Source organism: Artibeus jamaicensis, unplaced genomic scaffold (assembly GCF_021234435.1).
Source record: "Artibeus jamaicensis isolate MK-2021 breed Jamaican fruit bat unplaced genomic scaffold, CSHL_Jam_final contig_457, whole genome shotgun sequence".
In the NCBI taxonomy this organism is placed as follows: domain Eukaryota; kingdom Metazoa; phylum Chordata; class Mammalia; order Chiroptera; family Phyllostomidae; genus Artibeus; species Artibeus jamaicensis.
The window spans coordinates 1,240,359-1,384,537 of NW_026521840.1; the positions used below are offsets into that span (position 1 = coordinate 1,240,359).

General features: G+C 39.9%; 1 protein-coding gene, 1 long non-coding RNA gene and 2 pseudogenes across 2 annotated transcripts; 1 reads left to right on the forward strand and 3 right to left on the reverse strand.

Annotated features, from left to right (window-relative positions):
* Positions 1-36,360: 36,360 nt before the first annotated feature.
* Positions 36,361-37,326, reverse strand: LOC119056296 (mitotic checkpoint protein BUB3-like; annotated as a pseudogene).
* Positions 37,327-48,548: 11,222 nt separating this feature from the next.
* On the forward strand, positions 48,549-52,516 carry LOC119056299 (uncharacterized). Its single transcript, XR_005083860.2, has 4 exons — positions 48,549-48,668; positions 49,764-49,850; positions 50,553-50,631; positions 51,566-52,516. It is a non-coding gene; the product is annotated as an uncharacterized LOC119056299 (long non-coding RNA).
* Positions 52,517-54,636: 2,120 nt separating this feature from the next.
* VSIG4 (V-set and immunoglobulin domain containing 4) lies at positions 54,637-81,375 on the reverse strand. Its single transcript, XM_037154689.2, has 7 exons — positions 81,213-81,375; positions 76,388-76,744; positions 60,098-60,160; positions 59,494-59,571; positions 56,730-56,834; positions 55,693-55,714; positions 54,637-55,361 (listed from the first exon to the last, which is right to left on the reverse strand). The coding sequence occupies exons 1-7, from the start codon at positions 81,280-81,282 to the stop codon at positions 55,124-55,126; spliced, it is 933 nt and encodes a 310-aa protein (XP_037010584.2). The 5' UTR covers positions 81,283-81,375; the 3' UTR covers positions 54,637-55,123.
* Positions 81,376-85,469: 4,094 nt separating this feature from the next.
* Positions 85,470-86,537, reverse strand: LOC119056297 (transcription factor E2F6-like; annotated as a pseudogene).
* Between the last annotated feature and the right edge of the window lie 57,642 nt (positions 86,538-144,179).

The window sequence follows — 144,179 nt, forward strand, 5'->3', positions numbered from 1 at the left end:
CACTCAGCAAATATCCCTGGTCTACCAAATCTAGCTGCCACCTATTGGGTTCTCACACACCTTTTTGTTGGGGCAAGGTCTCAGGGAGTCATCTGGGTGAGGTTAGCAGAGTTTATCAATCCCAAAGAGAGATTTGGCCATCTGAAAGGAGGGCTGTGCTCTGGTCAGTTGTGTGAGAGAAAAATGGCCCCCATCCTAGAGCCACACAACTAAGTCTGTTTTAAATTCTGCTGGGAGGAGACATAGCTCAGTAGGGTTTGGTTGTTGAGAGTCAGGAGGATGGACTACTGAATTTCCCATAATAGAGAGGTGCCAATCAAGCTTCAGGAATGGTGGGGGTGTGGCCCCTTCCCTAGAGCCACACAACTCAGTCTGTCTCAGATTTTACCTCTGCAAGGAAGATCCCCTAGGAGTAGGACAGGTGGGGCTGTCAGATCCCAGAGGGCAGGCCTAGAAGATCTCTTTGAGGGGAAACCCCCAGTCAGTTTCATGGGAAAAGGGAATATGGCCCCCTTCCCAAACCCACGCAACTCAATCACTGACACCCCCTGAGTCTGCCCAGACTTCTACACCCTGGTTAAGACATCTGACTCCTCAGCAGGGTTCAAGCTCTGCAGGGTGGGGCAAGAGGGAGCCCAGAGTGTGGGGCTATAGGTTTCTACTAGGCTGATGCTATAAGGAGGGTAGTGCTCCACCCAAGAAAGATGGCATCTGGGGTGTGGGAGAGGGACTCAGCACAGGGATCCTGGTGGCTGTCCCTTCAGCTCTCTCCCCAGAACCACAAAACCCAGATTCTCTTTATGCAATTCTATTACGCTCTGCCCTCCCTCCACTGGAGCCCAGGGTGCGTGGTTGTGAATGAAATTTTGTTCATTGGCCCTTTTAGAAGGTACCTATATCTCCAGTAGGCTGCTGTCTCTCCTTGGTGGATAGAATCATTGCTGACTTTCATTGACAAATGTTATATGGGTTCTCTTCCCAGCTCTGGTGCTCTGGGCTGGAGAGCCTGGTTTGTGGTTGACAACCCTGGAGCTGATATATCCCTTGAAATCTCAGCCATCACTGGTGGGAGCAGGGCCAGCACTTTTCACATCTCTACCATTCCTTCCAGTCTCAATGAGTGTAACTTCCACCTGCTCCACCACTGTCTTGGTTCTGGGACTGAGAGTTCTTATTGGCATGGGAGAGGAGATCATCATAACAACAACTAGTTGAAATTAATTGAGTCTGGGACTGAAAATTATGACCCTTTGTAATCTTTTTAAAATCATAGTAACAATTTCATACAACCAATTACATATTGAGAAGGAGGTCTTACTTCATGGCCATATTTGCCTCCCTCCCTAAACTGCTGCATTCACAAGGAGGTTTTGCTGAAAAGAGAAATAACAACAAAATAGCCAGAAGGCTGAAGTCATGTGCTGGCAGAATTGTGCGGTGCAGTTGATGGTTGGAGTGAGTGGTTGGAGTGAGTGCCATGTAATAGAAATGCCCTTTATGATCCACATATATGTATAATCTCCCCTCTACTTCAGCAGAGAAATGTATATTCATGTGCATGCTCCAAGTCAAAAGAGAAGATATGGATGACAGAAAGCAGGGACTCTGCCACTTCATTAGAGAGAAAAACTGATAGTATTCAACATCCTTATCCTGCTACTGATGTATACCAATGTGTCATCGGACAGAAACCGATGCTATCTCTAACCTAAAACACAAGGAAGACCTGAAAGGGTCCCTAAATGATGGACTCCAAGTCTGTCATTGTACATATAGGGAAACTGGAGCTCAGAAAGGGAAAGGAACTTGTCTAAGGACACAAATAATTGGTGATAGTGACAGACAAGTAGAATACAATTCCCAGCTGCAATATATAGCTAGACAAGTATTTCCCAAATTGAACAAGCACCACTGATATGTGGTATGCTGATAATTTTAGGTGGTGCATGGATGACTGTTTTTAATTTTAAGAGAGAGAGAGAGAGAGTGTGTGTGTGTGTGTGTGTAAAAAATAGTAACTGATTAAAACAATGACCTCATGAGATTGTTATTGCTTAGCATCTGGCAGAAATCATGAAGGTAGTATACAAATGGCTGAAGTTTGTGAAATGCTGTTGTGGTATGAAAGGTCTTGCAGTCAGCAAGACCTGCATTTGACTCTTGACTTAGATGATTCCTAGTATCTTAGAGCCTTGGTCAAGTCACCTTCCCTCTCTAAGCTTCTGATTCCTTAACTATAAAATAATAATAGTGCTAGCTACCTCCCTACTGAGGATTGAGAATAATCATATATGAGTATCAACTAAAGATAAAATTATGTGTGCTCTATAAACCAGAGTTTCTACTCCTAGAGATATATTCAACAGAAGCAGATGCTTATAGCTTCATTGGCAATGTTTTCAATAGTCAGTAATAAACTAAGGCTCTTGGTCCAGCAAACTGAAAGTAACCTAATGCTGCCAATAGCATGTGAGCTTGGAAGTAAATATTTTTCCAGTCAAGCCCAATTGAGACTGCCAGTCCTGGTCAACATTTTGACTTCAGCTTTATGAATCCTTGATGCAGAGGACCCAGAGAAGGAATGTATAGACTCCTGACACACATAAATTATGAGATGATAAATGTGTTTTATTTTAATCTGCTGACTTTATGGTAATGCTGTTACAGAGCAACAGATGCTTAATAAAATGGAACAATATGGAAATATCTTAAAAACTTGCTTAGTTAAGGAAACCAGACACAAAATTGTATATATTGTATGATTACATTTATATAAACTTTAGGTATTATATATTTATATGTTATATGAAAAAGAGGCAAAACTAATCTATGGTAATTTGACTTAGAATAACGGTTGCCTCTAGGAAGGTACTGCCTGAAAGGTTTATGTACCAAGGGAGCCTCTGGGGATGTTGGAAATGCCCTATATCTTGACCTGGGTATTGACTACCCAGGTGTGTGTGTGTGTGTGTATATATATATATATATATATATATATATATATATATATATATTTTTTTTTTGCCAAAGCTCAGCAAATGTGTACTTGAAATTAATGCACTTTACTATATATGCATTTTATTTAAGTACAAAATTAAATAGAATAAAATGAAACAAAATACCTTCTTTTAGGGGTTAGAATCCAAGTAAAAGTGTGAGAATGTACTTAGAGTGGTTAGTAAAATGTGGGCTTTTTATATGTGCCCTGATCACTCCTCATGTAGGACTTATTCTACTACTTCAAGTGGTTTTCTACTTCTTTCTCAAATTCTCGAGGGGTAATAGGATGAATGGGATAACCTATGGGGCAGTGGGCTGGAGAGACCTCACTAGTTTGGCCTAGAGTTCTAGGCCATTGGAGGCATTCCAACCATCCCACCTTCCTTTCCAGCTCTGAGGACTATTTTCTTTCTCATTCTAGATTGTGAGTGGCTGAAGGGTGTCCTGAACCTGGCAAGAAGGAGGATCTAAATCTGGAAAACCTAAAGTTACTGGAGTCAACTTCATCAAACTTCCCAGGCCATCCACTGCAGCTCATCCCACACATAGTCACATATAGAGGCAGAAGGCTTTCACTCATATGACTATTAGATTGAATTCTGAGAACAAGGGAAATCCAAAGACTCATACCATCTGATGAGATGCTGATAAAAATTGAATGCCATCTTCCACACATACTACTATTCATATACAAAGATTACACTGTATGTGAGTATACCTCTGTCTTTCATAATGGTGTTCCCTAATCTACTCCCACTGCTGTTAAGTCAGACTGTTATTATCTCTCACTTAGCTTATTGTTTGTAGAACCACATTTTCCTAATTGAAAACTATTTACAGAGTCTGACATGGAAAATAATACTTGGACTGAAAAAACAAAAAACAGTGTATGAAATCAGGATTGTTCTGAACTTATCTATGTAATGACCTGAACTTTTGGCCTGCTGTGTAGCAGACTCCAGCCAGCAGAGTCTGCCACATCTGGTACCCAAACAGAGATGCAAAGGCTATCAGCCAAGGCTATCAGTGGTTGTGGTCAACACACTAACGTGGGTGGAACTCGAGCAACAGCCCAGGTAAGGGCCAACGACCCAGAGTGCTTTTTGGAGGGTGTAGGGTGTGTTGTATTTTAGGGAAAAAGGGTATCTTTCCAAGGTTGCCCTTTCTTGCAACCACACTCTCTTTAGTAAGCAGGAGCCTTGCTCTCTCTCTCTCTGGCAATCACTGCACCATGTGGGCACAGGTTGAGCATTTAAAAGCCATACGGGTACTGGCTGCAACAAAGGCACCTGTGACAGGATGTGTTGGAGGTGGGCCAGGGAAGAACACTAGGTTTCCTGCCAACTGCAAGCAAAAGTCCACACAATGAGTGGCACACTGTAAAAAACAGTCACAAGCCCATCCCACAACACAATCCCAAATCAGGTTTTAGGCTTGGGAGAGAGAGCAATGAATTTTCCTTTCAATTAACTTTTTCTTTTTTTTTTTACAAGCACCTCTGTGCATTCTTTCTTTAAAAGCTGCTTTTCGTAGCCCTTTTGATTCTGCCTTTTCCCTCTGCCTGCCTGTGAACAGAAAAACAGATAGGAAATGAGTGTTTCAGTTTCAACCGGACTCCAAAGATTGTTTTGAGAACTCAGAGTTAGTTAACAGAATTGTCTAACCCTTGCTGAGGCACTGAAGATAAGAGGCATTTCTCCCTCCAACTCGAAATCTGAAATGTTCCTACGTGAGTAGGGGCCTTGCAGAGGTATCTGGGGTCAATCCCCAAGATGTGCAGGGGCCTCATAAGGAATTCCAATCACAGTAATTTAACTCTTGGTCCCATCAGGGAGTGCTATATAAAGGTTGGTCACCTGGTTCTTTGAGCCTCCCCTCGTAGTCTTAGACACATGGTAAAAACCTGAAACCCAAGGTACCCTGGATACCAGGCAGCCCTCCCTGATGGTTTTCACCAACAGTACTTTTTGACCCACCACACTATATTCCCCAATAGTTAATTAGATAGGGTTTACTATGGGGCTGTGGAATCTGAAAGGGCAGAAATCAAAAGGAAAATGGAAAACAATAAAAGCCCGTCTAGGCAAGGGTCAAGGTGCTCCCCTTTTGAGGAAATAGTAGAGGCATCCATAGGCACTCTCCCCTTGAGAGAGTAGCCATCCCATTCTCTTTTTTTCCTCAAGATTGTTGTCACCTGTGCATTTATTCTTTTCATCAGCCACAACAGGTGAACTCTGCTGGCTGGAGTCTGTCACACTGCTGGTGTAAATAGAATGATCTGTCTGTCTATAAGAGCCTGGTAAAAGACCCCAAAATTTCATCGACTTGATGTCACATTCAGTTTATTCCCTCTGTCTCCCTAAGCCTATGCACTATGACATGTATGACTTGGAAAGCCTTTTCTATGGTGCCAAGGGGATATCATAGATTTAATTCCTGAATTTCACCTGAGGATCATAGGATATAGTTTAATTTTTAAAATTATCCTGGAGCATCTGGTTGGTGCGGTTCAGTGGATTGAGCATTGGCCTGAGAAGCAAGGGGTCACTTGTTCAATTCCCAGTCAGGGCACATGCCTGGGTTGCAGGCCAGGTCCCCCTCCCCAGTAGGGGGTGTATGAGAGGCAATCACACATTGATATTTCTCCCCCTCTCTTTCTCCCTCCCTCCCCCTCTCTAAAAATAAGTAAATAAAATCTTTAAAAAAATTACCTTAGAAACTGTCCTTCAGATCACCACACATGTGTTTGTGTGCATGTATATACATGTGCATAATGAGAGAAGTCCAGAAAATCACCAAGTTAATCATTTGTACCAGATGAACATGGAAATGTGTATGAGGACGTAGAAAATGGGAAAGACATGCTAGAATAAGGTATTTCTAGACCCACAAATATCTCCCTACCCAGAAGGTTTAGGGCAAAAACAAGAATATTGAACAGCACTTTCAAGGGCACTCAGCCTGGAATCAGTACCCACATTTTAGTACCTTCTCTGCAACACAATAGTAACAGCCTGGCTATATCTTGTTACAATTCTGACCCTCAGATTCATGCCTATAAAATGGGACAGGACAACTGACTTTCAAGGTTCCTTATAAGTTGAACTTTGTGTGATTTCAGAGCTACCATATCAACCAAATAAGAAGGGCCTGCTTATAAATCTTGCTCACATTACTTTTGGAGACCATAGAGAGGTTTTATCACCTTGGCTGGAATAACTCAGCCTCTGGTGCTTGTGTTGAACTATGATGAGAATTTGGTTTGGATTTCCTAAAGATGTATCTTTAGACTTCTGGCCAAGATGGAGGCATAGGTGGAAACACTGTACCTCCTCACACAACCAAATTTAAGGACAACAAAGATTTAGAAACAAAAACATGACCAGAACAGACAGAAAATTCAACAGTACCGAAGTCTGACAACAATGAACCATTTATCCAGACCAGTAAGAGGGGTGGAGTTGGTAGCTGGTAGAGAGGGGTCCCGCAGGAAAAGGTGGTGGTTGGCAGACCGGGGCATGTAGGTGGTGCGGGGCTAGCAGACTCAGGCACAGGAAGGAAATGAACAAACCCAGTGAGGTGCACAAGGTGGTTGCCTGACCATGGACACACATTCGCAAGCAGATAAACCAGGTAAAAAAATGAACAGTCAGACAAACCATGCAACCCAGGGCCCCAGCGATGGGAAATAAAGCCTAAAAGCACCAATCGGAAAAACTTGCAGGGGTGAGGTGCCAGGAGAGGCTCCCAGCCTCACAGGAAATTTCGTTGGAGAGACCCACAAGCTTCTAGAACATACACAAGCCCACCCACCCAGGAACCAGCACCAGAAGGGCCCAATTTGCTTGTGGGAAGTGGCAGAGAGGACCAAAATCCAAGAGAGAGCAGAACAAGTGCCATTGTTCCCTCTCTGACCCTGCCCCCACATAAAGTGTCACAACCCAGTGAGGTGGGTTGACCCGCCCTGGTGAACACGCAAGGCTCTGCCCCTCATATGTAACAGGTACTACCTGACCAAAATAGCTCAAGCAGAAGAACAGCTCAAAGCCCCAGAGCCAATTCTTTTAAGCGACAAAGAGATAGATAACCTATCAGATGCACACACAGTTCAAGACACTGGTGATCAGAATGCTCACAGAACTGGTTGATTTTAGTAACAAATTAGTTGAAAAAATGAAGGCTACACTAAGTGAAATGAAGGAAAATGCATAGAGAACCAATAGTGATGGAAAGAAAATTGGTACTCAAATCAATAAAGTGGACCAGAAGGAAGAAAAAAATTACCAAACAGAAAAGAACGAAGAAACAAGAATTCAGAAAACTGAGGAGAGGCTTATGAACCTCCAGGACATCTTTAAATGTTCCAACATCTGAATTATAAGGGTACCAGAAGAGGAAGAGGAAGAGCAACAAGTGGGAAACTTATATGAACAAATAATAAAAAAGAACTTCCCCAATCTGGCAAAGAAATAGACTTCCAGGAAGTCCAGGAAGCTCAGAGAATCCCAAAGAAGTTGGACCCAAGCGGAAACACACCAAGGCACATCATAATTACATTACCCAAGATTAAAATGTGTGGGAGCAACTTCCTTGAGAGTCCCCCCGAGTGACACAGACACTAGTCAATATGGCCAAGACATGCTGTGATCTGCTTAGGGGGGATAAGTGAGCTGTGGCCAGTTTCTCAGGGGAGACAAAGGCCAGCAGTGTCCAGTTTCTCTGAGGAGAAGAAGGCCTTGAGCCTTCTGCTCCATAGCCTTTTATTGGGTTGTAATACACAGGAATACAGGGCGGTAAGGATCAAACAGTAGATAAAATTTCAAAGAAGTCTGAGGGCTTACTATGAGTCAATGTCTGTCAGGAAGAGCTGCAGAAACTTTGGGAGACATACTCATTTCCTCTTGGACACTTATCATATGAATGAAAGCACTCAGCAGAACAGATTTCATAGGTTTATCAGCAAGTCTTTGTGATGCCAGATTTTTTCCCCAGGACAAGCTCTAGCAAGGCAAGGAGCTGCACCTCTCCCTAACAGGTATTCAGGCTTAAGAGGATTAGAGCCAGGAAGGACTTCTCCAGGAGAACATGGGGACTCGGGCTCTGTCAAAGCCAGGGGCCGAGAGTCCATTGCTCTTTCTTGCAGCCCCCCGAGTCCTTCCATGAAGGCCTCCCAAGTGATCGAGTCTGGCTTAGGTTGCCCCCCGCTGTGAGGGGTCTTACCCATCATTGACTTCTGACCAAGCTTTGGGGGCAGGGAGAGGAACTAAAGCAGCATTTGCTACCAGAGACAGGCTTTGTCTCCTGTGGCTCACATTCCAAAGGTCATCCCTCACCCTTAGCCACAAGGGATCAAGATACAATTCCTAAAACCAGGAAGAGCAGTCTACAACAAAAATGAAGGAGAGAATCCTAGAAGCAGCAGGAGATAAGGGGACAGTCACCTACAAAGGAGTTCCCATCAAACTGTCAGCTGATTTCTCAAAAGAGACCTTACAGGCAAGAAGGGGCTGGAAAAAAATATTCCAAGTCATGAAAGGCAAGGACCTACATCCAAGATTGCTCTATCCAGCAAAGCTTTCATTTAGAAGGGCAGATAAAGTGAGTCTCAGATAATGTCAAGTTAAAGGAGTTCATCATCGCCAAGCCCTTATTATATGAAATGTGAAAGGGACTTATCTAAGAAAAAGAAGATAAAAAACATGTACAGTAAAATAACAGCAAACTCACAGTTATTAGCAACCACACCTAAAACAAAAACAAACTAAGCAAACAATTAGAATAGGAACCGAACCACAGAAATGCAGATCACATGGAGGGTTATCAATAGGGGAGTGGGAGGGGGAGAGAGGGGGAAAAGGTACAGAGAATAAGTAGCATAGATAGTAGATAGAAAATAGACAGGGGGAGGTTAAGAACAGTATGGGAGATGTAGAAGCTAAAGAACTTATAAGTTTGACACATGGACATGAACTAAAGGGGGGAAAGTGGGGGGACGGAGTGTGCAGGTTAGAGGGGAAGGAAGGGGGAAATAGGACAACTGTAATGGCATAATCAATAAAATATATTTTAAAAAATGTATCTTTAGTTCCTGGGCTTTGTATACCACCTGGTGCCCCATATCTTGTCCTTTCAAACAGTTCTATTTCTACTCCAACCCATTATCTGAACATCGAAGCCTGGTGGGTCCTGGTACCTAGTTACTCTCCCTCTGCCCAGCTCAGCCTCACTGTTCTCTGATCATATAACTTGTGAAAAACAGCCTTTCAACTTCCAGGAAAAAAACACTGTCTGGAAATTATTATATATGTTTTCTTTTTCCCTTTGGCAGTAGTAGGGAAGGAGAAGAGCCAAGCAGAGGGAGGGAGCAAAATTTGCTCTGGGTAGTTGCAAATTGTTTAGATGTCTTAGAGCAGCTCATTGGTTATTATGCTTGTTGCTAAGGCAAATGTTCCAGGCTATGAGAAGACTTTTACAAAAGTATACGTGTTTGAGATTAAGACTAAATGACAAATGATGTCAATTGGGGGCCTGCTTATTCTCTAAAATGAAGGATAATCACTTGCTAGCTGATGTAAGCCATGATGCCTTGATTACAGGGAATTTGCTCAATTACACTCAACAAGTATCTAATGAGTTCTGGCCCCAGATCTTGCATGAGATCTGTGATCTTGAGCCAGTCACTTTTCCTCCATGGGTCTCAGTCTCCCCATGTATATACAATGAGATCTGGATCATCCTTAGTGGTATTTCTGAAAACAACATGTTGTATGTATATGTCAAATTTTTACTCAGGTGCAATGAGGACTGTTGAATGTTTTGATATATTAGACATAGAGCAGTTAAAAGAACACTGAACTTCGAGTTCCCAGTTTTAACTTTTACACTAATAAGCTGGATGACTATGACCAAATCACTTCATTTCCTAGTTTCCTTTTCCTATTTGTAGAGCAAGGGCTAGATACTCCATATGGTCTCTTCCAACACTGGAACACTACAAATGCAAAAACTTCCAGTAATAAATAACTTACTGCTGGTGCTATGAGACATAATTGGATAAAGCATAATTATTGCTCCCAAACAATTTCACATGTAGAAGCAAAAACTAATGTTTACTGTAAATTATCCTTTTCACCTCATCTGGAATCCTGGGTGTAATGCACAAATCCTCAGCCCTCTCTCTCCAATTCAAAAATTCTTTCAAATGACCCATTTTTATATTGGACTGAATGATTCACCAAATATGTGTTGGCATAGTAAATATTTGAAGAACATTAATCCAAAGAAACACTTTCTGTCTTTATATCTTAGTTCGTTTGTCTGGCATTCCAGGCTTGTTCTAACCTAGCTTTCTCAGTCCTTTTGTGTAACCCTGCACCTCTATCATCACACAACATATACACAACTAATATGGTATGATATTCCTGTCATTCTCCATATGGACACTTAGTTCCTGAAGGAGCATGACAAATCCTTGGTGATTTCTGAGCTTTTTACATGGTATCTGGCACATAATAAATGCTCAACTAATAAATTTTTTATTGTCTTTCAGGTACAGTTGTCTCTGTTTCCCTGCCACCACTTTCCCCCACCCCTTTCCCCCACCCCACCCACCTCCACCTCCCACTCTCGATCCTACCACCTTTGGCTTTGTCCATGTGTCCTTTATACATGTTCCTTGATGGACCTTCCCCTTATTTTCCCCCATTATTCCTCTCCCTTCCCTCTGTTTACTCTCAGTTTGTTGTTTATTTCAATGTCTCTGGTTATATTTCGCTTGCTTGTTTTGTTGATTAGGTTCAACCAATACATTTTAAGCAAAAGAATAAATGAATAAGATAATGAATAATGCAAATCTAATATAAGTGGAAAGCTTATATAAATCACAGAGAAGTCTCTAGCTTCTGGTAACTTTTGGCTTGTGGAATTAGGGAGGCTTCTATGGGAAAAGTGATGTAATTGTGCCATTAAAGATTACTGAATTTCATCTTGTGGAAGATTCCAATGGAGGAAGCCAAGTCAAACCAACAGAGCTATGGAGGGAGGCAGTATATAGTTCAGCACGGCCATTTCATGGAGGTTGATGCAAGGATGAGGAGCGAGACAAGCAAAGGTTCTTTGGGAGCAGATTATAGTAAACTTTGAGTACCAGCTAAAGGCTTTTTAACTTTCTTCTGTAGACAGTGAAGTGACTGGTGGTTTCTGAGCAGGTAAGTACTGTAAACCAAAGTGTGCTTTATGAAAGAATTATGGGAGTGGTGCTCAGGAGGGACTGAGTGTTTGGGCCGTGATGTGGGACAGCTTCAGAGACAGGAAGACAAATTCTGGACCTTGCTGGGAGATGGTAGAAAGGTGACATTCAAGAATGTTTGTGAAAACTCAGATTCATTGTAATTTAGCAATAGAAACCAACACTCTCATAAAGAGTGGCCTTATTTCTAACAAATAAATAATGAATCATTCTTTCCAGCTGTGAACAATAGGCAGTTGGGATGCATATATATATAGTGTCAATCACCTAGGATATGATGTACAAACTTAACAGGAAACTAAGTTCTGACTGAGCTTCCAGCAGTACAGTCTCCTATGTGACTTGGCCCATGCAGCTGTGGCTGTTTCTTGTTACAGGAGAAATTTTTTTCTGCTGTAACACTGTCCTCTTGTGGTCATTGTTCTTCCTACAACCAGGGGTACACAACTATAAACTTAAACTGATCCCTTTCCTCACAAATGGTAGTTTTCTTTTATGTGTCTCTGTTTTTTTTTTTTCCCACTTCTACCTCTTCTTTTCTCTCCCTTCCTTATTTCATGGTGGAGTAAGTGAATGAAGCAGAAAGGACTAGAGATAATTAGCTCCATATTACAGATAAGAAACTGAGGCTTAAAAAGGTAATTTGGTCTATATCACTCAGTTACAAAGTGGCTGTATTGGAATTCAAACCTTATCACTTGACTTGGAATTCTGGGTTCTTTCTAGGCAGCTTTCCTTCCTCCCTCCTCTTTTATACCTTCTCTCTTTCCCCTTCTTTCTTTTCACAAATGCCATGTGACTACTCTGTGCTATAGATAGTGTTATGACCTGGAGATGAATAGATACTGACTTAGAGGGTGCTCCCAGTCTCTCTCTCTCAGTACAGACAAATATATGGTAATTATAATCCAATGTTACTAGAGCATTGATAGTCATATTGAAGTTGCTGGGTCACCAAGGATATAAGTTAATTTACTTGTCAGAGAAGGAGGAAAAGGAGAAACAATTTCAGGCCAAGGTACCAGCAAGTATTAAGACACATATTTGGGGAAAGGATATGGCATTTTCAGAGAAAGGATAAGGGGTGGAGGAGGGAGTAAGACCTGAATCAAGATCATAACATCCTTTGTGTGCAAGGCAGAGTACATTGGACTTTAACTCTATTTACACATTATCTAGGCTATCAGTGCCTCTCTGCCACCCCCCATACTAACTAAGTTGTTTAGGTTATTTGTCAGACAGGCCAAAAATAACAAAACAAATTATTTTTAATCTTGCCCAGATACACAATGTAAACCCAAGCTGAACGAGGACCAAACTCTGGTTTGCTGCCTTCTGGATCTTTTGATGTTGATTAAAATGGAGGGGAGGGGGCTGATGTGGATAAAGTAACTAAAAAATGAGACAGATTCCAGACATCTGGACCAGCCTCAGGTAAATCAATATGCAGACTATGTCCTGTTTGCTTTGGCTTTTACTTTAGCTCCTGGCCTAGAGATTGGGTGGGAAGAAAATGATTGTTCACCAAAACATATTTATCCACTGACCTCCAGAATATTTTCAGAGATGGTTGCAGTTCCATTGAAAACATGCAGGCCACAAGACATTAGCCTCAAACCACACAAGAATTCTCATATTTATTCCAAATAGTACTCTTTCTGTTCCCATGCTTTATCTGGGTGAATGTATTGGTAATTATCAACCTCACAATTCCACTTCCTCACATGTATGGGGCTTCCCATGAACAAAGTCCTCTCACAACCATTGGGATCATCAACAACCTTTGGAGGGAAGTTAAGAGGTGAACTCAGTTCCTTGTTTTTGCAGAAGAGGAAACAAAGGTTCAGAGATGGACCTCCCCCCATCCCAGCTAAGGGAAGGATGCAGAGCAGAATTCCAAGTTCAATACTGTTGCCACCCATCCAGTTCCTGTGAGGAAATGTAATCAAAGGAACATGAAAGCCTCAAGCTTTTTGAAGACTCAACAACATTTTCATTAAAAATTAATGAAATTAATGAAATTATAATTAATTTTCATTTCTTTAAAAAAAGATTTTATTGATTTTTTTTTTTTCAGGGAGGAGAAGGAACAGAGAAAGACGGGGAAACATCAGTGTGTGGTTGCCTCTTGTGTGCCCTCTACTGGGGACCTGGCCTGCAACCCAGGTATGTGCCCTGACTAGGAATCGAACTGGTGACCCTTTGGTTCACAGGCCAGCATTCAATCCACTGAGCCACATCAGCTAGGGCTAATTTTCATTTCTGGTACATTTTCTTCAGACTCAGAGTCCTAAAATGCAGAGGAGCTCCACTGAACTCAGACAAGTGTGACACATTTACATTCTGAGCTAAAATGTCAACAAAGGTTATTCTTACTGAGCAAAACAGGGCTTCATGGGAAGAGAGGCCTCTCACAAGTACAAGGCTAGTTGAGTAGCATTTATGCCTAGGGCTCCAGGAACTGGAAATGTACCAAAGAATTGATTTATTTTTCCCTGTCAGATAAAACAACCCTTGCAAGCCTGTGCTGTTCAGTGACAGTAAGGCATTCTTCTGTCTTTAGCTGCTTCTCTTTGATAACTGACTTTCTTTGTATCTCCCAACCTCACGAACAGGGCTTCAAAGATCTGATACTATTCTTCTCTAAATGCTCTTTCTCCATGCCTTGTGTTTCTATCATTCTCTGTGTATCTTTCTGTCTCTGAGAGATCTCATCTCCTTTGTGCTGAAACTCCCACATGTCCTTATGTGTTACCAAGTCGTGTATACACATGTGTGTGTGTGTGTGTGTATATATATATATATATATATTCCCTTTACATTCTCACAAAACACCATTAGTGTTATTATCCTTTTTAACAAGTAACAAAACTGAGGACCAGAGGAGTTGTTTGTCCAAAGTCAAACTAGTAGGCATTTAGACAGGCATGAGGAGAACAAGGATAATAGGCCAGGTGCTGAAGGTCACCCAGGGTGGAAAGTCCTGGGTGCCAAGAAATGGACAATATAAGGTGGGATCTTGCCCCCAGAGTGACTTTTTCTCCATAGCATATCACTGGTCATGCAATTTAGACCCCCTGGCCTTTCATATTGCTGGCCATGTAGTTTGGACCCTCCCTGACCTCTCCTCTCCCAGTATGTTGCTAGTCATGTGGTAGACCCCCTTAGAAGAGAAGCAAAAAGTCCAGAGAATAGCCACCTATGACTTCTATACAAGCCCTTCCACAACCACTAAGTATTAAGCCCTTAAGACAATGAGGTTCTGAAACACATTACTCTTAGCAATAAAGCCTTGGGTCTACCGACCACAGAGACAGGGTTTTGGTCAAACTAGAGATAACATTTAGGCCTCAGTTGTGTTTCAACTCCAGGCCCAGAAAAGCATCAAAACCAGACAAGTGATGCCGTGGCTGACATTAGGACCTGATGCATTGGCTTCTATCCTGACGTCAACCAATCAGTGGAGACCATGACTCTGAAGGCCACACCTGGAAAAGCTGATGAATATTCTATAGAGATCCTTCCTTGAGACCACACCTAAGATCCCTGCATTTAGAGAGGACCCAGGGCTCTCTCTCTCTCTCTTTCACTAGCCCCTGCCTTTCCCCACACACTTCTTTTCCCAGCACATGCTGTTTCTGAAGCACACTGAAGCCTTTCCCCCTCTCCTTCCCCCAGACATCTATATATACTTTCTTTCTTTCTCCTAATCTTCAAGGGCCCTTCTTTTACCTCTGTAACTTATTTCTTTAGCCCATGCAGCCCAGCTGGCTCACTTCCGTGGCTCACTTCTTCTACCCCTGGGTAGACTTTCTAAAAAACTTTTATATTTGAGTCTTGGCTCAAATATAAAAATATAAGAATTCTTTTTTAGTCAGAACTCAAGTACCAAGGTTGCTGAACTGAGTTCCAATAGCAGGTAACATTCTGGTGCAGTTTCTCAGGAAACAAAGCTGTTTGAAAAGTGCAAGATTTGAACCCAAGTAGTCCAATTCTAGAGCCTGCACCCTAAAAACCCATCTGTTTTTTTTTGCTTTTAATTTCAGCAGTTGTTGCACTCAGTTATCCCATGTACTAGGTTTATTCGAACATATATGTCTTGCTTTATGCTGCTCTCTCCCTACCATTCTCTTTCCATTTTTTTGTATCTATACCTATATTTAGAGGTTTAATTGAAAGTTCTATGTTTTCCATAAAAAGTGACTTAAACACTCCAAGATTTCTAACAGTTTGAATGCAGTTAGCGTAGAATATTAGAAGCTAATGTTTTTCCTAAAGATTTATTTATTTATTTATTTATTTATTTATTTATTTATTTATTTATTACTAGAATGGAAGGGAAGGAGAAAGAGAGGGAGAAAAGCATCAATGTGTGATGGCTTCTCACATGCTCCCTCCTGGGGACCTGCCCTGCAACCCAGTTATGTACCCTCACTGGGAATTGAACTGGTGACCCTTTGCTTCACAGGCCAGCACTCAATCCACTGAGCCACACTAGCCAGGGACAATGTCTTTCCATTGGTCTCTTAGTTTTCTAAGGGATAGATATAATTTCAACTCCATTTAAACATTTTCAAGAGCAAACACATTTCTTTGGTAGCTCTCACATAGCTTTATCATACCTAGGTACACATTTGTTGTGAACCCATTTTCCAAACCTAAATAAATACTGGTTGACAACAGGTCAAGTTATTTGAATCTGGAATGAATAATCTCAGTCTACAGGGTAGACTTTAGCTTGTGCAATAAATAATTGAGCTAATGTTCAATTAAATAATCAATTACCTTATTAGTCAGTCACCCCATGCTTATCAGCTTGTTACCAGCAGATTCAACGTGTATTGTAGTAAGCAGCTCAGAATGAGCTAATCCTTGTGATTTTAATGTAAAAGCAGTTACATCTCAGGCAACTTCCCATGGATGAGGGTCACAAGACGATCAATCTTTGATGAGAGCTTTTCAAAGCAGGACAGAATTGAATTCTCTCAATGTGGAAGTGGAAGCATTTTGAGCCCATAGATTTCTAAGGAGCTATAGATTAACTGGTTCCTTATTATAAATTAGAACAAAAGTAGAATGAGAGCTACTACCCTTTGCAACAACATGGATAGAACTGGAAAGCATTATGCTGAGTGAAATAGGCCAGGAGTTGAAAGACAAATACCATATGATCTCACCTTTAACAGGAAGCTAAACAACAAAACGAACAAGCAAGCAGAATAAAAACAAAGACACTGAAATAGAAAACAAGGGGACAGTGACCAGAGGGGAGAGGGAAGGGAATTTAAGGGGAAAGAGGGGGAGGGATTTGGAGGAACAAATAGGAAGGACACAGGGACGAGAACTACGGGGGGTGGAAATGGGAGGGAGGTGGGGAGCACGGGGTGGGGGGGGTCTGGGAAAAAATTAAAAAATAAAAAAAATAAAATGTTAAAAAAAAGTAGAATGAGGGCCTTAGGGAAATCCATTTAATGTGACACTAGCAAAAGCTTTAAATTTTTAAAGGAGTGTTTTACTGCCAGTGTTTTACTAGCTAGCTATAAAGATTTGTATTTATATTTATATACTTATTTAAGAATATATACATAGATGAATAAGGATCCTCAAATATGTTTATATCCTTTGAGTCAATATTTCCAATTCCAGGAATCTACTGTAAGGAAATAATCAGAGATTCTAATAAAGATGTATGTAAAAGGATATTCATTGCTGCAGATATTATTTTTGCCAGTTTAGCAGTCTGGATACTGGAAATAAAAGGTTGAGTTGTAAAAAATAAACATGTTTCTGTGCATACATGCTTATGGATTACTAAGATTTATAGCTATATAGATGGGTATGTATAGACAGATTGATATAGATATAATAAATATATAGATGTCTATAGGTATAGATATCAATAATGGGCCACATTAAATGTTCCAAGGAGTGCCTAACTACATATGATATAACTGTAAGAGATACTGTGCAGCCATTAAAATCATGATTTCAAAAAATATTTAGCAACATGGGCCCTGGCTGGTGTAGCTCAGTGGATTGAGCACGGGCCTGTGAACCACACGATCGCAGTTCGATTCCCAGTCAGGGCACATGCCTGGGTTGCAGGCCAGTTCCCAGCAGGGGACTCACAAGAGGCAACCATACATTGATATTTCTCTCCTTCTCTCCTTCCCTTCCCCTCTAAAGATAAATAAATTCTTTAAAAAATTTAGCAACATGGGAAAATGTCAACTTTATGATGTTAAATGAATAAAGGAAGGCACAACACATGGAATAAAGAATATGATCCCAATTAAGAAAAATGAGTAGAACACACACAGAAGCACACAACACATGTACACATACTCAGAAAAAGGACTGGAAAAATGCACCCATATATTTACCATGGTAGCCTCTTGGTTGTACAATTATGAATTTTTTCTTATTCACATATATTTTATTCTACATGCTGTTAAATTTTCTAGCCCAGGCATGTTTCACATCTATAATAGCAAGGAAAACAAGTATTTTAGAAAAAGGAAGGCTTATACAATGAGATTCTACTTCACACTGGTCAGAATGACCATCATAAACAAAGCAACAACAATTACTGATGAGGTTGTGGAGAAAAGGGAATCCTAGTGCACTGTTGCTGGGAATGCAGACTGGGACAGCCACTGTGGGAAACAGTATGGAATTTCCTCAGAAAACTAAAAATGGAATTGCCTTTTGACCCAGCAATCCCATTGCTGGGATTATTTCCTAAGAATCCTAAAACACCACTCTATGAGAACCTATGCACCCCAATGTTCATAGCAGCACAATTTACAATAGCCAAGTGCTAGAAGCAACCTAAGTGCCCATAAGTAAATGAATGGACCAAAAAACTGTGGTACATTTACATGATGGAATACTACACAGCAGAAAGAAAGAAGGAGCTCCTACCCTTTGTGACAGCATGGATGGAACTAGTGGGCATTATTATGCTAAGTGAAATAAGCCAGGTGGTGAGGGACAAATACCTTATGATTTCACCTTTAACTGGAACATAATCAGTTTTGGATGTTATGCATAATGTTCATTTTCAATACAAATGGTATCAATGTCACTTCAATAAATTCAATAAAAAGAAAAATGGTATCATACTGTACACATTAGTCTGCAATTTGCTGTTCCCTCTCAAAAACATGACTTGGATATGTAGACATTCTCATTCTGTTTAAGTGATCCATGGTAATCTGTAGTACTGATGCATCATTTGTTTATTCAACTATGTCACTATTGATGTACGTTTAAGTTGTTTTTAAATTGCACTATTACAAACAGCAGTAAAAAATATGCTTCACAGCACTCTTTGTAGGAATGTTATTTTAGGATAGATACCAGCAGAGAAATCAGTGGGTCACTGGATGCCTAACACTCAGCCTCAATAATTATCAACAAATGGCCAACCTTATTTTATCTATACTCTATCCCTCAATACAAATTGGATTATTTTAAAGCAAATCATATAATTTGGATACATATTTTAAAATTTAGTATATGTTGAAAGTTTTGTCTCCAAAACAGCTGGACCAACATATATCCCCACCAGCAGTGTTTGAGATAACCTATTTTTAAACCCTTTGCCAAACTTTAAATTGTTAAATTTACAATTTTGTTAATCAGAAATAGTATTTTTTATTGTTTTAATTTGCATTTCCCTGATTAGTGAAATTGGGCATTTTTTCATATGTTTAACAGCCATTGGTTTTTCCCATTCTGTGAAATGCTTGTTCAAATTCTTTGACAATTTTTCTATTTTAGTTTGTCTTTTTTGAATCACATTAGATCTTTATAAAGAAAATGCCACTAAATAAATATGTACAACATTAGCTAGTGTTAGTGGTTTGAGTGTTAAAAGACAAGTGGACTTCTCTTAGCATCCATTCATTTTTTTATTCACCTGTTTGTTGAACACTTGCAATCTTCCAAAATCCAGAGTATATAATGTTGAACAAAAGAGAGATAATACCTGCCCTCATAAAAATCATTACCATCTAACTGGGGGAGACAGACAATTAAATGACCACATATATAAATATATAGTAACAGGTAATTATGTGTTATAAGATAAAAGTACCTTAACCAAAAGGCTTGAGGTAGTCAGGCTGATGAACCATGGGGCTGAAACAAAAAAAAAAGGTGAGTAGGCCCTGGCCTGGTACCTCGGTTGGTTACAGCACAGTACCAATACACTAAGGCTTTGGGTTCAATCCCCAGTAAGGGCACATACAAAGAATCAACCAATGAGCTCTGGCTGGTGTGGCTCCATGGATTGAGTGCCATCTTGTTAACCAGAGGATTGCTGGTTTGATTACTGATCTAGGGCACATGCCTGGGCTGTGGGCTGGGTCCCTGGTGGAGGATGCTCAAAAAGAAACCACACATTGATGTTTCTCTCCCTCACTTTCTCCCTCCCTTCCTCTCTCTAAGAATAAAATAAATAAAATCTTAAAAAAAGAATCAACCAATGAATACATAAACAAGTAGAACAAAAAATAGATGTTTCTCTCTTTCTCTCACTCCCCATTTCCCTCTCTTTCTAAAATCAATAAATGAAAAAGTAAAAAAAGAAAAGAAAAAGAGTGAGTAGCAGTTGCTCTCATTCAAAGGACCAGAACCAATAAGAATGGATCTCTCATATCCTGAAGACACTCAGATCCTGAGGCTATCTCTAATTAGCTTTAGGGTCAAAATTTGCTCGAAAGTTATTCCTTTATGAAATAAAGTTGGCTATAAAAGCACTGGCTGAATGGGTGATGTAGCACTTCAACATTAATCTTTCGCAAACAATGAGGCAGAGACTATCCCCTCTATCCCATGGACAAGTTCACTGCCAAAATCCTCCTAGGAAAGCCAGAAAAAACATCTGATGGATAGGCCAAGTGTCTTTGAAGAAACTAGGAAAACTGTAACTTGGGGAATTTCAGTAGGATTGTGCACTCCTTTATAGCATTATCAACACCAGTGAGAGCAACATATTAGCAATGTCAAAACTCACAGCAATAGCAAGAATATCAAAATCTATAATGATAAGAGCAACAACATCAATAAGACTGAGCATAATATCAACCACATCAACAGGAAATATAAGGAAAGGGATGACAAGAGTACCTCAGGCTTTTTTGTACCTACTCTGGTTTTCTTTTTAAATTCTTTTTTTTTATGCTCATCTGAGGACATTTATTTTCATTGCTTTTTAGAGAGAGGAAGGGAGTAAGAGATACATCTATGGGAGAGGCAAATGTTCATTGGTTGCTTCCTATATGCACCTAGGCAGAGGATCATTTGTGCCCCGACTGGGAATTGAACCCACAACCCCTTGGTTAAGGAACAATGTTCCCATCAACTGAATCACATCACCCAGGGCTGTACCTATTCTTTTAAAGAAGGTAATAAGACCATGCTCAAAGATGCTTGCAACCCTGTCATACTGTACAGTGAGAATCCATCTTCAGCCTCAAAACATGAAATGGATGAAAAAGTGCCCCAGAGTGTGATCTATCAAACTTCAGTGATCCACTGAGAAGACACCATCCACTATGAGGAAAAGCATAATACTGAGCAAGAAATGCTTCAAACAGTTATATGAAGATGAGTCCAAAGAATTTTGGGAAGTAATCTATTTAATCTGTTCTATATCCCCTGTTATACACATTTCCATTCTTTCCATGTTTGACTATGAGATACTCACCTAGGCTTGGGATATAAAGTCTTCCAAAGGCAGAAGATAGTTTGGGCTGTGGTAGGTGGCAGTGGCTTATAGTTGTTATTTATGATGTTTTGTGATAAAATAAAATGACCTTCACTTGAATTGATTTTAAGACCCTAAAGGTTGAGAGGTAGAACATAAAACCAAAAATTCTTCAGAACTCATGGCTCTTTGAATGATATAAATTTCTTGATATGGCTTGAGGCTAGGCTGTGGGCAGGGCTGGGCTGTGGAGAGCTTGGAGGCTAAGGCTGCTCCAGGGGGAGCTTTGAACCCATAGTCATCTCTAGGGAAATATGGAGTTTGAAGCTGCTGCAGTTTATCAACATTTCTCTCAGAGTGTAGTACCCATGAGGGAAAACATTCTGTAGTGTGACCATTGCTATGTAGAGCAAGACTGTCAACAACCTGGATCTAGACACTGCATGTTTGTCAGTGCAGCCAAAGATGGCATTGGTTTTTGGTTGCCACATCTCACAACTAGCATACTGAGCTCACTGTCCACCTAAATACTTAACCTATACTACACATGCTGCTTCCAAATCACATGTTTTCTACCCTGGATGTGTGTGTGTGTGTGTGTGTGTGTGTGTGTGTGTGTGTGTTAAGCAAGTTTGGGGAGAAGAGTGGGCAGAATTCAGAACTAGGTAAGAACTAATCCAAAGAAGGACTCACCAATTAATCAAATGCTACTATGAAGAGAAACTCCTAGCAGAAGTAGGCCTCAGAGAGGGGTCACCATGGGTTCACAGTCTGACTTTAGCTTGGAGAGATTAGGAACCTCATTCAGTGTTGGTCAAGCACAGTGGAATGAGGACTTTGGGTCAAGACAAAGGCATTGGTAGATATGCTTCACCTCCTCACACAATCACAAAAAGAATAGAAATAAGCCTCAAAAAAAAAACCCACCCAGAATTGTCAGAAAATTAGACTGTATGGAAGTCTGACAACCAAGGATATAAAGAAGACACATTCATCCAGATGGATGACTTTTCAAAAATAGGCCACCCTACTAAGGCAGGGAGTCAAAGCAGTTCTATCTAATACATGGAAACAAAAACAGGAAGACTGCCAAACTGAAGAGACAAAGAACTATGGCAAGCAAAATATAACCAGAGACATTGAAATAAAGACCAAACTGACAATAACCAGAGAGAAGGGGGATGGGGGATAATGGAGGAAAGAAAAGGAAGGGTCATCAAGGAACATGTATAAAGGACACATGGACAAAGCCAAAGGGGGGGAAGGATGGAGGGTGGGAGGTAGGGGTGGATGGGACAGAAAAAAGTGGTGGTGGGAAAATAGAGACAATTGTACTTGAACAACAATTAAAAAAATATGGCCCAAATGAAAAAACAGAACAAGACCCCAGAAAAAAAGCTAAACAAAATGGAGATAGCCAACCTATCAGCTGCAGAGTTCAAAACACTGGTTATCAGGATGCTCAAAGAACTCATTGGGTATGGCAACAACATAAAGGAAGAAATGGGGATTTTCAGCCAAGAGGGAGACACACTGTGCCTCCTCGCACAATCAAAAGAAGGACAACAACAATTTAAAAGCAAAAAACAACCAGTGCTGACAGAAAATTGAACTGTATAGAAGTACGACAACCAAGCAGTTAAAGAAGAAACATTCATCCACACTGGTAGGAGGGGCAGAGTCGGGCAGCTAGGGCAGAGAGGACTTGCAGCAAGGCAGTGGCTCTTGGACCCCGGGTGTGCAAGGCAGAAGCGGGTTCATTCAGTGAGGTGGAGGGTTGTGGAGGGGCGCAGTGCACAGGGCAGCTGGCAGACTGGGTGGTCCCACATTCATGTGCAGATAAACCAGGCAAAACTGGGAAGCAAGACAGACCTCGCAACCCAGGGTCCCAGTGTGGGGAAATAAAACCTCAAAACATCCATTGGAAACATCTGTGGGGGTTGAGGTGCTAGGAGAAACTCCCAGCCTCAGAGGAGAGTTCATTGGAGAGACCCACAGGGTCCTAGAACATACACAAACTCACCCACCCATACACAAACTCACCCACCCAGAAATGAGCACCAGAGGGGCCAATTTGCTTGGGGGAAGTAGGGAAAGTTACTGAAATCTAGCAGAAAGTTGAACAAGCACCATTGTTCTCTCTCAGACCCCTGCCCCACAAACAGCGTCACAACCTGGGTTGTGACTGGGTTGCCCCGTCCTGGTGAACACCTAAGGCCCCACCCCTCATTACATAACAAGCATGTTAAGACCAAAAAATAGCCCAAACAAAAGAACAGATCAAAGCTCCAGGAAAAAAAAAAACTAAGCAATGAAGAAATAGACAACCTATCAGATGCACAGTTCAAAACACTGGTAATCAGGATGCTCACAGAATTGGTTGAATTTGGTTGCAAATTAGATGAAAAACTGAAAGCTATGCTAAGTGAAATAAAGGAAAATGTATAAAGAACCAATAGTGATGGGACCAAATCTGGTCTCAGGAAACGGGGACTAAAATCAATGGAGTGGACCAGAAGGAAGAAAGAAACATCCAATCAGAAAAGAATAAAGAAACAAGAGTTCAAAAACACGAGAGGCTTAGGAAACTCCAGGACATCTTTAAACGTTCCAACATCCGAATTCTAGGGGTACCAGGAGAAGAGGAAGAGCAACAAATGGAAAACTTATTTGAACAAATAATAAAGGAGAACTTCCCCAATCTGGCAAAGGCAATAGACTTCCAGGAAGCCCAGAAAGCTCAGAGAGTCCCAAAGAAGGTGGACCCAAGAAGGAACACACACCAAGGCACATCATAATTACATTCGTCGAGAAAAATGAAAGAGAGAATCCTAAAATCAGCAAGAGATAAGGAGACAGTCACCTACAAAGGAGTTCCCATCAGACTGTCAGCGGATTTCTCAAAAGAGACCTTACGGGCAAGAAGGGGTTGGAAAAAAATATTCCAAGTCATGAAAGGCAAGGACTTACATCCAAGATTGCTCTATCCAGCAAAGCTTTCATTCAGAATAGAAGGGCAGATAAAGTGAGTCTCAGATAATGTCAAGTTAAAGGAGTTCATCATCGCCAAGCCCTTATTATATGAAATGTGAAAGGGACTTATCTAAGAAAAAGAAGATAAAAAACATGTACAGTAAAATAACAGCAAACTCACAATTATTAGCAACCACACCTAAAACAAAAACAAACTAAGCAAACAATTAGAATAGGAACCGAACCACAGAAATGCAGATCACATGGAGGGTTATCAATAGGGGAGTGGGAGGGGAGAGAGAGGGAAAAGGTACAGAGAATAAGTAGCATAGATGGTAGATAGAAAATAGACAGGGGGAGGTTAAGAACAGTATGGGAAATGTAGAAGCTAAAGAACTTATAAGTTTGACACATGGACATGAACTAAAGGGGGAAAATGTGGGTAGGAGATGGTATGGAGGGTGGAGGGGAGTAAAAAGGGGAAATGGTGCAACTGTAATAGTATAATCAATAAAATATATTTTTAAAAAGAATAAATAAAGGCAGAAATGAAGGTTACACTAAGTGAAATAAAGAAAAATGTACAGGACAGCAACAGTAAAAGGAAGGAAACTGGAGCTCGAATCAATGATTTGGACCAGAAGGAAGAAATAAACATTCAACCAGAACAGAATGAAGAAACAAGAATTCAAAAAGATGAGGAGAGGCTTAGGAACCTCTTGGAAAACTCTAAAGGTTCCAACATTAGAATCATAGGGGTGCCAGAAGGTAAAGAGGAAGAACAAGAAATGGAAAACTTATTTAAAAAAATAATGGAGGAGAACTCCCCCAATCTGGCAAAAGAAGTATACTTCCAGGAAGTCCAGGGAGGCCTGAGACTCCCAAAGAAGTTGGAGCCAAGGAGGAACACACCAAGGCACATCATAATTACATTGCCCAAAATTAAAGATAAGGAGAGAATCTTAAAAGCAGCAAGATAAAAGGAAACATTCACCTACAAAGGATTTCCTATAACACTATAAGATGATTCCTTCAAAGACACCTTGCAGGCAAGAAGGAGCTGGAAAGTATTCAAAGTGATGAAATGCAAGGATGTACAACCTAGATTACTTTATCAGGTAAGGCTGTCATTTAGAATGCAAGGGCAGATAAAGTGTTCCCTAGACAAGCTAAAATAGTTCATCATCACCAAGCCCTTATTATATGAAATGTTAAAGGGACTTATCTAAGAAAAAGAAGATCAAAACCATAAACATTAAAAAGGTAACAAATTCACAACCACAAACAACCGAATCTAAAAATAAACTAAGCAAACAAGTAGAACAGGAACAGAATCACAGAAATGGAGATCACATGGAGGGTTATCAGTGGCGAGGGGGAGTGGGGAGAAGGGGGGGGAATCGTGCAGGAAATAAGCATCAATGGTAGGTACAAAATAGATAGGGGGGTGGTTAAGAACAGTATAGGAAAGGGAGAAGCCAAAAAACTCATATGCACAACCCATAAACATGAAATAAGAGGAAGATTGCTGGAATGAAGGTGGGTATTGGGTGGAGGGGGGCAAAGGGAAAAATATGGCAATGTAATAACATAATCAATAAAAATACTGTAAAAAACCACAGGGGGAACTGGTTTCCAGTCTCTATAAACAAAGCTGAATTACTCCAACCTGCTACTTATCCAAGTTGCTCTGAATTAGGATGAGTCCAAACAGGAAAGCAGACTGGGGTGCAAAAGAGGAGTTTGAAAAACAGAGGATTAAGGCAAAAGGGCTTGGAAGTCCTTCTGGGACACACCCCTGGATCTAGGTAGCTGGATGAATTGGTCTCTAGATTTTAGGAGATTTCTGTTTCTGGGGCACAGTCTGAGCCATAGAGTCAAAGGTCTCTTTCATTGGAGATTGTCAGTGCCACATCAATACATTCTTTTGCTTTGGTCTCTTCTTTAGCCTTCATGGAGAAGTGCCCAGAACCTTCTCTCTGTTATGAGAATGTAACAGTAGCTTCAGACAAGTTACAACATATATCAAATTCTGTTTTTGCTATGTCTTCGTAGGGATGAGACTTGGGACATGACCTGGTCCCTTGATGGAGACTTGGGACACATGTGATTCCTGTCACATCAGTAATAATGTGTCCAAACTCTTTTTTCAGGCTCAACTTTTTCTACAAAAGGTCTGAGCTCATATGTTTCTTGTTGATTCTGTTTAGGTAAGTTTCCAAACAGAATCAAGTTTGGTCTAACTTGGCCTCTTTATAAGAAGTAGAGGAGCTGCGGTTGGATAAAGGGTGTATCCCTTGTGGAGTTTGGCACACCTTCATAATAACTATCCAAGGTTCAGCTCTTCCATTATGTATAATAATAAGCTTTTATACATGATTACATTTACTCATTATAGGAGAGTAGTGAGATGTACATTGTCACCTGCTTATTGATGCAAAAGTCAGGGTTTAGAGAGACTAAAGGATTTTTTAAATAGTCACAATTAGTTACCAGCAGAGTTAAACACTGAAGGTCTCTTGACTTAAAATCTAGGTATTTTCTGCCTTTTCATTGGCTTTACCTAGAAGTTGGTGGGGCTTCCCACCTGCTGACAGGGCTATGCTGTCTTGGGCAACTTCTGGGGACACTTGTAGGGCACCAGTTTGTTTTGGTCTGGCAAATGTGACTCAGCTCTGTATGAAAAACTTACAGAAGTGAAGTGGTGGGCAGGAGCCAGACTTTCAAACTAAGTTTCTCATGAGAATCAAGCCTGGAAAATATATATATAGATTGTTGTGGCTTGTTCTTGATAAAACTCCATCACCCTGGTCTAAAACAACAAATGTGTATTACCTATCTTCAAGGTAATATCCAAAGCCTGTATGAGTTCTCCCAAGGACAGAGCTAATCAGTTCATCGCAATTCCCCTCTGCATGTTATTTTCATTTTCTTGATTGTACCTAAAATGTAGACAATAATATTCTATGTAATAAATAATAAATCTTTCTCTGATGTAAGACCCCAGGGAAAACAATAAAAGCCTGTCTAGACAAGGGTTGAGGCGCTCCCCTCTTGACAGAGTGGCTGAGACATCCATAGACACTCTCTCCTTGAGAGAGTAGTCGTGTCTGTTCTCTTTTTCTCTACAGGATTGTTGTCACTTGTGCATTCATTCTCACCATAGCCACAACAGGAGGACTCAGCTGGCCAGGGTCTGCCACATCTGGTGCCCAGGAACAGAGATGCAAAAGCTATCAGCCACAGACACCAGAGAAGGGAAAAATATGCCAATAAAAAATTACTTTGCACCTTGTCCAGACAAAGTAGAAGACAAAGCTGGCCTCATTGTTTAAGCTCTGCTGCCTGTAAAGTGACCTGGTCATAGTGGTTAAAGAGGAATAGAGAAGCCTTACCAGACTACTAAGAAGTCCTCTTTATTTCAGGGACTCATGGTATCTTGACAGAGGAATCAGTGGACCTGGACTAAAAAATGGTCTCTGTCTATATTAGTTTTTAGGGTTGCCATAACCAAATACCACAGACTATGTGGCTTAAGAAATAAATTTATTTTCTTACAGTTCTGGAGACTAGAACTTCAAGATTAAGGTGTCTGCATTTTAATCTCATGAGGCCTTTTTCTGAGCATATAGATGGCCACCTTCCCACTGTGTCCACATAGCCTTTTCTCTGCATGTATACATTCCTGGTGTCTGTTTATACACACAAACTTCCTCTTCTTATAAGGACAACAGTCATATTAGATTGGGGTTCATCCTGATGGTCACATTTTAACATAACACCTCTTTAAACACTCTATCTCCAAATACAGTCACATTCTAAGGTACTGTGGTCTTCAACATACGAATTTTTGGGTGAGACACAATTCAGCTTATAACACTACCCTCTATGCCTCGTGGCTTGGGCTGAAACTAGTCCACTTTTTAGGTTTAAGTAACTACAGAACAGCTGCATAAAATAACACACAAAGAATATATTGTTGAGATGAAAGATATGGGGTGGCAGGGGTCAAAATATTAATTCCCCTCCAGTATCTGCACCTTTTCCCCCAAATTCGTTATTCCACACCAAGCAAGCCTAGAACTTCACATTGCTTGGCAACCTTGCTAGCAAAATCTTGGCTTTTCTGCTGAATTGTCTCTTTTCTCCTTTTTGGCCAATATTTAATAATTTGAAGAAAAGTTTGGGTTCCTTTCTAGTACACATATTTAAAACAAGACTGGTCTATTTCCCTTTGATTCAGAAATGTACAATTGTATCTCTAGGTGGTGGTAATCAAAAGTATGGTAGATATAGATTTTACATTTTTCAGCATAGCTTCAGTTACAAAAATTTGGTCCTGTTGCTCCCATAACTACATACACATTTATCAGATTGGTTGTTCAAATCTGGGTTTACTTTGAAAATATGCTTTGTATACAAATACTTTGGGGAGGTGCTAAATGAAGTTTGCTATTCCCTTTAATAACTTTTCATTGTTTTGGAGAGAAAGGCTAAACTCATACTGATATTCAAGGGTCTCAGTGAGGTTGACCTGCAGATCTATCAAATTTCAACTCCTGCCACCCCTCAACATAAATGTTGTACTGAAACCATACATAATTTTACTCACCAAAACTTACCTGTGTGCTTGATATATAAAAATAATTACCCATCCTTTTTAAAGGATATTCTTCTAGAGTGCATATGATGCTCTTCTTCCCACCTATACCTGTAAAGTGCCCACTATCATCACATTTATCCTTGAAGTCTCAGTTCACATCTTCTTTGTGAGACTTTTCCTACCCTCCCCAGAAAGTTGATCATTCCTGTTTTGCCACTGTAGCTTATAGGACATATCATAGTGATGAACATATTGGGCTAATTGGAACACTCTGTTTATCTGGCTCTGTTCCTCACTACACAGGGACCTGGCTTACAGTAAGTAGTTATGTGTTTGTTAAATGAATGAAATGGTAGGAAAAGGACATTGCTAAGGATGAGTGCTTTCACCTTTCACACCCTCCAACATGATCAACATGATTTTTGTCCTTAAGATGATGAAATAAGAATGAGGTAGAAGTACGTATAGTTCAGCCTGTTTCTAGCCTATTTAGCAGTTATGGGATCTGACCTGACTTAAGCCGACTCTCCAATACTGGGCCCTAAGAAAATCAACCTAAGTTGTCAAGTTTACCTAACCTTTCAAAAGTATAAGTAGTTGAATGGATAGCAGGATAGTCTGACAGACATGTTCCCAAACAGACCTATTAGACCTTGTGTCATGTTGAGGGGTCCAGGGAACCTGTTTTTTCCCACTCCCATCACCATCTTAGGGTCCCTGAAACTGGGAGACCAAAACATGGCCACTGTGGTGGTGAAATGCTAGCCTGGAAATTGCCACACATAGGCTTTGCAGAGGTAGTATTGGGGGTGGTGGGGAAGAATGGTGCAGAGGGACTGATGCAAAAGCTAACTGTCATTCTTGAGCAACTGAGGAGGTAAGGGCTAAAAGTCCAGATTGTTGCCACTGGGACTTCCCTTTCACAATGACTCTGCAGTCCAGAGGCTAAGGAGGCGGTTATAGAGGCCATCTCAGGCCAAGCCTGGGCAGGGGTGGTAGCAGATAAGCCACTCACTGTTGAATTCCCTCCCTATCCTACTTTTCTCCTTCACATCTATTACTATATCAGACCTCACAACAGTACTGTAATGTAAGCAGGGCAAAGATTATAACTTGTTTTATACTTGATGGTGTCGAGGTCAAAAGAAGTGGGCCATAAGACAATCTTTTCCCATACTCAATTGTTCAACTTCCCTCACTTAATGGTCTTTCTATGCACAGAGGCTGAGCTCTGCTCTTACTGGAGCTTCAGGTTTATTCAACATAACAGCTCTTTAATCTTTCCATGCCTTCAACTTCTCCATTTCAACCTGATCATAATATTGACCCCAGTAATATTGACTCCTCTTATCCTGATTTGTGCTGTATTGGGTCACTAGTCATTTATCTACTAAATGTTATTTAATATCTTCTAGCATGTGCCAGGTACTATGCTAAGCACTAGCTAATACATCAATTAATAAAACACAGTTACTGTTTATTACACAGAGTTCCCAAACACAAAATGCAGTGTCCAAAACCAGGAAGGTGACTATCAACAAACATGTAAATTGACCAAAAATAAATTATTCCAAATAATGGCAAGTACCATAAAGGAAATCAGCAGGGTGCTGAGTATGTGAGGGGAAAAGGATTAAAAGAATTATTTTAGTTAGGATTCCAACCACAGAGAGCTCATTCCATGAAAAGGATATTTTAAGCTAAAGAATGGGAAGGAGTCAGCCAAAGAAAGTCCAAAGACCCAGAGATTAGAAAGAGCCAGATGTGTATATAGTCTAGCTGACTAGGGTTAATAGCCATCTAGAGGCAATGTAGTATGCAAAAATGACATTGGATGCAATCTTAGGAATCTCCTTGCTTTGAGACCTGTTCCTGTTAAGAGTTCTTTAAATGGAGCAGAAAAGAACTGGCATTTACTGAATGTATACTATATGCCAGGACTAAGTTGGTCCCTTTCCAGTGTTTTATTTTATTTAATTTTTAATTTTTTTCAGCTTCAGCATTTTTATCTGTATAACAAGCTGAATGGGGTTGTAGATGCAACTAGTTTATCTCTTCAAGCTATAAGAGCCCCATTTTTCAGTTAGAAAGCTGAAGCTCTGGAAGATAAAGTGATTTTCCTCAAACTGTCTGACAGATAAGTACATCCCTGTTCAGTCTGAGGCCTAATTGACTTGGGTAGGAATGAAACAGCCTCATCTAAACTAAAAACTAAGTGGACTCACCAGACTCTTGGCACTGCCTATGAAGGGGTGCATGGGATAGTACATCTTGGGTACAGATGTAGGAAGTCATCTTGTGAGCCTTTGATGGTATGGCTAAGTCTTTGGATGCCTGCAGAACTTTTCTTAACAGCACACATTTCCAGAAAGAACAGGAACTGCAGCACAGTGTTCTGGGTGGATAAGAGTTATCCTGGAAGGGGCAGAGGCCTTCAAATAGGGTTAGATATAAAGCCTCAAGTCTATCTGCTTTTCTTGGAGGGAACCTGGAGTTTCATATGCATTTCCATTTGCCTCCAATAACCTTCTTTTCTCCTCCTCTTCTCCCTCTCCTTCCCTCCCTCCTTCTCTGCTTCCTCCTCTTTTTCTCTGCAGCTCCAAGTGCTCACAGTTATTACATCTAGTTATAAGCCCAGGCTTAGGCTTATCCCAACACTTGTCCTAATATTTACCACAGAGAATAGGAGAATATAAAGGAGAGGAGGAGAGCGAAAAAGACAAAGAAAGAAAAGAAGGTAAGAGAAGAACGAGTAGAAGAAGAAGGGAAGGTGAGCAGAGGAGAGTAGGAGAAAGAAGGAAAAGATAACTTCCTCTCTTTGACTAGTAGGCTCACTAGATGGCATTTTGCAATGCCATCCTGCCTAACCACAGAGCAACTTCTCTTGGGCCTAAGTATTTTTCTATGAAATAGTATTTGATCTTGATAAGCACCCAGTACTGTAGTCACCAAGTTCCTCAAATCAATAATGTCAAAAGAAATAAAGTATGTCTGACAATCCACAGAATCTTCCAGAACCCCTCAAGCCCACTCTTATTTCTATCAGGGGAGAGAGCAGAGGTCTTTGTACATAGTAATAGCAGCAAAATGACACCTTCCTGCTCCATTCCCTCCACCCAAAGCAAAAGATTCCTTTGAGTTTTCACCCAGTAAAATCAGCGTGTAACAGATTAGCCATCTGCAAAAGTCCTTAAGGGGACAAGAATTCACACTAATCAAAGTAGGAAAGAACAAAGCTTCACAGATATCAGAAATCTAATTAAGGTGGAGTCTCATGAGGTCTGACTGAATGTTAAAGAAGTTACAGAAGCCTCATCAGCAGGATTAATTTATCTGCAAAATGATACAAAAGGGTGAGTGGGGGTTCTGCAGGAACACTGGGAAAAAAAAAAAGAGCATTAAGAACTGAATGTGGTCATTGTGTCCATGGTAGTGTTCAGGGAACAGAAAAGAAATAGATGACCCTGAACCTCTTTTTTAAACCCCATCTTAGTTTAAAGAAGTTTAGGGAAGGAAAGAATTAATTAAGCTCATCTAATCTCTTTTGTCCTGTCTGTGTTCCCATCAAGCAACTTTCTGACTAATTTGGCTTCCAGAACAAATTTTTTCAAGTGAGGCTATAATTGTTGATCAGCCAACATGACCATCCCCAGCTGTTTGAGGGTTATATTTTCTCTGGAACAAAAAAAACCAAACAAAATAAAACAAAATTCTGTATTACATCTGCTTCCTGTGAGTTTGACTTGCACAAGTCAGTTCATGGAATACAATTAGATAAACTTCAGGTCTCTTCTCAAAAATGGAATGTGTGCCATGGGGAGAGATCTCTGCTTAACGAGTAAACCCATATCCTTATAATGCATTTCTGTCTAACTTTGTAAAATTAGAGAACCAATCTCATAATTTTGCAGGTAGGAATACTGAAGCTCAGAGAGAGGGAGAAAATTGCCCAAATGGGAAAATAGCCTTGTCTGACCATGGCTTTTATTCTACAACATTCTATGTCTGCATTCTGAAATCTGTTTGTTAGCTCTTAATTTAGTATAAGGAGTTCTGTAAACTCTCAGAAACATAGTTATTAAATCAATTGAATCTAGATACTTTTGCAGTAACTGCACAAGGGACTTAGGTTTATTCACAACTTTGCCTTTTGATTTAGGATGACAGATTTCCTTCCTCCAGCACCCCACCCTTTTCTCCTTCTACCTGATTTTCATTGCCTTCTCTTCCTTACGTAAAGTAACAGAACGATAACCCTGATTGAAACTGTTTGTTTCTTTTCGAACTTTGTCCCTGTATGGCCATGGAAAGAAAGTAGAGGTTTAGAAGACAACCCAGTTGCTGTTCCATTCTATCTTCACTTCTAGCTAGACAATCCCAACAATAAATACTAAACTTTAAGAAGAAATATATTATTGACTAAAAATTAAATATCCTGTTTATTTAAAAGTATTTTATTGTAAACATTAGGAACAAGATTATATTTTCCCTGAATATAGGCGTTCTGGGAGCTGACCTTATTATTCTTCAGTTATTTAGCTAACACTTTCTAAACAGTAACTAACTCTGTGTCAAAAAGTGGGCATACAGAAATTAATTTAGACAGACATCCTTGTCTTTGAAACAATCTAAGCTATAACAAGGAAAAGACAGGGACATAAAATATCACGTTATAAGGTAGTAAGTGTTTTGATTAGTATTAATAAACATATATAACAATGGTCAAAGGTGACTGATCTTTCTGTCTTGGATTCCCTCCATGGAAATATGGATTTCCTCCAGGATGGTGAGCAGATTCATTTGAGGTCATGAGGACTTAGGCATTCAAGGGTATATGTTCAATATTCGGTAGAGTCTTCTGACCTGGAGGTGGGAGAATAAAGAGACTGAGCAAGCATGTAGACACATTCATATACATGCAAGAAAAATACAGAAGTCTGAGAAACAATAACATATAATAGAAAGCAGAAAAAGAAAGAGGAGATTATAGGGAGTACCAAGGAGAGTAATCATGAAGATGGGTGAATCAGAGGACTGTAGATAAACAAATTTGACAGTTTTCACTGAACACTACTCTGGGTCAGGTGCTGTATTAGACACTAAGGGAACAAATAAGCTGTCATGAGGTCTGATTACCTGGCAGGAAGTTGATCTTTACATCTCATGTGAAGCATGCCTGTATAGTTTCTAATGATAGAATTCAGTCTGAATAGAGAGTATATCCTCTAAACCAGTTGATGACAAGGCTTTAAGAAAGAAGGAATGGCTGACAGAGTCACCTGTAACAGACATTGAGGGAAATGAGAGCTAGTGGAGGGACTTTTGGTTTTGTTGATTAGGAGTTTATGGTTAATTTGGTGACACCAGATAGCAGGGCCAATGCATAAATTGAGATAGAGAACAAATAAAAAGCTAAGTTATAGTGAATTAGGAGGTTAAATAGTAAGGTAACCTTTAGAAACTAGTTTTTCAAGGAGGTTGTATTGAGTGGGCACTGGAAAGATATTTTTGTTTGTGACTTGACTGCATTTAGGCTGGCAGATAAACAAATGAGGGGAAAAAAAGATGACATCTCAGAAGAGGCCATTGGGTTGTTGGGCTTTGTGAGAGCACAGTCAGTGGTGTAGTGGAGACAGGTGAGGTGGGAATAGTTCTAATTTTAGTTTCGAAACCCCTTTTCTTGGCTTAGGGGTCAAAGCGGGAGGTTCAAAAGATGTACCAGAGGTTGAAGGCTACTGATTGCAATTCAGGGAAGAATGTTTGGAGAAGTAGGATAAGGGGAGAGGAAGTTGACTTAAACCACAACAAGCATGGTTCAGATAAGATGAGAGGATCGACTTCCTGCCAGAGGAGAAAAACTCATGGCAAGAGAAGCGAGAGAATCTCTATATTTGCAATTCCCCCAAAATTACAAACAATAATACCTCTGCTTTGTAGTAAAAATTGGTATGGTGTAGTATGTAGGCAGTAGAAAGTAGTAAAATGACTCTCCCAAATGGCATGTGGTATAGAAGAAAGTAGAAAAGATGGTTTGTACTTCAGTGCAATTGCTTACTGAGTGACCTGAAGTAAGTTCTTTTTTTTTTGATAGAAATTTTTTTAATTTATTTTTTTAAAATTGATTATGCTGTTACAGTTGTTCTATTCCCCCCTTCATTCCCCTCCACCCTGCCCCCCCCCATCCCCACCATTACCCCCCTTTAGTTTATGTCCATGTGTCTCAAGTCCTTTAGGTTCTATATTTCCCATGCTATTCTTGCCCCCTCATCTATTTTCTATCTACTGTCTATGCTACTTATTTTCTGTACCTTCTCCCCCCATCTCCTCCTCCCACTCCCCTGTTGCTAACCCTCCTTGAGATCTTCATTTCTATGTTTCCACTCCTGATCTAGCTGTTCTTTTAGTTTGCTTTCGTTTTAGGTGTGGTTGTTAATAACTGTGAGCTTGTTGTCCTTTCACTGTTCATGTTTCTTTAACTTCTTTTTCTTAGATAAGTCCCTTTAACATTTCATATAATAAGGGCTTGGTGATGATGAACTCCTTGAATTTGATCTTATCTGAGAAGCACCTTATCTGTCCTTCCATTCTAAATGAAAGTTTTGCTGGATAGAGCAATCTTGGTTGTAGGTCTTTAGATTTCATGACTTGGAATATTTCTTTCCAGCCCCTTCTTGCCTGTAAGGTCTCTTTTGAGAAATCTGCTGACAGTCTGATGGGGACTCCTTTGAGCCTTCTGAACTCCATGGTTTTCATCTTTTGAAAGCAGAAAACACCTTCCAACTCCAAGAATAGTTGTGAAGATTACATGAGATGATGTGACTAAAGCATCCAGCAGAGTGCCTGGGACATAGTAGCCATTAGTCAATTATTGGCTCCCTACTTCTGTGTTTTTAGGCCTATCAGCACAGTGTGGAGGAGTCTTCAGATGCCCCCTTTCTCTCCTCTGTTTATTCTTAATAGGTAATAATAAGAAGGACAAACCTGCAGATTCTGGGAATTCATGCCACAGGGTCCAAAAGCTGACCATCTCCTGGATAGAGTCAAACTGGCTAGAGAGGCCTGCAATGTGCTCCTCCTTCCACCTCCATTGTCAACCATTGAGATAAACCAGGGAATTTCCTGAATGTCTGATAACATCATTGGGTCAGAGAAGTGGGCCTCATATGTAGTTATAGACACTCTCACGCTCTGAAATGTATTTGAACAACTATACCCGAATCTCACCTCTGTCACTTACTAAGTATATGATTTTGAGGGGCATTGTTACTTCTTTGAGTGTCAATGTCCTCATTTGTGAAATAGAAATAATTCATATTCTGCAGTGTTGTTGAGAAGAATAAGTGATATAATTGATGTGAGAGTATGTGGTACATAACAAGCACTCAATAAAACTTTCCCCCCTCCATTTGTACTTCTCATTTTGCCCAGAACAGAGAATAGAGGTACAGTACCCCTTCTTGTGCCAATATATAGCTTGTAGTTGTTTATTTTATTTTTTTCCGAATCTATGATTTATTAAACAGAATAGACATCACAGATTCAGATTATTTTACAAAGAGAGCTCAAGCTGCTCAGAAAAAGTGACTGGGCTTGCTGGGAGAAAAACAATTCTTTGACTACTGCACAAGGACACCAAGACTCCTCATCCTACACAAAGTCAACATGAAAAGGTGCAGACAAGTTTTGTCAAACAGAAAACAGAGAAATCCACATACTAAGTAATGTATGTACAATGACTACAATGCATCCCTTAGGGGTTAAGAATGTATTTGTAGGAGGGAAAACAAATCTTTCCATAGAGAAAGCACTTTCACAAGATGATTAGGTGGACTTGGATTTTGTTTCTGCATCTGTCACTTGGCAAATGAAGATACCATGTTCAGGATGTTCTGTGTCATCCATTTCATGCATACATGATGATGCTATTGCAAGTGTAGTTTCCTCACGACTGAAGGCAAGTGATGCGATGCTGGTGGGGTACTGGTGGAACTTGCACAGTCACTTTTTGCTAAATGGATCCCGGCTATTTACAAATCCATTAGAACCACCTATGGCAAATGTATTGTAGATATTGTGAAAGGAAATGGCATTGACTGGGTAAATACGCTCAATGTCATTTCCTTTTAGTCTGTGACACTTGAAGGCATACATCTTCTGTACCTCAGGGTTTGGGTCCAAGTACTCAACTGCCCCTCAGCCTTCAATAGAGCTCAATACATAACTCTGCTTGTTTGGAAACATTTGGATGCAGTGAGTCTGGACTTCCAGTGCTGCTACATGTAGCCTATGTTCCGCAGGTCCTACACCAACACTCTGCAGCCTGCAGTGCCCACAATCAGCCTGTCTCCAGACACTGAAAGTGTATACACCTTTTCAGGCTGAGAGAAGGTCCCAGCATTACAAGGAGTTCTGGGGTCTCACAATTTTACTGTCTGATCTCAACTCCCAGTAACCATCGCATTTACTTCTGGACAGTATTTAACACATCTGATAGGGGCATTCATGGGCTCCAAGAAGATTTTCTTGATCAGTGTTCAAATCACGAATTTTCAATTGATGATCTAATCCCCCACGCCAGGCATGTGTTGGATCACAGAAGGCACAGTCCAGGAGAGCGTTGGTGTGCTGGTACTTGAGCTGCATGGAGTTGGCTGGAATATTGTAGGGGTGTACTGATGTGTCCCAGGAGGAGAATAGGAGGAATTGGGAGGTGTTGGGGCTGAACTTCACTGAAGAGATACCATCCTTGGGTGGCTGGTTCAGCTTGAACTCCTTAGAACCAGTCATCTTGAGTTCCCTTCAGAATCAACTTGGCCACTGCTAGCTGCCAACTCACTTCACTCCCCAATAAATAGCTTTAAAAAAACATTTTACCTTGTATTATCTGGCCTTGACTGGAGCTCTCAAGTATACTACTTTCCTGAAATCTCATAAGTTACCTATTTATTAGCTTAATTTTGAGATGTAGAAATGGATAGTGAGAAAAAAATAGCAATTTACCCAAGGCAAACTGGGTAAATTTGCCACACCTAGCAAGTGGCAAACTGGAATTCAAATCTAGGTGTTTGAACTGCAGACTCAATGTTCTTGTCACTATAACACAGGCCTCACACGACAACCTGAAATACCTGTCATTAGTCCAGAGCCACTGTGAGAGTCTTTGATTTTTTTTTCAATTATTCTAGTTGTAACACTGTTCATCAGTAAGAGACACTTGGCCATCTACATCATAGCATCTGTTTTGGAGTTAGAAAAGTTTAGGTTAACAAACAACAAGTGTTGGAGAGGTTGTGGAGAAGAGGAGACCCTAATCCATTGTTGGTGGGATTGCAGACTGGTACAACCATTATGGAAAACAGTATGGAATTTTCTAAAAAAACTTAAAATGGACCTGCATTTTAATCCAGCAATTCCACTGCTGGGATTATATTGGAAGAAACCTAAAACACCAATCCAAAAGAGCCTATACACCCCAATGTTCATAGCAGCACAATTTACAATAGCCAAGAGCTGGAAGCAACCTAGGTGCCCATCAGTAAATGAATGGATCAAAAATTATGGTACATATACACAATGGAATTCTATGAAGCAGAAAGAAAGAAGGAGCTCCTACCCTTTGCAAGAGCATGGATGGAACTGGAAAGCATTATGCTGAGTGAAATAAGCCAGGCATTGAAAAACAAATACCATATGATCTCACCTTTAACAGGAACCTAAACAACAAAACAAACAAGCAAGCAAAATAAAAACAATGACACTGAAATAGAGAACAGGGGGACAGCGACCAGAGGGGAGAGGGGAGGGAATTTCAGGGGAAAAAAGGGAAGGATTTACAGGAACTAGTATAAAGGACTCATGGACAACAACTAAGGGGGGTGGAAATGGGAGGGAGGTGAGGAGCATGGGGGGGTGGGCTGGGATGGGAGTAAAAAACAGAAAACTGTACTTGAACAATAATTAAATAAATTTAAAAAAAAAGAAAAGTTTAGGTTAGACATTGGAAATTCTGAACTGCCTATTACCACACAAATTGTGATGGTTGACACTCTTTAGATAAGACTTTGAAAACTGACGCATCTAAATATAGGGCAAGAATATTAAAGAGGAGTGTCCTGGTGACTAATCTGGAGAGAAGTATATAAGAATTAATTGCCTCTATAATCAATGCTACACCAAATTCTAGCCTCCTTGTTCTAGATGTATAGCTGTTGTATAAGCTGAAGGGTTTAGCTTATATTTTACTCTGTCCCCACAAAATGCATCATCCTTGCCCTTGTTTTAGTCAAAGAAAATACTAGGGAGATTGAGAGCAGAGCCAATGCAGTAGTGTGTGCCAGATCAATGATTCCAGAGACACCTACCCCAGTCTGAATTAAAAAATATGTATTTCAAAGAAATGTAGTTTTGTTTCTTTCAAATATATGCAATGAGCTATTATAAATTGGTTCCTTCTTCATTCCTTTCCCGTACTAGGGGAATAGATGGACCATTGTAGAAAATAGATTAAGAAAGATTGATTAGGTTCATTTCAGTTATTTTTGTCACAGATGAAAGCATTTGTAGGACTCTGACCGGGAATAAGATATAGGGAGTGAGGAGTGGAACCATTTTTCTTTTCTTAATCTTTAAACAACTCTTTGGAACTCCTATGTTATTTATATTGTTTACTTGAAGCTAAGCAGAGGTCTTCTTTAGCTCAGCCTGTCTAATGATAATAAATTGGAAATTAATTAAGGTTTTTCTGTGTAAAACAGCCCTTGTAGACTGAGGTGATAACTGAGTTGAATTTGATATTTCTTAGCCAGAGCCATATTGTATATTTTTGTAGATTGCTTCAGAAGCTCTACCCTTCATAAATTGTCACATGACATTTGACTCCTGCCTCTGTCATTTACTCACTGTTTAACTTTAGGCAAGTGACATGACCTACTTGAACCTCAGCTCTTCATTTGTCAAATGATGCTAATTATAGTGTCTCCTTCATAAGAATGTCATGAGGATATTACATAAACTAATACACGGAAAGGGCTTGAGACAGTGCCTGGCACTTAGTAAGTTCACAATATGTGTTTAATTATCATTACAGTACAAAATGAATCTCTTGGTAGGTCCAAGTTTTTTCCCTGGTTTTTCTCAGAACACATTTGATGTGTTTGAATATCTATAGATGTTCAAAGGTATTCTTAGGCTTATATTTATCCTGTTGAATCAGTGGTCCCTCCATTCATATAAGTTCACCATGTCCTTTCCTACCTCCGCACTTTCACTCGTATTCACCTCTCTGCCTGGAATGCCCTTCTCTGATCTTACTTCAGGGGTCTTTTAAAATGTTACCACGTCTGTGAAGTTTGTAGTTGAAACAGTTCAAATTAACTTTTCTTTCCATGGCATAGACTCCAAAATTCTTTGGCTTGGAGATGGAAGGGCACTATATCATCTGTATCTTTTCTGGCTCTTTATGTGTCCTCACTGAATAAGTTTCAAACCCTCAAGCTAGCATACAAGGCCTTCCTCAGGCTGCCTTAATTGCCTCTTCTACCTTGCTTTGTGCTATTCTTTTCTTTGTATACTTTATTGTAGGACACATTAGCCTCCTTATGTTCCTGGACTACACCACATTCTTTCTCATCTTGGAGCTTGTACCTTTGCTGTTTCTTCTTCCTGGAATGGCTTTTCACCAATTATTTACTTGGTTCGCTTCTTCTAATTTTTCACCTCACCTCAAATGTCACTTCCTCTGAAAAGTTTTTTTTGACCATATTCAAGCCTGGTGGATTGGGTTCCCTTGTTATGTGTTCTCCCAGGTCCCTGTGCTTCCACATTTCTTCTCATATTCACCTGGAATTATTTAATTTCTATTTTCCACCATACTCCAAATGTCAAGAAAACAGACATTTTAGGTATCTTGTTCATCTCTGTACCCTGAGTGGCTCCTACAATGTCTATACCTAGAAAACACTTAACATGTATTTGTTGACCAAGTAAAGCTAGTTCCAGACTCACTATAGTGATGGAAATATGGAGGCACATAGAGAGAAAGGGATTTACTTAAGGTCACACAAAGACTCGGTGGCAGAGAAAATATTGTAGCCCAGTTGTGCTGACTTGTGATACAGTGCTCTTTTCTATACATGCAGTTCCACTCCAGTATTTGTTTCTTGTACATGCTTGTGGATTAGTCTGACTCCTGGACTTGGTTGTGCATTCCTTGAGGACAGGGATCACCTCTTATACCTGTGTTGTCTAGTGTGGTAGCTACTAGCTACATGTGACAATTGAAAATTAAAAACATAGCTAGTACAAATTGTGATGTACAGTAAGTATAAAATAAACATCACATTATACCTGGAATATATTATTATTTTTTACATTGCTATCAGTTTAAGATAATATTTTAGATGTATTGGGTAAAATAAAATATATTATCAAAATTACTTTCACCTATTTATTTCTGAAAATTTTAATCTGGCTATTAGAAAATTTGTGGCTCACATTATCTTTCTATTAGATGTACTTTACTGCTCTGTCATATATTTCTTTTTCCCATTTAGTGCCAAGCATAAAGCTTGTAGCCAGTTATAACTCAACACAGTTTTTTAAAATTTTTTAAATTTAATTATTTTTCAAGTACAGTATTCTGTCTTTTACTCCCATCCCAGCCCAGCCCCCACCATGCTCCCCACCTCCCTCCCATTTCCACTCCCCTTAGTTCTCGTCCCTGTGTCCTTCCTATTTGTTCCTCCAAATCCCTCCCCTTCTTTCCCCTTAAATTCCCTTCCCTCTCCCCTCTGGTCACTGTCCCTTTGTTCTCTATTTCAGTGTCTTTGTTTTTATTCTGCTTGCTTGTTCGTTTTGTTGTTTAGCTTCCTGTTAAAGGTGAGATCATATGGTATTTGTTTTTCAATGCCTGGCTTATTTCACTCAGCATAATGCTTTCCAGTTCCAACCAAGCTGTTGCAAAGGGTAGGAGCTCCTTCTCTCTTTCTGCTTCATAGAATTCCATTGTGTATATGTACCATAATTTTTTGATCCATTCATTTACTGATGGGCACCTAGGTTGCTTCCAGCTCTTGGCTATTGTAAATTGCGCTTCTATGAACATTGTGGTGCATAGGTTCTTTGATATTGATGTTTTAGGATTCTTAGGATATAATACTAGCAGTGGAATTGCTGGGTCAAAAGGCAGGTTGATTTTTATTTTTCTGAGAAAATTCCATACTGTTTTCCATAATGGTTGTACCAGTCTGCAATCCCACCAACAGCGCACTAGGGACCCCTTTTCCCCACAACCTATCCAACATTTGTTGTTTGCTGCTTTGTTTATGATAGCCATTTTGGCTGGCGTAAAGCGGTATCTCATTGTGGTTTTAATTTGCATCTCTCTGATAGCAAGCAATATTGAGCATCTTTTCATGTGTCTCTGGATCCTCTGTATGTCCTCCTTGGAGAAGCGTCTGTTCAAGTCCTTTTCCCATTTTTTTCCGGATTCTTCTTCAAAAAATATATTTTATTGATTATGCCATTACAGTTGCTCTATTCCCCCCTTCATTCCCCTCCACCCTGCGCACCCCTTCCCCACCATTCCCCCCTTTAGTTTATGACCACGTGTCTCAAGTTCTTTAGATTCTATATGTCCCCTACTATTCTTGCCCTCCCCCCTATCTATTTTCTACCTACCATCTATGCTACTTATTTTCTGTACCTTCTCCCCCCTCTCCTTCTCCCACTCTCCTATTGCTAACCCTCCATGCGATCTTCATTTCTTTCGTTCTGCTCCTGATCTAGCAGTCCTCTCAATTTGCTTTTGTTTTAGTTTTTTTTAAATTTTTTTATTAATTATGCTGTTACAGTTGTGCTATTCCCCCCTTCATTCCCCTCCACCCTACCCCCCATCCCCACCATTACCCCCTTTAGTTTATGACCATGTGTCTCAAGTCCTTTAGATTCTATATTTCCCATGCTATTCTTGCCCCCCATCTATTTTCTATCTACTGTCTATGCTACTTATTTTCTGTACCTTCTCCCCCCTTCTCCTCCTCCCACTCCCCTGTTGCTAACCCTCCTTGAGATCTTCATTTCTATGTTTCCACTCCTGATCTAGCTGTCCTTTTAGTTTGCTTTTGTTTTAGGTGTGGTTGTTAATAACTGTGAGTTTGCTGTCCTTTCACTGTTCAAGTTTCTTTAACTTCTTTTTCTTAGATAAGTCCCTTTAACATTTCATATAATAAGGGCTTGGTGATGATGAACTCCTTGAATTTGATCTTATCTGAGAAGCACCTTATCTGTCCTTCCATTCTAAATGAAAGTTTTGCTGGATAGAGCAATCTTGGTTGTAGGTCTTTGGTTTTCATGACTTGGAATACCTCTTTCCAGCCCCTTCTTGCCTGTAAGGTCTCTTTTGAGAAATCTGCTGACAGTCTGATGGGGACTCTTTTGCAGGTGACTGTCCCCTTAGCTCTTGCAGCTTCTAGGATTCTCTCCTTCATTTTAATTTTGGCTAATGTAATTATGATGTGCCTTGGTGTGTTCCTTCTTGGGTCCAACTTCTTTGGGACTCTCTGAGCTTCCTGGATTTCCTGGAAGTCTCTTTTTTTTTTTCCAGATTGGGGAAGTTCTTCTTTATTATTTGTTCAAAAAATTTTCTCCTCGTGGCTGTTCCTGTTCCCCTGCTGGTACCCCTTTAATTAGGATGTTGGAATATTTAAAGATGTCCTGGAGGTTCCTGAGCCTCTCCTCCTTTTTTTGAATTCTTGTTTCTTCATCCTTTTCTCTTAGGTCATTTTTTTTTCCTTCTGTTCCACACCTTTGATTTGAGCCCCAGTTTCCTTTCCATTACTATTGGTTTCCTGTGCATTTCCCTTCATTTCAATTAGTTTAGCCTTCATATGTCCCTCTAATTTTTGACTAAAATCAACCAGTTCTGTTAGCATCCTGATCACCAGTGTTTTGAACTGTGCATCTGAAAGTTTGGTATTTCTTCGTTGCTTAGATTTATTGGCTCTGGGGCTCTGAGTTGTTCTTGAGCCTTGTTTTGATCTGTTTGTGCCTGTTACAGATGAGGAGCGGAGCCTTAGGTTTTCACCAGGGTGGGGCCACCCAGGTCGCTGGTGTGACGCTTATGTGGGGGCGGGTAAGAGAAGGACAAAGGCAGTCCCTTCTGTCGCTTCCCGCCACTGGGGCCTGCGTCGTCTGTCTCTCTGCTGGCTCCTTCACCAGTGTATCTGCACACGAATGTGTGACTGCAGTCAGCCCTCAGTCCACCGCCTTGTGCCCTCAGTGGGTCCGCCCACGGCTGCTGGTGCATGTGGGTCGCGCACGCCTGAGTAGGTCCGGTGGATCTTTCCTGCCCAATCCTGCTTTGCTGCTGGCTCTGCCCCTCTTACTGGTTTGGCGAAAGGGTTTGTTGTTGTCAGACTTCATATAGTTCAATTTTCTGTGGTTTGGCTGCATTTTTGTCGCTAAAACTTTGTTGTTTTTAAACTTGGTTGTGCGAGAAGGTACAGTGCGTCCAGCTACACCTCCATCTTGGTGGAAGTCCCTTTGCCCATTTTTTAATCGGGTTAGTTGTCTTCTTAGAGTAGAGTCATGTAAGTTCTTTGTATATTTTGGAGATTAAACCCTTGTCTGAGGTATCATTGGCATTTATGTTTTCCCATACAGTTGGTTGTCTTTTTATTTTAATACTGTTTTCTTTAGCCATGCAAAAGCTTTTTATTTTGATGAGATACCATTCATTTATTCTTTCCTTTATGTCCCTTGCTCTAGGGGACATATCAGTAAAAAAGTTGCTGCATGAAATAACTCAACATACTGTTGAATGAAGTTGAACTGTAGTTTATAGGTTAATTGTTGCCAAATACCTTGTCAATATCACTGGGTTTGTGAGAAACCTCTCAGTGAACTCTCTGTCCCCAGGCCCAGATGTACATGAAGTTCTTCAACCCTGGCCTTGGGGTGCCCTATACATTGCATCAGCCTTTGGGTTTCCTTTCAGAGGAAGCCCCATTGCAATCATATACACAGCAATAACCAGGATTGAGGTGGAGTGTGTGGACACCATTCTCTTGCATGGGAAGTGGTATCAGAGTTGCAATTATCCTTGGGGCCTTTTCTTTGCAGGCTTCCGATAGGAGGTGGGGGTAGGTGAGCAGGGAGATGAACTCAGAGTTGAAGGGGGGCTTTCTTAGTTCCTTCGTGGAGGTGAGGTAAGCTATAGAAAATGGGGTTCTTGGGCTAAGGAGTTTGCCTGTGTTTACTTATGCACCAACACATTCATTTGTTCAACTCAGAATCTGGGGCAACTATTTTTCTCCTGGCCCTGTGAGAAAAGGAAAGAATCATACACAGTCCCTACTTTGGAAAGTTCTTGGCCTCCAGTGAGAGACAGATACATAAGTCTGCAGAATGGACAGTTTTTAAGGACTAGAAGTAGACAGAGCAGGGAGTAACTAATTTTGCTGAGAGGAGTAGTCAGAGAAGGTTTCCAATCACAATGAACATTGCTATTCTCTCTCTCTTTTTTTTAAGCTCTAGCTAAAATCCTTTTTAAAGGATTTTAAAGAACGTTCTTTAAATGCCCTACTTTTTAAAGAACATTTCTAAACATCACCACCTCTTCACCCTCTGCCCTGGAGAGTTATGCGTTTCTTACTAATATTTCTTACAGCACTTTGTACCTTTGTCAAATAACTTGTTTCATTCTATAGAAAGATATAGTTCCTCAGGTTCATGCCTGTGTTCCTCTCCCCTCTAGCCCAAGAATCCTTCTATGATGTGATAGCTGAGGCTCAGACAGGCTGTGCATGATTTTCAAGGGAATTTAATTAATGAGTTGGAGAGGTGGGTCTAAAAGCCAGGTGTTATAACCTGGGTTCTGAGAAATGGGAAATCTGACTAAAAAAGTTAGTGTTTTTTTCCATTTCAGCACTGAGTTAATAAATGAATGTGTCTACAGTGTGGGATCTAAGCGCCGCTTTCCTGAGCCCCTACCCAATTCTTTTCTTCCTCATCCCCTTTTATAAGCATAGCCAACTCAGAGAGCATCCAAAATGGGAAGACTGTGTACTTTGGGTGGACAACAGACCTAAAGGAAAAGTGCCCTTTTTGCTATTGCTGCAAACTTGGCCCTTCCTAGCATTGTTTGTGAATTAAAGAAGAACTCTAAGTGCCTTTTGTACTAATTTATGCCTTCTACATAGTAGAATGATTTACAGGTCCTCCTGGCTCCTAACGTTCTCTTTTATAGACCCATTGTGAAGCCCAAAGTAGCCACTGTTAACTATTACTTTAGGTGAAGACAATGTCTCCAGAAAGCCCCTGTTAAAAAAAAAAACAAACCAGTAGAGTACTTTAACTTATAGGTGGGAAAATAACAAAGTATGTAGGTGAATTTAATCACTACACTGTGAACAGAAACAATGGGATCCCTCCTTAAGAAATTGCCCACAGTACAATACTGCTTCCACCCTAGACTTTAGTAAGAAAGGAAAAAAAAAAAAAGGAACTGAATCTCTCTAGAAGCCAGATGTAGAGAAACTGGTCACGAGAACTAAGCCACTACATTATTCTGGTAGGGAAGTTTTCTGTAGAGTAGTATGAGTGCAAGTGAATACCTACCCTAACTTGTCCCTAAAGCCTCTAGGCCCTCACAGGAAAGCCTACTATGAGGAGGCAGGGATGGGGGGTTTATAAAGGAACCAGGAAATGTTTGAGTTGGAGAAGCCATGGAGATCATCTAGTCCAACTTCAGTTAGTTAAATGGAAAACCAAGGCTAAGGGAGGCAACACAGTTGGCAAATCTGGGACTAAGGCACATAACTCCTGGTTTCTGGGATACAGTTTTTTTCTTTTGAATTTGAATTTGTAAGACTGAATGAGACGTGTCCCAAAAGTATCCAGGAAGTACAATGAAAAACACATTTATTGAAGAAGATACAAGATACTAGAAACGTTGTACATACACTATGATGCCTCAGTCCCCTTCAAAGTAGGCACCTTGGGGTGTCACACAGTTGTCCCAGCATTATGATATTCTTGAGGAAACCTGGTTCATTGGTAGAGGTTTGAATCAAGTTATTACCAACTGCAGCATGATGTTCCTTCTACTCTGGTAGCAGAAGCCATGGATCGAATTTTGCCACAATGTGTTTTAAGCCAAGATCTTGTGTCAAAATCTCAGACACAGTAGATTTTGGAAGCCCCAGATCAGCTTCTAGTTCTTGCACTGTCAGTTGCTGATGTTCATTGATTGCAGCCTGTACATGTTCAACATTCTCAGATGTTCTGCTTGTTACAGGCTTTCCAGAATGTGAATTGTTTTCAACAGATTCTCTACCATCTTTGAAGCATTCATGCTGTACTTTTATTTGCACTGCACTCATTGCATCATCCCTGAAAGCCTTCTGAATTATCCAAATAATTTCCATGGAGGAATATTTAAGCTTCACACAAAATTTGATGCAGATTCATTGCTCTACTTACTCAATCACTTTGAATATGATGACCATACAGTACATATGCGCACTCCATGGTGTGTATGGCCTTCATTGACCAGTACAGTGTTGTCATTGTTCACACGTGCACATTCCAGTCCACTCTCCTTGGCTGCCAGGTTACATAAATGTTGTGCAAATCATTCTCGTTATATTAACAGTGCCCGAACTTTTTCTAGACAGACCTCATATGTAGGTTGGGTAGAGTATTCACAGGTGCTTGAGTACTTCCTGAGGTTCTAAAACTGCTATACAGACTAAAGACTGGGACTTGGGCACTGCAGTCATTGAAGGTGATCCCAAGCATACTCTTAAAGCATTGCAGTAATTGCCTCTTCCATCTGTCACATCATCAGGATTCACGATGTAGAGCACTGCATAATGGGAATCAAGCATTTTCCTGACCATGAATGGGGACTACCCAAAGATTGCAAACACAAGATGCTGTAAAGCCACCCATTTTCTTCTCATACCTTTCACATCTCATATGAAATCTGAAAGTCACAATTAAGGTTCTGGTACCATCTCTTCCTTCCCAGTGTCACCTTCTTTTCTTCCTTCTCTTTGTACTCAACATGGGAGAGTAGAAAAAGCCTAACATTTGGAGCCAGAAAAAAATGCTTGCAGATGCCCCTTTCTACATTATTTCCTAGTTTTTTGTTCCTAGGCAAGCACCTTTACTTCTATGTGCCTCAGCTTCCTCACCTGTGAATAAGGGTAATAAAAATACCATACACATAATGGTTGATTAAATGAGATAGTACATGTAAATCACATACTAAGTTCTTTAATATATATGAATTTCCTTCTTTACTTACATTTATAAGACTCTTGGATACCAGAATGTGGTCAGAGCAGTGCAAGCAGGGCCAGTTTCATAGGCATGTGAGCTGTAAAGTTCCATAGGGACCAGTGCTTACAAAGACCCCACACTTGGCCTAATGTTCTGCTGTTACCATCTTGAAATTCTTACTTTGTTTTAAAATAAGCATTTTCATTTTGGACTGGGCATTGCAAATTATGTAGCTGTTCCAAGGGGGATAAAAAGGGTATTTCTGTTGCTAGTAAGCATTCTGACAAAGTGAGAGAACCCATGATTTGGTGTTGATAGAAATAGATTTGAATTCTGGCTATGCCATTAATTTTCTGTTTGTTATCAGACATTTTCTTTCATCCCTCAGAAGCTCAATTTCTCAATTTGACAATAGGGATTTTCATTTGATAATGCCCCAGCTACGATATTCTAGGGTTCCCTCAATAGCTCTGGAGAACCTCCTTGGCCCATAGGTAGAGCCAGGGTAGCCAGGGGCTTTTTTGCTTCGACTCTCTGCAGCTAGGAGAGCCAGTGTCTTTTGGAGGTTGTTGGGAGTGGGCGGGCACATGGCAGTGAAGACTGTTGCTGCACTAGTGGACCCTTTCACAACAGCACTGTTTTGTCATTTTGCCCCCAGATTTCCGTTGGCTAACCTCAGCCTTATCTTCCTCATTTCTGTTTCCTCTTGAAGACACCAAGGGCCCTTCAAAACACACGACGATCCTGCTCACCACATAAAGCCCAGTTCCCTCTGGCCTCTATAGGTTGGCTATCACCAAGGAACCTGTGCCTCCTCTGAGACAAAGGCACCACTTCAGTAACAGGTATAGTATGCATTTGCCTTCTTTTCTTGGACTCCCAACCTGGGCTAGTGTCTATGGCTACTAAACATGGCTTGGTCCTGTCCATCTCATTCTTTTTGAACCCTCGTCAGGGATCTTGGGTTAAGGATTGAGGAGAAGAAGGTTCTCATTGGTTTTCTATCCTGGAACCTCTAAGTGATAGTGAAGGATGATATTTTTCCCCCAAACATGCTGTTTAGGAAATACCCACATGGAAATGAAATGTTCTCTGGAAGTAGGATTGATGATATTTGAGTAGCAGTCCTGGTTTGCCATTTACCCACTGTATATATTTGAGCAAGTCTTTTTTCTATTCTATAACTCAATATTTTGGCCTCTTTTGCAAAGAAGAGGAGGGGAAGAATGAGATGGATTTTGTCTAGAGACTCTTAGTTTTTACATCCCTAATTTTGATGATTGTCAACCCTCTGTTGACAAATGAGAATGATGCTGAGTAAATATCTCTGGGTGGGGCTGAACAAGCTGCTGCACCATGCCTGAAAAAATAATCCAGACTGCCCCTAGTATGAGAAGGCCCAGATGAGTTAGTTACAGGGCAGATCCTGCTGCTTGGTGTAGTCCCTTCTGGAGTGGAGCAGGAGATAAATGATAATGTTTTATGTAGCATGATGGGCCAAGAGATAAGTTTTGGGAATTTCTCAATATGTCTTCATGTAAGTATCCACCTCTTCTTCCTCTGGGTCTGGCCAGCTTTTCTCAAGTAAACTTTTCTTATGTACACTCTATTGGAGAAACATGGACTAGAACATCAAGAGTAGAAATGAAAATTGGTTTCAGACCAGCTACCAACTCCTTCCATTCATAGTGGGGTGATATGTTTTATAAGGCTCTTCAGTTTTCAGTGTACTAAGAAGGAATATTTACTTCCCTCACATTGGTTTTCCTTTTTGACATAGTCATAAAAGATGTTCAGCAGGCTTGGACTCCTCCAGTTTGTCCATGTCTTCTCCCTGGGATTGGTAACCTATGAGGGTAATGATAGAAGAAAGGCACCAATTGCCTCTCCCCTGCCACCCTGAATTCAAACTCTATTAATCAACTTCCTTAATTGGCCAGCTCCAGGGAATGAGCCAAGATACAAGTGGATTACTTTTTGGGAAGCTCTGGAAAGATCACAGAACAGTTTTCTAACAACTCTGCCAGGTAAGTCTTCTTGTACCCAGTTCTGGAGAAGAAAACTGAAGCCTGAAGAAAGACTTTCCCAATGCCATGATTGGCTAGTTGGTGCCCAAAGCACTATTAGAATGCAACATTGTCTGATTCTTCCCACTCTACCATATCCATTGACAATAATTGCTGCTTTGGCTAAAAGAAAAAAAGCCAGGCTTCTGAGTGGCTTGGGATAAATTGAGTAGGTAGCATGAAAAATGGAGGGATGGAAAATACATTTTAGATCCTTAGGTTTGAAATCAGTCTAAGATCTCAAATTAGAGGGGCATGTCACCCCCTTACCAACATACATTCAACTAAAAGAGTTAATAAAACATACTTTTTTTCTGAAAGAGAAGGATTCTGACTTGTTTTAGCTGGGAGAGGACCTTATGGCCTCATGGGGCAGTTCTCTATTCTTGATAACTTGGAATGTGTACTACTTTTCATGTCAGTATTTAATATTGCCAACTACTTTCTTACAGATCAACTGCCACTGCTAGGAAGGGGGTAAATTTGACTCAGACAACCTGGAATATTTGACAATAGAATCTGAGTGTTGTCAAAGGAATTCTCCCAGAATTTCCAAGCCTATCCATGCTTCTGGCAGCTTTCTTATTTCTCCTATGGCTGTGGGTTGAAGTATTCCAATGTCTCACTGCTGAGACAACTGCCTTTCTTTTTCCTTTCTTGTAGATGTATCTACTTTTTCCCAGAGGGACAAGTACAGGAAGGAGGTAAAATGACTGATGACTAAAGCTGGAAGGCAAAATGGGTTGGTATATGGCAAGACTCCAAATACAACTTGTGAACAACTTGTGAACAACTTGTATGACCATTAGAAACTTTCTTCCCTAACATGAGCCTCCATTTCCTCATTTATAACATGAGTAGATGAAACTAGATGCTAGTTCTTTTATAGCTGCCTTTCTTGAGTCTTGATGGTACAAGGGGATCATGTTAGGCAAGGCTGAGGCTCTCAGAAATTTGTGTTTCATCTGTCCTGACCTTGTTAAATCAATTGTCACTGACCCTTGATTCCTTTCTGTCAGCACAACCACCATTTTTTGAGTACTTGTTGTGTATAAAACAATGAACTAAGGACTTTAAAGTACATTATCTCATGTCATTCTCACTATAACTTATTAGGTACATACTGTACTTATACACATTTTTAGGAAGTGGAAAACAAGTTTAAAGAAATGAAATTATTATCCAAGGTTTCCCAGATAATTAATGGCAGAGCCAGGATTCAAGTCCATGTTTGGCTTCAATGCTGAAATTCATATCCCCAACACTGTCTGGGAGGGCTGGGTAGATGGGACATGACACTGACTCTGGGACCTGGTTCCTTCCTGAGGTGAGTGATGCAGGATGATAACCAAATTGTTCTCTCTATGCTACATAGAAGATCTCACTAAAGCTCAAGACCCCCCAAATGCTGTTGCTATAAGACTTAGGCTTGAGGAATCCCCAGCTGAGCACTAGGGCCTCACCTGAACTCTCAATGGAGTATTCCCTACATACCCTCAGATCTTTCTTTTTCTTCTTGTTTGCTGTCAACAGACAGTTTATTCTATAGATTCCTCTTTTGATTAGAAGCTTTATGTTTACTTTACTCACTTCCTTAATATGGTGCTTCAGCTAGTCCCAACAGCCTGTGAAGTTTCCCGGAGATTCAGGGTGTGACACTTTTTCTTTCTCTCTAGGGCCACATCTCCTACGAAGATCTCGTCTCCCCACTGAAGACCCTGGCCCAGCCTTCTGCAGTGCCACGCTCCGTGTATTTGACAAGCTGAGTTGGACACTCCGTGTGGCAGAGTGTCAGTTTGTCAAATACCCCAAGTGCGGCATGTGCCTAGCAACTTCAGGCCAGGGCACTTCAGATACAACAAATAGACTATCAGCTAAATAAGGAACATATGGAAAGCACCAACTAAGCTCTCACAAGTTATTTTTGGGAACTTTGAGGGAATGTAAGCATTTTATCTGAGGTTACTAATGGAAAAATCAGATGGCTCTGGAAGCAACAGTCCTGGGTGGGTTTTGCTCACACTGTGGGAGTCTGAGGTGGGTACAGTAGTCTTTAAAAGGTATCCAGGGCTCAGAAATGTAAGTGTTACTTGATTCATTGTTTTTTTTTTTTCCTTCACATTCACCTTCCAGCATCTCTCAGCAGGGATACCAGAAGTCTCACCACTGCCATGGCAAGACTTAGAAACCCACTTTCCTGACAGTCAGCCTTGGCTCTAAATACACTTTGACATCACCCATCTCTCTTTTTCCTCTTGCTTTTTCTCCTTCTGAGAATACGCTCTACATTTCTTTCTAGCTATCCAGTTCCTCTCCATATTTCCTGGCCCAGCCAGAGTCCAGTCTCTCCAGTGACTTTTGAAAGTCAAATTACACTTTTTAATTCTCAAATTGCTTTTTGCCTGGTTCCTTTTATGTACCCCTTTATCTCCTACTGCCCAATGACACCATGTTAATTGTTAGTGAACTTTTCCAGAGGATATTTTTGAATTCCCCACTAGGTTGTGTGCTTCTAGAGGACAAGACTGTGTTTCCTTGATTGCTGTCTCTCTATTCCATCCCAACCCCAACCACTAGCACAATGTTCTAGTTGCAGAAAATACTCAATAAATATTTGTTTTGATTAACTTTCCACTACTTCATTACCTTTTGGCCTTTGGGACACATGCCACCCAGGAATTTTGTGAGGAAAAAAATTGAAGTGGGGTCAACATAATGCTATAGGGCATGAAAGTTATAGCCAACGTGAAGGGTTTTTCTCCCTCAGAGATTGGGTCAAGGGCTGCAGAAGGAAGGCACAAAAAATAGGCTTCCAGGGCAAATACATTTTGGAATTACTTGGTAACAAAAAGTTTACAGATGCTTTATTGCAAATTTTTTCAGAAACTTTCCTATTCTAATGCTGCATTAGAAAATTTCAAGAGGGAGCTATAGAATGAAGCATTTCTCAGACCTTTATGATTGTAAATTTTTTCCTGTGGACCATCTCCTGAGTCTACTATTCCATGGAACAAAATTTGGGAAGCTGCCCTAGGGGAACTTCACACCTTCCCTGTCTTCTGGAGATCTCCTTTTTTAACTCCTGTGCTTTCCCCCTGACCAGCAATCTATCTAAGACAGGTGTTATATTATCATCTTATTTTTGTTTATCTAAGACTTCTTTCCTGGCTTGTCTACTATGAAAAAAATGATGAGTTTGGGAACACGAATGATCTCCAGAAGTCATCCTTCTGCAATAAATATATTCTTGTAAGATTTCATAGACCTTATATTTGGTCTCTGTTCTACCCACTATTGACTTGGTGTGTTTGACTTTAGACAAATAACTTTTTCTCTTTTGGCTTCATTTCCTCATTTGGCAGTATGGGAGAATTAGAATCAATAATCTCCATGCTCTCCAAGAGAAGAGATTCTGAGATATACATGGGGGTCTATAGCTTCTATGGAGGGGGTAGTCCCTGGATTTGGGGATACTTTTACTAAGGGACATGCAACTAGGATTCTCTTTCCAACCTCAGCAGTCAACATAAATAATGGCTATTTTCAAAGGCTGTGGAGTCTGGACACAGAGCTGTTTCATGAAGAAAGCTGAGGTTTCGAGCCCTGGCTGGTGTAGCTCAGTGGGCTGAGCACGGGCCTGTGAACCAGAGTATCGCAGTTCGATTCCCAGTTAGGGCACATGCCTGGGTTGCAGGTCGGTTCCCAGCAGGGGACGCATGAGAGGCAACCAAACATTGATATTTCTCTCCCTCTCTCCTTCCCTTCCCCTCTAAAGATAAATAAATAAAATCTTAAAAAAAAAGAAAGATGATGTTTCTACTGGGTGGGGATCCTATTTCAGGTAATTGTAAGCATAATGGGGAAGAAGTTGCTCCTTTCACAAGGTATGTGAAGCTGGCATTTGGAGATAAGGAAAATGTTGAGGTTTTGATCATGGGCTTGACAATTTAGGGGTGGTGAAGTGAAGGACTCCTCCTTGCTCACTTTTGGTAATATTTTGACTTCTGTAATCATCCCAAAGGAGAGAAGTTCCTGGTGAAGCCTGAGCTGATCTTGGGGTTGTGCTGGAAACAAAAGTAGCAACATGTCAGCTTCTATGATGAATGGAGAAGTTGATTTCACATGAATTACATCAGGGAGAGGAAGCAGTGTTAAACATTCCCAGAACAGGTCCTCAAAGAAGAGAATGATTTAAAAGTATATGCATGTGCATGCACGTGCACACAGACATACACACTCACATTTCTATTTCCCATGCCTGCTTGAGGAGAGAGACTTATTTACTCTGAACTCCATTCAACAATAAAAGAAGGGACCAGGAGATAGGGGTGATCTATGAAGAATACAACTATTTCATGTTTTTTAGGGTTCCAGGAAATGGAAATCCTTGAGGGTGGTGCATGTGCACTTTGGAAAGAGGTGGAGGGGGGGCCCTTTATCTCGGCAACCACAGTCTCCTGAGGTAGATTATGGGCTCCTTTTTTTCCAGTTTGCAATTGACCTGGTAAGAGTCACCCAGGTGGACCCCACAGGATGATTGAGAAGGGAATAATGGAAGGCGGTTGAGTACTATTTTTCCAAAGATTCGTTGTGTTCTAGCTTGGCCCACTGCTGAAGTGAGGTAAGGATGGCATGGGTGGGAAGAAGAAAAACCAAAACCAAATACTCCCAGGGCTCTGATCATCTCAACTAGTCTTACTTTAATCATTCTTGGTAGGTGCTTGAGATAAGACCAATACAAGCAAGGTTGTGATTATAATTAGATATTTATTGAGCATCAGAAGAATATCAGAGCAGTAGATGCACAGCGAAGAGCAGAACAGAACCCTGGCCTATTACATGACAATTTCAATGTAAACAATCTAGCTTTGTAAAGAAGGAAGTGATTCTGGATAACTGGTCCCCTGATCTGGCAGAGCTAAGTCTTCCTCTAGTATTTTGGTGAGAAGATGAGAAAGGTGAGTGGTGTCTTAGTGCTATGAGGATTTCCCTTTGGTGCTTGGAGAGAAGCAGCAGAAGCCCCACACAGAGATACTAGAATGCTTGGTACCTAACCCAGAAGCAGGCTTGCTTGTGTGCCTATGGCAACTTCTTAGGCAAAGCCAGTCACTCTTAGGGATCCCAATGTTGGCAGGTAAGACATGTTGGGCTATCCAGGAAGAGAAGGGAGGCCATACAAAAAGCAGGGGTTAAAAGGCAATTATGTCAGCAAACCCTGGCCTAGTGGGGCAGTTTTAGCAGACACTCTTGCCCTCAGTGGTCAGAAGCTCATGATCTGGGGAAACTGTGTTCAGCAGGCAGGCATAGTCACCATTTATCTGGGCAATGATCTGGTACTCCTGGTCCAGGTAGGGTTCATCAGAGTAGTCATTTCCCAGAGTCCAGGAAGCTGGATCTTCACTGTAGCAGCCACTTTCAAAGATGGGCACTCTCATGCTTTCACCAGAGTCACTGGCCTCTCTGGAACTCACCCTGTGGCCCAAGAGTTCACCATGCATAAGTAGAGACTTGAGGCTGGGACTCTGGTTTCTTGCCCTTGTGCCCCAATCATTGTCAACTGACCCACAGGCTGTCACCCATACATTGTAGGAACAGAGGGCTAGTGGGCCTGAATTATCCTGTGAATTTTGTGGGCCACTACAGAACTTCAGGGAGTGCTTCAGAGAGGGAAGAAATCTGTGCCCTGACCCTGAAGGCCTTTGGGCATAGGATTGTGTTTGTGTCAAACCCCCTTTCCTCCATGCCAATGACCTATGGAATTGAGGGCTCGGAAAAATAAATAAAAGAGGAGAGACTGTCTTACCTGAAGACTTCATAGACACGATCTAGAAAAGAAGGAGAAATCAGGTCAGAAATCTCCATGGGGAGTGGATAAGGGCTAATGGACTTTGGGTACCAGTCAAAAGGTAAGGGAAGAGGAGACATAGAGGGGGATATCAATAAGTTCAGCTTTCCAGCAACTGGAAAGGTGAGTTGAAACAGAGACATAGATTTCTCAGGAAAAGGAAGAGAAAGCACACCTGGTAACTGTCCTCTTTGACATACTGTGACTCAGGACACTGGGCTGGAGCAGTTGCTTAGTATGATGGGGAGAGGGACATTGGACCTGAGTCCACTTCCCACCCAGGAATCTTTCCTAAGATACCCAGGGAGTCCCTGAGAGAAACTTGGCAGCCAGACCAGAGCCCAGACAGAAGGGGCTGATTAGTGTGAGGTCAGGAACCATGGCCTACAGCATTCCCAAATACACTCATCCCAACCCTGCACCCAGGAAAGGTCCAGAAATAGATCTTGAAGTGGGTCACCATTGCCGCCTAGGAGAAATATCTATATTCAATGCAAGTTTGAAATATCTATATTACAAAGGCTAGTTTGGTACAAAGATGAATGCTTTTTTATACTGTTCTCTATGAACTTGAATCTTTCAACTGGAAATGTATGCATTACACCACAACAAATTATTGTATTGAAAGTCTATAGGTCTTATTGCTATGTGTCATTACTGATAAACTCCATGCTTCTACATTAAATCCCCTAAATAAATTGTAAGCAACTTGAAGCCAAAGATTCTGACTTCTCCTTCTCTTTCATCCTCATTAGACAACTCATTATAGAGATGGCTGTACTATGTTGCATACCAAAGATTTGTAAATTAATTTTTATAAGTCATATTGTTATTGTTGGCTTTCATGTCTGTCTTTACTTACCCTTATCTTCACTCCCAAACTAGGCTTGGGACTCTGAAATGCCTAACAAAGTGCTTGCTACAGAGTTTATACTCAACTATGCTGGTGAAATAAATGAATGACTAAGAGCCATCCAGTTGTACTCATAACTCACCCTGTTGGGACTTCTTCCTGTAGAACATGATATAAGCCATGCTGAAGCCCACCATACAGCACAGGGAGATGATAAGTATTATGACAAAGATAGGCAGGCCCTTTCCTAGAAGGCAAAACAACACTAAGTGGTATTTGGTTAATTTTTTTCCCAGAAACTGAGATCCAAATAATCAGCCCAGACTAACCCACACATTTTTCCTTCCATTTTCTATCTTCTCCTAAATTTTTAAGCTAACCAGAGAGACAAACAAAATCCCACACCTATGACAAAGACTTGAGAGAAGCTAGAGACTTCGTGTATAAACAAGTTCTTCTAAACCTACTGGTTGATGGCTCATAGGCCTCATAGTCCTCCGTGCTTTTCATGGGACTAAGACAAGAGATTTTCACTTTCTCTTAGAGAGGAGAAAGTAGTACCCTGACTTATCAGCTTCACAAAAATGCTGAGAGTTTTGTTAATTACTTCTAACCATAAAATTATTTCCTTTACACTCTCTGGCCAAGTGCTCAGGTTTATTTTTCCTCACAACATATTTCCATGGAGTCTCCTGGGTTACCTATTCCAATCATGTCTACAAACTGAAGGAAATAACTAGACTGGGCTTCTAGTCCTGGATCTGTTATTTACTAGTGGTGTTGCTATGGTAAGCAGAATATTGGTCCTCAAAAGATGTTCCTATCCAAATCCCGAGAATCACTCTGTTAGTTTATGTTGTAAAGAGAAGTTAATGTTGTAGATTGATTTAAGGTTGCTAATTAGCTGACACTGAGATGGGGATATGATCTTGAATTATCTGGGTGGACTCAATATAATCACAAGGGTTTTGTAAAAGCAAAAGAGGGAAACAGAAGAAGAGATAGAAGTCAGGGGGATTTAAGGAATTGAAATTTGCTACTTTTAAAAATGGTGTGAGGGGGCCAAAAGCCAAGAAATGTGGGTTGTTTTTAGAAGCTGAATAGGGCAAAGAAACTGATTTTGTCACAAAGTCTCCAGAAAGAGCACGGCCTTGATGACACCTTGATTTTAGCTAAGCGTGTCACACTTCTGATCTCTATAATTGTAGGATAATACATTTGTGTTATTTTAAGTCACTAAGTTTGGAGTAATCTTTGTAGCAGGCGTAGAAAAATAAGTACAGTGACTTTAGTCAAATTCTTGACTAGGCCCTAATTTTCCCATAATTTCAAGAAAAATATTGGATAATGTCTAATGTACTGTAGCTACAATATTCTGAATCTAGGGGGAAGGGTCAAAGGATAAAGAGGGATAGGTAAAAGAATCCTGATGTTCTTAGAATTTGAAGTTGCCACTGCAACTGGCTTTGTTTTTACCAGACCCCAAAATATTCTTTCTTAGAATTTGGTATTTGTGGTCCTCAGATCCTGGTTGGAGTCGAGAGAACTCAAGCTACAAACTAACACAGATGAAAGGAATATTATTCCTAGGAGGGAGTTAAGTAGTGAAAAACTTCATATAGAATGTAAAGCACAGACCTAACTTTTGAGAATCTTTATTCTGCATAGGATTAATTTCTCATTTTCCCAAACAAGCTCTCCAAGAGGTATCTTCTAACCTCCCTTCTACCACTTGATATTGCCCTGGGAGAGGCATGCAGTTATGGAAACCTTCAAGCCAAAGGTGGCAATACAAAGATGGCATACCAATTAGGTATGGGCTATGATCAGAGACATCTAAGAAGCTCTGCATCCTGGATTGCAGAAGTACAGGAGTATTAAGAAGTCCACCATGAATTAATTATAGGTAGCTAGAGGATGAGATCACGAGTGATAGTCATTGAACTAACACAAACCAATCAAAATAGATGCCTATTATAGACTAAGAGTCTTACAGGACCCCTGCAATACTAGGCATCAATATTTTTATTGAAGGATAAAAACACCATGGGGTGGACTGGTGAGTTCTGAGAAATAGGTGAGGGCAACTCAGGTGAGAATGAGGAGTTCACAAGTTAAGAGAAGTATCAAATTAACAACTAGTATAAATTATTTTATTATTTGAAAATCAGTCCTGGCTAGTGTAGCTCAGTGGATTGAGTGCAGGCTTGTGAACCAAAGGGTTGCCAATTTGATTCCCAGTCAGGGCATGTGCCTGGGTTGTGGGCCAGGTCCCCAGTACAAGGCATGTGAAAGGCAACCACACATTGATGTTTCTCTCCCTTTCTCCTTCCCTTCTCTCTCTAAAAATAAATAAATAAAAATCTAAAAAAAAAACACAGTGAAGACAGAGTAGTGCATACCAGCAGCTATCAGCTCCACTTAAAACATAGAAGAACTTCTTTTTGTGATTTGGATCACTGAGACCATGACTTAGGGATCTTTGAAATTTTGGAGGAATCAGAAGTTGGTTGCAAGTTGCGTAGTGAACTCTAATGAAGAACCCTAGTAATGAAGCCCTTCCATTATCCTTCTGGCCTCTTTAGGAGAGCTGAGTGAGATTGTGGGCCCATTTTTCTTTTTGCTTAAAATGTTTGTAAAGTATGACAATAAGAACCAACTAAGAACACATCTACCACTTCCCTTAACCCCACTCTGACTTTGCTCATCCTTGGATCTATATCTCTTCCTCACCAGCCTACCTACCCTTCTCATCTCCAGAGTCTTTCACCATTGTCTAAACTGTAAACCATAGCAAGTAGTGGTTGTAGGGCTCAATTCCCTTAGGACAAGGTGTATCATGGAAAGTGTCAGTTGCAAAATTTAAAGCCAAAAAGAATGAATAGAAGTTGTGACATTGCCCTTACCTGGTTCAGCACTGGTATCCCCAAGGTAGCTGTGCACTTCAGTGGTCCAGGCCCAGGATGAGTTCACTGTGGATGTTCCTATGAAAACAGGCTATTAGGATCTGAGAACCCTCTTATATCAGGAGCTGGAATGTGGAGAGCAACTGCAAAGTTTGGGATACTTCTCTGGACATCTGTACTGAGCTTCCCAGAATTTCTTGCCATGTCATTGATTACTTGTACTAGGAGGTGAGGTGCCTTTATTACTGTTGGAAGTGGGAAGAAGGTCCAAATAGGGGAGGTAACATATTCAAAGTCCCACAGCAAGTGAGACTATGGGCAGAAGTCTTCAGTTTTCTCTTTTTCCATGGGATTATTCTATCTCCTTACTTTTGCTTCAGAAGTTCTCACAAAGAAGAATATATATATTCATGGTTCCACTTGTTCATAGCCCTTAAATCCTTGCTATCTCTTTTATTTTTACTACATTATTGCTATGTTACTTCTGAGGAATCCAGTGACCTCTTTTTCACTATCTAATGGCATTGGGCACTCTCTCTTGGCTTTCATGACACCATTTCAGACTTCAGACCCCTCAGTTCAAAACAACCCTAGTAAAACTTACTTTCCAAGGGGGATTGCATGGTTGTAGGTGCCTCACTCTTGTTTTTTTGTGACTTTGAGGAGTCTGTAAAGGAAAAGTAGCTCAGTCAAGGTTCCCAACACCCTTGAGAGAACAGAAATGACCTAGAAAAATTGGAAAGTAAGTAAAGGTGAGTAAGGTCCACAGTTGGACCTATCTCAACAATTCTCTCATGATGGTAAAAATTTGTGTGTTATTTCTTTATACTTAAAATCATTCTAAGGCAGCATTATTAATCCAGGGTTCATAGACACAAAAGAAATGTGTAGGTAGAGTGCAGAGGGTCTTTCAAATTGGATGGGAAAAACAGACTTTGTTTTTAGTAATGTTAACTAATTTTTGGCTGTTTATTCTCTTGAGATAATCACAAAGTATTACAAAGAAATCGGCTGTGAGTAATGTCAGTGGAAATGGTAGATTAATAACCTCTAAATATTTACCTGTTTACAAATGCACAAAATAACTGACAAAATTTTTATAATCAACTTCTTTTTCAGAATTTCGGAAATTAGCCAAATGTTTGCATCATCCCAGAAATACCCCATTCTTGTTAGGAATGTGCCCATTTCATGGCATTTTAATTTATCTTAGCCCCATTACCTCTCAACAGTCCAGTAGTAGCCTTGAAATAAAACCCAATTCCAGGTGCTAGAGTAAGCAGAAAAGATTTAATTCCCCCCAAATTGTCATTATTTGACTTGTGTAACAGTTTCTTAAAAGACCTGATTCAAATTGGTCAGTGCTAAAACTCTCCCCAGGGAGAAGAATTTGTCACACAGCTGCTTGAAGAAATGAATATCAGTTGACAGAAACAAGAGCATAACAATTTTTTTTTAAACTGAGAAATGAGATATTCATAGGGACTTTGAAAAACACACATATATAGAGCTGTGTACATACTCAGGAAATACATGAGGTCATAAATTTTTACCTTTGCCTAGCCCAAAGGCTTTGAAAAGCAGAAAATGAAGGCTATGAGATAGTTATAAACTTCCTAGGTAGGTGTTTAAGACATAATTTTAAAAAGGCAATAAAGCCCTTCAGTAAAGAGGGAAATTTCTTGGTTCTAGGTATTTAAGAAAATCTTTATTCAGTTATTAGCATGCCACTAGCGTAACCCAGTAGAGATGTAGTGCCCATTTATGACAAAGAATATAGAAGACTATACAGAATAAGTTCAGAATAGTCATGAAATGAACAAGCAGCAACTACTATAACAAGTAGAGCCACAAAACAAGTGCTGGTAAGAGAGAAAAAAATCAGATTTGCAGAGTTGCCATATTATATTTTAAAAATCCAGTTTTCAAAGAAAATATGAGACATGAAAAGAAACTAGAAAGTTTTGCTTATAAACAGGCATAAAATAAGTAGAAATGGTCCTCGAGGAAACACAGATATTGGAAGTACTAGAAAATATTTTAAAACAACTATTTTAAATATGTTTAAAAACTACAGAGAATCATATCTAAAAAACTATGAGAATGAGCACAATTCAAACCAATTAGAGAAAATCAATAAGGAGATAGAAATTATAAAATAGGAACCACCTAGAAATATTGGAGTTGAAAAGCACAATAATTAAAAGGAAAAAATTACTAATGGGGAGAAAAAATATACTAGAGCAAATTTTAACATGCAGGAAAAAAATCAGTAAATTTGAAGATATGACAATTGAAAGGAGCCACTTCAAGGAACAGAAAGAAAAAATGAATGACAAAAAATGAGCAGCTCCTCAGAGATCTATAGGACATCATCAAGTATACCAAAATACAGGCAATGGGAGTTCTTGGGAAAAAAAGATATTTAAAAAGGCGGGCATAATATTTTATTTTTAATCATCACCTCAGGATATGTTTATTGATTTTAGAGATAGCAGAAGAAGGCAAGGGGAAGAGAGAGAAAGAAACATTGATGTTAGAGAGAAACATTGATCAGTTTCTTCTCATACACACACAAACTGGGTATGTACCCGGACCAAGAATCAAACCTGCAATTTTTTTGGTGTATGGGATGATGCTCCAACCAACTTAGCAACCTGGCCAGGGTAGACATAATATTTTAGAAAATAATGTCAAAGAATTCAAATTGTATGAAAAACATTTAATATGCTGATAGAGAAGCTCAATGAACTCTAGGTTGGAAAATCACCCAAATCTAGACACATAATGAAAGTAAAAACCTAAGAAACAATATTGAAAGCAGCAAGAGAGAGAAGCAAGTCATTATACAAAGTAATTCTTGGTAAGATTAATTGCTGATGTCTCACTGAAAATAATGGAGGCCATAAGACACTGAGATGACATATTTAAAGTACTCACCCTCCCATGTATACATCAACAATTTTATATTTAGCAAAACTGCCCTTCAAAAAGTGAAGAAGAAATTAAGGGACATGAAGATAAACAATAGCTGGGAAAGTTTATCACTACTAGATCTGCCTTACAAGAAATTTTAATGAAAGTTCTTCAGGCTGAAATGAAAAGACACAAGATTGTTACTTGAGTCAATGTGAAGAAATAAAGCATCAGTAAATAAAACTGCCTAAGTATAGATTGTAAATGTATTTTTGTTTGTAATACTTTTTTTCTATCTGTTTTAAAAGACAACTACATAAAGTAATAATTATAAATCTGTGTTGATGTGATTATCATGTATAAAATATAATCTGTTACAATAACAGCATAAAAGAGGAAGAATATAGTTGTATAAAAACAAAATTTTTGTATGCTATTGAAATTAAGTGGGCATAATCCAAATTGTATTATAGTATACTAAGAATCAATGACAGTCTCTTTGGTAATGACCAAGTAAATAACTAAATTTATATGGTAGAAAAATGCAGATCCAAGATGATGGCAGATTAGGTGGAAGCAACACTAATCTCTACCCAGTGCCAAACTGGAATTACAATCAAATTATAGAAAAAATAATCCTGAATAACCAACTGAAGACAAGCTGAAGAAAAGCCTTATAACCAAGAACATACAGAAGAATCCACATAGAGACTGGTGGGTACTAAAGAGGTGCAAGAAGGTTGGCAAGACTTTTGAGAAAAGCAGATGAAGTTCTAGAGGGATATCTGAGCTATGAAAGGGGTTCACCCTGAGAAGTATGGTGTCTGACCCCCAAGCCAGGCTCCCTAGCCTAGAGCACAAGAACCAGGAAATATGCCCACATAACATTTGGCTGTGAAAAGCAGCAGAGTTTCTTTCCAACAGGAAAAGATGGCTAGAGAGACAGCCAATCCCCTAAAGGGCCAAAACACAAAATTTTATTCACAGCCACTCATCCTGGGCTCCAGCAGAGGCCACTGGGTATGTTCTGAGCCTCTTTTTTCAAAGAGATTAGAGCTGTTTGAAGAGATTCTGGGATTGGAGGTTCTAGGGAGAGAGCTGAAAGTTCAGCTGCCAGGATCCCTGTTCTGAGTCATTCCCCCATCCTGAAGAAGTTATCTTTCTTGGGCACTCTACTTCTCTTCAAATGGCATTAGCCTGGGGGGAAACAATAGTCCTACCTGCTGGAATCCCTCTTCTCCATCCTGTGGAGTTTAAGCCCTGCTGAGCAGTACAGCCAGAGGCTCTTTCAGTGACTAAGCCTAACAGGCAACCCGTAGGTGAAGGCAGATAGATCTCTGGATGGTTTGAGAATTTTGCTGACCCACTCTCAGGCCTGGTGGTGATAAAAGCCATCTTTGGTGTGTAGCTTGGTCTTTTATGCACTCGCCCAGGCCCAGCAAAGGGAGCCATAAGCTGTGGATCACTGATAGCTCCAGATTCATAACAAATTCATAATAGATTGCCCAGGGTCAGTCACAGGCAGCATCTAACATTGGTCTCCACAGAGTCCTTCCAAAGAGGCTCAAAACATACCTAGTGGCCTGCTTCAAACAAGAGCAGAGGAGGATACAATAAGCTTCAAAAGCAGCATATCCACAGGAAGATCTTGGCAGGCACCAAAAACCACTGAGTTGAATTCTGCTTTGTGTGATGAGCACCTGCACAACAGCTTGCACACTGTGTTGGGGGTTGAACCTCAAAGTCAGCCAGCCTGAGAGTCAATCCCACACATGAATGGACCAATAACAATTAGGATTCAGTTATAGCAGGAGGGCCCACATAACATTCACAAGGGACATACTTAGAGCACCCACCTTAGATGGTCAGGGAGACTGTGCCAGTAGGTCCCATGGGACTGAGCGCCCTACCAAGACTATATAAGACCACCCTACCAAGACTGAGAGTCACAGCAGATCTACCTAACACATAAAAACAAACACAAAGAGCCAGCCAAAATAGAGAGACAATGAAATAAATATGCTTCAAATGAAAGAACAAAAGAATTCTCCAGAAGAAGAGCTTAATGAAATAAAGGCAAGCAATTTATCAGATATAGGATACAAAGTAATAATTATAAGGATGATCAACAGCATGAAAAAAGACATAGAAACCATACCTATGGACCTGTCAGAAATGAAGAATACAATTCCTAAAATAAATAATCCTGGAAGGAATAATCAGTAAGTTAGATGAAGCAGAGGATTGAAAAAGCAATTTGGAAGACAAGGTAGAAAAAAAACACCCAATCAGAGCAGCAAAAGAAAAAAAGAATAAAAAAAAAAGATAGTTTAAGACTTCCGCCAAGATGGAGGCATAGGTGGATAAGCTGTGCCTTCTCACACAACCAAGTTTAGAGACAACTAAATATTAGCAACAGAAAACATAGCCAGAACACAGAAAATTGAACTTTTCGGAAGTCTGTTAACAACAAATTCTTCAGCCTGACTGGTATGAGGGGTGAAGCCAGCAGCTGGTGGAGTGGGGTTGCACAGGAAAACTCGGTCAGATGGACTCAGGCGCGCCGAATCCAGGCACAGGGTTGGACCTAGTGAGTGACCAAGCGAGCGACCAAGCAAGCGACCGCGGGGGAAACAGAGAGAGAGCAGGGCTGCGGGTTGACTGTGGTCACACGTTGGTGCACGGATAGACAAGAGAGGGAGTGGGCAATTGGACCTGGACCCAGCGGGTCCCCACGGCTAGTGGCAGGGAGGGCGCCGCCATTTCCCTGCTCTGACCCCACCTCCACATACAGCGTCATAACCCAGCCACTCTGAGTGGCCCAGCCCAGGTGAACCACCTAAGCCTCTGCTCCTCACCCAGCAGCACAAAACAGCAGAGGGTGCCGCCATTTCCCCGCTCTGACCACGCCCCCCACATACAGCGTCACAACCCAGCGACCTGGTAGTCCAAGGCTCTGCTCCTCACACTTAAAGGTTGCAAACAGACCAAAAATGGCTCAAGAAGATCTCAAAGCCCCAGAGCCTATAAATCTAAGCAATGAAGAAATAGCAAAACTCTCAGACACACAGTTTAAAACACTGGTCATCAGGATCCTCACAGAACTGGTTGATTATAGCCACAAATTAGACAAACATATGAAGGCGAAACTAATTGAAATGAATGGAATGGCACAGGAAACCAATAGCAATGAAAAGGAAACTGGGACTCAAATCAATGGAGTGGACCAGAAGAAAGCAAATAATGGCCAAACAGAAAAGAGTGAAGAAGCAAGAATTCAAAGAAATGAGGAGAGTCTTAGGAACCTCCAGGACATCTTTAAACGCTCCAACATCCGAATTATAGGGGTACCAGAAGGGGGAAAGGAACAGCCACTAGTGGAAAACTTATTTGAACAAATAATAAAGGAGAATTTCCCCAATCTGGCAAAGGAAATAGACTTCCAGGAAATCCAGGAAGCTCAGAGAGTCCCAAAGAAGTTGGACCCAAGAAGAAACACACCAAGGCACATCATCATTATATTAGCCAAAATTAAAATGAAGGAGAGAATCCTAGAAGCAGCAAGAGCTAAGGGGACAGTCACCTACAAAGGAGTCCCCATCAGACTGTCAGCAGATTTCTCAAAAGAGACCTTACAGGCAAGAAGGGGCTGGAAAGAGGTATTCCAAGTCATGAAATCCAAAGACCTGCAACCAAGATTGCTCTATCCAGCAAAACTTTCATTTAGAATGGAAGGACAGATAAAGTACTTCTCCGATAAGATCAAATTCAAGGAGTTCATCATCACCAAGCCCTTATTCTATGAAATGTTAAAGGGACTTATCTAAGAAAAAGAAGTTAAAGAAACTTGAACAGTGAAAGGACAGCAAACTCACAGTTATTAACAACCACACCTAAAACAAAAGCAAACTAAAAGGACAGCTAGATCAGGAGTGGAAACATAGAAATGAAGATCTCAAGGAGGGTTAGCAACAGGGGGAGTGGGAGGAGGAGAAGGGAGGAGAAGGTACAGAAAATAAGTAGCATAGACAGTAGATAGAAAATAGATGGGGGGCAAGAATAGCATGGGAAATATAGAATCTAAAGAACTTGAGACACATGGACATAAACTAAAGGGGGGGTAATGGTGGGGACGGGGGTGTAGGGTGGAGGGGAATGAAGGGGGGGAATAGAACAACTGTAACAGCATAATCAATTAAAAAAATTAAAAAAAAAAGATAGTTTAGCCCTGGATGGCATAGCTCAGTGGATTGAGCTTGGGCCTGCGAACTACACGATCGTGGTTCGATTCCCAGTCAGGGCACATGCCTGGGTTGAAGGCCAATTCCTGGCAGGGGACTCATGAGAGGCAACCACACATTGATGTTTCTCTCCTTCTCTCCTTCCCTTCCCCTATAAAAGATAAATAAATAATAAAAATCTTTTTAAAAAAAGATAGTTTAAGGGACCTTTGGCATAAATGAAATGTAACAACATCTGTATCATTGGGATACCAGAAGAACAGAGAGATCAAGAGATAGAGAAGTTATTTGAAGAAATAATGACTGAAAACTTTTCTGACCTGGTAAAGAAACAAGACATACTAAGCCCAGAAAGTGCAGAGAGTCCCAAACAAGAAAGACCCAAAAAAGCCCACACCAAGATACATCATAATTATTTCTTAAAAACTTTATTCGTTTATTTTTAAAGAGAGGGGAAAGGAGGGAGAAAGAGAGGAACAGAAAGATCAATGTGTGGTTGACTCTTACATGCCCCCCCACTGGGGACCTGGCAAGCAACCCTGGCATGTGCCCTGACTTGGAATCAAACTGGCAACCCTTTTGTTCATAGGCTGGCACTCAACCCACTGAGTCACACCAGCCGGGGCCAAGATACATTATAATTAAAATGGCAAAGCTCAAAGACAAAGAATAACAATAGCTGTAAAAGAAAAGCCATTAGTTACCTACAAAGGAGCTCCCATAAGATTGTCTTCTGATTTCTCAACAGAAACATTTTAGGCCAGAAGGGATTGACATGAAATATTCAAAGTGATGAAAAGCATATTTTGTCCATTTATTGACAAACATTCATTAAGTGCCTCCTCTATGCCACATACTTTCCTGCACTATGGAGAACTAGTAATGAATTTTACACTTGGCAACATAAAATAGGTAATATATGCTGAATAAGTTGATGGTTTGGTGATAATAGATGGACATGAGAAGTTTATTTAAAAGTCTGTTGAAGTCTGTTCAGGAAAAAAGATTATGAGTCCTGATAAAGTGCTATAGGGAAATAGGAAGAAAGGAAGGAGTACTCAGTCTTTGAAAAAAGTTATAATCAAAGTATGAATAAAGAAAGAACCAGCAAGGGGTTCTAAGAAGAATCAGTCAGATAGATCTTAGGAGAACCAAAATAGAGTTGTGGTGTTGATACACCATTAGGGTTTGAAAGAGCTTGAAGAGGAAGGAATTTAGCAGAGTCTACTGCTGCAGAGATGTTGTATAGGATGGGTGTGAACAGACAGGTCTTGAGCTTTGATAATTTGGAGGTCAGTAATGACTCCAATTTATAAAGTTATATTGTGGTAAATTGGGAAGGACTTCCAGCAGAAACTATCTGTTTCATTTCATGAGGTTGATAGTGGCCACAGAGATAGAGCAACAGAGAGAAAGCTTTTTTTTAAAGATTTTATTTATCTTTAGAGAGGAAGGGAAGGAGAGAAGGAGAGAAATATCAATGTATGGTTGCCCCTTGTGAGTCCCCTGCTGGGAACTGGCCTGCAACCCAGGCATATGCCCTGACTGGGAATTGAACCATGATCATGTGATTTGCAGGCCCGCACTCAGTCCACTGAGCTACACCAGCCAGGGCGAGAGAAAGCTTTTTTAATTTACATGTATAGAGGGATCCAAGATGGTGGCAGAAGAGGTGGAAGTTATACTTACTTCCTCCTAGAACCATATCAAAATTAGAACTAACTTCTAGAACAATCAAGTTGAATAACCATCTGAATACTAGTCGAACAAGTTTTATAACTAAGAATATGCAAACTAAGCTATATAAAGACCAGTAAAAGGGGAAGAGATGCAAAAAGGGGCTGGCCGCACTTTCATCTGAGGTATTGAGAATCCAGAGGGATATCTTAGCTGCAGAGGTCTTCCCGGAGGAGTGAGGGTTCCCAAACCCATGCCAGGCTCCCCAGTCTAGGGAACCAGTGCTGGAAAGAAGAGCCCACATGATATCTAGCTGTGAAAATCAGAGGGGATTCTGTCTTCCCAGGTGAGAGGAAGGCTGCTGGAAACCCAGGTGTCCTCTTAAAGGGCCAGCACACAAAAAAAATCTCACTCATGAGCACTCACCCTGGGCTTTAGAAGAGGGTCATCAACTCAGAGGGGACTGAAGTCATACAGGGAGAGATTGGGTTGTGTGGAGAGGGCTGGAAAGATAGCCACCAATGTTCCTGTGCTAATTCCCTGATCCACACCACCCAAAATGCCATCTTTCCTAGTTATAGCACACCCCTGCATACAGCACTAGCATGGGAATATGCCCTACCACAACCCTGCTGACTCCCTGAAGTTCCATACTCTAAAGCATGCTCCTGACAGAAGGACCTGTTGGTATCCCACAGCCTGGATCTTGGTTGCAGTCATTGTTAAAAAACTCTTGAAGGATTTCAGGCAAACTCAGGGAGTGCCAGAGACGTACAAGGAGAGACAGAGTTACGTGGCTATAGAGTGAAGGCCATTTTTCCCCATATGCCAAATCCACACCACCTTTTCTGTATTGGGTCAGCTGCCACCTCCCAAATGGCATTAGCCTGGGAGAATACATTAGTCTCACCCTGCTGACCCTCTGAGGTCCTGACTTGACAAGCTTGAACCTGGCTGGAGGATTTACTCGTGGCAACCAGACTGGGCCCATATGCTGTCTTTCCAGAAAAACTCTCAACAGGCCCCATTGTTCCTATGCAGAGCTCTCCTTCCACAGGGCCAAATATTAATATGTTTTATCCTGATGAATACTACTGGCCCACCCTGATGACACCCTGAAACACTGTTCTACTACAGAGTTCTGTAGGACTCAAGGAATGGCAGCTGGGCTTGGTGTACACTGCAACTTTTGCTGAGTGGCTTCTAACCCAGCACTGGTGCCAAGTTTGAATCTATATTAACTTGGTGAACACCACTTGCCCTTACCTGGTGACTCACTGAGAATCTGCTTTATGTAACTCATGTATTTCTTGAGGCTCTTTCTGAAGCTGAGTTCAAGGAGCAGCCAGCAAATGGCAGCAGATCTTGGGGTGCCTTGGGCTTTTTTCTGAACTTCCCCAAGCTTGTTACTGATGGCAGCAGGACCTGGTATGCAGATTGACCTAACTCACATCCATCTGGGCCCAGCAAAGAAGCTACCAACCACAGATCACATGTAGCTCCTAACAGGATGCCCAGGTATGGTCACAGGCAGTGTCTAACATTGACCTGCATGTGAGACTCTCCCAAGCAGCCTCAGAACTAACACACCCAATGGCTGGCTTCAAACCACAGCAGAACACTACCCGATTAGCTCCACAAACAACAGAACCAAAGGGAGGCCTCAGCAGGCAACATTCCTTGCTGAGGCAGATTACACTTCATCTCATAGCAGCTTATACACTGTGGTCAGTGTCAGTCTTCATGAGGGTCAGCCTATACCCACAAATGAGGCAAAAATATCAAGACTCAATTACAACAGCAGGGCTCACGTAACCCACCCAAGAGACACTACTGGAGCATCTGGCCCAAGTGATCAGAAAGTGTACTACTTAGCCTGATAGGATACTACATAAGGCCACCCTACCAAGACTGAGAGACATAATAGATCTACCAAATACATAGAAACAAATACAGAGTGGAAGACAAGATAAGGAAACAAAGAGACATGTCCAAAACAAAAGAACAGGAGAAATCTCAAAAAGGAACAAAATGAAATATAGGCAAGCAATCTATCAGATAGAGTTCAAAACAATGGTTACAAGAAAGGAACTCACTGGGAACTTCGACAGTGTAAAAACAAAATATAAACCATAAGAAAAGAGCCAGTCAGAAATGAAGAATACAATATTCAAAATAAGGAATACAAAGGAGCTCCTACCCTTTGTGACAGCATGTATGGAACTAGAGAGCATTATGCTAAGTGAAATAAACCAAGCAGTGAGGGACAAATACCATATGATCTCACATTTAACTGGAACATAATCAACAAAAGAAAAACTCAAACAAAAAGTAACCAGAGACATTGAAATTAAGAACAATCTAACAATAGCCAGAGGGGAGGGGAAAGGGGACAGAGGGGAGAAGGGTTTTCAGAAACTACTATAAAGGATACATGGACAAAACCAAGGGGCAGGTTAGAAGCAAGGAAAGGAGGTGTGTTTGGCTGGGCTGGGGGGGGAGTGGTGGGGAGAAAATGCAGACAAATGTAATTGAACAACAATTAAATAAGTAAACAAATAAACAAGTGAATAAATGAATGAATGAATGAATGAATACAATGAAGAATACACTAAAAAGCATCAATATCAGATTAGATAAGTCAGATCAAATCAGCAATTTGGAAGACAAGATAACAGAAAATACTCAATCAGAACATCAAAATAAAAAATACTTCAAAAATGAAGACATGTTTTCCCATATAGTTGGTTGTCTTTTGATTTTAATGCTGTTTTCTTTAGCTGTGTAGCTTTTTATTTTGATGAAGTCCCATTCATTTATTGTTTCTTTTATGTCCCTTGCTGTAGGGGACACATCAGTAAAAATATTGCTTTATGGAATATCTGAGATTTTCCTACCTATGTTCTCTTCCAGGACTTGGATAGTATTGCGACTTATATTTAAGTCCTTTGGGACATTCTGAGCTCCTGTACTTCCTGGAAGTCTATTTCCTTGACCAGATTGGGGAAGTTTTTCTTCATTATTTGTTGAAAATCATTTTCCATTTCTTGCTCTTGCTCTTCTCCTTCTAGCACCCCTATGATTCTGGAGTTTTGATCTGTTTTTACATTTGGGCAATATTTCTCTGTCTTGGTGTGCCTGTTACATAGTAAGGGGCAGAGCCTTAAATATTTGCCCTGGCAGGGCAACCCACTTTGCTGCGTTGTGGTGCTGTATGTGGGGGGGGGGGTCAGAGAGGGATAAGTGCCACTTGATCGGCTCTTGCTTGGCTCTTGCCCCAATGTTATTCACTTCCCCTGCTACCCACAATCAAATTGGGCCCTTCTGGTGCTGATTCCTGGGTAGGTGGATGAGCTTTTGTATGTTCTAGGACCCTGTGGTTCTCTTCAATGGACTTTCCTGTGAGAGTGAGATTTTCTCCCACCTCTGCAATTTCTGCAGGTTTTTACAGCCAGATTTTGAGGCTTTATTTTTCTACAATGTAACCTAGGATTGCAGGATTGTGCTGTCTGTCTCACTCCCAGTTGTTCCTCCTGTGGTTTATCTTCACACAAATGTGGGACCACCTGGTCTGCCATCCACTGCCTTGCCTGCCTAGTCCTTCAGCACCACCTTGCTGCACATCATCTCTGCCTTGGCTGCCTGTCTTTGTCCCTCCTACCAGTCTGGATGGATGTTTTTTCTTTAACTCCTTGATTGTTGGACTTCAATACAGTTTGACTTTCTGGTAGTTGTGGTTATTTTTGTTTTGAAATTCGTTGTTGTCCTTCTTCTGGTTGTCTGAGGAAGCAAAGCGTATCTACCTATGCCTCCATCTTGGCTGGAAGTTCCAAAACACTATTTTGAAAAGTATATATGCATTCCTAAATTCATTGTAGTGTTGCTTACAATAGCCAAGTTATGGAACCAACCTTGTTGCCCAATAATAGATGAGTGTGTAAAAAAGTGGTTGTACATATATGTGACGGAATATTACTCAGCCACAAAAAGAATGAAATATTATCATTTGTGACACATGGATAGACCTAGGGGCTATTATGCAGTGAAATAAGTCAGTCAGAGAAAGACAAATACCATATAATTTCACTTATATGTGGAATCTAAAGAAGTAAACACACAAACAAACAAAATAGAAACAAACTTATAGAAACAGAGAACAGACTGATAAGTGGAGATTAGATTGGTGAAGAAGGTGAAGGGATTAAGATGTACTCATTGGGAGATACAAAATAGTCATGGGATGTAAAGTATAGCATAGGAAATAAAATCAATAATAGTATAACACCTATGTATGGTGCTAGGTGTGTACTTAAAATGTTGGGGGAATCACTTTGTAAAGGATGTGGTTATTTAATCTCTGTGATGTTTACCTGAAACTAATACTACATAATATTAATTATAAAAAATCATATATGTGTTATATGTATGTTAGGCTTACATACATACATATATACATATTTATATAGATAGTATATACATACATATATGCATACATACTAGGTTTAGGTAGAGAATCATGGGTGTAACTGGAAGTTGGAGTAGTTGAGATTAAGAGCTCAGATAGAAGTTTTGCCATGGAGAAAAGCAAAACACATCTTATTATAGTTTAAGCCAAGAGGGAATGCATAGGTAAATAAATATAAAGGCAGAAAGGGTGGTTAATAGAATCAACATCTTGAGGGGGTTCTTGATGTTCTTAGCTAAGGAGAAGATGAATAGCTGTTATTAGGAATAGGAAAAAGAGCAAATTGATTGGCATAATAGCATGGGGACCAGAAGTGGATGTCACAGAGCATAAAACTAACATACGGGCAATGCATGTCTGTACTTTTTTTGGTGAGTAGAGCTCAACAGTCTAATATCATGAGCAAAGACATGTCTTTAGAGCCATCCCAGAATGGAGAAACAGCACAGTGGGTGAGGCAGAGGGATGAGGGGATGAGAACTATGTGGGGCAGAGATAAAACAGAGGACCAGAATGATGGGAGAAGGTTTAAGAGGAGAAGGACACAGATAAAGAAATTCAAGAGAGAGGCCCTTGACTGGTGTAGCTCAGTGGATTGAGCACAGGCCTGCAAACCAGAGTTTGTGGTTCAATTCCCAGTCAGGGCACATGCCTGGGTTGCACACCAGTTCCCAGCAGGGGACACATGAGAGGCAACCATACACTGATATTTCTCTCCTTCTCTCCTCCCCTTACCCTCTAAAGATAAATAAATAAAATCTTAAAAAAAAGAAATTCAAGAGAGAGAAGCTTGGCTCAGAGAGCAGAAAATGTGGAAAGTTGAGAATAATTTCTCTGAGCCTCAGTTTCCTTGTTTGTTAGTAGGAGCAGTCATGAGCATTGCTTTGTTGCCTGAAAGCATGAACTGTGATAAGAAATAGGTTGATTGATTGTGAGCAAGGTCCTGACCAGATGTGCTAGGAACTAACTTACAGAAATGTGAAAATGTTCAACTTGTTTCTCTATGCAGTACATGTTGTTGGACTTTCTGGACATCCCCTGCCCTTTCTGCTTGACCAGATTGTAAATTTTCAGAGAACTGGGCCAGTATTCACATAATTCGCTCAAAGTGAGACTGCCCTTGTGTCCCCCAAAACTAACAGACCAAAACCTACAGTGTGCACATTGTCACTGCAACTCAATTTGGGAAACAAATCCCTTCAGTCAAACACTGGAGTATCAGGTTAAATCAGTTTCCTAACAGTTTAGAGAGAGAGAGAGTTTTCTCACTTTCCTTATATAGAGCTATCCTCAGAGGATAGCAATTTTCAGGTGATTCTAAGGATAATTCCCTAAAAGCAGTTAGTTCCCAAAATATTTTGAGCAATGGAAGACTTGCTGGAATATATGTTTTCCCTTCCAAGGAGGTCTGTTGGAAGGCAGCAAGACTCATTTGAATGTGTAACTTCTAGGCTGTTCATTTAAACCCCTGTCTGAAGTCTTCATGAACATAGTTTGTAGTGCTTTCAGGACAATGCTGTAAGAAATAGCCAGACATTGATTAACCAGGGTCAGTCTTCATTGACACCTAAATTAGAACTCACATTTGGCTTTAGAAAGAAGTGAGGGAAATTTAAAGAAATCATGTAGTGATCTGAAGTGAAACAAAACATAACAAAATAACAAAACCATAAAGCAAAATAAAACATAACAAAATAACAATAAAAAACTCACCAAACCAAACAAAGAATAAAAAAGATTCCAAAGGGTATCTAGGAGCTGGTATAGATTCAACCATGAGAAACAATCAGACACAGTGGAAAGAACATAAAATCTGAGTGCAAATCCTGACTTCAACTTCTTAGCTGTGAGCTCTTTGCTAAGTAGATTCCCCTTTCTGACTCTCAGTATCTTCTTCTTTAAAATGAGTATATGCCCTGGCTAGGTAGCTCAGTTGGTTAGAGTGTTGTCCCCATACAGCCAGGTTGCAGGTTCACTCCCTGATCTGGGCACATACAAGAATCAACCAAGAAATGCATAAATAAGTGGAACAACAAAAATCAATGTCTCTTTCTTTCTCTATAAAAAATCTACAAATAAAAAAATAAAAAGAGCCATCCCCCAAAATAAAATAAAATGAGGGTAATGATAGGTATCTTATGAGACAGTTGTGGGATTCAATAAGAAAACATGTGTTGAGTTATTGTGCATTGTATCTGGCAAATACTATGTACCTAGTAAGCATCACTTTTACCTTTACTGTCTTTTATCTATTTAACCTACAGCATGGCAGGCATTATCTTCAGTTTTATTGTACCCAGTCCAGAATTTTCCTTTCTTTGTGATTGTACAATGAATACTTCCTGCCCCTCCCCCCACACACTTATTAATCTCTCTTCTTTGGAATAAAGACACTCTACTGAAGTATATCTGGAATAGGGTGGTCCATTGAGATGTTCACCAAGAGAGAGTGTTGCTCACCTTTGACGACAAACTTCACAATATTGCTGCGCTGCTCAGAGCCTACCCGGCCCTTGGCAGTACAGAAATAGTAGCCTGAGTCAGCCACCACTGCAGCGGTGAAGAGTAAGGTACCCAAGTTTGTTACTATAATAGGTTCTGAGTGGTTAGTCTCTTCCTTGTACCAAACATAACTGATGGGAGGAGAACCCCGAGCCTGGCATTGAAGGCTAATCCTCGTTCCCTGGAGCACTGTGAAGCCATAGCCACCGTCAGTCGTCACTGTGGGCTTGGAAACAGAGACTGTAAATGGAAGACAAGAAAGGAGGCTCTGGAAAGTTGTAAGAATATGGGAACATAAGGCTGAATCATCCTTTCTGGATATAGGGGTATGTTTATATCTATAAAGGGAACTAAAATGGGCTCCTGACGTGGGAGGAAGGCAGCAAATAGGACGATATAAATAAAAATAGCTTCCTTTAGAAGATTAGGTACCATTTATACTATCTGGTTTTTTTTTGGGGGGGAATTATCTGGAGCTAAAAATCAACTGACTCTTAAAAAAAGTTTTTTAAGCTCAAGTAGAGTTTTGGGATTATCTACAGTTTTTGGATAATAGGGGCAGATATTTGTAAAATTGTCAAGCCAACAAAACTTACCTTGGCTAAGTTTTATCCCTTTCCCTAGAGCTTCTCTGACAGCACCAATTCATTCTCCAATATCCCAATAAAATATACTCATTTTTATCAGTTTCAAGACCCAGAGCCCAAGAAGGGCAACAAGGCTATGGATGCTAGAATTTCTAGGACACTTGAAGTAGTAGGGTTGAAAGCCAGGAACACTTCCCAATACTTTAAAAATTATGCCATGAAATGGACCTGGAAAACAGTATAGTGATTGCTGTGGGTGGGGTGCATAAGGGGACTAAATGTCAATAGAATAAATACAATAAAAGACAAAATAAAAAATAGAGTATGCCATGAAATGGATGACTTTGAGGATAGTCTGCCTCTCCATTTCCTATTAGTTCATATAACTAATGAGAGACTATGTACACATTAACAAATGTCTCAGAGTTTCTCAGAGTTTTCTAAGATTATAGTCCTCTGTTAGGTCTTTGCCTATCAGTGATTTCCTACCTCCAGCAGTGACTCACGTTTTTGGACACGGAGCTCAATGATCTCATCTCTCACCACTTGGTTGCCATCAGGGGTCTGCCAAGTGACTTCACAAGTGTAATGGCTCCGATCATCCATCTCCAGGGTCTTCAGTTGGAGGGACACATCTCCTGGAACCTCACTGTTGACATTTAGGCGGCTCTGGTACTTTGCTTGCTGAATATGATCTCCAGAGAAGTCACGTAAGAAGATGGTGACTGGGTGAGAGTCACGTTGTACCAGCCACTTTACCAAGACTTGGGTGTAGCCTTGCAGAGGACCATAGGTGCAAGGAATATTCACATTCCCTTTCCAAGGCCCTATCACACTCTCAGGCGCTTTAAGGATTGGATGGCCTGAAGATGGGGAACAGAGAAAGAATGCAGACATTGATGACACATCTACCTGGGAGCTAGGGTGGATCTTTTCCACTAATCTTCTTCCAGCCCTCCCAAATCTCTGTCCCTTTTTCTTGAAAGCATTCTCACACTGCCCTCCTGAGAAACAAAGCAGCATTCTGCTGTAAGGACATCTATAGCAGCTAAAAATGCCTTTGTCTATGCATATGTATGTCTTCCCTCCAACTTTGGGGGAACTGTGATGCCTGCCTCACATTATCTTCTCTGGGAAGTTCTGTGGATTCTCACATAGCCTACTCTTGTCTGTCAAGAACATGGACAGCCAGTCCCAATTTCTCAATCCTGGACATCACTTCTAGAATTAGGTTAGACACAACTCTTCCATCTCAAAATAGGTGTATGGGACAAAGTTAGTAACCAAACTTCTAAAAATCACATGCTTTTTCCCCCTTTTCCTTCCCTTCCCCTTTCTTTCACCCATCTGTTCATCTTTTTCTCTTCACCCTCTTTCTTTTTCTTGTTCTTTTCTCCTCTTATTCTTCTTCTTCATTAGCAGCATAAAGAAAGAGTACAGTAGGCAAAGGTCATCACAAGAAAAGAAATATTATACTATTCCCCATGTACTGATCTCCAAAGTGAGGGTAACCTCAATAGCATTGAATTACACCTTCCAACAATCCCTGTGGTACTCAGAGAATCTAAAGAAAAATTAAGTAGGAGCACCAAGTGAAATCAGGAGGGTAGTAAAAGACTGCATGATAAATAAGAATAACCAGCATTTTTACACCAGTATATACACCAGTATAAATTCAAAGTCTGCAGTACTATTACATCTCTCTGTGTGACCTTGAATAAATTGCTTACTTGTCTGAGCTTTGGGTCATTATCAATAAGATAGAGGTGAAAATAAACTTTATATTAAAGGTTATTGTGAATACAAAATGAACTCAGAGGTGTGAAAGTACCTAGCATGCTAGTCCTTGATGCGGACCCTGGCTTGTGGGGGCCGTGACACTGTAGCAGGGGGAGAGACATTCACACGGACTACCAAGTCCTGTGGAGGAAAAGGGTGAGCATGGCTTTTCTCTCAAGGGGAGCAAAAGCTGCAGCCCTTGCTGTGACTGGCCTTTATTGGGTTTCTCAGCACATTACATGATGGTCCTCATTTACCATGCACAGGTTGCTTTAGGTGATTACCTTTTACCATGAACAAAGGAGATGCTGCTGCTAATCACATCACAGAAGAGGGACATTTGCAAATGAAAAGGGCAAAAGAGGTTGAACCGGTTACACTCATCCTTGGGAGTTTTAGCATGGATTTTAGGAAGTTATTTTGTAGTAAATGTTTGCCAAAAATCTGGGTGAGGGAGTTTTTAGCAAAAGCAAGACTTGAAGTGGCCTAGGCACATTGTAGGCCTGATTCCCCATGGGAGAACCTATCTGTGGGCGTGGGTCCTGTGCATCTCCCAGTGGGAGCTGGGTCCACGCCACACAGAATGTTCTCCTACAAGTCCTGTCTAATGTCTCAAGAGAAACTTTTCATATTTATCTTGATTCTTGTTATCCTATAAAAATCTTCAATATGTTTTCTCCAGGGTGACTAGATTAATTAGACTAGATTATTGTCAGCTTTAATAATTACCTGAAGGAGAAGTTAGGACATGAGCAAGTAAGGAATTATCCTTCCCACTCTGATGGGATCTGTTAACTTCCAGGGAGGTAATAGGCTATCGCTGGGTTTGGGGGCAACCAGAGAGGACACAGTTGCCTGTACCTCCAAGAACAGGACTAGCATAACAATCATTGTGAAGTGTTGTCCATATTAAGCAATACTCCTGACTTTCCTGGAAGACTGGTTAGGAAAAATCTACTTCAGGACAACCTCAACACCTGAGGGGATCCATGAAAACTACCAAGATACTTGGTATAACATATCTTGAGGGATCAGGCAAGATAATATTTTTGAGATTTATGGAATGACATAGATCCAAGGGCTTAGAAACCACTAGCTGCATTCCCTCATGCTATATATGGGTAAGGCTGAGGCCCAGAGACAGAAGATGCTTATCCAAAGTTACACAGATAGTATGAGCACAGCTGTACTTGGAGGTTCAAAATAAAAGCTTTCAGGAGCTATGCTGCCTTCTTACCTTCTTAAATTCCTAAACTTATTAAGGATTTGTGGGCTTCATGTGTGCCCGGAGCCAGCAACCTCTTCTTACCTAGGCCTACTTGACATGATTTGAAGTGATATTATCCTATGGCTGGATAATATCCCCTGACTGCCTGAAAAAGAATTCCCCCATCTGCTGGCTACTTTCTAAAAAGACTTTCCTAGAACTTTAGAGCCTTGTTCTTTTTCCTCACAAAAGAATTGAATTTCCTTCTAATATTGTCTCCCCTTGGGGGAAAGACCAGAGCTTGGTTGAAAAAGGGCTTAACTTGAGAAAGAGGGAACAGTACTGGGGCCCATTCTGGTTCTGGACCTGGACTTATAAAAGCAAAAGTCCCAAAGAAAGGGAAGACCTAGTTTTCTGGGTGTGAGCCCCTTTATAGAGCTCAGACTGGGTCCCTTTTTGAATCTTCCTCCTCTCACCATTGCACAGAGGGTGGTATCTTCCCATGCCCCCATACCCTTGTGTCTGGCCAATTTCCCTGTGTTTGGCGTGTCTCTTGGATAGAAGAGTAACTTAGATAATAAATGTTTATAAAATTTAAATGTTATGATTTATTTTTATTATGCTTATTTAAACATGCATATTAGATTTAACAGCTGATTCTGGCCCCTAGAGGCTTTTTAGAAGTGAAGCCACAGTCCTACAGAGCTTTCCAGCTGGGAAGGCCCTTTGAGACCAGCCAAGATAATCTCCTCACTGTACAGATGAGTTGGGGACACTAAGATGCAGGGAGAGGGAAGGTGTTGTTGGTAACTCAGTACATCATGAACCTTGGGTCTATAAGGCAAGACCTACCACTCAAATGAAAGTGCTGCTCCCAAGTATGGAGTACCTAACAGTCTGAGGAAGAAATAATACACATATAAACTCTCACATGCATGCCCACACATGATTTAAATTTCACATTTACAAACAGTTTCTATTAGCCCGAGCCCTGCCTCTACAAGTCCCACCTCAAACCAACACATTTGAAGAAGGTAAGGAAGTGTACTCTAAAAAATGAAAATATTGTAGTTGTAGAAAGAACACTATTTTTAGAAGCATTAATTGTGCTGGTAATGCTTTTCCATCTCAGGCCACTTAATTTTATCTTGAGGTTCTAGAACTTGATGGAGAGCCCCAGGATAGGATAGTCTAAAATGAGTCAGCTATGAAAAGCTGCATTCATTCTAACCATAAAATGACACCAAGCTAACACCTTCCAGCCTCTCACTGTAAGAATATGGGACAAGCAGGGGTTCATCAAGAACCCCTTTGACCTCTCATGGTTGCATTTAGCTATTACTGTGTTAGTTTGTTAAAGGGCTATCTCAATTCTCAGGGATATAAATAAAGATAGAGGAAGACCCAATGAAATAATGCTACTATGGGATAGTCAAACCTCTTTGGGGTTTGGGATATGTGTCCAGCCTTAAGTTCCCACAACTTTTGGGATATGTGTCCAGCATTAAGTTCCCACAACTAGCCCAGACAAACTGGGCCATACCCACAGGGAAGTGAGTTACTCCAGAAAGTGGTAAGAAAGCAAGTTCTATGAAGATGAGTTGAAGGATCTGGGGCTGTTTAGCTTGGAGTAGAGTCAAGGGGGCATGATGTCTGTTCTCAGAAATGTAAAGGGCTGTCACAGTACAGAGGGAGCAAATATAATCAGTGTGCCTGCAAGAAACAGAGCTGGGACCTTTGGATAGAAGCCACAGAAAAGTGGATTTACTTCAACATGAGGAAGAACTTTCTAAGAGTTGGAGATACACCTGTATAAACTAGATGGCCTGGGGAAGTAGTGAATTATCAGCCACTGGAACTATGTGAACAGATATTCTGAAAATTTGTTCATTACAGTGAAGGGTGGATGTCAGTTACTTTTAAGGTCCCATCTAGCTCTTCAACAGCCTTTCTTCTGTGGGAGATATGTATATTAACAGGGATCAAACTCTGAAGTTATAATGGTAGAATTTAAGTTGAAAGACATTAGATGGAGGAGGGATTTGGGTGGCATTGGGCACCTTCTGACTGTCCCTGAGATAAAACAAGTACTATAAAATTATTTGGATACTTTCCAAGAGAGGATCCTTTTCAATTTCTATGCAAACCTTCCTCGTGGCTTCTTCATTAGCCTTCAACTATCTCCCTGTCTTCTGCTCAAAGCTGAGAAACCCTGCACCATTGGCTGAGAAACTCACCTGCTCAGCAGAAATAGGCTTTCCTCAGTAGACATTCAATTCCACCTCCCCTCCCCAGCCTTTTGCCTGTGTCAGCAGTGGCATCTAGGCCACCATTTTCTGCCTTACCATAGGTGATCACAATTAGGTGGTCCAGGAGCAGCAGGCCCAGTAACAGCCGGCCCAGTAACAGCCCCATCACAGCCAGAGTCACTTCTGTCCTTTCTTCCAGGCTCCTGCTGTCAAAGAGTCTTGAACTCTTGATTGCTGCCAGTGTCTGTGCCTGCTCAGCTCCCTTCCTTCCCTATATCTCTTACTTGGACTTCCAGTCCCATCTCACATTTCCCTTCCTTCCCTATTTCAGTACATGTCACATGAGCATCCCCCTCCCTCCTGTGCCTGGGGTTAGAGGTTCGATGGTGAAGGAAGACATTTCTCCCCTTGCTAGGGGGAGACTTTCTCTGGAGTCAGTAGGGCTCTCTGGTCTTTGATGTTCCAGGATGTGTTTATTTTAAGTTTCCTCCACAAGACTTAGAGGTTGGGGGTGACATTTGGGATAAGCCTGCTCCCTCCAGTCTAAGGATGTTTTTCTTTCTGGTGGGCCTATGGAGAAGAGATCCACATATCTGGCCTATGTAATATTCAGCATCACAGTGTTAACTACTGCCTGTTCAGCTGGATAAGGCTGTCATGGGGGGAATATATCCCCATTTCTCATATTGAAAAAAACTCTCAAAAATGTTTTCAATTAAAGTTTACACTCAATATTATTTTATATTATTTTCAGGTATACAGCATAGTGCTTAGATAATCATACACTTTACAAGAGGTCCCCCTCCCCGATACTACCAGTACCCACCTAGCACTATACATAGTTATTAGAATATTATTGACTCTATTGATTATGATGTGCTTTACATCCCCATGACTGTTTTGTAACTTCCAATATCTGCTTCTTAATTCCTTCACCTTTTTCACCGAGTTCATCAACCCCTCTCCTCTCTGGCAACCATCAGTCTGTTCTCTGTATCTATGAGTTTGTTTTTGTTTTATTCATTTATTCGTTTATTTGGTTATTTATTTATTTAAAATATTTTATTTATTTATCTTTAGAGGGGAAGGGAAGGAGAGAGGGAGAGAAACATCAATGTATGGTTGCCTTTCGTGCATCCCCTGCTGGGAACTGGCCTGCAGGGAACCGGCCTGCAACCCAGGCATGTGCTCTGACTGGGAATTGAACTGCGATTGTCTGGTTCAGAGGCCCGCGCTCAATCCACTGAGATACACCAGCCAGGGATATATTTGGTTATTTAGATTCCACATATAAATGACATCGCACGGTACTTGTCTTTCTCTGAAGAAATTTCATTTAGCATAATACTTTTTATTTTTTAAATTTTGGCATCTTTTTTCTTTTCCTTTTTTGGTGTTCAAGTACAGTTGTCTCCATTTCCCCCCACTACTCTTCCCTGCCCCACCAACCCCTACCTCCCACCCTCAATCCTACCCCCCCTTTGGTTTTTGCATGGGCCTTTTATATATGTTCTTTGATGACCCATCCCCTTATTTCCTCTGTTCTGAATTACTTTCTCCTACAGCTCAACATTTTTGGTGGGAAAGCCTACCATTAGTGCTCATCTTTTATTTATTTTTAAGGGAAACAAGTTTTTCAGGTTGAACTTTTTAGTGACTTTCAATTGCTAGAGACCCCTGACATACAAGAGAATGACAGTAAGCCTTCTAGGAAGCTTAATTGCTTCTTTTCACAGGTCATGAAATGACTATAAGTCCACCAACAGTCTATGTCTAGGTTTTACACTGCCCAGAGTCTACTAAGCTTTGAAAATATAGACACCTCCAAGAGGATAAATGTATCCAACAAATTTATCCTAACTTGTAAATAACATCTAATCTGAGTTTTCTTTTTAATTAGAGGGATAAGAGAGGCCTTGATTGGAGAGGGGTGAGCTTTGCAGAGAAGTGGAGTAAGATTCCAAAGGGAGACATTATTTCCTCCAAATGCTTGCCACGGGGTGCTTACATACACATGATCTGGGCTCTGCAAGGGCTAAGAAGAAACTCTAGCATTTGGCCAAGAAACTTTACCATTACCATATGGAATTCTGTCAAGACCCTCTGCTTCCCAAATTCAATCCCCCTTGTCTGGTCATCCCTTGTTTTTTGGTTACTTCATTCAGTCCACATTACTGGAATTGGGTCCTACAAAGGGGAATATTTTCCAACCAACAACCTACCACCACTACCACCATACATCTACACACACACGTGCACATGTGAGTGCACACACACAACCTTTTCCCTCTACATGATAAAAATTTTAAGGCCATGCCCCATTACATTGATGTCAATTTCTTTCTGGCCTGATGGATTAATGTTTTTTTAAACTGCCCTCTTACCTCCTGTTAGAACCTCCTGGATCTGAAGATAAATAAATATCCAGGGGGGCAGTATTTCTCTGGTGAACACTTCCAGTCCTGCAGTGAGCTCCGTAGTCCTCTTGAGCAAGAAGAACACTGAAGGGGAAGTCAGGAAGCCCAGAGATGGACCTGGTTCTGCATTTACTTTATTCTGAGACTTTGGCCAAGTTAAGACTCTCTGAATCACAGCTTCCCTAATTTTAACATGAGCACTATTAGACTTATTGTTTGTATCTTTTCAGATTAAAAAATCAAACTATACTGTACATATGACAACACGTATGGCAATGATAGCTACTATTTCTTTTTATTATTCATTCAAACATTTACTGAGTACTTTCATGTGCCAGGCATGGTACAAGGCACTGGGTATAACAACAATTAAGAGAAAGTCCCTGAAGGCGTTCACTCTCTAGTGGTAAAATATTGAGTAAACTGAGGCACAGACTGGTAAATGACTTACCCAGTGAGGTAGAATTAGCTAGATACTGGTAAGTGAGGGACTTGTGATGGAGAGAAGACAGGTTACAACTAATTCATCATAAGTAAACCCCTTTGATTGAAGAGTAAGGCTGCATACAGAAATACAAATTCTGCTGGCAAAAAGGTTAAAATAGTTCCCAATTGTTATCGTGATTGAATTCATGTGTTGTAATCAATTAAGCCAATACCTTATGGCATTTCTACACTTGCCCCTAAAGGCTTGGGGCATGCCATCAGTCTGCTCAGTCTCAATAACTGTAAGTAGCTTGAAATCCAAGTGTAGCACTGGGAATAATACTAAAATTCTTTAATTAAATCCATGAACTTTAATGATACAGTATATTTATGATACTTCTACATGTAGAAGTTTGGGAAAAACTCTCCTGTAACCCTTATTCACAGGAATCTAACAAGTTATAAATACTACAGAAATTAGAGAATTTGCTACTTTCCATATGTACATTGTTTTGGCTATACAGTGCTGAAAAGTTTCACATAGACATATGTCATAAGTAACCTAAACATTGTACAGATGCATACAAAGACATCACATTTAGATTCATGTCTATACCCATCCAATGCACAATAGCTAATTACAGATATGAACAGTGTAAGAGAATTTATTTTTTAACTTAATTTTTATTGTTTATACTATTACAGATGTCCCCATTTTTCTCTTGTCCCCCTCCAGTCAGCCTTTGTTCCCCTTTCCTTCAGGCCATTATTACACTGTTGTCTGTGTCTATAGGTTATGCATATATGTTGTTTGGCTTTTGTGATCCTTGTGATAATGACATGTGATCCTTGAAGGAAGGGATAGAGTCCATGAAAAACTATCCAGTTCAGGTATCACCATTTTTTTTAGTGATACCCTTTGTGATGAAGTTGTTTCAGTAGTCAGGATGTCTATTTCACTGACAAAAAGCAGCAAATGATTATAAAAAGGGTTGTTTTTGAATGTGGAAACCATAATTATCCAGTAATCTAAGTACTGAACTACTCAGAGAACTACTGGCCTAAATGCTGCCACTGAGAATGAGGGAACTTCAGGGGTCATTCATTTGAACTTCAATATGGGATGTTAAAAAAAAACTGACTACACAAATTCTCAAATCAAGTGGATTGCTCTCACTTCAAGAAAAAATTTAAAAATTTTGTATTATTCTTGTTTATTCTGTTACAGTTGTCCCAGTTTTTCCCCCTTTGCCCTCCTCTGCCCATTCCATCCCTCGCTCTCACAGTCAATCCTTACCCTGTTGTTCATGTCCATGAGTCATTCATATATGTTCTTTGACTACTCCCTTCCTCTTCTTTCCATCCTTCCTCCTGCCCTCTCTCCTCTGGTGACTGTCAGTCCGTTCCATGTTTCCACGTCTCTAGTTCAGTTTTGCTTGTTAGCTATTTTTGTTCATTAGATTCCCCTTATAAGTGAGTGGAAACTACTATGCTAAGTGAAAGAAGTCAGTCAATGAAAGACAAATATCACTTCAAGCAATTCTTTACTTTGCTGTGGAGGATTTTCTCTTTTATCATGGTGTTTGCTTTTAGATGAAAAGGTCCGTACACCTTCACACACCTTGGTACTTGAGCAATCCTGTTCCTCTTCACACAAATAGACATCAATGGACCCTTTGGTGCTTCATATATGTACCATGATAGAGTCTTCTCTGAGAACTGGAATATCCAGTCTAGTTTCTGCTGAAACTTTAACTAAAATAACATCTGTTTATGGAAGTCTCCAATGTTATGATGATCTTGATATGTTATACATGCTAGCCCTTTTTTTGGTCACCTGTTAACTCAACAGCTGAGCACAATTTTTAATGAATTCATCCATAGCATCTTCCATCACTGGTAGGTCAGAAAATTCCTCCCAGAGCTTCTTCTGTTGGGCCACTGCTCCCAAATTGCTGACATCAGATCCTATCCATCAAATGTAGTTCTTAGATTGTTTTTTAACCACGCCAACTCTACTTAACACGTTGGTGATGTCATATATTCTTCTTTTTCATACTCCCAGTTTTGTTGCAACCTTATTTATGTCAAAAGATCCAAAAATACAGCTAGGAGCATTTCTGAAAAAATCCATAAATTTCTGACTTAAATAAACCAGTGATGCATCAAAATGACTTCTCTTCACTTTTAGAGTTTTACTCATACACACATTTTTGACATTATCTTCTAAATTAATCCTTCTTTTTAAAAAAGATTTTATTTATTTATCTTTAGAGGGGAAGGGAAGGAGAGAGGGAGAGAAACATCAATGTGTGGTTGCCTCTTGTGTGCCCCCAAGTGGAGACTTGGCCTGCAACCTAGGCATGTGCCCTGACTGGGAATTGAACTGCAATCTTTTGGTTCTCAGGCCCACACTCAAACCACTAATACACCAGCTGGGGCTTAATCCTTGTTTTTTTTTAAAATTAATCCTTATTTTTGGTGGCAGCAGGCCCTCCATGTTATGAGATGTATGTGTCTCATCTGTTGGGTCCACAGGTAGACTGAGCAGTTCCTTAGCTGGCTGCACCTGACTCATGCTGCCCAGATGGTAGCCCGTGGGCTTCACACCTGGCAAGCTCTCCTGATACCGCCAACATACTAGTTCCCGGAGCCAAGCGTGAAGTAAATGGTAATGGGGCTTGGGACCTGCTCAGAGGTGCACCTGACTGGGCTGAGCCACAGATGAATGCACCATTGCCTTGTGGCCTGGGGAGTTACCATGCAGCCTTGAGAAAAGAAGGGTGATCCACAATTCTCAGGATGCCATTCCTGAGATATTCCCACATGTACAGTGCACTACTATTTCTTAATCTTTTAGTATTCCAGGCACCGTACTAAGCACTTTTAGTGCATTATTTCATTTGATACTTACAGCCTCAGATGCATAAGATTGTAATTACTCTTATGTCTTTTCTGTCACTCTTTACTCCCTTACACTAATTTACTTTTTCTTTGTAAAATTCACCACTACTTAACATAGTGTATATTTACTGGTTGCTTGTTTGCTGTTTATCTCTCATTCTAGAATGTAAGCCCATGAAAGCAGGAAATTTTGTATTTCATGTTCATTGCTATATAATATCCTCCATGCCTAAAACAATGCCTGATGTATAATAGATACTAAAATTTTTAAATGAATTAATTGAATAAATCACCATTCTACTAGTGAGAATGAGGGCCAGAATGGCAAATCACTCAGGTGTATAGCAGATGCCTAGACAAGATCTAATATCTGTACATCTCTACAAATGATACTGTTAAGCACCACACTATTTTGCTTCCTTCACATCTTTAATGACCCCTTATAAAGCATTTCCAGACATTTTCTGGACATTGTAAGGTAGAAAGAAGAAATTTTAGATATGATCCCTGTGTTTGTAATATTTTAGTGTATATAGAATCAAGACACACATGTATGGACACACACATGTACACACTGATTTTGTGTACATGTGGATTATTGTGTGTACAAAGTGGATTATTGAAATTTAAACCTTGTGGTTCAAATAACATTTAGTGAGTAGTGTGAAAATACTTCCTATAGAAAATGATATGAAAACTACCATTTCTGGTACTTCTGCTTTGGGCTGGATGCATTATCTCTAAGCTTTATCTTGCAAGGGAGACATTATGAATCTCCCTCACCATTTTTTGGGGGGGGGTTGGGGAAAATTGAAGTCTAGAGACACCAAGAAGCATGTTAATGGTCATGCAGCTGGTAAGTGTCAGAAAGGAGATTTCCAATTCAAGTTGGTTTGTTTCTAAAGCCTGAACCTTTTCCTTCCATTCCCTAGGGTTTATACATGAGCTTCACCAAGAAAGATGAGGTGGCTGAAGGGACGAGGAGAAGAGATGCGTAGTTGCTTTAATCCAGAGAGTTTACCTTTTCTTTATTCTCAAACCTAATGGAGAATTTGGAAGACCATGCTAAGATGCCTAAACTTGATCTTACAGATTTCTATGAGAGCCATAGGTTTTAGAGTGGAGCTGGGACATACTGCTGCTGAAAGACGTATTTTAGAGCCAAATTTGTTGCTAAAATATTAATGGAATAAGGTAAAGAAATTGGAGGCAGAGGGATGGGAGAATAATTAGGCTATTGGAAGCATAATGCAATGGGAAAAAAACATTGGGATGGATATTAGGAGATCTGGGTTCAACCTCTCCTCTGGGCTTCAGTGTTCCCATCTGTACCCTAAGTATATCATATTCACTCATGGATCTTTAAGCTATATCTGGAGATACTTAGGGGTCCTTTAGAGTATCGTTGTAAAGGGGAATCATGAGGGAATGGGGAGAGGGAGTTGTAGGTGACTATTTCAACCAATGAGATGCTGTAGCCAACTTGAATCCCGAGAGCTTCAAAATCATACATGTTTTTTTTCCAAATCCATATTCAGTAACATCATGTTGGTAGCTTGAAATTGGCCAAGGTGGGAATTTTTACAGTACAAAAATTAACAAATATCATAAGCCTGGGCTTCTTCTTTTTTTCCTTCAGTAATCTATTTTTAAACATTCACCCACATACTACTTGTTTCAACTCTTCAAACCCATATTACACAAAACAACTCTGATTTTCTCTGCTAGACCTGTTGGGATTCTAACATGTCATTTTCTTGAAAGGAATCTATGACTTAGATGATTTAAAAATTATAGACTGAGCTCATTCTTAAGGGATCTGCTAAGCTTGATTATACAAGGTTCTGGTGCAAGACCACAGACATGAGTGTAGGTACATAGTAGGTACTGAACAAATGCAAATTAAGTATCTTCAAGGTTTCTGACACTGTTCTAGGTACTGGGGATATAGTAGTGAGATAAACATACATGTATATTACTGCTGATTACTTTCTAATGGAAAATGATTATTATTAAATGAATAAACCAAACAGATACATATATAAAAGTAAAACTATATATGGTATAGCTCAGCCATGAAGTCCCAGCAAAAAACAATGAATCTTTTTCTCACCACCAAAATTATCAATGAACTTATTGAGAAGATGGGAAGACAGAAAATATTTGTGATTGTGCATATGCAGGATTGAGATGAAAGGAATTGTGGGAGCAAATGAGAGCTAGATTCTCATCTGCTATAGAATATAGAAGAAGGATTAGCAATATAAGCATGTTATTTAGTGTTACAAAGTCACCCTCTCCAAAAAAAAAGTTAAAAGGTTTGAAATTATTGTCTGTGAAGAAGGGGAAGTGTTTTAACAAGAATCATAAAACTATTTGATTGTTTTTATTATATGCATATTTAATTAGAAAGATATGTATAGTATATAATGTGTCAGGTGGTGATGAGTACCATGAAGTTAAACTAAAACAATGCTATAAGACAGAAACAGTGGCAGGCAGAATACTGGACTCCCCAAAATGCCCACATGCTAATTCCCTGTGAGTATGATAGTTTACATGGCAAAGGATAGTTAAATTTACAGATGGAATTACACACGCTAATCAATTGGCTTTAACATAGAGATTAATTTGGATTATACTGGTGGTATCAATGTAATCACAAAGGTTCTCAGAAGTAGAAGAAATAGAAGAGGCAGAGTTAGAGGAAAATGTTAACTATGGGAAAAGAACACAGAGAGGTACAACATTGCTGGCTTTAGAGATGGAGGAAGGCAGCCTCTAAAAGCAGAGAAGGCAAAAATTTGTATTGTTCCCTAGAGCTTTTCAAAAAAGAATGTAGCCCTGCTGACATCTTGATTTTAGTTTAATAAGATATGTGGCAGACTTCTAAACTCTAGAACTGTGAGATGGTAAATTTGTGTTGTTTTAAGCTACTAAATTTGTGATAATCTATTATAGCAATGATATAAAATACAGAGAGTCCTAAGGTACCATGCATTCTCTGAGGAAATGACATTTGAATAGAGATTTGAATGAAGCAAGGGAGGAAACTTGGCAGATATCTTGGGAAATGGAGGTCTGTAAGTGATTCTGAGGGGGGAGCATGGCTGGCAGAGTGAGAGAAGTGAAAAATTTGTAGAGGATGTGATGAAAAAGTGGATGGTTGAGGATAGGGTCTTGTACGTCATTTAAAGAATCTTTAGCTTTTACTGAGATAAGAAATGATTAAAGGAATCTGAACAGAGGGATGGCATGATCGGATTTGTGTTTTAAAAAGATTTTCTTCACTAGTCTATAGTAAACTCTACAGGGGCAGGGTAGAAGCAGAGAGACCCTTTGGATGCTTTTGAAACAAATGAGTAAATATAGGATGGTAGCGGTTAAATCAGGGTAGACAAAGTAAATGAGAGAGACTGGGGGAAGAATGGCTAGAACTTGAGTATGTGTCAGAATGAATGATGGCTAAATGAAATGCACAGATACCACTCGTGTGGTAGATCTGGATAGCTTGGGCAAAAATAAGGCCACAAATAAAACTCAAGAAATGCTGAGGGGAAGAAGCTATTTTTAGCAGAAGACAATTTGGGACCAGCCGAATGAGAAATAGAAATGATGGGACTTTTGCATTGAGATATCTTCCTAGGGAGTATGTAGTAAGGAATGGAGCTCAGAAAGGAAGGCATGGCAAGAGTGAGATCTTTGAAAATCATTTAGAGAGAGGTGATAATGAAGCCATTGGAGCTTGGAGAAGAGTGGAGAAAGAAGCAGATAGTCAAGGATGGAGAAGTAACAGTCCCTATAGGACACTCTACTCCCTCCTTTGCCACTGATTCCAGGCCCATATCTAGAACTACAGAAAGTTAAACATTAGAGAACCCTTTGAGATTACCATGGGTCCCATTTTGCCTCAACTGTGCAGGTGGGAGAAGATGAAGCCTAGAGAAAAAATGGAATTTATTAAAGGTTACACAACGAAAGTCAGTGTCAGAGGCAGAAGTAAAACTCAGACTACTTTTCAATACATCACACTGTCACTTATGCTGCTACATCCCCTAATTCCACATACTGTGCTCAGTCACCCTAAGTAATGTATTTGGAAGAAGCCCCATAGCAGAGTGGAGCTGTTTTGATTTTACTGGGCCTTGGTATGTCTCTCTAAAATATAAAGCCAATATAATTGATCAGTCTACTGTATCAGCAAAGAATACACTTGAAAATCAAGACTGGATCTATTGGTTGCATGCATGCACACAGAATAGGAAACAAACAAAAAATAAAACAAGTCTATGACACCAGATTTTTTTTAGTGAAAAAGTTTCTTGAGCTCTGGATCTTTTTTTTAAAGTTTTAATTTAGTTACTTTTCAAGTACAGTTTTCTGTTTATTTCTCCCATCCCAGCCCACCCCTCAACCATGTACCCCACCTCCCTCCCATTTCCACCCCCCTTAGTTCTCGTCCCTGTGTCCTTTATACTTGTTCCTCTAAATCACTCCCATTTTCCCCCTTAAATTCCCTCCGCTCTTCCCTCTGGTCACTGTCCCCTGTTCTCTATTTCAGTGTATTTGTTTTTATTTTGCTTGCTTGTCTGTTTTGTTGTTTAGCTTCCTGTTAAAGGTGAGATCATATGGTATTTGTCTTTCAGCCCCTGGCTTATTTCACTCAGCATAATGCTTTCCATTTCCATCCATGTTGTTGCAAAGGGTAGGAGCTCCTTCTTTCTCTCTGCTGCATAGAATTCCATTGTGTATATGTACCACCATTTTTTGATCCATTCATTTACTGATGGGCACCTAGGTTGCTTCCAACTCTTGGCTATTGTAGATTGTGCTGCTATGAACATTGTGGTGTATAGGTTCTTTGAAACTGATGTTTTAGGATTCTTAGGATATAATCCTAGCAGTGGAATTGCTGGGTCAAAAGGCAGGTCAATTTATATTTTTATGAGAAAATTCCATACTGTTTTCCATAATGGTTGTACCAGTCTGCAATCCCACCAACAGTGAACTAAGGTCCCCTTTTCCCCACAACCTCTCCAACATTTGTTGTTTGTTGCTTTGTTTATGATAGCCATCCTGACTGATGTAAAGTGGTATCTCATTGTGGTTTTAATTTGCATCTCTCTGATAGCTAGCAATATTGAGCATCTCTTCATGTGTCTCTGTATCTTCTGTATGTCCTCCTTGAGGAAGTGTCTGTTCAAGTCCTTTGCCCATTTTTTAATTGGGTTGGTTGTCTTCTTAGAGTGGAGTTGTGTAAGTTCTTTGTATATTTTGGAGATTAAACCTTTGTCTGAGGTATCATTGGCAAATATGTTTTCCCATACAGTTGGTTGTCTTGCTAATTTAATACTGTTTTCTTTAGCCACACAGAAGCTTTTTATTTTGATGAGATCCCATTTGTTTATTCTTTCCTTTATATTCCTTGCTCTAGGGTACATATCAGTAAAAATGTTGCTGCGTGAAATAGCTGAGATTTTCCTTCCAATGTTCTCCTCCAGGACTTTAATGATTTCAAAGCTTATATTTAAGTCTTTTATCCACCTTGAATTTACTTTGGTGTATGGTGTAAGTTGGTGCTCAAGTTTCATTTTTTTGCACGTAGCTGTCCAGTTCTCCCAACACCATTTGTTGAAGAGGCTATCTTTACTCCATTTTATGTTTCTGCCCCCTTTGTCAAATATTAATGGACTGTAGAGAGTTGGGTTTATTTCTGGGCTCTTCGTTCTGTTCCATTGGTCTATGTGCCTGTTTTTATGCCAGTACCAGGCTGTTTTGATTACAGTGGCCTTGTAATGCAGTTTGATATCAGGTATTGTGATCCCTCCTACTTTGTTCTTCTTTCTCAAAAGTGCAGCTGCTATTTGGGGTTGTTTATGGTTCCATATAAATTTTTGAAGTGTTTGTTCTATGTCTGTGAAATATGCCATTGGTACTTTAATAGGTATTGCATTGAATCTGTATATTGCTTTGGGTAGTATGGACATTTTGATGATGTTAATTCTTCCAATCCATGAACAAGGAATATGTTTCCATTTGTTTGTGTCTTCCCTCATTTCTTTCTTCAGTGCTGTGTAGTTTTCTGCATACAGGTCTTTTACCTCCTTAGTTAGGTTTATTCCCAGATATTTTATTTTTGTTTTTGCTATATTTTTTATTTTTTAAATTTAATAACTTTTTAAAATTAATTTTATTTAGTTATTTTTCTTTTTTTGTGAGTATGCAAAACAGTTTATTATTCTTTTTTTAATATTTTTAAAATTATATTTAGTTATTTTTCAAGTACAGTTTTTTGTCTATTTTTCCCATCCCAGCCTCCCCCGCCCCTGTTTTTGCTATATTGAATGGGATTTTTTCCTTGATGTCTGCAACAACCCAAAACTTATGGGACACAGCCAAGGCAGTCCTGAGAGGAAAGTTTATAGCAACACAGGCCTACCTAAAGAAGATAGAAACATTTCAAACAAACAACCTAACCCTACACCTGCAAGAACTCAACGAACAACAACAAAGACAGCCCAGAGCAAGCAGAAGGAAGGAATAACCAAGATCAGAGCAGAATTAAATGACATAGAAACTAAAAGCACAATTCTAAGGATCAGTGAATCCAGGAGTTGGTTCTTTGAGAAGATAAACAAAATAGACAAATCTTTAGGAGGCTCATCAAGAAAAGAAGAGAGAGGACACAAATAAACACAATCAGAAATGTAAGAGATTACAACCGATACCAGAGAAATAGAAGGGATTGTAAGAAATTACTATGAAGAACTGTATGCCAAGAAATTTAAAAACCTAGGGGAAATGGACACATTTCTAGAAAAATACAATCTTCCAAAACTCAATGAAAAAGCAGCAGAAAATCTAAACACACCAATAGCAGCAAAAGAAATTGAAGCAGTAATCAAAAAACTCCCATCACACAAAAGCCCCGGACCAGATGGTTTCACAGGAGAATTCTACAAAGCATTTAAGGAAGAGCTAACCCCTATTCTTCACAGACTATTCCAAAAAACCCAGAAGGATGGAAAACTCCCAAATTCTTTTTATGAAGCCAGCATCATCCTAATTCCAGAACCAGATAGAGACACAACAAAGAAAGAAAACTTCAGGCCAATATCACTGATGAACATATACGCTAAAATCCTCAACAAAATATTGACAAATCACATCCAACAATATATCCAAAAGATCATACACCATGACCAAGTGGGATTCATCCCAGAGCTCTGGTTCTTAAGGTGACAAAAAATAAAGGAAGTAAGAGTTGTGACTGTGAGTGGGTGGATATGATATACATACTCATTGTCCAAATTTCATGTTTCCTGCTCCCATCCATTTACCCCACTGACTTGAAAAGTTAATCAAGAGACACTGATACCCCAATGCCTAAGATTCTTGGCAGCTGGCCATGCCAGCCTTTCCCCTCACCATGTCCTGAATGGACTTTCAATTTATTTTATCAAAAGATTTTATTACTGACTTGTATCAGGCTTGTGTTAGGTTAGTTACAGGGACTCTTTTACTTAACCCTTATAACAAGGTACTAATTTTATTCTCATCTTGCTAATGACAAGGGTAAGGATCAGGAAATGTAGATAAACTTCCTCAGGCTCCATAGCTAATTTGAAGTGGAACTGGGAATGGAACCTATACAGTCTGTACCAGAGTCCTTGTTCTGGCTACCACTACCCAATACTGCATCTTGTACTGTGAATTTCACCTCTGTAATTCTGGGTCCAAGTCAAGGCCTGGTATGTGTTTAGTGTTAGTTAGGTTTAACCAAAATTAATGTGGAAGGTGATATAATTAGGAATTTAACGTACAATAAAACCATAAGAGAATGAAGAATTAAAACCCCACAGGGTTCGTTAGGAAAGGCATTGAGGAGGAGGTGATAGCATTTTTTAAAAATTTTATTTATTTATCTTTAGATGGGAAGGGAAGGAGAGAGGGAGAGAAAGATCAATGTATGGTTGCTTCTAGTGCGTCCCCTGCTGGGAACTGGCCTGCAACCCAGGCATGTGCAACTGGGAATTGAACCACGATCTTTTGGTCCACAGGCCCGTGCTCAATCTACTGAGCTACAGCAGCCAGGGCAAGGTGATGACATTTTAAGTGGACTTTGAAGACTTGGTAGGTCTTCTATAGGAAAAATGGGGCGCATGAAGGAATTATTTCAAGCTGAAGGTCACTTTTGTGTGGATGAATGACTTTCTCTTCAGTGCCTCTAGCCTTGACTCATATTCCAGACTTCAACCCTAAGACTTAATTTAAGCAAATGTTTTCCCTCAGGACAGGATTTGACCTATTGTATACCCAAAGCTATGAAATTGCACACCACGTAATAAAATATCTACTGTACTAAGCATAAATTTACATTTCCTGAGCACATACCATCTACAGAATATCAAGGAGGTGTCTGTGATTATATTGGTAGGCAGAAACAAATAAGCCAGCATTAAAATTTCATTTAAAAATAGGCAAATTTATAGAGTCAGAAAATAGATTAGTTGTTGCCTAGGGCTGGGAAACAAGAAGGAATGAGTAGTGACTGCTAACTGGTACAAAGTTTTTTGGGGGGGTTAATGTAAGTATCTAAAATTGATGATGACAATGGTTGCACTATTCTGTGAACATACTAAAAATCATTGAATTGTGTGCTTTAAATAGGTGTAGTTTATGGTCTGCAAATTATATCTCAATAAAACTGTTAAAAATTTATTACAATTTTGGGAGAATCTTTGATGGCTTGGGAAAAATTTAGAATATAATGTTAAGCAATAAAGAATATCAAACTGTATATGCCATAACCCCAATTAGATTAAAAATATAATGGACTTGCATATAGTGTTTAATTTTTTTCTTTTAAGTTTTCTGTATTTCCCATTTTTCTCAGTGATCATATATTTTGTTTCTATAATTATGTATGTGGAAAATAAGCATGAACTGTTAATATTTGTTTGCAATTAGTTAAAAACAACTAAAATTTTCTTTTTGACTTGTTATTTTTATAATTTTCAATTTTTCTACAGTTAAAATTTATTATTTTAATAAACAGATAAAACTAAAGCATTTGAAAGTACCATAAAATGTTCATTGTATATTGTAGTATCTACAAATAAATAACATAATTTAAATTAATCAATAAAAAATAAGCAATAATCAGGAGACAACTTGCAGAAGAAACAATACATTTGGCTAGTAAATACATGGGAATAAGTAAAACCTAGTGGTTGCTGCCCATTGTTGGTGAAAGTATGGGAAAAGAGGCACTGTGTCCTGGGGATGGCCAGAGTATTAGACTAGTGCCAACATTTTGAAAAGCAATTTGACAATATCTATCAAGATAAACAGACTTACTGTGCTATTGAAGTTCTAGAATATTATTCTTTCTACAGAAATACTTAGACAAGTGTACAATGACATAAAAATGAGGGTGTTTATTGCATCATTGATTATAATAGAGAAAATTAGAAGCAACCTAAATGTCCATCAATATGGAAGTGAATATGTTCATTGACATAAATTATAATTTAGAATTACTTAAATCCCATATAGTTCATCAATACAATAAAGAATACTATAGAGTTATTTTTAAAATGGGGCAAATAAATATGAACAGATAAAGAAAGATGTCTACAACATATTTTTAATTAAAGAGAGCAATTTTTTAAAAAGAATAGATAATATGAGTCCATTTTTAGAAAAAAAGGGTTAATATATGCACAGTACAACTCTGTGCAGGGCCAATGACAAACCAATCTATGGAGTGAATTCTATGGGGGACTTTCACTTTTTGCTAAATGGAGAAGATCGAATATAAATTACAAATCTGCTATGTATTAAGGCATGGGATCTCATGTGTTATTTTATCTCTCTAAGCTCAGTTTTCTCATATGTTACAGAAAGCTAAAAAGTGTGCATATTTCATGGGGTTGTCTTGATGATAAGATGGAAAATGCATGTACTTGCTCAATTAATGTTAGCTATTCTGTTTTGTATTGCTCTAATTTTTATGCATTGTTTCTGAAGCTAGAAAAATGTTAAAGAAAAATAGACACTTCACATTCAGGTAATGATTTGATGACTTTGTCAGACTACCAAGCAAAGTCAGCAGAAATTGTATTAAACCTTTCTGTGGGGAGCAGAATATCTGGTAAGCTGCACAGGAGCTCCCTGGGTGGGAAAGCTTAATATTTTTGTTCTTAAAGATTGTCGGAAAAATAACTATTTTTACATGCATTATCTCAACTCTCAGTTGTTATTATCATTCTGTATGTGAAATAGAGGCTCTAAAGTTAAGTAGCTTGCTCAGGGTCACACAGAGTGGAACCAGGAATGTTACCCCGTTCTGTGTTGATTAAGTTTGTGTTCCTTCATATTGCACACACCACCTAGATTAATTCAAATGGAGAGTGAGCAATCATTCCCTGGCGCATTCTGTAAGTCCTTTGCACAGCTATCACCTTTCACACACCTGGACCACTTCTTGAGGGTGTGTAAGTGGAACCCCATATGTTCTGTTCTAAAGCGTTTCCAGATTGACCAAGAGTAGCTCTGCGCCCTGCTAGGTCATGGGCTTTCACTGACCACAGAAATTGAAAACCTTGGAGCGAATCAAATTTTTCTATCTCTCTAGTTTGGGAGCAAAGCAGAAGTAGCAAAAGCTGACAAAGCCCAGTTGGAACAGAAATGTTGAAATGGGCACAACATTTTCTTATGAATTTGACCAACATAAATGTCCTAAAGTTAATTTTGCTGTTATTCTTATATTTTCTTCTATATTGCCTTTAATCTTAGAGATAATAGGTACTCTTCCTTCCTTTTGTCTCTCCTCTTTTAGATGCCTCATTGTGCTGCTCTCTCCGCTTTATCCCCAAAGTCAAATTTCTTGTTGAGGTTTTGTGTAGTTTATAGCTGGATTAGTAAAAGCTTTTCCTTGTGGGCCTGGCTATCCCAGATTTATTTTTATTTATTTTTATTTTTTAATAATTTATTTTGGATATGTTATTTTTTAATCCCAGGAATGCAACAAAGAATTTCTTTTTCTTTTTTTATTGTTGTTCAATTACAGTTGTCCCCATTTTTACCCCATTACTCTCCCCTGCCATACCCACCCCCACCTCCCACATTCAATCCTCCTCTGCCCTGCAGTTGCCTTTGTCCACGGGTCCTTATACATGTTCCTTGACAGCCCTTCCCCTTCTTTTACATATATACTAAACACTACATCGACCCTGTTTTGTTGGCCCTCAAAACTTCCAACTTTTCCTCATCAAATGGTTGTATTATCCAAGTCCATAAACCTAGACTTAAATATCACAGATATTCTAGCAAAGGGTAGGTAAGAGTGGGAAACACAAATATAACTTACTTATTTTTATTCTCTGCTAGAATGTGAGCAATATGAAGGAGTTGTTTTGTGTATTATGCTTTTCAATATACCACAAGTGCCTAAAACACTGCTTGGAAGCTATAGGGGTTTAGTAAATATTTGTTAAATGAATGGATGAACATTCTAAGATCTTGTAGTTCATTCTCTTCCTTTCTAAAGCTCAAGTAAGAATCAAACCTGCTCCTAAAGTTTACAGGTAATATATTCTAAGTAAGACTCTCATTTTTCCCTCAAAAAAGGTGGGAGGTGGGGGTCAGTGAGGTGGGGAATACCTATATGCATGCATGTCTAGAAGCTGTTTCTAAAACTAACCAGTGCTAGAATTTGTTATTTTGTTCATGTACTTATTTATTCAGTTGATGAGTGCCTATGATGTGCCTGACCCAAGCTGGTGTCAAAAGTACAAAACTTAGTACAAAGCATTCTGGCTTGCAGGAAGCCCATAATCCAGAGTGGGACCTGAATACAAAGCAATTATAACTAGACTTCCAGGCTACATGTAATAAGTGCCATGTTATATATACTAAGTAGGCCAAACATAAAAGAGGAGAGATCACCTTTAATTGTCTTTTAATATCACCTTTAATAACACCTTTAAATATCACTATAGCATATCTTTTCTGTAGCTGTTAAGCCCATTAAAGTATTAGCAGAAAATCATCAGGTGCTTTTAGCATTGCTCCTATGACTGCTAGCAAGTATGCCCCCTTCCATTAATATTCCTTCTCCCAGTCTTTTCTTCTTTATAATATATAATTTCAGTTCCATTATCTTGGTTCAAATATCATGGTCTCATGACCTTGATCACTTTTTGAGAGCCCTTATTAGGGATTCTTTCTAATGCCTATTTTAGTAAAGTGTGATAATCAACCTCATGACTGGGAAGTTGAGAAATTAAAATATTTTCAGAGGGCATGCTGACTGAGATGGAGCAATGTCCTTGATGGCATAATAGTCAAATCAACCCTCCACCCACATGTAGAATGGAACAACTAGGAAGATATAGCAATAAGTTGAAATTAGGAGGCAGACAGAGTTAAAATGAGTCACCAGAACACCCAGAGCTGCAGAGGTCATTACCACTTGCATTTCGGTGATTGGTTTGGTCACTGTTATCTAGGTGAAGAGTGATAATGTTAAATTTATTAGTATTCTACTTTATAAAACTGTTCCTGGCTAGCACACTACTGAGGATGAGCCATGTACAGATGTAAATGTTCAGCTACCTGTAGAAAAAGTGGCTTAATGGAACTGTATTGATGTTGGGTAGTGTGAGAGGGTACAAAGTGTGCAACAGTAGATACTACTTTTTTCAATATACATGGACCACATAATAATTCAAACATAGCTCTTGCCCATCTCCACTTTGGAAGCCATCGAAAGGAAATATCTCAGAGCCTTGCTGTTAATGATACATTCATCTGTTGCCACCATTTAATTGTCATAATCTCTCAAAGTGAGAGTTATATGTCACAGACATGTAAAAAAAGGCATTTTCACAAGCACTTAATTTTTCCAAAGGCTTGATAAATATTTAATATTTTAGGTACTAGGAAGAAAAGTATACTTGCCACACTATATTGGAACATATATCTATGTGTGTCTGGTTGAAGGATCTTCAAGGTTTGGTCTGGTTTCAATTACTTCAGGGCAAGTTATTAACTTCATGGATCCAGGAAGTCAATATTATCAACATTGGTGAATGCTGTCAACATAATCAAATAGATAAACCAGTGTTTACCAGTCTTGATTATACTTTAGAATCATCTGGAGGACTATAAAAAGTCCCAATGCACAGATATGACCTCAGACAAATTCTTAAATCTTTAGAAGCTGTGTCCCAGATATCGATATTTTATAAAGCTCCCAAACTGATTCCAATGTGTAGCCAAGGTTGACAACAACTGAATTAGAGTAATCATTCTGTCAATTCAAATGTCTTTTAAGTTACTGAAATGACATATATGAAGTCTGTCCAGAAAGTATCCAGCTGTGCGATTTGAAAAATAGAGACATTTACTGAAGAAGATACAAGATACAAGAAAATTGTACATAGGACAATGGCACCTCCATCCCCTTCAAAGGAGGCACCTTGGGAACTCACACAGTTCTCCCAATCGCCATCAATTGCCCCATCATATTGTCCTGAATCTCATGATGGTCTGAAATCTCTTCCCTTTCAAAAGTGATTTTAATCTTGGGAAAAGCCAGAAGTTTCAGGGTGCCAAATCTGAGTTGCAGGGGGCCTGAGTCACCTGGGTACTCTGTAACAATGTTCCTCACTTTTGCCCATGCTGCTTTGTGACACAGATGACTCTGGGATGTTTTTACCTTGCATAGAACCACATAGTTAGAGGGCACTCCATCTAGATAGTTCTGAAGTTGAAAAAAATGTTTCAAATACAAAGTCATACGTGCTTACAATTTACATCTCTCATACCTATATGCATGCATGTCTAGAAGCTGTACTTTTTTTTGCCATAGAGCTCACTCTACCTCAAAGAAGAAGACATCATGAAATGCATACTAAGTTCTTTATTAATTGTGTAACATTTGGAATGACATTACAGTGACAACACAATTTTTTGAATTTATAAAATATGTTAGATTCACTCTTACATATCAAAAACCCAGTCCTGAGTAATATGAATCTGGCCTTCAGAATTTTAAAGACTTTGTAAACTATTATATTTAATTAAACAAACATGCTCTTTCTAAGATTTATTTGGTTGAAGAGAATGAGAAAACATTTCTTTCCCTTTGAAATTGCTATGGAAGGAGCATAACATAAATGAATCTATAGGGACAATTTAGCAGATGGGAGAAAAAGAGTAAAAAATGGTACAATCTGATATTTTAAGACTTTTAGCTTGAAGTTTTAATATTCATGTTGAACAACTAAAATGTTTTAAATGTGCTCTTTACCAAATAGATAATGTAGATTTGCACGTGTGCTGGTGCCCACTGGTTGCACAAATATGAATGCTGCTGTAGGTAAGTTTATATGAAAATTGTTCCAGGTTGATGAAAAATACCACAATGTTTCTGAAGTATAATTAAATTTAAAGGAATTACATATATATATATAAAATCAGAGTGAACTTGAAGAAACTATAGAGACTGGAAATGGGAGATAGAGTGGAGAATTTGTTGACTATGAATGTGTCATTTTTCTTTCTCATAAGTTACATTCAAGTAGAAGTCACAATTTTAGTGGACACCTTAATAAAATTGGCAACAGGGTTGAGAAACATCTATGGTAATAGCTTGTATCTGCCACTAGTTTTTGCAGGTAACTGGAGTTCAAACATTTCAATTAGATTTACAACATATTCTAGTAGAGAAGAAACATTCAGGGATATAGACTCATGGCCAAGTAAATTTGGTAAGATATTAGATAGATTCATCAAATTATCCAAAATGAGGTCATTAGAATTTTGAAGTCTATCTCCAAAGTCAGTAATGGCACCTTATCAAACAGGGAAAGCAGGGCATTTTTCATGTATTGTGCTACCTGTTTGTCTGTAGGAAGGCAGTGCTTTGTTATACAGAATGTGAGAAAAATAAGGTTAAAACAAAGTATAATTCACAAGTTTTATACTGCTAAATGTACCACAGCACAGCATTAGAATTATTCTCTCATTCTTCTGAATCATTACTCTCTGAACTGGCTATTGTGTGTGGGGGGCATATCAATTATGAACAATGTACTTTCATCTCTGGGCTTAGAAGCTAATATCGGCTTCCCTAATATATGAATGCATTATTTCAATGTTGATGTTTCTAAAGGAGCAGAATAAAGATCTTTCATGTGTTTTTTTCAATATACAGTGATTTCAGAATAGTACTAGCTACTAAAATGTAGATCTCTGCAGGATGTGCTTACCATAAAATCCAAGGCAGGCTACGGAGGACTATGCTTAGTAAACAACCAAAGAGGTACTTATTTATTTATTTATTGATTGATTGATTATGCTATTATAGTTTTATTCCACCAAACATTCATTTAGAATGGAAGGACAGATAAATTGCTTCTCAGAAAAGTGGTACTTTCTAAGAATGAACTTCTTTAGGTGGCATGTGCAAAACCCAAATTTATTGCAGCCCATTGCTTTGGTAATTTTTTTTCTGTATCTTTTATTCAGCTATATGTCTATCTAGTTCACCAATTTCTGAAGCAGCTGAATGTGTGCATCATGAATAGCAGCTCTCATCAAATGTGGTTCAAATGTACTGGAAAAGAATATCAACCTTAAACAATGTATTTCTTAGTTTTATATTGTTTGTTCTCTTTTTAAAAATACTGATGCATTCTTTTTTAAAAATTTATTTAGTTATTTTTCAAGTACAGTTTTTTGTCTATTTCTCCCATCCCAGCCTCCCCTGCCCCGGCTCCCCACCTCCCTCCGATTTCCACCCCTCTTAGTTCTCGTCCCTGTGTACTTCCTATTTGTTCCTCCAAATCCCTTCCCCTTTTCCCCCTTAAATTCCCTCCCCTCTTTCCTCTGGTCACTGTCCCCTTGTTCTCTATTTCAGTGTCTTTGTGGTTTTTTTTTCTGCTTGCTTGTTTGTTTTGTTGTTTAGCTTCCTGTTAAAGGTGAGATCATATGGTATTTGTCTTTCAAATCCTGGCCTATTTCACTCACCATAATGCTTTTCAGTTCCATCCATGTTGTTGCAAAGGGTAGGAGCTCCTTCTTTCTCTCTGCTGCATAGAATTCCATTGTGTATATGTACCACCATTTTTTGATCCATTCAATTACTGATGGGCACCTAGGTTGCTTCCAACTCTTGGCTATTGTAGATTGTGCTGCTATGAACATTGTGGTGCATAGGTTCTTTGAAATTGATGTTTTAGGATTCTTAGGATATAATCCTAGCAGTGGAATTGCTGGGTCAAAAGGCAGGTCGATTTTTATTTTTCTGAGAAAATTCCATACTGTTTTCCATACTGGTTGTACCAGTCTGCAATCCCACCAACAGTGCACTAAAAACCCCTTTTCCCCACAACCTCTCCAACATTTGTTGTTTGTTGCTTTGTTTATGATAGCCATCCTGACTGGTGTAAAGTGATATCTCATTGTGGTTTTAATTTGCATCTCTCTGATAACTAACAATATTGAGCATCTCTTCATGTGTCTCTGGATGTTCTGCATGTCCTCCTTGGAGAAGTGTCTGTTCAAGTCCTTTGTCCATTTTTTAATTGGGTTGGTTGTCTTTTTAGAGTGGAGTCGTGTAAGTTCTTTGTATATTTTGGAGATTAAACCTTTCTCTGATGTATTATTGGCAAATATGTTTCCCCATAGAGTTGGTTGTCTTTTTAATTTAAAACTGTTTTCTTTAGCCACGCAGAAGCTTTTTATTTTGATGAGATCCCATTTGTTTATTCTTTCCTTTATATTCCTTGCTCTGGGGGACATATCCGTAAAAATGTTGCTGCCTGAAATATTTGAGATTTTCTTGGTTTATATTTAAGTCTTTTATCCACCTTGAATTTACTTTGGTGTATGGTTTAAGTCTGTGCTCAAGTTTCATTTTTTTGCACGTAGCTGTCCAGTTCTCCCAACACCATTTGTTGAAGAGGCTATCTTTACTCCATTTTATGTTTCTGCCCCCTTTGTCAAATATTAATTGACTGTAGAGAGTTGGGTTTATTTCTGGGCTCTTCGTTCTGTTCCATTGGTCTATGTGCCTGTTTTTATGCCAGTACCAGGCTGTTTTGATTACAGTGGCCTTGTAATACAGTTTGATATCAGGTATTGTGATCCCTCCTACTTTGTTCTTCTTTCTCAAAAGTGCAGCCGCTATTCGGGGTTGTTTATGGTTCCATATAAATTTTTGAAGTGTTTATTCTATGTCTGTGAAATATGCCATTGGTACTTTAATAGGTATTGCATTGAATCTGTATATTGCTTTGGGTAGTATGGACATTTTGATGATGTTAATTCTTCCAATCCATGAACAAGGAATATGTTTCCATTTGTTTGTGTCTTCCTTGATTTCTTTCTTCAGGACTGTGTAGTTTTCTGCATACAGGTCTTTTACTTCCTTGGTTAGGTATATTCCCAGATATTTTATTTTTCTTTTTGCTATATCGAATGGGATGTTTTCCTTGATTTCTGCTTCTGCTCATTCATTGTTGGTATACAAAAATGCCTTTGATTTCTGGATATTGACTTTGTAACCCGCTGTTTTGCCAAATTCATTAAGTAGTTCGAGCAGTTTTTGGGTAGAGTCTATAGGATTTTCCATGTACACTATCATGTCATCTGCAAACATTGACAGTTTTGTTTCCTCCTTTTGTATTTGGATGCCTTTTATTTCCTTTTCTTGGCTGATCACTGTGGCTAAAACTTCCAATACTATATTGAATAGAAGTGGTGAAAGTGGACATCCTTGTCTTGTTCCTGATTGTAGTGGAAAAGCTTTTAGTTTTTGCCCATTGAGTATGATGTTGGCTGTAGGTCTCTCATATATGGCCTTTATTATATTGAGGAATGCTCCCTCTACTCCCACTTTGCTGAGTGTTTTTATCATAAATGGGTGTTGTACCTTGTCAAAAGCTTTTTCCACATCTATTGATATGATCATGTGGTTTTTGTCTTTGCTTTTGTTTATGTGATATATTACATTTACTGATTTTCAAATGTTGAACCATCCTTGTATCCCTGGGATGAATCCCACTTGGTCATGGTGTATAATCTTTTGGATATATTGTTGGATGTGATTTGTCAATATTTTGTTGAGGATTTTAGCGTATATGTTCATCAGTGATATTGGCCTGAAGTTTTCTTTCTTTGTTGTGTCTCTATCTGGTTTTGGAATTAGGATGATGCTGGCTTCATAAAAAGAATTTGGGAGTTTTCCATCCTTCTGGATTTTTTGGAATAGTCTGTGGAGAATAGGGGTTAGCTCTTCCTTAAATGCTTTGTAGAATTCTCCTGTGAAACCATCTGGTCCAGGGCTTTTGTGTGATGGGAGTTTTTTGATTACTGCTTCAATTTCTTTTGCTGCTATTGGTGTGTTTAGATTTTCTGCTGCTTTTTCATTGAGTTTTGGAAGATTGTATTTTCTATAAATGTGTCCATTTCCCCTAGGTTTTCAAATTTCTTGGCATACAGTTCTTCATAGTAATTTCTTACAATCCCTTCTATTTCTGTGGTATCAGTTGTAATCTCTCCTCTTACATTTCTGATTGTGTTTATTTGTGTCCTCTCTCTTCTTTTCTTGATGAGCCTCCTAAAGGTTTGTCTATTTTGTTTATCTTCTCAAAGAACCAACTCCTGGATTCACTGATCCTTAGAATTGTGCTTTTAGTTTCTATGTCATTTAATTCTGCTCTGATCTTGGTTATTCCTTCCTTCTGCTTGCTCTGGGTTGTCTTTGTTGTTCCTTGAGTTCTTGCAGGTGTAGGGTTAGGTTGTTTGTTTGAAATGTTTCTATCTTCTTTAGGTAGGCCTGTGTTGCTATAAACTTCCCTCTCAGAACTGCCTTAGCTGTGTCCCATAAGTTTTGGGTTGTTGTGAGATCATTTTCATTTGTTTCCAGAATCATTTTGATTTCTTCCCTAATTTCATTCTTGACCCATTCGTTGTTTAATAGCATACCATTCAATCTCCATAATTTTGGGTGCTTTGGGTTTTTTCCTTTTGCAGTTGGTTTCCAATTTCAGTCCCTTGTGGTCATAGAAGATGCTTGGTATGATTTCAATTTTCTTGAATTTGTCGAGGCTCGTTTTGTGTCCTATCATGTGATCTATCTTTGAAAATGTTCCACGTGCATTTGAAAAGAATGTGTATTTAGCTTCTTTGGGATGAAGGGCTCTATATATATCAGTTAAGTCCATTTCATCTAGGGTGTTGTTTAATGCCACAATATCTTTGTTGATATTTTGTTTGGAAGATGTGTCCATTTTTGATAGTGGGGTGTTAAAATCCCCTAGTATAATTGTGTTGCTGTCAATATCTTTCTTGAAGTCCTCTAAGATTTTCTTGTTATATTTGGGTGCCCCTATGTTTGGTGCATATATATTTACAAAGTTAATGTCTTCTTGGTGCATTCTTTCCTTGAGTATTATGAAGTGACCTTCTGGGTCTCTCTTTATGGCCCTTTTTTTGAAGTCTATTTTGTCTGATATGAGAATTGCTACCCCAGCTTTTTTTCTTGTCCATTTGCTTGGAAAACTTGTTTCCAGCCTTTCACTTTTAGTCTGTGATGGTCTTTTGTCCTGAGGTGGGTCTCTTGTAGGCAGCATATGTGTGGGTCATGCTTTCTTATCCATTCAGCTATTCTGTGTCTTTTGATCGGAACATTTAATCCATTTATGTTTAAGGTTATTATTGATAGGTACTTATTCATTGCCATTTTTGTACCTGTGTTCCTCTCTGTCTCTCACTTTTCCTTCCTTTCCTTAAAGCAGTTTTTTTAGTATTTCTTGTAGAGCTGGTTTGGTGGAGGCATATTCTTTTAGACTTCTTTTGTCTCGGAAGCTCTTTTTTTTTAAAGAATTTTTTTAGGTTTTATTTATTTATCTTTAGAGGGGAAGGAGAGAGGGAGAGAAACATCAATGTATGGTTGCCTCTAGTGCATCCCCTGCAGGGAACTGGCCTGCAGGGATCCTGCCTGCAACCCAGGCATGTGCCCTGACTGGGAATCGAACCGTGATCCTCTGGTTCACAGGCCCGTGCTCAATCCACTGAGCTACACCAACCAGGGCTGGAAGCTCTTTATTTGGCCTTCTATCTTGATTGAAAGCCTTGCTGGGTAAAGTAGCCTTGGTTGTAGGCCTCTGTTTCTCATTACTTGGAATATTTCTTGCCATTCTCTTCTGACTTGGAGTGTTTCCATTGAGAAGTCAGTAGCTAATCTTATCGGGGCTCCCTTGTATGTTACTTCATTTTTCTCCCTTGCTGCCTTTAAGATTCTCTCTTTGTCTTGGAACTTTACCATTTTGATGATGATGTGTCTTAAAGTGGGCCTTCTTGGGTTCCTCTTGATTGGGACTCTCTGTGATTCCTGGATTTGTGTGATTTTTTTTCTCTCATCAAATTAGGGAAATTTTCTCTCATTACTTGTTCAAATACGTTTTCTATCCCTTGTTCTTCTTCTTCTCCTTCTGGTATTCCTATTATTCAGATATTATTATGTTTCATATTATCTTGCATTTCTCTTAATCCCTCTTCATTCTTTCTGAGCCTCTCTTCATTTTCTTGCTCTTTCTGTGAGATGCTTTCTACTTTGTCCTCCAACTCGCTAATCTGATCCTCCGCCTCATCTATCCTACTTTTGAAACTATCTACTGTGTTCTTCAATTCAGAAATTGTATTCTTCATTTCCTCTTGTCCCTTGCTGATATTTTCTATTTCCTTTTTCATGTTGATGTAGTTTGCAGAGAGATCACTGTAGTTCCCCTATAGTTTCTGATAGCTCATTGTGAGCTCTTTGAACTTCATAATAACCAAGCTTTGAATTCACTATCTGATAGTTGATTAGCCTCTATTTCATCTAACATTCTTTCTGAGGTTTCTGCTTTTTCTTTCATTTGGGGATTGTTTCTTTGTCTTTCCATTATTTGAGACTCTTCTTGTTAGTCTCAGCTTGTAAAATTGATCTGTTCTGACTCCCTGGGTTTACGGTGTGAACTTCTGTTTTATGATCCTTGTGAAGTTCAGTGGTGCAGACTCCTTCAGGTATCTTGATGTTCTCTGTCTCCACCTACTCTCAAGCTGGTCCTCTCGCTGGTCCCCGTGCTGGTCACCTACCAGTGCTGAGTGTCCTGGCTCCCGGTAGCTGACTCTCCGGAGACCAGGCCCATCGCTATGGCAGCAGCACAGGGGCTGCAAGTGACGCGGCTCTGGTAGCTGACTCCCTGGTGCCCACAGCTGACTCCCCGGCGCCCAGTCCCATCGCTATGGCTGTGACACAGGGACGGAGAGTGTTCCAGCTCCCATAGCTGACTCCTCTGGTGCCCAGGTCCATCACAGGGGTTGGAGTGTCCGGCTCCCGTACCTGACTCCCTGGCTCCCAGGCCCGTTGCTATAGCGGTGGCAGAGGGGCCGCATGTGTCCCAGCTCCCATAGCTGACTCTGCCACTGTCTGGTGTTTCAGCGTCAGTCACTATCTCTGGTCTTTTAATTTCATAAATGCTGGGTAACCGATGATTTGTTGTGCTTTTTCTCTATAGATCTGCCAGAATTTTCACCCACGAGTATGGGAGCTAGAATCTGTTCCGTCCTACTCTGTCGCCATCTTCCCAGCATCCTCCTGCTTTGGTAATTTTTTTCATGATTTGTCTTGAATTCAGAAACATCATGATGTATTTTTCTTAGCTTTTCATAGTAATTTTCAGGGATTTTAATTTATATTATCTTATTTGATGTTCACAAATGTCACAAGAAAAGCAGTTATTATTATACTTAGTTGACACAAGAGTAAACACAAATTCATAGAGGTTAAATGTCTTGCCTAGGACTTCCGCCAAGATGGAGGCATAGGTGGATGTGACGTGCCTTCTCACACAACCAAGATTAGAGAAAACTAAATATTAGCAACAGAAAACACAGCCAGAACACGGAAAATTGAACTTTTCGGAAGTCCGTTAACAACAAATTCTTCAGCCTGACCGGTAAGGGGCGAAACCAGCGGCTGGCGGAGCAGGGTTGCACAGGAAAACTCGGTCAGACGCGCGGAATCCAGGCGCAGGGTTGGACCTAGTGAGCGACCGAGCAAGCGACCAGGCGAGCGACCGCGGGGGAGACAGCGGGGCAGCGGAGCTGCGTGTTGACTGAGGTCGCGCATTTGTGCGCGGGTGGACAGGCAAGGGAGTGGGCGGTTGGACCGGGCCGGCAGGTCCCCACGGCGAGCGGCAGTGGAGGGTGCCGCCATTTCCCTGCTCTGACCCCACCTCCACATACCCCAGCGACTCTGAGTGGCCCGGCCCAGGTGAACCACCTAAGGCACTCCTCCTCCGCACCCAGCTGTGACAAGCAGCAGAGGGGGTCGCCATTTCCCCGCTCTGGCCACGCCCTCACATACAGCGTCACAACCCAGCGACCTGGGAATCCAAGGTGCCGCTTCTCACACTTAAAGGGCCCGAACAGACCAAGAATGGCGCAGGAGGATCTCAGAGCCCCAGAGCCAATAGATCTAAGCGATGAAGAAATAGCAAAACTCTCAGACGCACAGTTTAAAACACTGGTCATCAGGATCCTCACAGAACTGGTTGATTATAGCCACAAATTAGACAAATATATGAAGGCGAAACTAATTGAAATGAATGGAATTGCACAGGACACCAATAGCAATGAAAAGGAAACTGGGACTCAAATCAATGGAGTGGAGCAGAAGAAAGCAAATAATGGCCAAACAGAAAAGAGTGAAGCAGCAAGAATTCAAAGAAATGAGGAGAGTCTTAGGAACCTCCAGGACATCTTTAAACGCTCCAACATCCGAATTATAGGGGTACCAGAAGGGGGAAAGGAACAGCCACCAGTGGAAAAGTTATTTGAACAAATAATAAAGGAGAATTTCCCCAATTTGGCAAAGGAAATAGACCTCCAGGAAATCCAGGAAGCTCAGAGAGTCCCAAAGAAGTTGGACCCAAGAAGGAACACACCAAGGCACATCATAATTACATTAGCCAAAATTAAAATGAAGGAGAGAATCCTAGAAGCAGCAAGAGCTAAGGGGACAGTCACCTATAAAGGAGTCCCCATCAGACTGTCAGTGGATTTCTCAAAAGAGACCTTACAGGCAAGAAGGGGCTGGAAAGAGGTATTCCAAGTCATGAAATCTAAAGACCTATATCCAAGATTGCTCTATCCAGCAAAACTTTCATTTAAAATGGAAGGACAGATAAAGTGCTTCTCAGATAAGATCAAATTCAAGGAGTTCATCATCACCCAGCCCTTATTATATGAAATGTTAAAGGGACTTATCTAAGAAAAAGAAGTTAAAGAAACATGAACAGTGAAAGGACAACAAACTTACAGTTATTAACAACCACACCTAAAAAAAAAAAGCAAACTAAAAGGACAGCTAGATCAGGAGTGGAAACATAGAAATGAAGATCTCAAGGAGGGTTAGCAACAGGGGAGTGGGAGGAGGAGAAGGGGGGAGAAGGTACAGAAAATAAGTAGCATAGACAGTAGATAGAAAATAGATGGGGGGCAAGAATAGCATGGGAAATATAGAATCTAAAGGACTTGAGACACATGGTCATAAACTAAAGGGGGGGTAATGGTGGGGATGAGGGGTAGGGTGGAGGGGAATAAAGGGGGAATAGAACAACTGTAACAGCATAATCAATAAAAAAATTTAAAAAAATGTCTTGCCTAGAGTCTTCTATGTAATAAGTGGTGGAGCTAGGACTAGGATGTAAATCTTCTGATCCATGTTCAAGTATGCTTTCATACTTTTTTTGCCCATTAGCTTCAAAGGGACTTAACTCTTCTTCAATTTTGATCAAACTTAGATTTCAGATAGAAAGAGAAAGTACTGGTAACTTTATTGGCCAATAACTTTTAGAGACAAAGCTAAATAGTTTGGGTAAAAATATTTGATCTCTTGAGAGATTAAATAACAGAGGGAAGAGTATTTCTGCTTATTTATTTTCAAATACTGTAGTTTCTTTACTAACTGTTCTTTAGATAGGATGGGGAGAATGAATGAATGGTCCGGTGACAGTCAACTGTAGTATGTGAGCCTAGTTGTCATTTAGCTTGAGCTAATATTGACCAATATTTAATTGACCAGACTGAAGCAAACATAGTAAATACTAGATTTGAACCTGAAACTTTGCAACTGAATGATGAGGTTCATCAAACATGCCTAGTCTGTCTGACAGAAAGAAAATAACACTTTTTCCAAGTCATCTTGGTTAACTAATACAGCAAGAACCATGAATATCAGGGTCTAGTTCCATTACTGATCAATGACAAAAACAGTTCTATCTAGATTTTCCATAGCTGGAGAAAATAATTACAGGAAAGTAAAAGAGTTTTATTTTATTTTATTTTATCTCAAAATAGAAACAAAAAATAAGACCATATTAAGCTATGAGAAAGAATCCTGTAGGAACAGTATTAAAGACTATTATTTGCCAGGAATTAAGTTTCCTTGCTCTTCACAGGAAGGTGAGGAAGAACTCAATAAAGACAGTTTTAAAAAGCAAATGCCCTGCTCTTACAATTTCCATTATTATTATGGCCATTTACTGCCTGACTCAGTCCAGGCAAAATGCATGATTTCTTTTTATAGCTTAAATTTGTTTACCTATCCAATATTTGTACAGTAGTATATTTACCATTTAGATACTTAACCATGTCACAGTGCTCAGATTCTTCTTTTATCAAATGTTATCATTAAAATACCACCTATGGCCACAAACTTATAGTTTATGAGAGAGTCAGTATCCTGAGATATTAAGTAATGCTAAGTATAACAAATACACACAAAATTGGTAAAAAGGCCATGGTGAGAATTTAAACATTTTGAATCATAGGCATAATATTATACTCAGTTTCAGTTGTCATAAATCATTCTTTATCTTTTTTTTGTTGAATAATCCACTTAAATTCAGTAAAGTCTTAAAATGAATTGATAGACTTATTGACATGATCAGTCATGAATCACTTTCTTCCTAAATAGCAAAGAAGTTGCCCCACCATATGGGTAATGGGCTGCCCTAATGCTAGTGATTGAAATGTCACTGGTATTAGCACATTACTCTCCACAGTCCCCTTGGCCACAAGAGGCAAGTACTCTAGAAGGTTCTGTTACTCAATATGGTAACCAGAGTCAAAGCACATTGAATCACATACTGTTCAGTTTGTGATCAGATAGACAATAAAATGAACTTCCTCTTTGTATAATTTATAAAGAAAGCAATATCCAGGAAGATTAACAGTTTTCTTAAGAGAAGAAATTGTCAATTGTTTTTATCAGTAGCCATTTGCAAATGTGTTAACAAAGAATTTCTAGTTCACTGAGCTGATCTCTGATGTATCTTGTCTGTACACTGAAATAATAAAGTATTGAAAAAATTACTAATTTAGACTGGGAATTTCTGTAATTAGTAAATATTAAGGCAAAGGAGAAAAAGCATGAGTAAGGCAGTGGGAGGATATAGATGGCATACCTTAAGCCATCCTGCTTCATTCACGTAAATGAAAAGTTTTCCTGTTAAGAACCTACTATCTCATATGGCAATCTTCATCTGGATAGGTCAATACAGCTTCTTAAAGCAGGCAATATATAAAAAGCAATATGGAGAGAAATGAATCTTACATCAATTTTCCGTGACCTCTGTCTGTATTGAGTAGTTTCAGTTTCACTTGTTATGAAAGTAGGAAGTTCAGAATGTTACTGTAGACAATCAGTCGGAGTACCAGGGTGTTCTTATACTGAACATACCAAAGCTAGCAAGATGAATGGATAGGCCTCAAGTAAACCAAAAGCTAGAAAGATGAATGGACAGGACCCAAGTGCTCTGAAAGCTAGCAAGATAATCATATTTAAAAAGTCATCCTCTCCCTGTCTCATAAGAACCATGGGCTTCATCAGGAAAGAGAGATGTTCTCTGAGATGGCGGTCCACCATTCTCCCAGGTCATGGCACCTGAATAAACCTTTTTTCCTTTTGCCCCAGTACCTGTCTCACAAGTTTGGCTTTCATTGTGGCAGGCAGCCAAATTTGTATTTTCAGTTACAAGAATTGACCACCTGAACAAAAAAAAATTATAAAGAAGGTCTTCTAAATACAATTACTTAAATTCTAAAGTTTTAGTTATTATGGGGAAAAACTATTTCACACAATAGCTTTGTGTAAAGTAGGACAATGTGACAAGAAGAAGAATTTTGGATACATGAAAAATTAGTACTAAAGTATCACAATTCTGTATAATAGCTACTCTCATATAGTCTATTTTTAAGTTGTTAGAGCAACTAAAAACACCACATGCCACATAATAACAAATAAATCATGGTATTACTATAGGGAAGAGAAACTATTGTATAATAGCTCCTTCATTTTTCAGTTCATAAAATGAAGACAAAAACATCATATACACTAAATTAGTAACAAATCCAAGGCAATAATTGAATATTTTTTAATTCCAAGGCCTAATATTATGCTCAGTGTCAGTTGTCATAGATCATCCTCTTTTTGTTGAATAACCCCCATAAATGCAGTAAAGTCTCAAAAATGAATTAATAGGGTTACCTCACTGACAGGATCAGGGTCACAATTCACTTTATTCCTAAATAGCAATGATTTTTGCTCCACAAGAATAGCTTCAACACATTGTATGTGAATCTCATCTCTTAAATGACAAATGGAGGGGTGGGAAGTAATAAACTCTTCTGCTAAGCAGGATGGAAAAAATGGCAATCTAACTGCCAAGAGACACACAACCCTGAGACTAGTACCAGAGTCAATTTTTAAGAAAAAAGAAAACCTAAACATAATAAATTTTGTGAATTGTGGAAGGTCCTAGACCAAGAGACCACAAATCATATGGCATTTTCCAGTTACAAATATTTCACTTCCAGACAATAAAGCATACTGTTATTCATAAGATTTCAGTTCATAATTTATTGGTTATGATTCAGGCCGAATAGCTCTCTTCCAAGTAACATGCTAGAGTTTGTAACTTGAGAGGCCCAGAAAATAAGGATGGAGGGAAAAACACGTTCATTTAGATTATGTCCTAGGAATCCTGAATAAGAAGTACTTTTCAACTCAGGAAAGTGCTTAGTCCAAAGGATGCTTTTTTGTTCATGTGGTGCAGGTAAAGACAATACATTACTTGACTGCCCCCAATCAGAACAAAGTGAAAAGTACTGCAACAATGTAGCTGCCTAAGAAATAACTTCTAGGGCACTCCTATCTATAAGATTTTATACATGTGTAATTTAAGCTTTGAGATGACTGTATTTCTCCCAGTAAACAGAATTCAATCTGAACTTCATCAATACATCCTCAGACTTGAGGGGAGGGAAATATTTATCAATTGCCAGTGAGATAAAAAGTTGCATATTTTGACTTGACTATATGGCACATTTTATGGTGACATTTGTTAGGAAAATCAGGTTTTCTTAAGACCATTTATGGTATTTCTGTCAACCATTAATATTATTTCAGGAGGTCCAGATGCCACTAGATTTTTACAACCCACTAACACAAGGAGCTTTTGGTCTTCTCCATAGTATTGTCCATTAGCAGAACTTGAACTCAACTTCTGTGGCCAACTCAGCCATTTAGTGTTAAAGGTATTTAAAATAATCAACAATTAACTGACTTGCTATGATCAGTTAAGGTTCTGAGGAACTCCAATGCCCTGAAGGATAAAGGCTATTTTATTGTCTAGGTTAGTTCCCTTTGGTACAGGTCCAAGTGTATGATCTACAGTGAAATTAGAATCAGTCTCATATCTCTCAGGATCACTTTTTGGGTATGTTTTTCAGGAAACTATTTATGCAAAAAGAACATGAAGGCCCATAACTGACCTTTCTCTCCCCTTGGGGTTGAGAAATAAAAGGGGGTCAGTATTAGGGACTAGCATAAATGTAAAATGATAAAACATGTAAACAGACAAATGTAACACTGCTGATGAAAGTGAAACTTAAGCAGACGGTCCTTTTCCACATGCCACTCAAGGTTTTCATGGGAATAGATTTGCTGACGATGGTGCCTTTGTGGCTCTAATTTAGTAGTATTTCTGCTGAAGTACACACAATATCCTAGTTTCAGGAAATGAAGACATCATTTTTTTTTTACAGTTCTGTGCCAAGCAGGAAGTTCACCCTACTTAAAAAAACTAATTTCAGATATAAGATGTAGGATGGATTTTACACTATCAATGTTTGGCTCTCATTTTTAGAAGAAAACAAATGGGGGAAGCAAAAAGTAAATCTGTAGTATTATGGGAAAAAAAGGATAATATTTGAAAGTGGAGTTACAAGGCAAATGTTTCTTTAATCATGCCTTGCTATCCTAACCATAACATTACATTTTGGGCTAATAAGTAATTTTTTAATTCTCAAATAATATGTGTCTGAAAATCAAAATCCAGGTTTCCTCAGAAACACAAGATATCCATTAGAGCTAAGTCCTGATATAAGTTGTTAATCATAATTCAGTTTTTCCCTTAAAAAAAGAATAATTAGTAAAGGTTTCAAAGTGAGTGTAGATTCAATGTCCAACTGTACAACCAAAGTATAATATAAAATTATGCTACCATTGAGCTAAATTTGGGGAGTCATTAGCTGAACATTTGGATTTCCAAGTTCCCTTCACTATTCTAAACGATGTTCTTGGGCTTCTCAGGAAAAAAAAAGACAGAGAGTGGACAGAGGTAATCCTCAAAGACTCTACAAGCTATTGTTAGTATATCCTTACCTTTCTTCAGCGCTATCCAAAGTACTTTTAAGACTAAAAAAATAAAAAATAATATTTAAAAACAAGTGAAGTACCCCAAGGTTTAGAAAGGAAGAGATTGCATGTCTATTATAGTGTTATATTGAGTGTCTGATTTGTCTTTAATGAAGTTTGGATCATTGTCCTCAGAAAGACGTGACACTAGAAAAACAGATCAAAGATGGCAGCAGACAAGGTAGAAGTCACGCTCACATCTTCCCAAAACCAAACCAGAACTACAACTAAATTAAAGAACAACCAATCTGAATAACCAATTTAAGACTAACTGAACACATTGTTATGACCAAGGATTTATAGACAGAGCCATATTGACACTGGTAGGCAGGGTGGAAACAAAACAAGAACTGCCTCTGTGAAATGGGCTGGTCCCACACCCTCATGTGGCCTTTGAAAATCCAGAGTGATAGCTGAGCTGCAAAGTTCTATAACCCTGAAGATGAAGAGAGTTCAACTTCACACTGGGATCCCAAGCCCAAAGCACCAGAGCTAGAAAGAACACTGTAACATCTGACTGTGAAAATCACCAGGGATTCTGCCAGCCAGGGAATGATGGCAGTCTGCTAGAAATCCAGGCATCCTCTTAAATGGCCAGTGCTCAAAATTTTGTTTTTAGCTACTCACCTTGGACTCTCATAGAGGAGAGGTGGCTTTGATAGAGGAAAGGCAGCTCTGTGCATGCTGGAGTCATATAGGGAGAGACTGCATACTATGGCTCTGGGGAGAGGGCTGGAAGAACAGCCACCAAGGTTCTTGTGCTAACTCCCTCTTCCCTATTGCTTACAGGCACCATCTTTCCTGGGCTCAGAACACCCCTCCATAATGCATCAGCCTGGGGTAATGATGCGCTAGTGCCATCTTCCCAACTCTCTGTGGCCCCACTCTGCTGAAAATATGCCCTGCAGAAAAGTTAGGTAGCTGCAATCATCCTTTTCTCACAATGCATATTTTCCAGGAAGGATCTCAAGGACATTTAGACAGACTCAGGGGGTGACAGAGACAAATGTGGAAAGAATAAGTTGTGTGGCACTAGGGTGGGGACCATTTTTCCTTTACACACCCAATCAGTGCCATCATTCCTAGGCAGAGCCTTCTGTCCACAAGTCCAAATATTGGTGTGCTTCAGCCTGATGAACACTGTTGGCCTCACTCATGACTTACTGAGACCATGACTCCCCAAGACAATGACTCCTCAAAAAGGTTTACAGGACCCTCACAGTGACCTTGGTATATCCTGAAAAATTTGCTGAGTGGCCTTAGAACCAGCACTGGTGCCAAGTTTGAATATGGATCAACCTGGTGAACACTGCTCACCACACTACCTAGTTACTCATGAAAGCATACCTCATGCAACTTGCATATTGCCAGATTCTCCTTTTTCATTTTTTTGTTGAATGAACCTAATAAGCACCTGGGAGATTAAGGTGAATCTTGGGGTGACTTGGGCCTTTTACTGTTCTGCCCCCAGGCTTGGTGCTGGTGAAAGATGGCCTTGGCATGCAGATAGAACACTAGCACATCCACTTAGGACCAACAGAGGCAGCCACAGACTATTGATCACTTTGTAGCTCTAAATAAAGAGTCCAGGGCCAAAGACACTGTCTGATGTTGACCTGTATCAGAGTCCCTCCCAAGAAGCCTCAGAACCAACACACCCAGTGGTGGGCCTCAGGCTACTTCCCAGAACAACCCTAAAACTGCATAAGCAGCACACCCAAAGGGAGATGTTGGCAGGTACCAAATCCTGCTGAAGCAAATTCTGCTTCATGTGGTCAGTCCCCACACAGCTGCTTATATATGCAGTGTTTGGGGTCAATTGTCATATTCCTGGCCCATTTGTGGGCAAGAGGATAAAACTTTCCCACAGATGGGCCAAGAGCAATCGAAACTTAACTCAACAGGAGGGATCACATAATTCATATAAGAGACATTCCTGCAGCGCCCAGCTCATGTGATTAGGGAGATTATGCAACTGAGTCTGACAAGACACCTATGACATAAGGCCACCTTACAAAACAGAGAGACAGAGTACATATATCTAATACACAGAAACAAATAGAGAGAGGCAGCCAAACTGGGGAGACAAAGAAACATGCTTCAGATGAAAGAACAGGAGAAATCTCCAGTGAAAGAACTGAATAAAATGGACAAGCAATCTACTAGATACAGAGTTCAAAACAATGATTATAAGGATGATCAAGGAATTTACTGAGCACTTCAACAAAAATATAGCAAGAATAAAGTGCACATAGAAATCATGAATAACCAGTCAGATGAAGAATACAATATGTGAAATTAAGAATGCACTAAAAGGAATCAACAGCAGATTAGATGAAGTAGAGAACTGAATCAATCATTTAGAAAAAGGTAAGCAAAAACCATCAGTGCATCAAAAAGAAAAATAAAATTAAAAAAATGAGGGTAGTTTAATGTACCTCTGGGACAACATTAAGCATAAAAATGTCCACATTATAGGCATACCAGGAGGACAAGAGAAAGCAAGAGATTAAAAACTTACTGAAAGAATGACTGAAAATTTCCCTAACATGGTACAGAAAAATATACCAAGTCCAGAAAGCTCAGCAAGTATCAAACAAGATGAACTCAAAAAGGCCCACAGAAAAAAACATAATTAAAATGTTATTGTTAAAAACAAAGAGAGAAGCACAAAAACAGCAAGAAAAATATAATTGGTTTTAGGAAACTCCCATGAGCTTGTCAGATGATTTCTCAACAGAAACACTTCAGGCCAGAAGGAATTGACATAGATACTCAAAGTGATGAAAAGCAAGGACCTACAAGAAAGACTACTTTACCCAGCAAAGCTATCACTTAAACTAGAAGAAGAAATAAAGAGCTTTCTTTTAAATATATTTTATTGATTAAATTACAGTTGTCCCATTTCCCCCCTTCATTTCCTTCCACCCTGAACACCCCCTCCCACCCACATTTCCCCCCTTTAGTTCATGTTCATGTGTCATAAGTTCTTTAGTTTCTACATTTCCCATACTATTCTTGCCCTCCTCCTGTGTAGTTTCTACCTACCATCTATGCTACTTATTCTCTGTACCTTTTCCCCCACTCTCCTCCTCCCACTCCCCTGTTGCTAACCCTCCATGTGATTTCCATTTCTTTGGTTCTGTTCCTGTTCTAATAGTTTGCTTTTGCTTTTGTTTTAGGTGTGGTTGTTAATAACTTTTAAGTTGCTGTCATTTTACTGTACATGTTTTTTATCTTCTTTTTCTTAGGTAAGTCCCTTTAACATTTCGTATAATAAGGGCTTGGTGATGATGAACTCCTTGAACTTGACCTTATGTGAGAAACACTTTATCTGCCCTTCCATTCTAAATGAAAGCTTTGCTGGGTAGAGCAATCTTAGATGTAGGTCCTTGCCTTTCATAACTTGGAATATTTCTTTCCAGCCCCTCCTTGCCTGTAAGGTCTCTTTTGAGAAATCCGCTGACAGTCTGATGGGAACTCCTTTGTAGGTGACTGTCTCCTTATCTCTTACTGCTTCTAGGATTCTCTCCTTCATTTTAATCTTGGCTAATGTAACTATGATGTGCCTTGGTGTGTTCCTCTTTGGATCCACCTTCTTTGGGACTCTCTGAACTTCCTAGACTTCCAGGAAGTCTATTGCCTTTGCGAGAGTGGGAAAATTCTCCTTTATTATTTGTTCAAATAAGTCTTCCACTTGTTGCTCTTCCTCTTCTCCTTCTGGTACCCCTATAATTCGGATGTTGGAATGTTTAAAGATGTCCTGGAGTTTCCTAAGCCTCTCCTCATTTTTTTTTTGAATTCTTGTTTCTTCATTCTTTTCTGATTGGATGTTTCTTTCTTCCTTCTGGTCCACTTCATTGATTTTAGTATGTTTTCTTCCCATCACTATTAGTTCCCTATACATTTTCCCTTATTTCACTTAGCGTAGCCTTCATTTTTCATCTAATTTGTAACCAAATTCAATGAATTCTGTTAGCATCCTGATTACCAATGTTTTGAACTATGCATCTGATAGGTTGGGTATTTCTTTGTTGCTTAGTTGCATTTTTTCTGGAGCTTTGATCTCTTCTTTCATTTGGGCCATTTTTTTTTTAAGTCTGAAAACACCTGTTACATAGTGAGGGACAGAGCCTTAGGTTTTCACCAGGGTAAGACAACCCATGTCGCTGCATTGTGATGCTGTATGTGGGGGAGGGGTCTGAGAGGGAACAATGGCACTTGATCCACTCTCTGCCAGTTTTCAGTCACTTCCCCTACTGCCCACAATCAAACTGGGCTCTTCTTGTGCTTATTCCTGGTGGGTGGTTTTGTGTGCATTCTAGGATCCTGTGGGTCTCTCCAAGGAATGCTCTTGTGAGGCTGGGAGTTTCTCCAGTTGCTGCCTCAACCCCTACAGGTGTTTTCAGTCAAAGGTTTGAGGCTTTATTTACCTGCAATGGAACCCTGGGTTGCACAGTTTGTCTCACTTCCCAGTTGTTCCTCCTGGTTTATCTGCATGTGAATGTGGCACTGCATAGTCCACAATCAGCTGTCTTGCCTGCTCTACCAGTCACTGCCTTGCCACAAGTCCTCTCCGCCCCTTCTACTAGTCTGGATGAGTGTTTCTTCTTTAACTCCTTGATTGTTGGACTTCCATACAGTTCAACTTTCTGTCAGTTCTGGTTGATTTTTGTTTTTAAATGTGTTGTCCTTTTGGTTGTGTGAGTAGGCACAATGTATCTGTCTATGCCTCTGTCTTGTCTGGAAGTCTGGGTTCATCTTTCAAAGTAGGTAAGATGCTTTCTAGGAGACTCTTATTTTTTTCCTCAGCAAGTGAATAACCCTTCTTAAATATCTTCATTTAAATATGAGGGTTGGAGGAAACAAAAGTTTATTTGTGATAATGTTTATACATCTGGTCCTTCTCAGTTCATATTTGATTTTATTTCCTTTGATAATATTTAACAATGGTATTAGAAATAACAGCAACAAATAGGCCCTGGCCAGGTAGCTCAGTTGATTAGAGCATCATCTCAGTACACCAAGGTTGCAGTTTCAACCCCTGGTCAGAGTACATAGGACTCAATCAATGAATATATAAATAAGTGGAACAACAAATCTCTCTCTCTCTCTCTGTTTCTCTCTCTATTTCTCCCTAAAAAGTCAATAAATAAAAATTGAAAAAAAATAATGGCAATGAGCACTGAAAATTTTAGCATTAGCAAATGCTCTTCTTTCACTCCCTTACCTCACCATCTTATCTCAGAACTTTGAAGTTGCATTCTTATTCTCTGATGAAATGTGGAAATATTGATGAGCACATTTTGAAACTGAAGCCCAAGATGTGACTGCAATGAGACCCATATTTCATTGTCATTAGCTACCTGAATGTTGCAATGGTCAGCCAACTCTTTTGTATGGAACCTAAATTTTGATCATCTTGTCAAAAAGATTCTCACTAGATATAAACTTTTGGGATCTGAGCAGAAAAAATGGGAACAGAAAAGGACGCAGGATATTTAAATGCTGGGTAGTTTAGAAGAATTAATATTATCCCTATTCAGTTAGCTTTTCCCTGAGTGCCTACACTAAGGAATCTATTTTTTTTAAATTTTTATTTTATTGATTATGCCATTACAGTTGTTCTATTCCCCCCTTCATTCCCCTCCACCCTGCACCCCCCACCCCTACCATTCCCCCCTTTAGTTTATGACCATGTGTCTCAAGTTCTTGGGATTCTATATTTCCCATACTATTCTTGCCCTCCCCCTACGTATTTTCTACCTACCATCTATGCTACTTCTTTTCTGTACCTTCTCCCCCCTTCTCCTCCCACTCCCCTGTTGCTAACCCTCCATGTGATCTTCATTTCCATGGTTCTGATCCTGATCTAGCTGTCCTTTTAGTTTGCTTTTGTTTTAGATGTGGTTGTTAATAACTGTGAGTTTACTGTCCTTTCACTGTTCATATTTTTATCTTCTTTTTCTTAGGTATGTCCCTTTAACATTTCATATAATAAGGGCTTGGTGATGATGAACTCCTTGAATTTCATCTTATCTGAGAAGCACTTCATCTGCCCTTCCATTCTAAATGAAAATTTTGCTGGATAGAGCAATCTTGGTTGTAGGTCTTTGGATTTCATGACTTGGAATACCTCTTTCCAGCCCCTTCTTGCCTGTAAGGTCTCTTTTGAGAAATCCGCTGACAGTCTAATGGGAACTCCTTTGTAGGTGGCTCTTGTTGCTTCTAGGCTTCTCTCTTTTATTTTATTCTTGGCTAATGTAATTATTTATGTGCCTTGATGTGTTCCTTCTTGGGTCCAACTTCTTTGGGACTCTCTGAGCTTCCTGGATTTCCTGGAAGTCTATTTCCTTTGCCAGATTGGGGAAGTTCTCTGTTATTATTTGTTCAAATGAGTTTTCCACTGGTGGCTGTTCCTTTTCCCCTTCTGGTACCCCTATAAATCAGATGTTGGAGCATTTAAAGATGTCCTGGAGATTCCTAAGTCTCTCCTCATTTTTTTGAATTCTTGTTTCTTCATTCTTTTCTGGTTGGTCATTTTTATCCTCCTTCTGGTCCACACCTTTGATTTGAATCCCAGTTTCCTTTCCATTACTATTGCTTTCCTGTGCATTTCCATTCATTTCAATTAGTTTAGCCTTCATATATTCCTCTAATTGGTGACTAAAATCAACCAGTTCTGTGAGCATGCTGATGACCAGTGTTTTGAACAGTGCATCTGAAAGTTTTGCTATTTCTTCGTCACTTAGATTTATGAGCTCTGGGGCTTTGAGATCTTCTTGAGCCATTTTTGGTCTGTTCTCGGCCATTAAGTATGAGGAGTGGAGCCTTAGGGCTGGGGTGGAGCCTTCAGGGCGGGGTCACTGGGTTGTGACACTGTATGTGGGAGTGGGGTCAGAGTGGGGAAATGGCATCCCCCTCTCCTGCTTCCCGCCACTGGGTGAGGAGCAAAGCCTGAGGTGTTCACCAGGGTAGGGTCACTCAGGTCGCTGAATTGTGATGCTGTATATGGGGACAGGGTCAGAGCCGGGAAATGGCGGCCGTCTTTGCTGCCTCCTGTGGCTGGGACCAGCTCGGTCCTGTCTCACTGCCCACTCCTTCGCTGGTCTATCTGCGCAGGAATGCGCCAGCACAGTCAACCCAATGCCCTTCACCCTCGCTGGATCCACCGGTCGCTCACTAGGTTGTGCTCACTAGGTTGCTCACTGGGTCGGCCCTTTGCAACCCCATGCCTGGGATCCACATGCCTGAGTCCGTCTGACCGAGTTTTCCTGTGCAGCCCCGCTCCGCCAGCTGCTGGTTTTTCCCCTCTTACCGGTCAGGCTGAAGAATTCCTTGGTATCGGACTTCCGAAAAGTTCAATTTTCTGTGTTCTGGCTGTGCTTTCTGTTGCTAGTATTTTGTTGTCTCTACACTTGGTGTTGTGAGAAAGCATGACGTCTCCACCTATGCCTCCATCTTGGTGGAAGTCTAAGGAATCTTAAAAAATCGAAAATTTTAAACATACATTAGTCATATTAAACTAAAAAAAAGGGGCATAAGAGGATACCAGACTTCTTGAAGCAATTTCTGATTCCAGGGATAGGGCAGACCAAGTGTAAGTTGAGGCTGCAATATTCTGTTGTGTCAAAAGTAAACACTCAAAATATAAGGATATATCTCTCAATTGATATATTATAGAATATATGAATTAAAACCATTTAAGTAAATTAGGAATCTGTATTTCTGTACTTATATAAATAAATACATAAAAAGGGAAAAAGTAAAACTGTAGTAAAATGCAAACTGAAAACATAGAAGAATGTTGGAACTAGAAAATCACATTGTACAGATATAGTAATATATAATTAAGTTAAGAGTAACCAATATATACTAAAATTATGGATAAAAGTGTGAAGAACAGGGTATTTCTGTAGACTCAAAGTGTTTCTCCACAATTTACATATTAATTACAAAGGTTAAAATAGCACCTTAAAAGTAGAGAAACCTTGGAGAGCACACCTTAATGAAATAATTGAAGTTAACATTGTGAATAATAAAATAAACATCAGTTTTCTGATATGATGCATCAAGAAGAATGTAACATCTGTTCTTGGTATTACTACCCAAAATACTCAATCTGATTCTATTCATGAGACCACACCAGACACTCTTTAAGAATGTTGAAGTCATGGAAAACAAATAAAGGCTGAGAAATTTCTGTAGATTAAAAGATAATTGACTCCCGGCCAAGATGGAGGCATAGATGGAAACACTGTGCTTCCTCGCACAACCTAGTTTAAAGACAACAAAGTTTTAGTAACAAAAATGCAGCCAAAACACAGAAAATTGAACTGACCAAAAGTCTGACGACAATGAACTATTTAGCCAGACCAGTAAGAGGGGTGGAGTCAGCGACCGGCAGAACGGGGTCACACAGGAAAGATCAGCCAGACAGACCCAGGAGTGTAGGCAGTGATTGGCAGATCCCAGGTGTGGGGTGGCAATGGGCAAACCCAATGAGGGCTCAAAGTGGCTAGGTGATGGTGGTCACACATTCGCACGCAGATAAACCAAGTGAAGGATCCAGCAGTGAGACAGACCACACAGGCTAGGGCCCCAGCAACAAAAATTAGAGCCTGAAAGCACCATTTGGAAAGACTTTTGGGGTTGAAGTGCCAGAAGAGGCTCCCAGGCTCACAGAGAGATTGTAGAAGAGACCCACAGGGTCCTGGAGGGTGCACAGGCCTACGCACCCGAGAGCCGGCACCAGGTGGGCCAGGTTTGCTTGTGGGAAGCAGCAGAGGGGACCAAAATCCTAGAGAGAGTGGAACAAATGTCATTGCCCCTCACTGACCCCATCCCCACATACAGCGTCACAACCCAGCAACTGGGTCACCACACCTTGGTGAACACCTAAGGCTCTGCCCCTTACACGTAACAAGTGCAAACAGACCAAAAAATTATGGCTCAAGAACAGCTAAAAGCACCAGAGCCAATACTTCTAAGTGACCAAAAAATAGCCAAACTAGCAGATGCACAGTTCAAAACACTGGTTATCAGGATGCTCACAGAACTGGTTGATTTTAGCCACAAATTAGAGAAACAAATGAAGGCTAAACTAATTGAAATGAAGGGAAATACACAGAAAATCAATAGTGATGGAAAGGAAACTGGGACTCAAATCAAGGGAGAGGACCAGAAAGAAAAAAAAAAAAAACCAAACAGAAAAGAATGAAGAAACAAGAATTCAAAAAAAAAATGAGGAGAGGCTTAGGAAACTCCAGGACATCTTCAAACGTTCCAACATCCAAATTATAGGGGTACCAGAAGGGGAAGAGGAAGAGCAACAAGTGGAAGACTTATTTGAACAAATAATAAAGGAGAATTTTCCCACTCTCGCAAAGGCAATAGACTTCCTGGAAGTCTAGGAAGTTCAGAGAGTCCCAAAGAAGGTGGACCCAAGAAGGAACACACCAAGGCACATCATCATTATATTAGCCAATATTAAAATGAAAGAGAATTCTAGAAGTAGCAAGAGATAAGGAGACAGTCACCTACAAAGGAGTTCCCATCAGACTGTCAGCGGATTTCTCAAAAGAGACCTTACAGGCAAGAAGGGGCTGGAAAGAGGTATTCCAAGTCATGAAATCCAAACACCTACATTCAAGATTGCTCTATCCAGCAAAGCTTTCATTTAGAATGAAAGGGCAGATAAAGTGCTTCTCAGATAAGATCAAGTTCAAGGAGTTCATCATCACCAAGCCCTTATTGTATGAAATGTTAAGGGGACTTATCTAAGAAAAAGAAGATAAAAAATATGAACAGTGAAAGGACAGCAAACTCACGGTTATTAACAAGCACACCTAAAACAAAAAGAAAAACAAAGTAAGCAAACAACTAGAACAGGAACAGAACCACAGAAATGGAGATCACATGGAGGGTTAGCAACAGGGGAGTGGGAGGAGGAGAAGGGGTAAGAAGGTACAGAGACTAAGTAGCATAGACAGTAGGTAGAAAATAGACAGGGGGAGGACAAGAATAGTATGGGAAATATAGAATCAAAAGAACTTGTGACCTAGGGACATAAATGAAAGGGGGGAATAAAGGGGGGGAATAGGACAACTGTAATGGCATAATTAATAAAATATATTTTAAATTTTTTTAAAAGAGAGAATTGATATATAACAACTAAATGCAGTGTGTAATCCTGGGTTAAATTCTAAACTGTAGGCAGAGAGAAGGGATGGTGCCAGCTCTAAAGAACATCATTGAGAAAACTGATATCATTTGAGTAGAGACTTGGAATTAGAAATTATTACTAAGTCAATGAAAGTTTCCTGATTTTGATATTATACAATGGTTATATAAAAATGGCAATCCATGTAAAACCTTTGTATAAAAACATATATTGTAGTTCCGTGGCTCCTTAAGAGGGTAAAGTTTAGGGGTATCTTCTAATTTATTTTGTGAGAATGTTAGGGCAGATGTCAGAAATCACCTATTTCCATGTAGCTCCTCAGAGCTGAATAGAAGCCTTAGAATAGCTGGTACATCCTAGCCCTACCTTAGTTCTTTTTTAAAAAATATATTTTATTGATTATGCCATTACAGTTGTTCTATTCCCCCCTTTATTCCCCTCCACCCTGCACACCCCTCCCCCACCATTCTCCCCCTTTAGTTTATGACCACATGTCTCAAGTTCTTTAGATTCTATATTTCCCCTACTATTTTCTACCTACCATCTATGCTACTTATGTTTCGTACCTTCTCCCACTATCTTAGTTCCCAATGGCTCTCTTATTTACCACCTTAAAGATACAGACAAAAGCAATCTACAACCAACAGCCAGCAGCCAGGGTACACCTATTGTGACCAAGCAGTGGCAAATTAGTGTGTATTATCTTAAAAGTATGAACAAAAGCAAAAACAATATAGACTGAACATATGATATATTTGGCTTTCCTTAAAATATATGTTTTTATCAGGATGTCAGGCACAATTTATACATGCTGACTAACTGCTCTGACCTTAAAAGATAAGAATGAGCTTGGAAAGAGAAAAATTATGAGATATGAGAATAAAGGTGCCTTCTGTAACCACGAAAATTCTGACTCAGTAAATTCAATTTTTCCTATTCATGTCTATATGTAGTTCCCACTCATCAATCTCAACATAACCTGAAGAATCTTCTCATCAACAATGAGCAGAAAAGTAAACATAAGAAGATTTTAAAAGGCTGAACTAGTATCTGTGTTAGAAAGTGCTGTTGCTCACAGTATTCCTGTTTTAGTTTTGTCATTTCAAGACAAACAGATGCCACAAATGGAGCAAGATAAAAATATCTACCAAATTTTGAAAATATAATATGTAATGATATATTACATATTATATGAACTACTTGAATTAACATTTACAACATTCTTCATGAGAATTCTTTCTTTTTTACCCTTACTGAATCTTTTGGACTTAAAATTTAACTCCTTACAATCTTTCAATCAGTGAATTAGTCTATAGAGGTACCACATTAACATTTCTGAAAGCACAGACTACCCTAATAATCTTCTAGATTTGCAAACCAAGATGATACTAATGCAAATCCCTTGCTGACAATCCTAAGGGTAGAAAAACACTTTATAGAAGGTTGGGGGAAGAATCACTAGGCCAGTGCATTTACACCAAAAGAACATATCTGTACTTTCGGTGAGTGATATGACAAGAGACGTTTTTTGTTAGATTTAGAGACCACAAATTTCTTATATAGAATTAGGTTTACATGTTATATAATATAATCCAAATTCCACAGTGGGAAAGTTCCACAAATATATGATTATAAGGAACCTCAGAAGGCCATCTAGTTTACTACTGCCCCAAAGTTTTTGGTCTGATTTATGTGTAAAACCAGAACCCACTGGAGCATCATTAGCATAATTAATCACATGACTCTCACTCTCTCTCTCCATATATATTCATTCTACAATAAGGCTGACTTCTTCCAGGATGAACATGAAAGGTTGACTCATGGTCAATGTGAACAGAAATCTTGAAAGCTTGTCTTAATTCAGTGTTGGTGAAAGGCAAGAAAAATACTTCCACCCTCTCATTTATTCTTTCTTTTCTCCCTTGCCAGACACAAAAAGCTTAATTTACTATTTCAGTTACAAAAGATAGAATCATGAAATTAAAGATATTTTTGTACCTCATTGGAAGTTTGGTGTTGGAGTTCAACTTTAAATTGAATATTTTTAAAATTAAACTACCATTTATTTAAGTAATTAAAGGTTTTTAAAAGATTTTATTTATTTATTTTTAGAGGGAAGGGAAAGGAGGGAGAAAGAGACAAAAAGAAATATCTGTGTGTGAGAGAAACATGCATTGGTTGCCTCCAATTGGGGTTGGGGCCTGAAACTCAGGCATATGCTCTGACTGGGAATCCAACTGGTAACCTTTTGGTTTGTGGGACTATACCCAACACATTGAGCCACACTAGTCAGGGCTATATTGAATATTGATGAAAACTTGCTGGAACATATATGCATTATTTCTCTAAGGTAAATAATGAATTATAAATTTTCTCAAAAGTATTATTATGCAACAATTTAACCATTTAAATTTTTTCTTTGAACACTACTGCCTGAGCAAAGACCCTAATATTAGAGCCACTGTGTTCTGTAATATGTACTCTTTGTTTCCTTATAGAGCACTGGCAAATATATTAAAGAACCCATTTTATAAACAAAGTAAAAAAGTAGACCAAAGAAAGGAATCATAGGTTATCCCTGGACTCATCAAAAATTAACAAATAAACCAAGAATGTAGCTCAGAGTACTTATATACTGAACTTATATATCTAACATCTTTTTCTGTTTCTCTAGTGTCAAATGGAAACTGCTATCTGCTATATTACTCATGTCTGCATGGTCATTCTTAGATGCTGGTGCCTTTATTTCTGATTTACAAAGTGGTCTGCTAGTCAGCCAGAGTTATATGATCCATTCCATTGAAACCTTAACAGGAGTCCAAATACTAAAGTGTCTGGACACTAAAGTGTTCAATTCAGTGTTATGGTTTTACTTAAAAGAAACCTCGCTAATGTGCCATGGAAAACAAGAGTTGAGATTCTCAACTCAGAGTCAATCAACCTTAAAACCCTTAGAAACAAACATTGGAAATCTTGATAAACACTCAATCCTTCAGTTCTGTAAATTTGGCGTTCTTATTTCTTCATTTCTCTCTCATCTCTTGCATTTCAGCCATCAGTCTCTGGAACTTGTCAGGATAGATTCTGACATCCTCAACTTTTATTTCTGGCACCTAACATAAAAACAGTGTACAGTTAGGTTGTTTAAAAATTTCACATACCATCAATTCTCCATTATGAGAACTACTGGAAGGTAAAAGATGTAAAATTAATCTGAAAGAGTAGACTCTAGTAAACACATGTACTATTATTATTGCGCTAAACCCAGAATGCTTTATAAGTTACATACATTCTCATCTCTTCCACTAATTTGAAAGATCCCAGAAGACTACAACTGTAGGAGGGTGCAGCCAGGGTGCCCCCAAAAGAAGGATTTGTAATGGGGTCCAGAACTCAGGGTTTCCAGGAAATATTAAAAATATGGGATGTCCTCACCCTCACAAGTCTGAGCTGGGAAGATGGGATACATGGAGCTGGGTCATTGAGTTGTTTTGCATAGCAACAGTTCCATAGATAATCTCTAGAATGGTCATTTAACATATCTATAACTAACTGGTTTCATAGATATGTTAAATGGCTGTGGCCATGATTTGAACCAGGGAGAAGGGAGTGACTTCCACCAAAGATGCAACTGGGAGACGACTCCCCAGCCCCATTACAGCACCTACGTGAGAGCTTGGAGATAATTGGCTCCATGCCATGGGGCCATGCCTGCCGAGACTCACTATGGCAGCCCAGTAAAGCTGGAAGGATATGGGATTCCTGGCAAGTGTAGCCGATTGTGGGAGGAGTCGGAAATGGTGCTGAAGAGAAAGATTGGCATGGAGATTTAAAGGCAGACTTGGAAGCCATTGAGGAGAGAACCACATGCTTTTGGCCAGAATGGGGACTCCCGCAGCCATGTGAGAGAGAATCACCATGTAGCTTTAGCAAAGAGAACCACGTGGCTCTGGCCAGAGTCAAGGGGACCATGCCCCCCACCTCCCGCAGCCATGAGAAGAATCATCATGCAGCTTTAGCAGAGAACCACCACTTGGCTTTAGCAAAGAATCACCACACAGCTTTCTATATATTTTCCTGAGATACGGTACCTTGGACTGGGCAAAGGGGGAAAAGAAGGACTGTGTGCATTTATGGGTATTTTAAGGGACTTTGGGATTTTAATGAAGACATTAAGTCATTACTCTTAAGTCTGTATAACTTGAATAAATACTTACTTTCCTTTTCACCAATCTCTAACATGGAGAGCTATAATTCTCTAGCGATAGGAAAGGCAAACCTAGTACAGGAGAAGGGGGGTCAACTAGGTAACATTGTGGGACCACCTTCCCTGGTGGTCAATCTGGGAAAACCATGGGAGACCACATGTGCAGTAGCTTTACAACTATTTGTCACAGTAAAAGCCTGTCAAAACTGGCCAGGAAGGATCCACCCTATAAGAATAGAGTCCCTCCAGCCTATGAGGTCAATCTCTGCTTGGAGTTGGCCTGATCCCATGTTCTCGGCTATAAACTCTGGGTGTTCAGTTTAATTCTTTGTCCTGATCACCAAGAACCTGGTTACCTGTGCCCACCTGTGACACAACTATAGTGTACCCCATCATTCCTCCAAATTTTTAGAACAATATCTTATACATAGTGGATCCTCAATAAATGTTTACTAAATTCAGCACATATTTTTAGTATATTTTGCACTTTAAGAACTGTGAAGGGAATGCAAAGATAAAAAAGTCACAGTTCCTATCACTAAAAATTAAAAATATGCTACAGGGATAATGAAATGTTTATTAAAATCTATAATTCAGACTTCCGACCAAGATGGAGGCATAGGTGGAAACATTGTGCTTTCCTTGCACAACCAAGTTTAAAGACAACAAAGTTTTAGGAACAAAAATGCAACCCCAACACAGAAATTTGAATTGTAAGGAAGTCTGACAACAATGAACCATTCAGCCAGACCAGTAAGAGGGGCAGAGCCAGCAGCTGGCAGAGTGGGGTTGCACAGCAAAAATGGGCCAGACCGACCCAGGACGGCAGGCAGAGGTTGGCAGATTCCAGGCACGTGTTGGCAACAGGCAGACCCAGTGAGCTCGCAAGGCAGCAGGCTGACCTCGGTCACACATTTGCTCTCAGATAAACCAGGCAAAGGATCAAGCATTGAGACAGACCGTGCAGGCCTCAGTGGCTTGCAGGAAGCAGCAGAGGGGACCGCTATTGCCCCTCTTTGACCCTGCCCCCACATACAGCATCACAACCAGCGACCTGGGTTGCCCTACTTTGGTGAACACCTAAGGTTCTGCCCCTCATACGTAACAGGAGCGAACAGACCAAAACATTATGGCTCAGGACAATTCAAAGCCCCAGAGCCAATAATTCTATGTGACCAAGAAATAGCCAAACTAGCAGATGCACAGTTCAAAAGACTGGTGATCAGGATGCTCACAGAACTGGTTGATTTTAGTCACAAATTAGAGGAACAAATGAAGGCTAAACTAATTGAAATGAAGGGAAATGCACAGGAAACCAATAGTGATGGAAAGGAAACTGGGACTCAAATCAAGGGAGTGGACCAGAAGGAAGAAAAAAATGACCAAACAGAAAAGAATGAAGAAACATGAATTCAAAACAATGAGGAGAGGCTTAGGAACCTCCAGGACATCTTTAAACATTCCAACATCCGAATTATAGGGGTACCAGAAGGGGAAGAGGAAGAGCAAGTGGAAGACTTATTTGAGAAAATAAGAAAGGAGAACTTTCCCACTCTGGCAAAGGCAATAGACTTCCAGGAAGTCTAGGAAGCTCAGAGAGTCCCAAAGAAGGTGGACCCAAGGAGGAACACACCAAGGCACATCATAATTACATTAGCCAAGATTAAAATGAAGGAGAGAATCTCAGAAGCAGCAAGAGAGAAGGGGACAGTCACTTACAAAGGAGTTCCCATCAGACTGTCAGCAGATTTCTCAAAAGAGATGTTACAGGCAAGAAGGGGCTAGAAAAAAGTACTCCAAGTCATGAAATCCAAAGACCTACATCCAAGATTGCTCTACCCAGCAAAGCTTTCATTTAGAATGGAAGGGCAGATGAAGTGCTTCTCAGATAAGATCAAATTCAAGGAGTTTATCATCACCAAGCCCTTATTATATGAAATGTTAAAGGGACTTTTCTAAGAAAAAGAAGATAAAAAGGATGAACAGTGAAAGACAGCAAACTCACAGATATTAACAGCCATACCTAAAACAAAAGCAAACTAAGAGGACAGCTAGATCAGGAGTGGAACCATAGAAATGGAGATCACATGGAGGTTTAGCAACAGGGGAGTGGGAGGAGGGGAAAGGGGGAGAAGGTACAGAGAATCAGTAGCATAGATGGTAGGTAGAAAATAGACAAGGGGAGGGCAAGAATAGTATGGGAAATATAGAATCGAAAGAACTTGTGACATGCGGACATAAACTAAAGGGGGGAATGGTGGAGGAGGGGGTGTGAAGGGTAGAGAGGAATAAAGGGGGAGAAATAGGACAACTGTAATGGCCTAATCAGTAAAATATACTAAAAAATCTATAATTCAGAGGGAGGAAGATGGTGATGAGGTAAGTGGGAGCTTAACCTACTTGTTCCTGCACCCAACTGGTACACCAAGCCGATCTTCTGAAGAACAGAGTAAACAGCCAACAGAATCCCAGTTTATATGAAGTTTGGAAGCCAAAGATTGCAGAGGATGTTTAAAAATAGATGGAAAGGAGCTCTTTTAGGCCGACTGGAAGGTCCCCAGGCCTTGCACCTGGGACTGGGGCTGCTGTGTTCCCCAGGCCCTGTGCCAGGGACCACAGCTTCTGTAGGAGCTTTGGAGAGCTGGGTCAGTGATTGTAACTTCACAGCTCCCTCCCCTCCCAGTGCAAGTAAGTCAGTCCCAAACCAGGAGAGACCTGGATACTTGAAGTCTCTGGGGGGTTGGGGATAAAGATGCAGTGGGAGGCACACAGCAAGGAGCATTCCCTGGCTGGGACTGTTGGCAATGTCTGGAACTGTACCAGAGAGATTTGGGAGCCAGGTGACACCTGCTACCAACTCTGACACAGATAGTCTGGGGGACTGGTCAGAGAGTTGGGCTGTGTGAAAACCCAGCCTTTGTTAGAAATGGCAAGCCACACCAAGGGGAACTCTCTCAAAAAAAGGCTCACAGCCAATGTTCAAGGACTGCTCGCACCTGGCCAGCACAGAGGGAGGAGGGGCTCAATTTGCTTCAAATCAGGGTGCCTCAAAGACTGATCAAAGGAGGGAAGCAGGGGCTCAGAGAGGTAACAGTACCCAGAGAGACCTAATTTAATAAAAGAACTAAACTGCCCTGAAGGAACTTTTCATTCTCCCAGTGCCCAGGCCAGCAAAGAGGGAAGAGGAGGAATTCAAGTTGCTCCCACTTGGTGCACCTCACCACCAAATCAAAGGGTGGCACATTGAGGTGGATTAAAGGCACCAGCCTGGAGCATACACAGTGGGGACTGTAGCATTCTGAGGGCTTGGACAGGAGGCTGGGCACTTGTGAAAATTGTAGCACAGATGAGTTCCCATCCTTGAAAAAACACAGGAAAGGAAAAAAAAAAAGAGCCCAGCCTGCCTTGGCCTGAAGCATCCAGGGAGGCCAGCAAAACCTGCTTGGTGGTTTTAGTTAGCCGGAGGCTTTTTTTCTTTTTTCCAAGTGTGAGACAAGACATGGAGCTCTGAAAGGATCAAAGACAGATCCAGAGAGAAATCAGAAGGCCAACACCAACAACTGAGAAAATTTTCGCTTTGCTATCCTATAGAACTTGCATTTTATTTATTATTATTATTTGTTATTTTACTTATTTACTTTTCCTTTTCCACTTTAGTTTTCTTTGCTTTGTTTGTTGGTTCGATTTCATTGTTTGACTGGTTTTCTTTGTTCTCCTTTTCATATTGCATTTTAATCTTTCTTCTTTCACTTCAGTCATAGTCCAACAACACACTATTCTCAGTCTTTTACTTTTTATTCTTTTTATTCATATCATATATTTCTTGTAATATTATTGTTGTTCCAATCCCATATAACATTCTTCCCTTGTCTTGGTCCATTTCACTATCTTTCTGAGCTTTATTACTGTTGTGGTTAACTTCATTCTCTGCACACTACACCAAGTTTCTAGCCCTTACTTTCACTATATCCCACCATCTAATCTAGCATAAGCACTCTGCTTCCTGGAGTCAGCTCACATTCTTTTCACCCTCTAATAAGAGTCTTATCTCTTTTTCACCTTTTATAAAATGTGGGTAGTTTGGTAAAATATCATGGTTATTGCTGTATTTTTCTAAAAGATCTCCTATCTGTTTTCTACTTGTTGGTACTTTAAGTCTCATAAAATACTTTCTCACTATCTTAATCCATTTGCCTTTACCCAGCCCCTGATCACAAACAAGATAAGGTGGGAGTTGCGCATACCAATAAATCCACTAGAGGAGACAACCCACCAACAAAGGAGCCACCAACAGGTAAAACCCAAGTGTAACAAGAGAGCCACACAAACAGAAAAAAAAGGGTAACCCTGAAGCATTGAGACAAGAAGGTCAAAGCAACCACTGAGTCCCACAGAACTCCTACCATAGAAGTTCACCCTACAAAGGCAACTAGTAAAGCAGAGCATCAGAAACTGCAGAAACAAACAAAAAGACTCACCTAAAATGGGGAGACAAAGAAAGAAACTGCAATGGAAAGGAATGAAAGACTCCCCACTAAAAGAGCTGAATGAAATGGAGGGAAGCAGACTATCAGATATAGAATTCAAAATAATGGTTTATAACGATGCTCAAGGGACTCGCAGACAACTGTGTGGAACTGAGCAAGAATTACAGCAGTGTGAAAAAGGAAATAGAATTCATAAACAAGAACCAGAAAGAAATGAAGAATACATTTTCTGAAAAAAAAACACACTAGAAGGAATTACAAGCAGGCTGAATGAAGCAAAGGACTAAACTAGTGAGCTGGAAGACAAGATGGAAAGAAATACCCAGGTAGAGTAGCTGCATGAAAAAGACTAAAAAAGTATGAAGATAGCTTAAGGGAACTGCAAGACAACATGAAATATGACAACATTCAAATCATAGCAATACCAGAAGGAGAAGAAAAGGAACAAGGGATATGAAACAAAGAAAACAAAAGAAAGGAAAAGAGGAAAGGAAAAGGAAGGGAAGAAAAACGAAAGGAAAAAAAGAAAAGGAAAGGAAACCTGTTTAAAAAATGACAGAAAACTCTGTAAGGGAGAGGGAAAAGGCCACACAAGTTCAGGAAGCACAGAGGGTCCCAATCAATATGAACCCAAAAAGGCCCACTCCAGTACACATAATAATTAAAATGTGAAATAGTGAAGACAAAGAGACAATCTTAAAGGCAGCAAGGGAGAAACAGATAGTAACATACAAGGGAGCTCTGATAAGGCTAGCAGTTGATTTCTAAACAGAAACACTATAAGCCAGAAGGGATTGGCAAGAGATATTCCAAGTAATGAAAAGCAAAGACCTGCAACCAGACTACTCTACCCAGCAAGGCTCTCAATTAAAATGGAAGGTAAGACTTCTGCCAAGATGGAGGCATAGGTGGATGTGCCGTGCCTTCTCACACAACCAAGATTAGAGAAAACTAGATATTAGCAACAGAAAACACAGCCAGAACACGGAAAATTGAACTTTTCGGAAGTCCGTTAACAACAAATTCTTCAGCCTGACCGGTAAGGGGTGAAACCAGCGGCTGGTGAAGCGGGATTGCACAGGTCTCGGTCAGCCGGACTCAGGCACAGAATCCAGGCGCAGGGTCGGACCTAGTGAGCGACCGAGTGAGCCACCAGGCGAACGACCACGGGGGAGACAGTGGGGGAGCGGTGCTGCGTGTTGACTGTGATCGCGCATTTGTGTGCTGGCAGACAGGCGATGGGGTGACCGGTTGGACCGGGGCCGGCAGGTCCCCACGGCGGGTGGCGGTGGAGGGCGCCGCCATTTCCCTGCTCTGACCCCACCTCCACATACAGCGTCATAACCCAACGACTCTGAGTTGCCCGGCCTAGGTGAACCACCTAAGGCACTGCTCCTCCGCACCCAGCTATGAGAAGCGGCAGGGGGGTCGCCATTTCTCCGCTCTGACCACGCCCCCACATATAGCGTCACAACCCAGCGACCTGGGAGTCCAAGGCACTGCTTCTCACACTTAAAGGGCCCGAACAGACCAAGAATGGCGCAGGAGGATCTCAGAGCCCCAGAGCCAATAGATCTAAGCGATGAAGAAATAGCAAAACTCTCAAATGCACAGTTTAAAACACTGGTCATCAGGATCCTCACAGAACTGGTTGATTATACCGACAAATTAGACAAATATATGAAGGCGAAACTAATTGAAATGAATGGAATGCACAGGACACCAATAGCAATGAAAAGGAAACTGGGACTCAAATCAATGGAGTGGACCAGAAGAAAGCAAATAATGTCCAAACAGAAAAGAGTCAAGAAGCAAGAATTCAAAGAAATGAGGAGAGGCTTAGGAACCTCCAGGACATCTTTAAACGTTCCAACATCCGAATTATAGGGGTACCAGAAGGGGGAAAGGCACAGCCACCAGTGGAAAAGTTATTTGAACAAATAATAAAGGAGAATTTCCCCAATCTGGCAAAGGAAATAGACTTCCAGGAAATCCAGGAAGCTCAGAGAGTCCCAAAGAAGTTGGACCCAAGAAGGAACACACCAAGGCACATCATAGTTATATTAGCCAAAATTAAAATGAAGGAGAGAATCCTAGAAGCAGCAAGAGATAAGGGGACAGTCACCTACAAAGGAGTACCCATCAGACTGTCAGCGGATTTCTCAAAAGAGACCTTACAGGCAAGAAGGGGCTGGAAAGAGGTATTCCAAGTCATGAAATCAAAAAACCTACAACCAAGATTGCTCTATCCAGCAAAACTTTCATTTAGAATGGAAGGACAGATAAGGTGCTTCTCAGATAAGGTCAAGTTCAAGAAGTTCATCATCACCAAGCCCTTATTCTATGAAATGTTAAAGGGACTTATCTAAGAAAAAGAAGTTAAAGAAACATGAACAGTGAAAGGAAAACAAACTCACATTTATTAACAACCACACCTAAAACAAAAGCAAACTAAAAGGACAGCTAGATCAGGAGTGGAAACATAGAAATGAAGATCTCAAGGAGGGTTAGCAACAGGGGGAGTGGGAGGTGGAGAAGGGGGGGAAGGTACAGAAAATAAGTAGCATAGACGGTAGATAGAAAATAGAAGGGGGGCAAGAATAGCATGGGAAATATAGAATCTAAAGGAATTGAGACACATGGTCATAAACTAAAGGGGGGATAACGGTGGGGATGGGGGGGTAGGGTGGAGGGGAATGAAGGGGGGAATAGAACAACTGTAACAGCATAATCAATAAAAAAATTTAAAATTAAAAAAATGAATAAAATAAAAAAAGGAAGGTAAAATAAGGAGTGTTCCAGAAAAAAGGCTGAAAGAATACATCTCCACCAAACCAGCAGTGCAAGATATGCTAAAGTGACTGCTATAAGAAGATGAAGACTGCGAACCACACAGTCGTGGTTTGATTCCCAGTCATGGCACATGCCTGGGTTGTAGGCCGGTTCCCTGCAGGCCAGTTCCCAGCAGGGGACGCACAAAAGGCAACCATACATGGATGTTTCTCTCCCTCTCTCCTTCCCCCCCTTCCCCTCTAAAGATAAATAAATAATAAAATATTTAAAAAAAAAGAAGATGAAGAAAAACAAGTGAGAAAGAGAGGAGCATAGGTACAAAGGGGAAAAACTGCAATGAATAAGTATTAATAGTAACCTTAAATGTAAATAAATTAAATGCTCCAATTAAAAAAACATAGGGTAACTGAATGGATAAGAAAACATGACCTGATAAAGGACACATGGGGGAAAGCTGGGAAGATGGCCACGGAGTAGGATGGAGCGGATTCTAGCTCCCATACTCATGGGTGAAAATCCTGGCAGATCTATAGAGAAGCAGCGCACTAATCCATCGGTTATCCAGCATTTGAGAAATTAAAAGAACAGAGATTGTGATGGACGGTGAAACACCAGAAAGCGGCAGGTCAGTGGGGTCTTGGGGACTGGAGTAAAGACAAAGCAGAGGCAGGGGCTGCCACCCCCGGCCAGGTGGCCCCAGTGCTGCCTCTACAGCCGGGGACCAGAGCCATTGTTCTGAGACCAACACCAGAGGTGTCTACCACAGGAGCCTGGGCACCCAGCGGCCCCAGTGGCCACCAGCGTGGGCCAGCAGCTCCCCCGCTCCCCATATAAGCAAAACTGGACAACACCGGGCAAAGACCTGTCTGCTTGCCTGCTTGCATTATCAGGGAGGGTTACAAAGACACAGGGCCTGGACAACTGCAGACTCTGTGGTCCCAAGCCTGGGAGAACTGAGAGACGCGTTGGCCTCGAGGGTCTAGCTGGGGTCTGGGCTGGACTGAGAGGTGGGCTGTCTGGACAGTTTTGGGCTATTTTTTTAAAAGTGGACTTAGGTGTTCTACTGCCAGGACAGCTTGGCTTGCTTCCCACCAGGCCCTTGCAGCGAGCCAGAGGGAAAGAGGAGGCATTTGGGGGTCTCGCCACAGGACCGGGAAGCGCCCCGCAGGTCGGGAGGGCAGGAGCGCACAAGCGCAGAGACGTAGGGGTCGCAGCCACAAGACTGGGAAGCGCCCTGCCAGTTTCGAGGTCCTGGACCGCCTGACTGACGAGGGCGGGCTCGGAGACTTCCGGATCACCACCACAGGGCTGGGACGTACCTTGCTGGTTTCTCAGATCCTAGACAGCTTGGTGGGTGCACACAGGCACAGAAGCTTCTGAGTCCCCCACACAGGACTGAGAAGTGCCCTGCCGGTATCAACCCGCCGGTGTGCACAGGCGCAGAAGTGGATGAGTCCCGCCACAGGACTGGGAAGGACACTACCAGAACCCGTGGGTCCCAAGCAGCTTGGCGTGTGTGCGGGTGCCCACACCCCAATCTGGTAGCCTGGCTGGTGCGCACACTTGCACCGACATCCCAGCACACAGAGAGATCCTGCTGCAACCAGAAAAAGCAGTCTGGACAGTTTGAAACCAACAAGGGAAGGGTTTCTCTGTTGTTGATGTTATTGTTTTTGTTGTTTGTTTGTTTTTTGGGTTTTCCCCCCTTTTTGTAGTAACTTTTCTGTGCGTTTGTTTAGTAATCCTATATATTTTTAATTTTATCACTGCTTTATCTTTATATACTTTGTTCCTCTCCTTTCTTTTTCTCTGCTTTAGTCCTTCTTCCTTTCCTCTTAAACTCATCGCTCTTGTCTCCCTTCTCCTGCTTTTTTGTTTGACTGTTTGTTTGTTGCTTCGTTTCCTTTACCCACAAGAGACACAAACAACTTGGAACTGTGAAAAGACCAGAATGGGACCCAAAGTGGGGGCATCTCAACAGTAGAGGCAGAGAGACAAATTCCACCCTTCTATAGCAGAGAAGCCACAAGGTGTTGCATATTTTTCATTATTCTCACTTCTTTTATATTTTAATAATATTTCTGTATTCCTTCTCTTTCTGTATAGGCTTCTCAGTCTTGAGTAGTATATTGTATTATTAGACAGGCTCCCCCTGTCCTTTCCTCCACAGTGCTTTGCTAATTCTCTAAACTCCACTCCACTTGTTTTCTGTTAGCACACTACCTAAAGCTTTATACCCCCTACTCAGACAGATCACATAGAGTTTGTTATATGAGTGCTGCTCTAATATTAGTGTAAATAATAGCTGATCTATAAAACAGTAAATACTTCACAACATATCTCCCAGATCTTAGCCCATTGTACAGGTCCCTGAATTCTATCACTGTAGTGATTAACTCTATTTGCTCACACACTACACCTATTCACTATTCCTTACACTCACCTTACCTCAAAATCTGACCGTCTGAAACCCCACTGCTTTCAAGTTCCAACTAACAAGACTTCCCTCCCCAACAAGAGGCTTATCTTTTGTCCATCCTCTCATAAAAGTGGCAAGTGGAGCTGAAGAATACGGGTAACACTATATATAGCCTAAAGATCGCCTATCTCCTCTCTACTGGCTGTGATTGTAAATATCATAAAAAATTCTTCTGCTGTCATAAAGCATTTTGCCTCCTACTACAACTGATTACACATACACGATAAAAGGAGTAGGTGGAAATGGAGAACATCAAGGTACCTGAAGGAGTCTGCGCCACTGAAACTCACGGTTATTATACCACAGAGGTTCACACCATAAACCCAGGGAATCAGAATAGATCAATTTTAGAAGCTAAGGCTAACAAGAAGAGTCTCGCAAACAATGGGAAGATAAAGAAACAATCCCTAAATGAAAGAAAAAGCAGAAATTTCAGAAAGAATGTTAGATGAAATAGAGGCTAATCAACTATCAGATAGTGAATTCAAAGCACTGGTTATCACGAAGTTCAAAGAGCTCACAATGAGCTAGCAGAAACTACAGGGGAGCTACAATGATCTCACCACAAACTATATCAACATGAAAAAAGAAATAGAAATTATCAGCAAGGGACAAGAGGAAATGAAGAATACAATTTCTGAATTGAAGAACACAGTAGATAGTTTCAAAAGTAGGATAGATGAGGAAGAGGATCGGATTAGCGAGTTGGAGGACAAAGTAGAAAGCATCTCACAGAAAGAGCAGGAAAATGAAAAGAAACTCAGAAAGAATGAAGAGGGATTAAGAGAAATGCAAGACAATATGAAACGTAATAATATCCGAATAATAGGGATACCAGAAGGAGAAGAAGAAGAACAAGGGATAGGAAACATTTTTGAAAGAGTAATTGGAAAAAATTTCCCTATTTGATGAGAGAAAAAAATCACACAGGAATCACAGAGAGTCCCAATCAAGAGGAGCCCAAGGAGGCCCACTTCAAGACACATCATCATCAAAATGGCAAAGTTCCAAGACAAAGAGAGAATGTTAAAGGCAGCAAGGGAGAAAAAAGAAGTAACATACAAGGGAGCCTCAATAAGGTTAGCTACTGACTTCTCAATGGAAACACTCCAAGCCAGAAGAGAATGGCAAGAAATATTACAAGTAATGAGAACCAGAGGCCCACAACTAAGGGTACTTTACCCAACAAGGCTTTCAATAAAGATAGAAGGCCAAATAAAGAGCTTCCAAGACAAAAGAAGTCTAGAAGAATATATCTCCACCAAACCAGTCCTACAAGAAATACTAAAAGGACTGCTTTAAGGAAAGGAAGGAAAAGTGAGAGACAGAGAGGAACACAGGTACAAAAATGGTAATGAATAAATACCTATCAATAATAAACTTAAATGTAAATGGATTAAATGCCCCAATCAAAAGACACAGAATAGCTGAATGGATAAGAAAGCATGACCCTCACATATGCTGCCTACAAGAGACCCACCTCAGGAAAGAAGACAATCACAGACTAAAAGTGAAAGGCTGGAAACAAATTTACCAAGCAAACAGACAAGAAAAAAAACTGGGGTAGCAATACTCATATCAGACAAAATAGACGTCAAAAAGAGGGCCATAAAGAGAGACCCAGAAGGTCACTTCATAACACTCAAGGGAAGAATCCACCAAGAAGATATTAACATCATAAATATATAGGCACCAAACATAGGAGCACCTAAATATATCAAGAAAATCTTAGAGGACTACAAGAAAAACATTGACAGCAACACAATTATAGTAGTGGATTTTAACACCCCACTATCAAAAATGGACACATCTTCCAAACAAAATATCAACAAAGATATTGTGGCATTAAACAACACCCTAGATGAAATGGACTTAACTGATATATATAGAGCCCTTCATCCCAAAGAAGCTAAATACACATTCTTTTCAAATGCACATGGAACATTTTCAAAGATAGATCACATGATAGGACACAAAACGATCCTCAACAAATTCAAGAAAATTGAAATCATACCAAGCATCTTCTCAGACCACAAGGGACTGAAATTGGAAACCAACTGCAAAGGAAAAAACCAAAGCACCCCAAATCATGGAGACTGAATGGTATACTATTATCAATGAATGGGTCAAGAATGATATTAGGGAAGAAATCAAAAAGTTTCTGGAAACAAATGAAAATGATCTCACAACAACCCAAAACTTATGGGACACAGCCAAGGCAGTCCTGAGAGGGATATTTATGGCAATACAGGCCTACCTAAAGAAGATAGAAACATTTCAAACAAACAACCTAACCCTACACCTGCAAGAACTCGAGGGACAACAACAAAAACAGCGCAAAGCAAGTAGAAGGAAGGAAATAACCAAGATCAGAGCAGAACTAAATGACATAGAGACTAAAAGCACAATTCTAAGGATCAATGAATCCAGGAGTTGGTTCTTTGAAAAGATAAACAAAATAGACAAGTCTTTAAGTAGGCTCATCAAGAAAAGAAGAGAGAGGACACAAATAAACACAATCAGAAATGTAAGAGGAGAGATTATAAATGATACCACAGAAATAGAAGAGATTGTAAGAAAACACTATGAAGAACTGTATGCCAAGAAATTTGAAAACCTAGGGGAAATGGACACATTTACAGAAAAATACAATCTTCCAAAACTTAATGAAAAAGAAACAGAAAATCGAAACACACCAATAACAGCAAAAGAAATTGAAGCAGTAATAAAAAAAACCTCCCATCACACAAAAGTCATGGACCAGATGGTTTCACAGGAGAATTCTACAAAGCATTTAAGGAAGAGCTAACCCCTATTCTCCACAGACTATTCCAAAAAATCCAGAAGGATGGAAAACTCCCAAATTCTTTTTATGAAGCCAGCATCATCCTAATTCCAAAACCAGATAGAGACACAACAAAGAAAGAGAACTTCAGCCCAATATCACTGATGAACATAGATGCCAAAATCCTCAAAAAAATATTGGCAAATCGCATCCAACAATATATCAAAAAGATCATACATCATGACCAAGTGGGATTCATCCCAGGAATGCAAGGATGGTTCAACATTTGAAAATCAGTAAATGTAGTATATCACATAAACAAAAGCAAAGACAAAACCACATGATAATATCAATAGATGTGGAAAAAGCTTTTGATAAGGTACAACACCCATTTATGATAAAAACACTCAGCAAAGTGGGAATAGAGGGAGTATTCGTCAATATAATAAAGGCCCTATATAAGAGATCTACAGCCAATATCATACTCAATGAACAAAAACTAAAAGCTTTTCCACTAAGATCAGGAACAAGACAAGGATGTCCACTTTCACCACTTCTATTCAATATAGTTTTGGAAGTTTTGGCCACAGTGATTATGCAAGAAAAGGAAATAAAAGGCATCCAAATAGGAAAGGAGGAAGCAAAACTGTCACTGTTTGCATATGACATGATAGTGAACATGGAAAATCCTATAGACTCTACCCAAAAACTGCTAAAACTAATTAATGAATTTGGCAAAACAGAAGGATACAAAGTCAATATCCAGAAATCAAAGGAATTTTTGTATACTAACAATGAATCATCAGAAGCAGAAATCAAGAAAAAAATCCCATTCGATATAGCAAAAACAAAAATAAAATATCTGGGAATAAACCTAACCAAGGAGGTAAAAGACCTGTATGCAGAAAACTACACAGTCCTGAAGAAAGAAATCAAGGAAGACACAAACAAATGGAAACATATTCCTTGTTCATGGATTGGAAGAATTAACATCATCAAAATGTCCATACTACCCAAAGCAATATACACATTCAATGCAATACCTATTAAAGTACCAATGGCGTATTTCACAGACATACAACAAACACTTCAAAAATTCATTTGGAACCATAAACGACCCAGAATAGCAGCTGCACTTTTGAGAAAGAAGAACAAAGTAGGAGGGATCACAATACCTGATATCAAACTGCATTACAAGGCCACTGTCATCAAAACAGCTTGGTACTGGCATAAAAACAGGCACATAGACCAATGGAACAGAAAAAAGAGCCCAGAAATAAACCCAACTCTCTACAGTCAATTAATATTCCACAACGGTGGCAGTAATATAAAATGGAGTAAAGATAGCCTCTTCAACAAATGGTGTTGGGAGAACTGGACAGCTACGTGCAAAAAAATGAAACTTGAGCACCAACTTACACCGTACACCAAAATAAATTCAAGGTGGATAAAAGACTTAAATATAAGCCATGACACCATTAAAGTCCTAGAGGAGAACATTGGCAAGAAAATCTCAGATATTCCACGCAGCAACATTTTTACGGATATGTCCCCTAG

Bases quoted from the DNA above. Each gene is read 5' to 3' on its own strand.
- VSIG4 (XM_037154689.2), bottom strand. From the start codon at position 81,282: ATGGGGCTGTTACTGGGCCGGCTGTTACTGGGCCTGCTGCTCCTGGAC. The intron at 76,745-81,212 runs GTAAGGCAGAAA...CCCCATCTTCAG, and splicing joins CCTAATTGTGATCACCTATG to GCCATCCAATCCTTAAAGCG. The intron at 59,572-60,097 runs GTAAGTTTTACT...CTGTTTTCATAG, and splicing joins CATGCAATCCCCCTTGGAAA to GAACATCCACAGTGAACTCA.